Here is a 144,179-nt window from a genome sequence, read left to right as displayed (position 1 = left end):
GCCCGAGCCATGCAACCATTTTATCTTTGTGTCTTTTATTTTTGCACACGTGACGTTACCTTGCAGCTTGTTGTATCAGACACCTTTGAGCCCACATGACCTAGTCATACTGCTACTAAGCGCTGCGTACAAGGTCAACCAAAACTTTTAATTTATGAAGTTGTGGTGTTAGTCCATATTGCTTGTGCAATATAGAACAGGGTATTTAACAGCTGAGGGAAATACTGGGCGCACAGCTCATTGGTAAACCGCAGTGGCTATGTTGAAGCAAAGGTGCAAATGGGTTAGAGGTAAGACCCTAAACCTCTCAAAGTCGTGTCAAAAACACAACATGAACAATCCAAACAGGACCCACTGCACACTTCTAATGAGAGTTAGAGCAAATCGGATGTCACGTTGGACATTAAAGTTCGGTTTTATCAGAGGAAATAAAAGTTCGTATTCAGCATTCAAAAAAGGGACACCAATGTTCCGGCTCCTCTTTTATTCTTCAATAATTGCCAGCCGACACGTGTTTCGTCGCCGGGAAACACCTTTTCCCGCGACTCATCAGGGCTGGGGAGGATACAAAATTACAGGATGGAGTACATGATGTTCAAAAGACAGCAATGATGCGTACTCATTTGTGATAATCATCCATGAGGTCGTGCCGTGTGGGTGAGAGATTATGATCATGCAAATGGCAAGAGTGGTGGTTGCATGTTACACCAACCTACAGGTCACTGTGAACGGATCCGAATACTCGTGTATATGGAAGGTAGACACTGTGAATTTATAAGTGTTGAGTGAAAGACCAAAAGGTGGCTAATAGTGCATTCGCCGATGGACATGTGAAAACGGTAAGTGCAAGGTGCAGTGCACAAGCAAAGTTTCATGGGATCAGTGCAATCTAAGTAGGATAAACCGACCCGGGGTCTAGGACCCATCTATAATTTCAAAAGGTTGATGGTACGCATCCTACCTGTAGATGGTCTGTGTAGGACCAAAGGTCTGTAATGTCACAAAACGAAAGGAGACAGAGAACCATAAGATTGTATACGTGTGAACTGTGAATTATTAAATAATAAATGCACACGCAGTAGTAATTCAGATTATGTACAAGAACTCACCGCAGTGCCGGTGATAATTCCGTCCCGGCCCTGCTCGAGACCGGGTTCCTTTCAGTAAAAAATGAGTTCTTGGTGTAAGAAGTAAAATTTCCCAATGAGTAATCAAAGTAGCTAGAATAAAGGAAATGCAACCGTTTAGGGTTAGCAGAAAGTGGGTCATGGGTAAAAAAACAACAAAACCTCTGCGAAAGGACTTCACCAATTATACATCATTCGTAGTTCATTAAAGCTCACCTTTGTTTCGTGGTGACACTTGTTAAAGTGGGGATCCAGTCGCTGATTCCGTCTAGACTACTAGTCAGCATGTGTTGGATGCACACACTAGTGGTATCCTTATGCGTGACACCCTACGGGATGAAGAAAAAGTCCACGTGACGAAGCAGGAGTAGACAGATGAAAAATGGGGGGGGGGGGGGGGGGGAGGGGCAGAAAGGAAAAAATTGATAATTAAACCTTTGCCCGGTATTCATACAAAATTAAAGATCCAAATATCGATTCAAGCACATGGGCTGAAAGTTAGATCAAAGTTTAAGAAAGTCGGTTAAGGAAGACTATCTTAAAACAGAAAGACAAAATGCGATCCCCAAATGTAATCAATCCTATGAAGGACTGTGGATCCTAGACGGGTCTAACAAAATCGCTGGGGGATCTCGAGTGGATGGTAACAGGGGAGTTACCTGTTGTATATAACACGGTTAACTTCCCCTGATCCCCGCCTTTGTAGAAGAACGGTATATATAGAACTCTTACCCGAAGTGCGGGATGCGGCGCCGGCAGAGTTAGTACGCTCAATGGCAGTTCCGGGTCCAGTCACGTGATCTGACGACCCGGAAGCGTATTAAGTACTACAGCGTAGAGACACCCGGATACGGGTGACTAGTGCGTCAACTTGTCCTCGGTAAAACGAAGTTTAATGCAAAAAGGCGAACAGGTTTCAAGTAGCTAGTATGTCCACTCGTAATGTGGATTATGCTTTCAAGTGGTTGTGACATCCTGCGCTACATAGCCACAGGTAGAAAAGAGTCGCATGCAATCAGAAAAATTATTAGAAAATTGAGTATATAGAACGCCGTGAGTGTGCAAAACCCGGTGTTACATACACTAATGTAGAGTGTCTAGCATGCAACATAACACAAAGTCTTGTTGACAATTTCATTACATCACGTTTTGGTATACATAAACGGTAGACGTGCAAACTTATTTTTCTTTCTCAAACATTTTGACAAAGTTAATGGAGCAATAAAAAAGAAGATACTGTCAGCGTACGCAGTTGAGTAAAATCCTAAACTATGTACAATCATATATCTGGTTATATTTTGACAATAATTCATCAGTGGACAGATCAAAATCCCATAAGGCAATTAAAAATAATATGTAGCTGATAGTGACCGAGCCTCGGATAGCCTCTATTGCGGAGGAGTCCGAAACTCAGTGAACTCACGTACATTATGTTGAGAATTCATGAATTGCGTTGCGTGGGATCGAATTGAAATCACAGAACCTGTTAATAAGATGAAAGACCACAAGTTCATGTAGCAATGACAATACAAAGACATTATATATAATAATTGCTGTTTGTCTCTAGGTAATAGGATTAATCACCAAGGAAATATTGCATCTCCTGGTCAAAATTCAAACCCTGGTCAACCGATCGAAGACGAAGAATCCAAGTGGCCTCTTGTCGTCTAAGTTTGAGTTCTCTGTTGCCACCTCTAACCCCTGAAGGGACAGTGTCAATTCCAAAAAAGGACACTTGTTTGTCGACACTCTGGTCACAGCATGCAGCCGCATGCAATGCTACTGGGTATCTGGGGTCCTGCTTGTGGATAGCCCTAATGTGTTCTGCTATTCTCTCTTTCAGTGGGCGGATGGTGCTGCCTACATACATCTTCTTGCAGACACACTCAATGATGTAGACTACAAAACGTGTAGTGCAATTAATATTGTCTTTGATAGTGTATCTATTACCTGTCGTGTCATAGAATTCTTTTGTTTTGTGCTTAGCCCAACGGCACATGGAGCAAAAGCCACATTTGAAAAAACCTGAATTCCTGGTTGTGAGCCAGTTAGATGTGGTTGACCTGGGAGTAGTAGGACTAAGTCTGGTTCTCAGAGTCCTCCCTCTTCTGTATGTAATTTGTGGATTCTCTCCTATAAACTCTTGGATACTCTTGTCGCCTCTTAGGATTTTCCAATGTTTTGTGAAGCTCTTGCGTAGCAGTCTGTTATGGCTATTGAATTCAGTTATTAATCGAATTCTATTGGGGCTTGTTTCAGTGACTATATGCTTCTTCTTGAGTGTCTCTGCTCTGGTGATTTTCTTAACACGGGTGGTGGCCCTGTCAATGAGTTCATCAGAATACCCTCTTTTTCTGAAACGTGTTTGCATTTCTCTCAAATTCTGTTCAAACTCTCTGTCATTGCTACAATTTCTTCGTGCTCTCAAAAATTCACCATAGGGGATGGTGCTAATTTTGTGAGGAGGATGGGCACTCTGTGCATGCAAGATCGCGTTACAGGCAGTGCTTTTTCTGTACAGTCTGCTGTTAATCATGTTATCGGCAATATAAATTTCTAAGTCAAGGAATTCAACTTTTGCTGTACTGGAACTGATGGTGAAACTCATATCCCAAGTGTTGTTGTTCAAATGTTTGTGGAAATCCATTAGAAGCTGTTGTGAGCCAGACCAGATTAAAAAACAATCGTCTATGTACCTCTCCCAGAATACTATGGAATCCACAAAAGTCGCACCCTTGATGCCCCAGATGAGGTCTTTCTCGAGGGCGCCCATAAATAGATTCGCAAAGGAGGGCGAGAATTTAGAGCCCATGGCTACGCCTTTAATCTGTTTGTACCATGAATTGTTAAACATAAATACATTGTTTTTCAGGATGAGTTCCATCATAGTCGCCAGCATATTGGTATGCTGCCACATGGTGGCAGGTCTATTGTGCAGTGCCTTAGTAACTGTTTCTAAACCAAGTTCTGGTTGGATGCTGGTGTAAAGTGCCACCACATCCAATGTTGCAAGAATGTTGCCTGGTTGCCACTGTAGATCGGAGAGTAGGCTTAGAATATGTTTGGTGTCTTGGATATAAGACGGAAGGTTGCGTACAAGGGGTCCCAAAAATAGATCAACATACTCTGCTAGTTTCTCAGTAGGTCCCCCTATACCAGATACGATGGGCCTACCAGGAGGGAAAGGCAGATCTTTGTGTATTTTCGGTAAAGTGTATAGATAGGGGAAAGTAGGTTTAAAGACTTTTAGATAAAGAAATTCGTCTTCATTGAGTAGCCCCTCCTCTTTCCATTGGAGAAGGTGTCTATTAATTACTGTTGTGAGGGAAGCCATAGGGTTATGATCAAGTAGTTCATAGCATGTATTGTCACTAAGTTGCCCAAGTATCTCATCTTGATAATCTTTCTTGTCCATAACCACAATGTTCCCCCCTTTGTCCGCCTCTCTGATAACGATGTCTTGGTCTTTAGTTAGGGTATTCAGAGCGGCACGTTCCCCTGGTGTTAAATTGTCTCTGAATCTAAAGGCATGATGGTTTCTTGCTTTGTCCATTTTGTCTAAGTCTTCTAGAACTCTTTTATGAAAGTTGTCTATGGAATTCCCCCCTGGCAAAGTTGGGATCCATTTGGATTTGGATTTAAGTCCACTGGCAATACTGTAATCGGACTCAATGTTCAATTCTTCAAGTAATCTCTCCATATCGTAGGGAGTGTGTTCATCATCAGTTAAGGAGAGTAAAAGCTGAGTGGCATGCATATCATTAATTGTTAAAGCACTCGGGTCAAAATCAGTAGGAATGTTCTTGGATTGTTTATTAGACAGATTTCTATTGGAAAAATGTTTCTTAAGTTTTAAATTCCGCACAAACTTAAACAGATCAATTTTGAGTTTACAAATGTCAGTGTAAGCGTATGGGTTAAAGTTTAAACCTTTGCTCAGAAGGGAGATGGAGGTAGGAGATAGAGGTTTGGAAGATAAATTGATCACTTGAACATCCCCTCCCTCGTTTTCCACTATTTCGGGTTGTTCCCAGACCTGAGTTTCCTCCTGTATTCGTCTACGTTTCCCCCTTCTGCCCCTACGGATTTTGGATTTTGTAAACGATTGCCTTTCCTGATCTGTTGTATCTCGCATAAAAAAGGTGTGCTTTCGCTATCAGTTCTATTTGAGTCATCTTCGCTGACACTGATGGTACTAAGTGATGTATTACTTGAAGAGGCAGAACTCGCCTCTACTTCTACCCGTTTGTCTTTACCTTTTTGTGTGGATTTCTTGATCATGAAATCATACTTCCTGTCATACGTAAAGATTCTGCCTTCTGCATAATCAGCCTCGTCTCTCTTTAACTGTCTAGCTTTGCGGTTCTTAATCTCATTCTGGTGTTTCAGTAGAATTTCATCCAATGTGGTGTAATTCTTTACTGTGGATTCAGGACGGTTCAAGTCCTTAATCTCCTGTTCAAGAGTGGCAATTTCAGCTTGGAGTTTAATAACCTTCCGGTCAGAACTCTCAATTAAAATGTCCATGAGGGTGTAGGAGTTATTGGTGAGGGAATCCTCCCATTTAACTAGGAGATCACCATCTAGGTCGTCATAAATAGGAAAGATCTGTGCCCTTAGACCCCTTGGTATACGTCTAAGTCTAACATATTGTTTCAAGGTGGTGCCATCCCACCATCTTGAATTCTCCTGTTTTTTTAATTTCTCCAATTTGACAAACTTGTCTCTGAGACCTTCTGGTTTAGTGACACTAGGTGTGCCGCTAGTGGCAGCTCTGTGTGTTGACATCCCCTTGGCCAGGTTGTCAAAGAGTTCCTCTGCTGCTTTGTCTCGGTTCATGATAAGGGATGGGAAGTGCCTGTCCCTAGTAGTGTGTAAGGTAACTGCGTGGCGGCCGCCCCCCTCCCAACAAAGATGTGCAATATAGAACAGGGCATTTAACAGCTGAGGGAAATACTGGGCGCACAGCTCATTGGTAAACCGCAGTGGCTATGTTGAAGCAAAGGTGCAAATGGGTTAGAGGTAAGACCCTAAACCTCTCAAAGTCGTGTCAAAAACACAACATGAACAATCCAAACAGGACCCACTGCACACTTCTAATGAGAGTTAGAGCAAATCGGATGTCACGTTGGACATTAAAGTTCGGTTTTATCAGAGGAAATAAAAGTTCGTATTCAGCATTCAAAAAAGGGACACCAATGTTCCGGCTCCTCTTTTATTCTTCAATAATTGCCAGCCGACACGTGTTTCGTCGCCGGGAAACACCTTTTCCCGCGACTCATCAGGGCTGGGGAGGATACAAAATTACAGGATGGAGTACATGATGTTCAAAAGACAGCAATGATGCGTACTCATTTGTGATAATCATCCATGAGGTCGTGCCGTGTGGGTGAGAGATTATGATCATGCAAATGGCAAGAGTGGTGGTTGCATGTTACACCAACCTACAGGTCACTGTGAACGGATCCGAATACTCGTGTATATGGAAGGTAGACACTGTGAATTTATAAGTGTTGAGTGAAAGACCAAAAGGTGGCTAATAGTGCATTCGCCGATGGACATGTGAAAACGGTAAGTGCAAGGTGCAGTGCACAAGCAAAGTTTCATGGGATCAGTGCAATCTAAGTAGGACAAACCGACCCGGGGTCTAGGACCCATCTATAATTTCAAAAGGTTGATGGTACGCATCCTACCTGTAGATGGTCTGTGTAGGACCAAAGGTCTGTAATGTCACAAAACGAAAGGAGACAGAGAACCATAAGATTGTATACGTGTGAACTGTGAATTATTAAATAATAAATGCACACGCAGTAGTAATTCAGATTATGTACAAGAACTCACCGCAGTGCCGGTGATAATTCCGTCCCGGCCCTGCTCGAGACCGGGTTCCTTTCAGTAAAAAATGAGTTCTTGGTGTAAGAAGTAAAATTTCCCAATGAGTAATCAAAGTAGCTAGAATAAAGGAAATGCAACCGTTTAGGGTTAGCAGAAAGTGGGTCATGGGTAAAAAAACAACAAAACCTCTGCGAAAGGACTTCACCAATTATACATCATTCGAAGTTCATTAAAGCTCACCTTTGTTTCGTGGTGACACTTGTTAAAGTGGGGATCCAGTCGCTGATTCCGTCTAGACTACTAGTCAGCATGTGTTGGATGCACACACTAGTGGTATCCTTATGCGTGACACCCTACGGGATGAAGAAAAAGTCCACGTGACGAAGCAGGAGTAGACAGATGAAAAATGGGGGGGGGGGGGGGGGGGGAGGGGCAGAAAGGAAAAAATTGATAATTAAACCTTTGCCCGGTATTCATACAAAATTAAAGATCCAAATATCGATTCAAGCACATGGGCTGAAAGTTAGATCAAAGTTTAAGAAAGTCGGTTAAGGAAGACTATCTTAAAACAGAAAGACAAAATGCGATCCCCAAATGTAATCAATCCTATGAAGGACTGTGGATCCTAGACGGGTCTAACAAAATCGCTGGGGGATCTCGAGTGGATGGTAACAGGGGAGTTACCTGTTGTATATAACACGGTTAACTTCCCCTGATCCCCGCCTTTGTAGAAGAACGGTATATATAGAACTCTTACCCGAAGTGCGGGATGCGGCGCCGGCAGAGTTAGTACGCTCAATGGCAGTTCCGGGTCCAGTCACGTGATCTGACGACCCGGAAGCGTATTAAGTACTACAGCGTAGAGACACCCGGATACGGGTGACTAGTGCGTCAACTTGTCCTCGGTAAAACGAAGTTTAATGCAAAAGGGCGAACAGGTTTCAAGTAGCTAGTATGTCCACTCGTAATGTGGATTATGCTTTCAAGTGGTTGTGACATCCTGCGCTACATAGCCACAGGTAGAAAAGAGTCGCATGCAATCAGAAAAATTATTAGAAAATTGAGTATATAGAACGCCGTGAGTGTGCAAAACCCGGTGTTACATACACTAATGTAGAGTGTCTAGCATGCAACATAACACAAAGTCTTGTTGACAATTTCATTACATCACGTTTTGGTATACATAAACGGTAGACGTGCAAACTTATTTTTCTTTCTCAAACATTTTGACAAAGTTAATGGAGCAATAAAAAAGAAGATACTGTCAGCGTACGCAGTTGAGTAAAATCCTAAACTATGTACAATCATATATCTGGTTATATTTTGACAATAATTCATCAGTGGACAGATCAAAATCCCATAAGGCAATTAAAAATAATATGTAGCTGATAGTGACCGAGCCTCGGATAGCCTCTATTGCGGAGGAGTCCGAAACTCAGTGAACTCACGTACATTATGTTGAGAATTCATGAATTGCGTTGTGTGGGATCGAATTGAAATCACAGAACCTGTTAATAAGATGAAAGACCACAAGTTCATGTAGCAATGACAATACAAAGACATTATATATAATAATTGCTGTTTGTCTCTAGGTAATAGGATTAATCACCAAGGAAATATTGCATCTCCTGGTCGAAATTCAAACCCTGGTCAACCGATCGAAGACGAAGAATCCAAGTGGCCTCTTGTCGTCTAAGTTTGAGTTCTCTGTTGCCACCTCTAACCCCTGAAGGGACAGTGTCAATTCCAAAAAAGGACACTTGTTTGTCGACACTCTGGTCACAGCATGCAGCCGCATGCAATGCTACTGGGTATCTGGGGTCCTGCTTGTGGATAGCCCTAATGTGTTCTGCTATTCTCTCTTTCAGTGGGCGGATGGTGCTGCCTACATACATCTTCTTGCAGACACACTCAATGATGTAGACTACAAAACGTGTAGTGCAATTAATATTGTCTTTGATAGTGTATCTATTACCTGTCGTGTCATAGAATTCTTTTGTTTTGTGCTTAGCCCAACGGCACATGGAGCAAAAGCCACATTTGAAAAAACCTGAATTCCTGGTTGTGAGCCAGTTAGATGTGGTTGACCTGGGAGTAGTAGGACTAAGTCTGGTTCTCAGAGTCCTCCCTCTTCTGTATGTAATTTGTGGATTCTCTCCTATAAACTCTTGGATACTCTTGTCGCCTCTTAGGATTTTCCAATGTTTTGTGAAGCTCTTGCGTAGCAGTCTGTTATGGCTATTGAATTCAGTTATTAATCGAATTCTATTGGGGCTTGTTTCAGTGACTATATGCTTCTTCTTGAGTGTCTCTGCTCTGGTGATTTTCTTAACACGGGTGGTGGCCCTGTCAATGAGTTCATCAGAATACCCTCTTTTTCTGAAACGTGTTTGCATTTCTCTCAAATTCTGTTCAAACTCTCTGTCATTGCTACAATTTCTTCGTGCTCTCAAAAATTCACCATAGGGGATGGTGCTAATTTGGTGAGGAGGATGGGCACTCTGTGCATGCAAGATCGCGTTACAGGCAGTGCTTTTTCTGTACAGTCTGCTGTTAATCATGTTATCGGCAATATAAATTTCTAAGTCAAGGAATTCAACTTTTGCTGTACTGGAACTGATGGTGAAACTCATATCCCAAGTGTTGTTGTTCAAATGTTTGTGGAAATCCATTAGAAGCTGTTGTGAGCCAGACCAGATTAAAAAACAATCGTCTATGTACCTCCCCCAGAATACTATGGAATCCACAAAAGTCGCACCCTTGATGCCCCAGATGAGGTCTTTCTCGAGGGCGCCCATAAATAGATTCGCAAAGGAGGGCGAGAATTTAGAGCCCATGGCTACGCCTTTAATCTGTTTGTACCATGAATTGTTAAACATAAATACATTGTTTTTCAGGATGAGTTCCATCATAGTCGCCAGCATATTGGTATGCTGCCACATGGTGGCAGGTCTATTGTGCAGTGCCTTAGTAACTGTTTCTAAACCAAGTTCTGGTTGGATGCTGGTGTAAAGTGCCACCACATCCAATGTTGCAAGAATGTTGCCTGGTTGCCACTGTAGATCGGAGAGTAGGCTTAGAATATGTTTGGTGTCTTGGATATAAGACGGAAGGTTGCGTACAAGGGGTCCCAAAAATAGATCAACATACTCTGCTAGTTTCTCAGTAGGTCCCCCTATACCAGATACGATGGGCCTACCAGGAGGGAAAGGCAGATCTTTGTGTATTTTCGGTAAAGTGTATAGATAGGGGAAAGTAGGTTTAAAGACTTTTAGATAAAGAAATTCGTCTTCATTGAGTAGCCCCTCCTCTTTCCATTGGAGAAGGTGTCTATTAATTACTGTTGTGAGGGAAGCCATAGGGTTATGATCAAGTAGATCATAGCATGTATTGTCACTAAGTTGCCCAAGTATCTCATCTTGATAATCTTTCTTGTCCATAACCACAATGTTCCCCCCTTTGTCCGCCTCTCTGATAACGATGTCTTGGTCTTTAGTTAGGGTATTCAGAGCGGCACGTTCCCCTGGTGTTAAATTGTCTCTGAATCTAAAGGCATGATGGTTTCTTGCTTTGTCCATTTTGTCTAAGTCTTCTAGAACTCTTTTATGAAAGTTGTCTATGGAATTCCCCCCTGGCAAAGTTGGGATCCATTTGGACTAAAGACCAAGACATCGTTATCAGAGAGGCGGACAAAGGGGGGAACATTGTGGTTATGGACAAGAAAGATTATCAAGATGAGATACTTGGGCAACTTAGTGACAATACATGCTATGAACTACTTGATCATAACCCTATGGCTTCCCTCACAACAGTAATTAATAGACACCTTCTCCAATGGAAAGAGGAGGGGCTACTCAATGAAGACGAATTTCTTTATCTAAAAGTCTTTAAACCTACTTTCCCCTATCTATACACTTTACCGAAAATACACAAAGATCTGCCTTTCCCTCCTGGTAGGCCCATCGTATCTGGTATAGGGGGACCTACTGAGAAACTAGCAGAGTATGTTGATCTATTTTTGGGACCCCTTGTACGCAACCTTCCGTCTTATATCCAAGACACCAAACATATTCTAAGCCTACTCTCCGATCTACAGTGGCAACCAGGCAACATTCTTGCAACATTGGATGTGGTGGCACTTTACACCAGCATCCAACCAGAACTTGGTTTAGAAACAGTTACTAAGGCACTGCACAATAGACCTGCCACCATGTGGCAGCATACCAATATGCTGGCGACTATGATGGAACTCATCCTGAAAAACAATGTATTTATGTTTAACAATTCATGGTACAAACAGATTAAAGGCGTAGCCATGGGCTCTAAATTCTCGCCCTCCTTTGCGAATCTATTTATGGGCGCCCTCGAGAAAGACCTCATCTGGGGCATCAAGGGTGCGACTTTTGTGGATTCCATAGTATTCTGGGGGAGGTACATAGACGATTGTTTTTTAATCTGGTCTGGCTCACAACAGCTTCTAATGGATTTCCACAAACATTTGAACAACAACACTTGGGATATGAGTTTCACCATCAGTTCCAGTACAGCAAAAGTTGAATTCCTTGACTTAGAAATTTATATTGCCGATAACATGATTAACAGCAGACTGTACAGAAAAAGCACTGCCTGTAACGCGATCTTGCATGCACAGAGTGCCCATCCTCCTCACCAAATTAGCACCATCCCCTATGGTGAATTTTTGAGAGCACGAAGAAATTGTAGCAATGACAGAGAGTTTGAACAGAATTTGAGAGAAATGCAAACACGTTTCAGAAAAAGAGGGTATTCTGATGAACTCATTGACAGGGCCACCACCCGTGTTAAGAAAATCACCAGAGCAGAGACACTCAAGAAGAAGCATATAGTCACTGAAACAAGCCCCAATAGAATTCGATTAATAACTGAATTCAATAGCCATAACAGACTGCTACGCAAGAGCTTCACAAAACATTGGAAAATCCTAAGAGGCGACAAGAGTATCCAAGAGTTTATAGGAGAGAATCCACAAATTACATACAGAAGAGGGAGGACTCTGAGAACCAGACTTAGTCCTACTACTCCCAGGTCAACCACATCTAACTGGCTCACAACCAGGAATTCAGGTTTTTTCAAATGTGGCTTTTGCTCCATGTGCCGGGGGGCTAAGCACAAAACAAAAGAATTCTATGACACGACAGGTAATAGATACACTATCAAAGACAATATTAATTGCACTACACGTTTTGTAGTCTACATCATTGAGTGTGTCTGCAAGAAGATGTATGTAGGCAGCACCATCCGCCCACTGAAAGAGAGAATAGCAGAACACATTAGGGCTATCCACAAGCAGGACCCCAGATACCCAGTAGCATTGCATGCGGCTGCATGCTGTGACCAGAGTGTCGACAAACAAGTGTCCTTTTTTGGAATTGACACTGTCCCTTCAGGGGTTAGAGGTGGCAACAGAGAACTCAAACTTAGACGACAAGAGGCCACTTGGATTCTTCGTCTTCGATCGGTTGACCAGGGTTTGAATTTCGACCAGGAGATGCAATATTTCCTTGGTGATTAATCCTATTACCTAGAGACAAACAGCAATTATTATATATAATGTCTTTGTATTGTCATTGCTACATGAACTTGTGGTCTTTCATCTTATTAACAGGTTCTATGATTTCAATTCGATCCCACGCAACGCAATTCATGAATTCTCAACATAATGTACGTGAGTTCACTGAGTTTCGGACTCCTCCGCAATAGAGGCTATCCGAGGCTCGGTCACTATCAGCTACATATTATTTTTAATTGCCTTATGGGATTTTGATCTGTCCACTGATGAATTATTGTCAAAATATAACCAGATATATGATTGTACATAGTTTAGGATTTTACTCAACTGCGTACGCTGACAGTATCTTCTTTTTTATTGCTCCATTAACTTTGTCAAAATGTTTGAGAAAGAAAAATAAGTTTGCACGTCTACCGTTTATGTATACCAAAACGTGATGTAATGAAATTGTCAACAAGACTTTGTGTTATGTTGCATGCTAGACACTCTACATTAGTGTATGTAACACCGGGTTTTGCACACTCACGGCGTTCTATATACTCAATTTTCTAATAATTTTTCTGATTGCATGCGACTCTTTTCTACCTGTGGCTATGTAGCGCAGGATGTCACAACCACTTGAAAGCATAATCCACATTACGAGTGGACATACTAGCTACTTGAAACCTGTTCGCCTTTTTGCATTAAACTTCGTTTTACCGAGGACAAGTTGACGCACTAGTCACCCGTATCCGGGTGTCTCTACGCTGTAGTACTTAATACGCTTCCGGGTCGTCAGATCACGTGACTGGACCCGGAACTGCCATTGAGCGTACTAACTCTGCCGGCGCCGCATCCCGCACTTCGGGTAAGAGTTCTATATATACCGTTCTTCTACAAAGGCGGGGATCAGGGGAAGTTAACCGTGTTATATACAACAGGTAACTCCCCTGTTACCATCCACTCGAGATCCCCCAGCGATTTTGTTAGACCCGTCTAGGATCCACAGTCCTTCATAGGATTGATTACATTTTGGGATCGCATTTTGTCTTTCTGTTTTAAGTTAGTCTTCCTTAACCGACTTTCTTAAACTTTGATCTAACTTTCAGCCCATGTGCTTGAATCGATATTTGGATCTTTAATTTTGTATGAATACCGGGCAAAGGTTTAATTATCAATTTTTTCCTTTCTGCCCCTCCCCCCCCCCCCCATTTTTCATCTGTCTACTCCTGCTTCGTCACGTGGACTTTTTCTTCATCCCGTAGGGTGTCACGCATAAGGATACCACTAGTGTGTGCATCCAACACATGCTGACTAGTAGTCTAGACGGAATCAGCGACTGGATCCCCACTTTAACAAGTGTCACCACGAAACAAAGGTGAGCTTTAATGAACTTCGAATGATGTATAATTGGTGAAGTCCTTTCGCAGAGGTTTTGTTGTTTTTTTACCCATGACCCACTTTCTGCTAACCCTAAACGGTTGCATTTCCTTTATTCTAGCTACTTTGATTACTCATTGGGAAATTTTACTTCTTACACCAAGAACTCATTTTTTACTGAAAGGAACCCGGTCTCGAGCAGGGCCGGGACGGAATTATCACCGGCACTGCGGTGAGTTCTTGTACATAATCTGAATTACTACTGCGTGTGCATTTATTATTTAATAATTCACAGTTCACACGTATACAATCTTATGGTTCTCTGTCTCCTTTCGTTTTGTGACATTACAGACCTTTGGTCCTACACAGACCATCTACAGGTAGGATGCGTACCATCAACCTTTTGAAATTATAGATGGGTCCTAGACCCCGGGTCGGTTTGTCCTACTTAGATTGCACTGATCCCATGAAACTTTGCTTGTGCACTGCACCTTGCACTTACCGTTTTCACATGTCCATCGGCGAATGCACTATTAGCCACCTTTTGGTCTTTCACTCAACACTTATAAATTCACAGTGTCTACCTTCCATATACACGAGTATTCGGATCCGTTCACAGTGACCTGTAGGTTGGTGTAACATGCAACCACCACTCTTGCCATTTGCATGATCATAATCTCTCACCCACACGGCACGACCTCATGGATGATTATCACAAATGAGTACGCATCATTGCTGTCTTTTGAACATCATGTACTCCATCCTGTAATTTTGTATCCTCCCCAGCCCTGATGAGTCGCGGGAAAAGGTGTTTCCCGGCGACGAAACACGTGTCGGCTGGCAATTATTGAAGAATAAAAGAGGAGCCGGAACATTGGTGTCCCTTTTTTGAATGCTGAATACGAACTTTTATTTCCTCTGATAAAACCGAACTTTAATGTCCAACGTGACATCCGATTTGCTCTAACTCTCATTAGAAGTGTGCAGTGGGTCCTGTTTGGATAGTCCATATTGCTTATCCATAAAAATGCTACACCTTTTGGCACAGCTGAGAAATGCTTGCAATATACTAACGTGCACCATTTTTCTCATTACAGACAGAAGATTCCCTTCTACGAACCAGAGCTTTGCAGAGCTTATGATGTAATAACTACCAGTACTAGGTTCTTCTAAGGTGAGGGGTCCCGAGAATTTGCTCAGAGATCTTCATTTAAAATTTTATGTAAACTATATTCCTAACAAGGGGATGGTGGTGCTTCCGCCACTGTTCAGTTATCATGATTTCCCTTTTGTTTCTAGTATGGACTTCTAGTTGGAAGTGTAACAATGTTTATTGTTTTAATGTTATGCATTTTCCTGTTGGTGCTACATTATAGAACAACGTAGATAGCTTGTCAATTCAAAATAAAACTTTTGAACTTACATAGACTCGGTGGTATTTGGTGTGGACTTACACGAGTGAGCGAGCGAAAGGAAGGGTGTGCATATACATTGCTTCCATGACTGAGAGGTCGGGTGTGTTATGTTCTGGGTTGTCTACTTGTTGGGGATCTTGGGGGGAGGGTTCGGAGAGCTAATAGTTATGACGAGACACTACTATAACTAGTCGGGCAGGGAATTGTGGTGGGTTCTGAACTTCTGATTGAGGTGTGAGGAAGGTCCAACCTCCCATTTTTTCTTGTGCAAAGTTCTGTATGTGCAAAATCCCTACAACAGTAGTAGTATGTCTTATCCTATCAAAATAGTAATGAATCTGGTTGGGTATTTGTTGGTGGGAATTGTCGAAAAGCCTCAAGATTTTAAAAATCTCAAGATCAATAAGACTAGAAGTAGTACAAGAGGACAACCCAAAGGACTAGACTCAATGGTTAGAGCTACTGGTGAATCTGAGGTTTATTTAAAACCTTTTAAATAAAGAGTGGCCAACTGGACAAGCTTAGCTACTAAAGACAGACTAATAGTAGTAGAACAGAGAGTCATCGTAGCAGAGGCAGGGATAACAAGAATTTCGAAACAGATAGTACAGATCGAAGGATAATTGTTGGTAAAAAATAGCATTAGGAAACGGAAACAATAGTTCGGAAATAATATGGTGCACTAAAAGTTACGGAATAAGAATTATTAATATTAAAAACAAGAAGACTTACTAGGGCCAGCAGAAGAGCCCTCGTTGGGGTCCTCCTCCTGTTGCTGGTGTTGTGCTCCTCCTGCTGACGGCGACCTTGCCTGTCTGCCCCTGGGTGCTGAACAGGAAAGGTATAAGAAAGAGACAAACATTGATGATTGGTGTGGAACAAATAAAATATTTTTAAAGAACGGTCATCAAAACACGTAGGTAAACAACAATTGCAATAACTAAATTGGCCGATCTCATCTGTTCAACAAGTAGTATCGGGGGATTCGTGTATCGACTACTTACTATTTATCAACACTAATCCAGTCTTCCATTCTGATTCCAGAATACTAACTAAGCCTAAGTACGACGTACCACCTGACCTAGCCCACCTATTCCAGGCGTGCCAATTGTACATTAAGTATGCATTTCCACTTCTTTTAGTCCTCAACAATGCATATGGTCAAATGGAGGACACATGACTACATTTTTGTATACACCAAATGTTTGATTGATTGATTGATGTTGAATGATGTTCTGCTAGTGCTAAGCCTATTAACACTCATTGCACAAACTAGAAAAGGTTCTACTAAAGACTGGGGTACTAGCAGCACGAGACGTAACAGAGGGGGCTTCACGCATACCACAAAAAAATTACAAAATCATACAAAGTAACTAAACCTAAGTATCAATCTGCCCCTATCTCTTAGTGACAGGACAAAGTAAGGACTAGAGTCACTATAGCATTACGTAACTTAATTTCTCTAAAATAAACTCTTACATAATCACGCTAAGCGAGCGCAAACGCGAAGTTGCAAACAAGTAAGATTAATGGGGCAGAAGAGCACCTGTGTCATCATAACAATCACAGAAGACTTTTAAACGTAATTTACCTGTAATGTAAGCAGCAGCATTCTAGCTGGTTGGAAAAAAAGATATTTGCAATATATAACACAGAGCAGAAGAACAGACACAAAGTAGTAATAATAAGTTGCTCACCAAGACCCGGGACATCCACTCCTAGCAGGTCCAGCAGGTCCTGCTCCCGGTCCAGGATATCGGACCACCAGTGTGTCAATTGGGTCTGTGTGCGCCGGACCCCAGAGCAGAGGAACACTGCCCGGCGCACCTTCCCCCACCGCTGCCGACGCTCCCGGAGTCCGTACCCAGACCCAGGCCTGCCACCTACTGCCTGAGTTAAGGGGAGGTGGCGCTGCACAAAGAAAACGAGTGCTGCCAACTCCACCTACCCAAATAAGGCTCGTGCCAGCACCCCTTGTGGGTGCCGCCTTCCGCAAGGAAGGCGGTCGCGTCTCTGGCTGCGATGAGCCCTGTGGCCCTTTGCCATGGTTCTGGGGTAGGCGGGGGCAGAAAAGAAAAGGTAAACATTTTAAAAAGTAAGTAAAAGAAATTGAAAAAGCAGGTAATAGAAAAAGAGTGAAAAAGTAGTTAAAAACACACAAAAAGTAGACCCAAACCAAAAATATAGAAGCAGGAAAACGAACTTGCAACATCCTGCCGTAGCCCTAAACGGCAGAAGCATGCAAGCATGAGCATTCAGAGCCCAGACGCCTTGAACATATACACAAGTGTATCAGCAGCTACTGCTTTTGGCTTATCCCTTCATGGAATTCTACTGGCCAATCAAAACTTGCTCTCTACAGCATCAAAGTTCGAAAGAGAGAACATAACTATGAGTCTCAATAAGCTCTGAATAACAAAAAGGGACCTTCTGTTCCTTTCTATTGCCCATATTAAGAACATTTTTAAAGAAAACATTATTTAAAAAACAAGATTATGTAGCGAAAAAGGGTGCACATAAAGTACAGTTCAAATATAAGTACAGCCTCATCAATAACAAGCACCTACAACACCTATGATACATGACAATATGAGAAACACAGTAACACGTAGCAATATGTACCATATATAATCATACATAACATCCCTGAAATTAGGAACTTGGTAAAAGTTACCCTGCACCAGGAAAACATGGGTGGGGCTGCCACTACTACAACTGTATATATGATTCGTCAGAAGAAAATTGCTGTCTATGAATTGGCAAACAAGAAAAAAAAAACAAGCATGAGACCTCACAAAGTGAGAAACGCTGACAGAAAAGGTACATGCCCTCAAGAAGATAGGGAATGTAGACCAGACAGAACAAATATATATCAAGAGCATTCACTAGAAGGGTGAATGCACCAATTTATGATAACTTGGGGCAAGGTGGCCCAAACGCAACTGTTGCCTAAATATTGCACCACGGCGTGGAGCAGGGATAAGTATACATCCCAGAACGTGGAGCTTGGAGGTATACCGCACCACAACATGAAGCATGGATAGATAGTGTCTGTATTGATGTATTAAAATCATGTTTATATGAGACTCTGTTCTAACCAAAAGGAAGAATTCACAAGCAAATAACATTCAAAGAATGCAAAAATGTGAATTGTGAACTAGAGCAACGATCCAACTTGCTACATCTCTTCAAAGCTCTGATGCACTCAAAGAAATACTTAGGAAGTGAAACATAGGGCACAGAAGCCACTGATTTGGAAGAAACTATAAATGTGTGAAAATAGTGCCCTTGCGCACTACAATAGTTCTTAGAAGAATATAAAGTGAAGTCCGAGGTGGACACAGTGGCATAACAGAAAGAATTTACAGTGAAGAATGACACTACCAAGGTAGTATTCCTGAAGAGCTATACAATAGCAAACGAGTACTCCACATAGAGTAAGTCATATGCCCATAAGCTGAGCTCTTCCTCAGAGATAATAGAAAAGAAAGTAAATCAGCTACACAGCTGATAACCTTATCCGAGAAGTAAAGACTAAAACCCGGTGTGTAATAGTCTACCATAAGACAGAAGCAGTACTTACCCTTCAACACCTCCAATGCCATGAAGGCCATAACACAGAGACCACAGCTGTGGACATCATAGAACAAAATAAACAGGACCTGATCAGGTCCAATCATAAGCTGCCAGCCATGAGGATATGGACTGAAGAATCAGCATGGCTATCGAATAAATTGAGGCCATCACAGGGTATGTTCTTTAGTCTCTCCCGAACATTCGCGGGAAACTAGATTCACACAGCCAAGCTAGAGATCTAGCCATAGCCCTACCTATGGAATCCATGGTGTTCTTCGCCAATCTGATAGTGAACTTAGCCATTTCACGACCATCCTGTACCAGCTGAAAGAGTTCAGCTCTCACTTCTTCTGGGAGAGGAGGAAGTAGTCAGTCAACCGAATCCCATAGGGCAAAGGAAGCCATTCCAAACACACAGGACGTGTTCAAAGACCTTAGGGCCAAACTAGTAGTTGCAAACAAATTTCAACCACCGAGACTCCCTGCCTGGTGGAAACAAGGGAGGAGCTTCCAAATTCAGCAAAGCTGAAGCTGTCTGCACAACAAGCTCTCTAACCTTAGGATGCTGAGAAAGACAAACAGGGTCATCTGGAGCAGGTCGATGACGGTGTGCAATTTCATGCTCAACAGAGACTCTTGACGTTGACTTGGCCCATGTCCCCAAAAGAATGTCATATAGTGACTCTTCAAAAGGAAGCAAAGGCTCGACCCCAGAGCCACCTTGATGGAGCAGATCCAACAAGGGATCACAGGACAGAGTCACCACAGGAAGCAGGAGCTTTAAAATGTCAGCAGCCGTTTTAATGACCCCAGCAAAAGCCGCACAAGCCTCTGCTGCTATTCTAGGAAGTGAAAGTAATTCGTAATTAGGGGATGGTTGAAGACTGCCGTTCCCACCAAAAAACAAAGAGCATCCTGCATGCGGCTGGCCAAGAACACCCAAACACTCAATACTACCAGTACCTGCATGCTCGTCCTGCAACACTGGGGAAATGGCAACAGAAGACACCTCATCCTCAATTTTCAGAGGAGATGAAGCAGGGGCTGCAGTAACAAGAAAAGGCACCTCCGGTGGCAACCGACATCGAGACGGCATGATATCAACGTCCACTGCCAGGGGTATCTCCGGTGCCGAAAGACGTTGAGACAGCCTCGTATTGACGTCATCACTAAAGGTGTCATCGTCGTCCGTGACAAGCCACCCTCTGCTGAGGCCACCGACGTCATAGCAGGAAGCCTCACCGGGCTGTTCCCCAACGTCATAGCAACTCCAGCTACGGAGTTAGGTCCTCGGTCAGTGCCGAGGACGAACCCGCCAATGAACGTCCAACTAGAGTACCACCCACCTCTTTGAAGCCCGAAGGTGCTCCAGGGAGAGGCACTGACCCAAAAAAGGCTTGATAAGCCTGAAAATACACTTTCATTTGGGCGCCAGTTGCCCCCTCACTAGGATATGGTGGATAATTCAGGGCTGACTCCTGCGCAACTGCCTTCGATAGGGACCGGGAGGAACTGGCTCTAGTGACACAACTTCACAAGGCCAAAGGCACCTGAGATTTCGAACCCTTCCAGTGCGATTTAACTGACTATGATGAACGACGTCCACAGGAACGTCTCCTCGACGAGCGACGTCCACAGGAATGGCTCCTCGACCTGCCGCGAGCAGGAGCCTCAGAGCCGCAGGGAGATCTATGCTACTTGAATTCTGAATGGGACAGCCGAGCCGACAGCAACTTCCTCCGACTTTCCCGTAACAACTTGGGCATCAGCCTCTGACAGGCTTTGCACTCTTCAAGGTTGTGGTGCTCTCCCAAGCAGCCCATACAAATGATATGCGGCTCTGTCGCGACATCTGCCTTGTACAGGTCTCGCACACTGTTCCATACGCTAAAGCCGTTGAGTAGGCCAAAAACAAAAAGAGGCCTGAAGAACTGCTTCTCGTGGATCCGTAACGCGGAAAAGAAGAAACTGACGTCTGAGCGCCAGAGGGGACATATATGGCTCTGCTGATGTCATATCTGGGACGGCATCACTACGGAGCCGTATGATGCTGTCCCCCGGCACGCAGAGGTACTACTGAAAACATTCCTGATCCAGACTGGCATTTGGAGAGAATTCAGAGTTAAGGAATCTACGGCTAGATTTCTCTATCAGATACCTTTTTAAGCGCTCTGACTGTCCATGGTGCAGTTCACTGTATTGATTATCTGTGCCAAACTATTTCTGATCACAACTGTGTGTTAGTCTCTCTTAATTAAGGTGTGAGCACCCTTGCATTCCGATTTGGCGTTTAAGGGTAGAGGCCCTAGATGATTCTGTTCTTAGAAATAATATTGGAAAGGCTATAACGGCTTACTTTAACGAAAATGCTGGAACAGCTACATCCTCTTTTATTGAATGGGATGCATTTAGGACAGTGATCAGGGGTCAACCCATTGCAGAGGTGGTTGGGGTGGGTACAAGTTTAGTTGGTGAGGTGGAAACTCAGGAAAATGTACTTAGAATCCTTGAGCAATGCAGGTAAAGGATTTACTAGCAGCCCAAGCTGAAAATGTATGTTTTTGATTTTAAGGAATTTTGGACTTGTGCTCATGCTGCGCGTGATAAAGCAGGATCCCTTTTGAAATGGCTTATTAATCCAAATATACAGGAATCTTTTTATTCTGGAGCTTGACTCTACTACAGGTGAAGCATTATATAATCAAGCTGGCATTAATGTTCGCTTTCATGAATATTGTACTCATCTATATGATCCAGCGCCTAGAGCATCACTTTGGGATATTGAGGATGTTGGACAAACAAGCCAACTGCGGTCCTCTTCCATGAGGATGCAAATGATTTTGGAGGGGGGATATAGGTATACAAGAAATTACAGCTACCATAAAAACATGGTGTGTGGTAAGGATCTTGGATCAGTGGCTTACTTGTAGAGTTATTTGCTGCATACAAGAATGAGTTGGCTCCTAGATTGGTGGAAGTGTATTTCACTTCTTGGAAGACAGGGTACCTGCCAGTGTCTACATGTGAGGTGCTGGTCATTCCTCTTTTGAAACCTGATTGCCCTTTAAATGATGTTAGGTCCTATTGGCCATTAGCTATGCTCAATGTAGACTATAAAATTCTAAGCCATGTTCTGGTGAGTAGACTCTTACCACATATGCCCTCTTTTTAACTCATACTGATCAAGCAGGCTTTACCCCTGGGCTTAATACAGCATATAATATTTGAAGGTTCATCTCTCTCTTGAATGATAGAGGGCAGCTGTCATGGCAGAAGACATTCAGAAGGCCTTTGATAGTTTAAGTTGGGAGTTCTTATATTCTGCGATTTCTCGAATGGGTTTGGGTGCGAGATTTATTCGCTGGATCAAACTTCTCTATACAGATCCTATGGTGCAGGTGTGTATTGGCAGAGTGGTATCTGAACCCTATGATGTGGGACATGGGACTAGACAGGGTGTCCAATGTCTCGCATATTTTTTACGATCGCAATGGAGCGTCTGGCCAGTTGTGCCCGCACTAGGGATTTTTATTATGGGATAGAGGTCTGCGGGCAAACTCGTTATGCAGCATTATATGCTTATGATATGCTGCTTTTACTCTGAAATGTTGGGATGGATTTGCCTGTTATTAAACTGCTTTGGTAAAATATCTGGGCTACATATTAATTGGCAAAAAATCTCCCTTGTTTCCACTTTGCCGAGATGCAGCACAGCCCCTGAATTTACACAGGCTCAATTGGAGCCCTACTTGGATTAAATATTTAGGTTATATTGGAGCAGCTGTTAGAACACTTAGAACAAGTATTCATTTTCGGACAAGCTTACCATTATCTGTGGCTGGCAGAAGATGGTAGCACTATGAAGATTGCTCTATTTCTTTAACACATTGCCGTTGGTAGTTTCTCACCAATTATTTAGGGAATTGGAATTGCTACTTCTGAAGTTGTTTTGGGGAGCAGGTAGGCGTAGATTAGCACTAACAAAATGACAGCGGCCGGTAACAGAGGGAGGGTTGGCTGCTCCTGATCTTGAATCCTATTATCTGGTGGCTCAACTGCAATGGTTAAATAAGTGGGTTAACTGTCAAGTGAACACTGAGGAGAGTGTTATTGGCTCACTGCCTGATTTACAGGACTTATTGAAAGTCTTTTTGCTTCCTCAGCGGAGACTGTCTGCAATTTTAAGAGCAGCTAGTGATACAGCAGTGCTGGCGACGTTGCCTGAAGCAAACCCGGGTCCATGTACCCTATTCACCCGATATGCCATTAAAATGGATGAAAATAGTGGCCCACGTAGTAGTGTTAGCAGGGATTGAAGATAGACTACCTTTGGGGTTAGTGTTGGGGACCTATATCGGGATGGAGTATTGCTTAGGTTTGAAGACTTGACTGATAAATTTAATAGTGTAACCACAATACAGCAAATGTACCCAGATAAGGCTCTCAAGTATGGGGACCAGAAATCCACATTAACAAGCCTTTTTATTCATTTTATGATGATTTGTTTCCCAATTATTTGTGTGAGGACCCTGGCATGCCGACAAAAGTAGACACATCATCTTTACCACACCTTTGCTTTTAGATTCACCCACTAATTTGAAAACTACTGTTCCCGATGGTCCGGCTGCATGTAGTTACACACAACCGCCATGACTGACCCAATAGGAAGCCTTCTTCGGGGTGCACAAGGGACTTCCTTTCTCTACACATTGTGAGGAATGGCTGCATAATCACACATTACAAATCACAATTGGAGCCCAGAGTTTTTTTTTTTATGTTATATGTTTGTCACTAGCAGACTGTCTCTGCTCCTCACAATTTTTCACATATTTGTGTTGTTTGTGTTTGGACACTCTTTTCCTCTTTTTCTTTGAGGACCAAGTGACGACCGATGATGAGACAGGGGCTTGTCTGGAAATTTCATACCAGTTACCCCGTTGGTGGTGTTTCCGTGAGGTGTCACTTGGTTTTCACACATTTTTTCTTGAGGAGAATGTGACTCCATACTTTGAAGGTGGAGGTGTGTGTTAGACCTAGTAGGGTCACACGATTGGGTGTTCGTTGTTGGTCTGTCAAGGAAAAGTGGTCTTTTATTGCATTTTGGCGCATAGCAGTTAAAGCATTTTCACACTAATTGTGTGATGTTGGAGTGATTATCAGTACTTTATGACTGTTCTTCTCCTCTACTGACTCGTATTGACGCCCCTGGACAGGGTCTTGTTGATTTTTCTATGCATAATCACACATGACTGCCTGCCTATGCACGTCTCTCTTGAACTGGCATTTAAATACCGGGTAGCCACTATAGCAAAGCACCATCTGGAATACGGAGATGCACTAATAGGTGTTGCCGGCAGGGAGAGACCTTTGATGAAGGAAGGTAGAATGAGTGTGTTCATTTGTTTACGTGCAGTATTATGTATGCATTTTTATATAGCGCGGACTTTACCCGAAGGCGTCAGAGCGCTTCACAATAGGAACAGTAATGATACATGAGGAGAATATTACAAGTGAGCAAATTACAAAAGCAAACGTTAAGTTACATGAGGCAAAAGTGACAATTGTGAGCAAACAAAATACATGAGGTAGCAAACGGTGCATTACAGGAGTAAAAAGTGACATGTGTGCAGGTTACAAGAGAAAACAAAGTACAAATAGAGGTATAATACTGCAATATATGGCAGACACTCAAGCACAAGAACAAAAGTTACGTAATCAATGGTGGCACTTGTGCAAGTATCTAAAGCAAACAAAATGTGAGAGGTAGCAAACAGTGTGTTACACGAGAAAAGTGGTGTCTGCATGTTACAAAAGAGTACCAAACACAGGTACAAGGATAATACTGCAATAAATGGCAAACACTCCAACCACAAGAACACACTGGGAAGGCACTTCCATAGTCATGGAGAAAAGAATTTTAAATAATGGGAGGTCTTCCTTAAGATAATAGAGAGGGTGTGAATTAAATGTGGAGGTGTCTTTGGAGGAGGAGAACTTTGAGGTCCGTTTTGAAGGCCTGGGAGAAGGAAGTGGTCCGGGGCTGAGGCGGAAGTGAGTTCCAGATTCCCCCTGCATTGCCTGAATAGGATTGGGCCATCGATCTTTCCTTCTTGAAAGTGGGATGTTCAAGCAGTAAATTTTCCGCATTACGAGATGGTCTAGAGCCTCCAGAGAGTTTCAGTTTATTAGCCAGGTAGCGAGGAGAGGAGGAGTGCAAGGCTTTGTGGGTGATACAGGCAGCCTTGCAGATAGCTCTAGCCTCGATGAGAAGTCAGCGGAGGGTGGCTAACATTGGTGTGATGTGGTCGCTTCTTTTGGCCCCATAAATGAAACAAGCTGCTGAATGGAGAACAGATTTAAGGGGGGGACAGGTGAGATTTGGGGAGGCCAGTAAGAAGCAAATTGCATTAGTCCAGTCAGGAGAGGATCAGCGATTGCACCAGGGTTTTAAGGTCTTGCTCCGGGAAAAAGCAACTTATTCCATAAAGAAGGCGCAGTTGGTATCGAGCAGACTTTGCAATGGAATTGCTGTGGGAGATTAGATTGAGTTTTTTGTCGAAGATGACTCCAAGGGATTTTGCGCTGTCGACAATGATGGGTTTATTGTTAAGTAGATTCATCTGATCCATCCATGATTGAACCGGGGGAGGAGAGAGTGAGGAGGAGATGAGGAGGAATACAGTTTTGGAGGGACTCAGAATCAGTTGATGAGTTGACATTCAGTTCTGAATGGAGTCGAGAGTAGAGCTTAGGATGGCCAGATTGTGAGTGGAGGCAACCTTGAGGTAGATTTGAGTGTCATCTGCATAGAGATGATAGTGGATCCCAGATTTACTTAGGAGATTTCCCAGTGGTTCCAAATAGAGATTGAACAATGTGGGTGCAAGTATAGAGCCTTGAGGAACACCTTGACCTACCACCCAAAGGAGATGAAAGACTGTTCGCTATTTTGATCATTTGGGATCAATCAGAGAGGAAGGAAGCAAACCATTTAGGCACAGTGCCCTCCATGCCCATTCTCTGTTACAGAGTGTTGAGGAGAGTGTTGTGATTGACAGTGTCAAAGGCTGCAGAAAGGTCAAGGAGAATTAGAAGACAGGACCCCCCCGAATCGAGTATCCTCAGCGCGTCATCAACCACTTGCAGTAGGGCTGTTTCAGTGCTGCAGTTTTGGATGAAGCCGGACTGACAATTGTCAAGAAGATCATTGTCCTTGATATGACGAGAGAGTTGTTTCTCTACGCATCTTTCTGTGATCTTTGCAAGAAAGGGTAGGATAGTGATGGGGCGGAAGTTGTTGAGGTAATTCGCATCAGCAGTGGGTTTTTTAAGCAGAGGGGTGACCTGCCCAGTTTTTAAGGAGACAGGAAGCGAGCCTTGACAGAGGGAGAGGTTGACCAGGGTGGTCCAATAGGAAAGAGAATGGGTATAGAAGTCAATGGCAATGGGATTGGGGATGGGGTCCAGAGAATGGTTGGAGGGCTTTCTTTCGAGGATGCAATTGAGCAGGGCATCTTCAGAGATGGGGTCAAAGTTCTGCCAATTGGCTGAGGATTTGCGCTCCTCTGGAGGGGTAGGATGAGCGACCTAATCCACAAGGGATTTCACTTTTTCATCAAAGAATATAGTGAATACCGCTGCTTTCTTTGTAAAATCCTCCAACTTGGAGGTTGGGGGAGAGCAGCAAGGAATCTTGATGAGATCGAATCGTTTTTTGGGTCTATTTTTGGCTGAGTCAAGGAGTGTTCTGAAGTGCCACGCTTTCACAAGGAAGATGTGCTTGTGGTACTTGGAACTTGCTGAACGAAGCGTGGCCAAATTATTGGTGGAGGGCGCTTGCCTCAATTGTTTCTCCAGGAATCTTAGCTGCTTCCTTTCTTCATAGAGGGATTTGTTGAACCAAGGTGCTGAGGGAGTGGGCCTTGTCTTTTTGCTTTGGAGAGAAGCGATGTTATTGATTTCGACTGTAGGTACTGTGAGGCATTGGGAGGTGAGTTCGTCAACATCTAGGTTCGGGTCTAGCCTTGGAAGTGATAACAAAGCTGATTCACAGAGGGAACTGACATCAATATTTTTAGCATCACGGAACCAGGAGGTAGCCCTCTTAGGTTGGCCAAGAGTTATAGAGTGTGATAGGTGAAGAGAGAATGGGATGAGGAGGTGGTCAGACCAGTCTACATGAATAGGGGTAGTGATAGAAAGCATGCCTGCTGTAGAAATAACAAGGTCCAGGATTGAGCCCTTGGAGTGTATTGATTCTGTGCAGTGTTGGATAAGATCATTTGCAGAGATGAAGGTGGCCAGCGAGTTCGCAGAAGAGTCTTGCGGTAAGCCCCAGTGGAGATTGAAGTCACCCACGAAGGTCTGATTGTCACTTTGCGAGAATTGGTCGCTGATGAAGTCAGTGAGTTCCTCCATAAACGAAGGGCCGCTACAAGGCGGGCGGTAAATGACATGGAATCTGAGGGGTGAGCGATAGTGCAATTGAAGCTCAAGAGAAAGGCATTCAAAGGTGTGGAAGGAGCTGATAGGAAAAGCCTTAAGTTGAAGGGAATTTCTAAAGATGACTGCAACACCTCCTCCAACAGTGTCAATTCTTTCATTCCTAAATATAGAATAGCCTGTGGGTAATAGGAGATCAAATATAGAGTGAGAGGTATCATTGAACCAGGTCTCTGTGAGGAAGAGCATGTCAATATTGTGAAGTGTGATGCTCTCGGAGATTTCAAGTTTGTGTTTTACTGCAAATCTGCAGTTGTGGAGCAGACAGCGCAGCTCTGTCAAGACTGTTTTGGTGATGGGGCACTTGGGCTCTGAAGAGTGATCGGTATATTGTACTTATACGGGGGGTGCCCGGGGGGTTTAGGTGGATGCTTGGTTCTGACAGAGGAGATGGTAGGAATAGTGTAGATAGAAGGGTTACTAGGAGAAGCAGGTTTAAGAACGGTGGCGTTCAAGGGCTTGTGTGAGTTAACGACGTTTGCAGACGACAGGTTGAGCTTGGCTATCGTGGGGTGAGGAGGTGGGGTGCATATCGTGGGAAGGTGAGGGTTTTCCAAAGGAGTAGAGGTGTATGGAAAGTTGGAAATCTTGGAGCTTAAAAGTGAAATGGCAGCTACAAGCTGGGAGATGGAGGTGATAAGAGAGCCTAGCTTATTTTCCAGAGAGAGTAAGGCAGAGCACGGAAGGTTGGGTGACTCGATGGAAACAGGAGGGGGTGGTATTGGTGGTGGAAGGCAGGGAGAGGTGAGGGGACAGGAGGAGAGTTGGGGTATAGGGTTCAAAAGTGGGGAAAGGTGGAGGTTGAGAGCGGGAGTTGGTGCATCAGAGGTGAAGGGAGAGTTGTCTTTGTTGGTGTTGCTAGAAGGAAAGGAATTAAGGATATATTTAGGGGGAGATGGTTGTGGATCAAGGCGGTAGGGTAGGAGAGGGGAGGACTGTGTGTAGGCATGGCAATGTAGGAGGTTTGGGAGGAAAAGAGGGGAGGTGGTTGCAGAGGTCCCATCAGCTAGAGGAGGTGGCTGTGAGGGAACGGGCTAATTGAAACAACAGGAAGGTTTTTAAACAGTTGAAGTTGGGTGCACTGCCAGTTTATACGCATTTACTTATGCTCATTAAGATGTCTACGGTGCTTCACGGCGAGTGGACAAACCCAAACCACAAAAGAACATATAAGAATGGTCACGGATTTCAACTCACTCCATCTGGACTTAAGAAAAAGTTTAACTAAACATTGGAGCCTATTGAAATCCGAAAAAACACTGACTAAGTACATCACAGAGAGGCCACAGATCTCATTTAGAAGAGGTAACACACTAAGAAACAAGTTGAGTCCCACAGTACCCCGTGATATGAGAAGTACTAATTGGTTGACACAACGAGGTCTGGGTTTTCACAAATGCGGGTTCTGCAGTATGTGCAAATGGGCCAAACATGGAACTACGAATTTCACAGGCCCTGATGACGTTTGTTATACCATCAAGAGCAACATTAATTGTACTACGAAATTTGTTATCTACATTATTGAATGTGAATGTGGCAAGCACTACGTAGGTAGCACAATCAGGCCATTGAAGGAAAGAATGATGGAACATATAAGAGCGATTGTAAACTGTGACCCTAAATATCCAGTGGCTTTGCATGTAGCCTCGTGCCAAAAAGATCAACAGAACAAAAATGTACAATTTTTTGGAATTGAAACCATACCAGTGGCAATAAGAGGTGGTAACCGAGAATTGAAATTAAGACGCACTGAGGCAACTTGGATTATGCGTTTGCAATCGGTACAGTCAGGATTAAATTACGACCAGGAGATGCAATTTTTTCTGGGGGATTAATAATAGATACTGCTTGAACTGCATAATCTGAATTATGTCTAAGATATAAGAACACTGTAACTTACTGCAGACCTGTAAGATTTCGTCGATACCTCAATCTCTCCAAATGCTGGGATGTTTTTCTCCTGTACAATTAAGTAATGTTATGAGATCTCTAAGCTATAACTTAGGGAAAGAATAAATGCTAAACAGCTAATATGTTAGAAATTAAATAAGTCACAGTATGACTGGGTTTCTCACGGATTTAATTAGTTTGAATCATTCACGGTGTGCACTCCACCATCACTAATCATTTTGAGACTTTTGTCACGGTATATACTGACATTAGTCAATAAATATGGGAATTTCGAACTTTTCCAGAGATCATACGCATTCTCATATGTGAGTGTCTATTCACACTCTTGTTCATATACTTGATGGTCATATTTTTCGTTTTTTCATTGCGATCCTCTCATCGCGATTGTTGTTTTTTTCGTGGTTTTTTCGCTTCTTTTCTACTTTTTAGAGATCGCAATAAATAACGTCATTATAAATCTACACGAATAATTAGGCATACAAGAGACCGTGCAACATGGTCGGCATAGACTAGCACCAAACGCGCTCTAGTCTTTGAACTACGTCATATGGAAGTACCCATATACGTCGCTTCGCACTCAATCACGTGTCCAAACAGGAACTGAGCGCGAAGGAGGTGAACCCGCCACACCCGCAGAGGACGCCAAACACGGGTGAGTCAGGGGCGCGATGGTCTTCGGATTCAAAGATACGAGGTGTAATTTTGAAACTAAGAATCTCATTACTCGTTCCCCTCTAGCATGAAACACACCACAATTTTGGAACCGCAACAGGTATCCGTGAAGTAAAAGAAATAGGTAAATCTTGTATCTACACTGGTATAACGATGAATAACGTTTTGATGACTTGTGTGAGATAGTAACATATCTGTTATTGTTATTCCTTTAACAGTAATATCATTTGATATCGACAACCGCAAACCAGAACAACTATATCGGGTCACCTCCGAGTACATTATTTTGTATATTAATCTTCACACATGTAAGTGGATTAACAATAGGTGAATTTTGCGTACTACGCTAGACGGTGATAGCGCGTAGGATAAAATGTTTTGAAGTAGTAATAAAGGATCAAATCTCGAATAACAAATACCAGGACTCCAGTGAGAATGCAGTTGACATCTGAGTTACAAAAATTGACAATTTTCCCTACTATGATTAAACATAAATTATTTCACTTGATTATAGATACAGAAATATTGATCGCTGCTGGACGAACCACCGCCAGCAGTATTAGTCACGGGCCCGGCTGGGTCGGAATTATCACCAGCTGAGCGGTAAGCCGGCGTGCAATTAGTGGCTTACAGTCTCATTTGGTGACCTTTTGCCTGAATATTACCGGAATCGCAGATAGTGATGAGATTTTTCGGTTTTTTCTTTCTTTTCTTGGATATATATAGACCTTCTGACATCGATACGGCCTTCTAGGTATGTTTTTGGAAATGACACTTGTCTCTCACGACTTTCACTAAAGAACCAGCATGGATGATGCAAGAGCCGTTCACGATTAGGACACTTTAGCCATCAATATAGAGCATGTGTCATTGCTTGTTTTTTTAGAGAAACAATGGTGATCTCGTCGCCGCACATGTCCAAATACCATCACTATCACATATAGGCACGTCATTATGTATAGTCGGTAGCATACACCGGAATTTCGACACGGATGTGTTGTGGTAGCACGAGTGAGACAATACTTGTGAAATGATGCACTCACTATATGTCCACTGCAGGAGGAAGCTGTAGTGCATGTAACACAACGGCCAGATATTATGGCCCTGTATATAAATGTTTTTTGCTCACAGATTATGTTAGACGCTACTCATTTGTTTGTTTCAGCCCTGATGAATCGCGAAGGCGATGAAACACGTGTCGGCTGGCTGTAATCTCCATTAAAGACTCCAAGATTTACTCATCTTCTGGATATCTTGTCACTTCTGTCATACTTGGTGTTTGTAATTTTTGTTAAATTGTAACTGGACATTGATTACTCACATGTGAGTGCTTCGGCAATCCACAAAGTGAGGGAACGGGCATCTGGCAGAGTGAGGGGGGTTGGGAGAAAGGGAAGTTGAAGAAAGGAAGTGGTTCTGCTGGGCCCGATGGAGGGAAATGGAAAGGGTTACCAAGGGGGGAAAGGGGGTAGCATAGCGTTGCTGGAGGAGTGGGAGCAAGGAGTGAGATGCAATGGGTTTGTGGAGAAAACGGGGTGAATACCGAGGGGAGGAGGGGTAGAGAAGAGAGGGGGAGGAATAAGGGGAGCGTAGGGAAAGTTAACTGGGGGAGAAGGTTGGAGGATAGGTAGACTAAGAAGGGGGGTGGCAGGTATGAATATGGGGGAGGAGAAGAGATTGGAGTACCGGGATGGTGCAGATTGGACGAGGAGGGTATTAGCTGAGGAGGGAGGAATAGGCGCCCCTCGTCCTAGTTCTCCATGAGGTTCATCTGTTCTAAAATTAGGGTAAGATTTAGCATGTGGTCGGGAATAAAAGCACAGTTTTTTCATCTTACATTATGTGCATGCTGTGTGAGTGAGACCACACCATACACACACAAATCTCTAAAAGGTGGTTGGGAGAGGAGGAAGTAGTCAGTCAACCGAATCCCATAGGGCAAAGGAAGCCCTTACAAACACACAGGAAGTGTTCAAAGACCTTAGGGCCAAACTAGTAGATGCAAACAAATTTCAACCACCAAGACTCCCTGCCTGGTGGAAACAAGGGAGGAGCTTCCAAATTCAGCAAAGCTGAAGCTGTCTGCACAACAAGCTCTCTAGTCTTAGGGTGCTGAGAAAGACAAACGGGGTCATCTGCAGTGTGCAATTTCATGCTCAACAGAGACTCCTGACGTTGACTTGGCCCATGTCCCCAAAAGAATGTCATATAGTGACTCTTCAAAAGTAAGCAAAGGCTCGACCCCAGAGCCACCTTGATGGAGCAGATCCAACAAGGGATCAGTGGACAGAGTCACCACAGGAAGCAGGAGCTTTAAAATGTCAGCAGCCGTTTTAATGACCCCAGCAAAAGCCGCACAAGCCTCTGCTGCTATTCTAGGATGTGAAAGTAATTCGTAATTAGGGGATGGTTGAAGACTGCCGTTCCCACCAAAAAACAAAGAGCATCCTGCATGCGGCTGGCCAAGAACACCCAAACACTCAATACTACCAGTACCTGCAGGCTCGTCCTGCAACACTGGGGAAATGGCAACAGAAGACACCTCATCCTCAATTTGCAGAGGAGATGAAGCAGGGGCTGCAGTAACAAGAAAAGGCACCTCTCGGTGGCAACCGACATCGAGACAGCATGATATCGACGTCCACCGCCAGGGGTATCTCCGGTGATGAAAGACGTTGAGACAGCCTCGTATCGACGTCCATCACTAAAGGTGTCATCGTCGTCTGTGACAAGCCACCCTCTGCTGAGGCCACCGACGTCATAGCAGGAAGCCTCACCGGGCTGTTCCCCAACGTCATAGCGACTCCAGCTACGGAGTTAGGTCCTCGGTCAGTGCCGAGGACGAACCCGCCAATGAACGTCCAACTAGAGTACCACTAACCTCTTTGAAGCCCGAAGGTGCTCCAGGGAGAGGCACTGACCCAAAAAAGGCTTGATAAGCCTGAAAATACCCTTTCATTTGGGCGCCAGTTGCCCCCTCACTAGGATATGGTGGATAATTCAGGGCTGACTCCTGCGCAACTGCCTTCGATAGGGACCGGGAGGAACTGGCTCCAGTGACACAACTTCACAAGGCCAAAGGCCCCTGAGATTTCGAACCCGTCTGGTTCGATTTAACTGACTACGATGAACGACGTCCACAGGAACGTCTCCTCGACGAGCGACGTCCACAGGAATGGCTCGTCGACCTGCCGCGAGCAGGAGCCTCAGAGCCGCAGGGAGATCTATGCTGCTTGAATTCTGAATGGGACAGCTGAGCCGACAGCAACTTCCTCCGACTTTCCCGTAACAACTTGGGCATCAGCCTCTGACAGGCTTTGCACTCCTCAAAGTTGTGGTGCTCTCCCAAGCACCCCATACAAATGATATGCGGCTCTGTCGCGACATCTGCCTTGTACAGGTCTCGCACACTGTTCCATACGCTAAAGCCGTTGAGTAGGCCAAAAACAAAAAGAGGCCTGAGGAACTGCTTCTCGTGGATCCTTAACGCGGAAAAGAAGAAACTGACGTCTGAGTGCCAGAGGGGACATATATGGCTCTGCTGATGTCATATCTGGGACGGCATCACTACGGAGCCGTATGATGCCGTCCCCCGGCATGCAGAGGTACTACTGAAAACATTCCTGATCCAGACTGGCATCTGGAGAGAATTCAGAGTTAAGGAATCTACGGCTAGATTTCTCTATCAGATACCTTTTTAAGCGCTCTGACTGTCCATGGTGCAGTTCACAGTATTGAATATCTGTGCCAAACTTTTTCTGATCACAACTGTGTGTTAGTCTCTCTTAATTAAGGCGTGAGCACCCTTGCATTCCGATTTGGCGTTTAAGGGTAGAGGCCCTAGATGATTCTGTTCTTAGAAATAATATTGGAAAGGCTATAACGGCTTACTTTAACGAAAATGCTGGAACAGCTACATCCTCTTTTATTGAATGGGATGCATTTAGGACAGTGATCAGGGGTCAACGCATTGCAGAGGTGGTTGGGGTGGGTACAAGTTTGGTTGGTGAGGTGGAAACTCAGGAAAATGTACTTAGAATCCTTGAGCAATGTAGGCAAAGGATTTACTAGCAGCCCAAGCTGAAAATGTACGTTTTTGATTATAAGGAATATTGGACTTGTGCTCATGCTGCGCGTGATAAAGCAGGATCCCTTTTGAAATGGCTTATTAATCCAAATATACAGAAATCTTTTTATTCTGGAGCTTGACTCTACTACAGGTGAAGCATTATATAATCAAGCTGGCATTAATGTTCGCTTTCATGAATATTGTACTCATCTATATGCTCCAGCGCCTAGAGCATCACTTTGGGATATTGAGGATGTTGGACAAATAAGCCAACTGCGGTCCTCTTGCATGAGATTTGGGAGGGGGGATATAGGTATACAAGAAATTACAGCTACCATAAAAATATGGTGTGTGGTAAGGATCTCGGATCAGTGGCTTACTTGTAGAGTTATTTGCTGCATACAAGAATGAGTTGGCTCCTAGATTGGTGGAAAAATATTTCAATTCTTGGAAGACAGGGTACCTGCCAGTGTCTACATGTGAGGTGCTGGTCATTCCTCTTTTGAAACCTGATTGCCCTTTAAAGGATGTTAGGTCCTATTGGCCATTATCTATGCTCAATGTAGCTAATAACATTCTAAGCCATGTTCTGGTGAGTAGACTCTTACCACATATACCCTCTTTTTAACTCATACTGATCAAGCAGGGTTTACCCCTGGGCTTAATACAGCAAATAATATTTGAAGGTTCATCTCTCTCTTGAATGATAGAGGGCAGCGTCATGGCAGAAGACATTCAGAAGGCCTTTGACAGTTTAAGTTGGGAGTTCTAATATTCTGCAATTTCTCGAATGGGTTTGGGTGCGAGATTTATTCGCTGGATCAAACTTCTCTATACAGATCCTATGGTGCAGGTGAGTATTGGCAGAGTGGTATCTGAACCCTATGATGTGGGACATGGCACTAGACAGGGTGTCCAATGTCTCGCATATTTTTTACGATCGCAATGGAGCCTCTGGCCAGTTGTGCCCGCACTAGGGATTTTTATTATGGGATAGAGGTCTGCGGGCAAACTCGTTATGCAGCATTATATGCTTATGATATGCTGCTTTTACTCTGAGATGTTGGAATGGATGTGCCTGTTATTAAACTGCTTTGGTAAAATATCTGGGCTACATATTAATTGGCAAAAATCTCCCTTGTTTCCACTTTGCCGAGATGCAGCACAGCCCCTGAATTTACACAGGCTCAATTGGAGCCCTACTTGGATTAAATATTTAGGTTATATTGGAGCAGCTGTTAGAACACTTAGAACAAGTATTCATTTTCGGACAAGCTTACCATTATCTGTGGCTGGCAGAAGATGGTAGCACTATGAAGATTGCTCTATTTCTTTAACACATTGCCGTTAGTAGTTTTTCACCAATTATTTAGGGAATTTGAATCGCTACTTCTGAAGTTGTTTTGGGGAGCAGGTAGGCGTAGATTAGCACTAACAAAATGACAGCGGCCGGTAACAGAGGGAGGGTTGGCTGCTCCTGATCTTGAATCCTATTATCTGGCGGCTCAACTGCAATGGTTAAATAAGTGGGTTAACTGTCAAGTGAACACTGTGGAGAGTGTTATTGGCTCACTGCCTGATTTGCAGGACTTATTGAAAGTCTTCTTGCTTCCTCAGCGGAGACTGTCTGCAATTTTAAGAGCTGCTAGTGATACAGCAGTGCTGGCGACGTTGCCTGAAGCAAACCCGGGTCCATGTACCCTATTCACCCGATATGCCATTAAAATGGATGAAAATAGTGGCCCACGTAGCAGTCTTAGCAGGGATTGAAGATAGACTACCTTTGGGGTTAGTGTTGGGGACCTATATCGGGATGGAGTATTGCTTAAGTTTGAAGACTTGACTGATACATTTAATATTGTAACCACAATACAGCAAATGTACCCAGATAAGGCTCTCAAGTATGGGGACCAGATATCCACATTAATAAGCCTTTTTATTCCTTTTATGATGATTTGTGTCCCAATTATTCGTGTGAGGACCCTGACATGCCGACAAAAGTAGACACATGATCTTTACCACACCTTTGCTTTTAGATTCACCCACTAATTTGAAAACTACTGTTCCCGATGGCCCGGCTGCATGTAGTTACACAACCGCCATGACTGACCCAATAGGAAGCCTTCTTCGGGGTGCACAAGGGACTTCCTTTCTCTACACATTGTGAGGAATGGCTGCATAATCACACATGACTGCCTGCCTATGCACGTCTCTCTTGAACTGGCATTTAAATACCGGGTAGCCACTATAGCAAAGTACCATCTGGAAGACGGAGATGCACTAATAGGTGTTGCCGGCAGTGAGAGACCTTTGATGAAGGAAGGTAGAATGAGTGTGTTCATTTGTTTACGTGCAGTACTTGAAAGATACTTGCATATATTAACCTGTATTTATGGTGCAATATATTTTGTCTTTCTCTTGAAGTGTGTGACTATTTATTTATTTATTTATTTATTTATTTATGCGTTTTTATATAGCGTGGACTTTACCCGAAGGTGTCAGAGCGCTTCACAATAGGAACAGTAATGATAAATGAGGAGAAAATTACAAGTGAGCAAATTACAAAAGCAAACGTTAAGTTATATGAGGCAAAAGTGACAATTGTGAGCAAACAAAATACATGAGGTAGCAAATGGTGCAATACAGGAGTAAAAAGTGACATTTGTGCAGGTTACAAGAGAAAACAAAGTACAAATAGAGGATCACTGACAGAATTTCGACAGACAAAATTTGGACCTACCAAAATATCGAGTTAAAAATATAGAATGCCAGAATATCGACTGCCTATCTACAAACAGGTAAGTACAAAAATATCGACTGGAAAAAATATAGACTGTAAAAATATTGAATTGTTTAAATGTTTTAAAATTAATTTAAAACTAATATAATGATAAATATATTTAATTTAAACATACTTAAAATATTTGAATAAATGTTAAATCAATAAATAATTAATGTAACTTTAAAATGAAAAAAAATGTAATACATATATATATATATATATATATATATATATATATATATATATATACACATACATATTATTAACAAAACATATACAATATTTTTACCGTAGGATAGCAAGAGGGTTAAATTTAACACAACCACTCCAGTAAGTGCAACAGTTGCGAAAACATTGGATAGCGTAAAGGTAAAAATTACTATTTCAACTCCAGGGAGCGCAACAGTAGGGAAAACGTTGGATAGCGTAGGGGTAAAAATTACTATTCCCACTCCAAAGAGTGTAACAGTAGGGAAAGCGTTGGATAGCATAGGGGTAAAAATTACTATTTCCACTCCAGTGAGTGCAACAGTAGGGAAAGCGTTGGATAGCGTAGGGGTAAAAATTACAATTCCCACTCCAGTGAGTGCAACAGTAGGGAAAGTGTTGGATAGCGTAGGGGTAAAAATTACTATTCCCACTCCAGAGAGTGCAACAGTAGGGAAAGCGTTGGATAGTGGGAGGGTACAAATTACTATTCCCACTCCAGAGAGTGCAACAGTAGGGAAAGCGTTGGATAGCGTAGGGGTAAAAATTACTATTCCCACTCCAGAGAGTGCAACAGTAGGGAAAACGTTGGATAGCGTAGGGGTAAAAATTACTATTCCCACTCCAGTGAGTGCAACAGTAGGGAAAGCGTTGGATAGCGTAGGGGTAAAAATTACTATTCCAACTCCAGAGAGTGCAACAGTAGGGAAAGCGTTGGATAGTGGGAGGGTAAAATATACTATTCCCACTCCAGAGAGTGCAACAGTAAGGAAAACGTTAGATAGCGTAGGGGTAAAAATTACTATTCCAACTCCAGAGAGTGCAACAGTAGGGAAAGCGTTGGATAGCGTAGGGGTAAAAATTACTATTCCCACTCCAGTGAGTGCAATAGTAGGGAAAGTAAATACTTCATATATAAATATAAATAACATAAATATAAATACCAATTACAAATTAATTAAATTATTTTACAATTCTATAAAATATATTAATTAATCAATAAAAATTAAAAATTAAAATTAATTAATAATAAAAATAACCTACTAATACTAATTATTTACCAATTAATCATACATTAATTTACAATTTAAAAATATTTAAAAATTAGACACAAAATAAAAACATTTAAAAAATGTAATTACTTACTATTAAATTACTTTCAAAGCTGTTCCCCTATAAACGATTCAGAAAAGGGGGTGGTGATGAACAGAGTGTCTGAATTAAGTAGACCACTCTTACCCAGTCCAAAGATCAGGGCTTGATCCATCACCGTTATTTAGCTCACTGCCCCATCCCAGCTGAGAACCTGGCTATATGCAAATTAGTCTGTCCCTGGCCCAGTGCATCATGGGAACAGGGCAGACCAAACTACCAAGCCAATTCTTCACCAGAAAGGAGACAAGCTTCCGGGGACCGGTTTCTGGCATTTCAGCCGTCGTCGGCCCGGCTTGCTTGAATCCTGATGGAGCAGTGAGCAAGGGACTCATGTCTGAGTATACCCTGCCACACCTATAGTGGCCAAAAACGATTCAGAAAAGGGGGTGGTGATGAACAGAGTGTCTGAATTAAGCAGACCACTCTTACCCAGTCCAAACATCAGGGCTTGATCCATCACTGTTATTTAGCTCACTGCCCCATCCCAGCTCAGAACCTGGCTATATGCAAATTAGTCTGTCCCTGGCCCAGTGCATCATGGGAACAGGGCAGACCAAACTACCAAGCCAATTCTTCACCAGAAAGGAGACAAACTTCCGGGGACCGGTTTCTGGCATTTCAGCCGTCGTCGGCCCGGCTTGCTTGAATCCTGATGGAGCAGTGAGCAAGGGACTCATGTCTGAGTATACCCTGCCACACCTATAGTGGCCAAAAACGATTCAGAAAAGGGGGTGGTGATGAACAGAGTGTCTGAATTAAGCAGACCACTCTTACCCAGTCCAAAGATCAGGGCTTGATCCATCACCCTTATTTAGCTCACTGCCCCATCCCAGCTCAGAACCTGGCTATATGCAAATTAGTCTGTCCCTGGCCCAGTGCATCATGGGAACAGGGCAGACCAAACTACCAAGCCAATTCTTCACCAGAAAGGAGACAAGCTTCTGGGGACCGGTTTCTGGCATTTCAGCCGTCGTCGGCCCGGCTTGCTTGAATCCTGATGGAGCAGTGAGCAAGGGACTCATGTCTGAGTATACCCTGCCACACCTATAGTGGCCAAAAACGATTCAGAAAAGGGGGTGGTGATGAACAGAGTGTCTGAATTAAGCAGACCACTCTTACCCAGTCCAAAGATCAGGGCTTGATCCATCACCGTTATTTAGCTCACTGCCCCATCCCAGCTCAGAACCTGGCTATATGCAAATTAGTCTGTCCCTGGCCCAGTGCATCATGGGAACAGGGCAGACCAAACTACCAAGCCAATTCTTCACCAGAAAGGAGACAAGCTTCCGGGGACCGGTTTCTGGCATTTCAGCCGTCGTCGGCCCGGCTTGCTTGAATCCTGATGGAGCAGTGAGCAAGGGACTCATGTCTGAGTATACCCTGCCACACCTATAGTGGCCAAAAACGATTCAGAAAAGGGGGTGGTGATGAACAGAGTGTCTGAATTAAGCAGACCACTCTTACCCAGTCCAAAGATCAGGGCTTGATCCATCACCGTTATTTAGCTCACTACCCCATCCCAGCTCAGAACCTGGCTATATGCAAATTAGTCTGTCCCTGGCCCAGTGCATCATGGGAACAGGGCAGACCAAACTACCAAGCCAATTCTTCACCAGAAAGGAGACAAGCTTCCGGGGACCGGTTTCTGGCATTTCAGCCGTCGTCGGCCCGGCTTGCTTGAATCCTGATGGAGCAGTGAGCAAGGGACTCATGTCTGAGTATACCCTGCCACACCTATAGTGGCCAAAAACGATTCAGAAAAAGGGGTGGTGATGAACAGAGTGTCTGAATTAAGCAGACCACTCTTACCCAGTCCAAAGATCAGGGCTTGATCCATCACCGTTATTTAGCTCACTGCCCCATCCCAGCTCAGAACCTGGCTATATGCAAATTAGTCTGTCCCTGGCCCAGTGCATCATGGGAACAGGGCAGACCAAACTACCAAGCCAATTCTTCACCAGAAAGGAGACAAGCTTCCGGGGACCGGTTTCTGGCATTTCAGCCGTCGTCGGCCCGGCTTGCTTGAATCCTGATGGAGCAGTGAGCAAGGGACTCATGTCTGAGTATACCCTGCCACACCTATAGTGGCCAAAAACGATTCAGAAAAGGGGGTGGTGATGAACAGAGTGTCTGAATTAAGCAGACCACTCTTACCCAGTCCAAAGATCAGGGCTTGATCCATCACCGTTATTTAGCTCACTGCCCCATCCCAGCTCAGAACCTGGCTATATGCAAATTAGTCTGTCCCTGGCCCAGTGCATCATGGGAACAGGGCAGACCAAACTACCAAGCCAATTCTTCACCAGAAAGGAGACAAGCTTCCGGGGACCGGTTTCTGGCATTTCAGCCGTCGTCGGCCCGGCTTGCTTGAATCCTGATGGAGCAGTGAGCAAGGGACTCATGTCTGAGTATACCCTGCCACACCTATAGTGGCCAAAAACGATTCAGAAAAGGGGGTGGTGATGAACAGAGTGTCTGAATTAAGCAGACCACTCTTACCCAGTCCAAAGATCAGGGCTTGATCCATCACCGTTATTTAGCTCACTGCCCCATCCCAGCTCAGAACCTGGCTATATGCAAATTAGTCTGTCCCTGGCCCAGTGCATCATGGGAACAGGGCAGACCAAACTACCAAGCCAATTCTTCACCAGAAAGGAGACAAGCTTCCGGGGACTGGTTTCTGGCATTTCAGCCGTCGTTGGCCCGGCTTGCTTGAATCCTGATGGAGCAGTGAGCAAGGGACTCATGTCTGAGTATACCCTGCCACACCTATAGTGGCCAAAAACGATTCAGAAAAGGGGGTGGTGATGAACAGAGTGTCTGAATTAAGCAGACCACTCTTACCCAGTCCAAAGATCAGGGCTTGATCCATCACCGTTATTTAGCTCACTGCCCCATCCCAGCTCAGAACCTGGCTATATGCAAATTAGTCTGTCCCTGGCCCAGTGCATCATGGGAACAGGGCAGACCAAACTACCAAGCCAATTCTTCACCAGAAAGGAGACAAGCTTCCGGGGACCGGTTTCTGGCATTTCAGCCGCCGTCGGCCCGGCTTGCTTGAATCCTGATGGAGCAGTGAGCAAGGGACTCATGTCTGAGTATACCCTGCCACACCTATAGTGGCCAAAAACGATTCAGAAAAGGGGGTGGTACTATTCCAACTCCAGAGAGTGCAACAGTAGGGAAAGCGTTGGATAGTGGGAGGGTAAAATATACTATTCCCACTCCAGAGAGTGCAACAGTAAGGAAAACGTTAGATAGCGTAGGGGTAAAAATTACTATTCCAACTCCAGAGAGTGCAACAGTAGGGAAAGCGTTGGATAGCGTAGGGGTAAAAATTACTATTCCCACTCCAGTGAGTGCAATAGTAGGGAAAGTAAATACTTCATATATAAATAACATAAATATTAATACCAATTAATTAAAATATTTTACAATTCTATAAAATATATTAATTAATCAATAAAAAAAAATTTAAAATTAATAATAAAAATAACCTACTAATACTAATTATTTACCAATTAATCATACATTAATTTACAATTTAAAAATATTTAACAATTAGACACAAAATAAAAAAAAATTAAAATGTAATTACTTACTATTAAATTACTTTCAAAGCTGTTCCCCTATAAACCCACAACCCACTACAGAAAATAATTTAAGAAAGTAACATAATTATCAATTCATCAATTAAAATTAATTACCAATTTTATTATAATTAATTACCAATTAATAATTAATTAACAATTAATTCTAAATAAATACCAATAAATAAAATAACATATTTAAGTAATTATAAATAAATTACTTATCACCCTATTCCTCTATAAACCCACAACCCGCTACAGAAAATAAATTACTAAAATTAACGTATTTATCAATTAATCAATTAAAATAATTACCAATTATATTTTAATTAATTATCAATTAATAATTAATTAACAATTAATTCTAAATAAATACCAATAAATAAAATAACATATTTAATTAATTATAATTAAATTACTTCCCACCCTATTCCCCTATAAACCCACAACCCACTACAGAATTATATTACACAAAAATTAAAAATAATATTAACTTACCTTAATTTCGATATTTTTGTTGTCTATATTCTGTCTAGTCGATATTATGTCCATTCTATATTTTGGAATCGATATTATTGCTATTCTATTCAATATTAACATTTTCTAGTCGATATTTTGGTAGTCTATATTCTGTCTGGTCTATATTATGTCTATTCTATATTTTTGACTCGATATTCTGTCTAGTCGAAATAAAAAACTCGATATTTTGACTCTATACCACAAATAGAGGTATAATACTGCAATATATGGCAGACACTCAAGCACAAGAACAAACGTTACGTAAGCAATGGTGGCACTTGTGCAAGTATCTAAAGCAAAGAAAATGTGAGAGGTAGCAAACAGTGTGTTACACGAGAAAAGTGGTGTCTGCATGTTACAAAGGAGTACCAAACACAGGTACAAGGATAATACTGCAATAAATGGCAAACACTCCAACCACACGAACACACTGGGAAGGCACTTCCATAGTCATGGAGAAAAGAATTTTAAATAATGGGAGGTCTTCCTTAAGATAATAGAGAGGGTGTGAATTAAATTTGGAGGTGTCTTTGGAGGAGGAGAACTTTGAGGTCCGTTTTGAAGCCCTGGGAGGAGGAAGTGGTCCGGGGCTGAGGCGGAAGTGAGTTCCAGATTCTCACTGCATTGCCTGAATAGGATTGGGCCATCGATCTTTCCTTCTTGAAAGTGGGATGTTCAAGCAGTAAATTTTCCGCATTACGAGATGGTCTAGAGCCTCCAGAGAGTTTCAGTTTATTAGCCAGGTAGCGAGGAGAGGAGGAGTGCAAGGCTTTGTGGGTGATACAGGCAGTCTTGTAGATAGCTCTAGCCTCGATGGGAAGCCAGCGGAGGGTGGATAACATCGGTGTGATGTGGTCGCTTCTTTTGGCCCCATAAATGAAACAAGCTGCTGAATGGAGAACAGATTTAAGGGGGGACAGGTGAGATTTGGGGAGGCCAGTAAGAAGCAAATTGCATTAGTCCAGTCTGGCAATCGCACCAGGGTTTTAAGGTCTTGCTCCGGAAAAAAAGCAACATAGTCCATAAAGAAGGCGCAGTTGGTATCGAGCAGACTTTGCAATGGAATTGCTGTGGGAGATTAGATTGAGTTTTTTGTCGAGTATGACACCAAGGGATTTTGCGCTGTCGACAATGATGGGTTTATTGTTAAGTAGATTCATCTGATCCATCCATGATTGAACCAAGGGAGGAGAGAGTGAGGAGGAGATGAGGAGGAATTCAGTTTTGGAGGGATTCAGAATCAGTTGATGAGTTGACATCCAGTTTTTTCTTTTTTTTTTAAATTCTCTTTTATTAATATAAAAGGTGGCGCACTCAGTGAGAACATTACATATACTCGGCATAGTCAGGTTTACGGAACAGTAAAACAAAATCACCTTCAGTAACATTTTGTTATGACACAATCACAATTTGTCTGCTTAAAGCCTATACATGTAAGTCCATACATCAAGTAGGTATTACTACTGAGTTGTACCAGTAAAGTAGCAGTGTTATGGTGCCCAACCTACGAAACAGTTGCGGAACATATTAAGAAACATTTCCCCCCCATACCCCAACTTGGTGTCATCACTCCTAAGTAGTGTGCGTACTTCTCCTCACCCACCCACGCTCCCTCGCCCCTGTGACTGGACACATCGCTACGAAACCCCCTTTTCATCACAATTAATATCGCGAGGCATAATTCTCCATCTTAGCCATCACTCCTCCTCCCCATCAGAATCTAGGTCATCATCCTCCGGCAAGGGCTCACAGATGTCCCCCCTATAAACATTCCAGTTGGTCCACACTTTATTCCATTTTTTCGGGGCTGCCCGAAGGACATACACCGCTCGTTCCGTGACCATCAGGCAGTCCATGTTTGCAGCCCATCTGTCCACAGTGGGCACCTCCGGAGCCCCCCATTTCTGTGCAAGATCACGTTTTGCTACTGTCATGGCAAGTGTGGCCCATATGATACCATATCTGTTCAGGTCATTGGGGTCCCAAATGTTCAGAAGGCATTTACGCGGGTCTGGCATAATGGAAATCCCAAGTGCCTGGGATATGGTGCGCATAACCTGTGTCCAGTATCAATGTATCCCGGGGCAATCCCAGAGTGTGTGGAACAGTGTCCCCTCCTCCCCGCAACCCCGCAAGCAAAAGGGATTGGGCGCTCTATGTATTTTATGGAGCAGTGTCCTGGTGTAGTAAATGCGATGTAAGATTTTTAGTTGCACCAGTCTAAATTTGGCTGAAATGCCTATTTCTTTCGGTGAAGCCAAGGCCCCATTCCACTCTGAGTCATCCATCATACCTATCTCCCCCTCCCATCTTTCCTTAAGTTTCGCCGTGGGGTCTTTTAAGTTGTTGATTAATTTTTTGTAAGTGAGGGATGTGGCGCTCTGGTGCATATAGTCCGTTAACAGTCTGTCTTCAAGCGGCGAGGATTCCGGCAGAACAGTGTCCTGCGGTATCGCTTGGAGCAGCGCGTGTCTAATTTGGACATAGCGAAACATTTCAGTGGGTCTGAGGTCATAGTGTTGTTGAAGGTGTGAGAACGGTACCACTGTGTCCCCCTCCCAAAGGTCCCCCACCGTGGAGATACCTATTCGGTCCCATTGCGTGAAGCCCTTGCAGGTTCTAAGGTTGCCCAGTGATTTCGTGTCCCACAGAGGTGTCATTTTGGTTATCTTGCCCGTCCAGCCCAGTCGTGCCTGTGCTGTATGCCAAAGGGTAGCAGTATGCCGCGTCGGGCTGCTTAGACGTTTAATTTGCGGTTTACTATACAGTACCGACAGCATGGAGTCCAACCCCAATTGTGCCCAATCTGCCCTGTACGCCGGATCATGTCTCGGGGCGTGGATCCATTGGTTAATTATTTTAAGTTGAGCCGCCCAGTAATACATCTGAATGTTGGGAAGTGCTATTCCCCCCTCATACCAACTTTTAACCAATTTATCGTAAGCTATTCGTGTTGTACCATTGCTCCATAGGAGAGCGGAGACCAACGCCGCTATCTGTGTAAAGTAACGTGGAGGGACAAGATGCGGGGTGTTTTCCAGCACATACAAAAATCTGGGGAGTGCCATCATCTTGAATAAGGCTGCGCGCCCCAAGATGGTGAGGGGCAGGGTCGCCCAGTGTCTAACATCAGCTCGCAGTCGGTCTAGTGGTGGTTTGAGGTTGCTAGTGAAGAAATCTGTTTCAGAGGGCACAATGGTAATGCCCAAGTACCTGAAGGAGGTCACCGGCTCCGCCAGAGGGCAGTCGGTCGGTAGGTTTGGCGCCGGGCCCTTTAGTGTGTAGATTATGGATTTGGACCAGTTAAGGGTATAGCCCGAAGTTTCCCCATGTGTGTTGCAAATGTCTAGGAGGGCTGGGATGCCATTATCAGGATCGACCATGTAAATAAGCATATCGTCGGCATAAAGGGAGATCTTGTCCTCCCATCCCTCCTCCCACTGAATGCCTCTAAACAAGGGCGTGTGCCTGATCAGGATAGCTAAAGGCTCCAGCACTAAAGCGAAAAGCAGGGGCGACAAAGGACACCCCTGTCGAGTACCTCTGCTCAATGGGAACGTCGGGGAGGTATGGCCATTAGATATCACCTGTGCCACCGGATTAGTATATAATAGCCGTATCCAGGCTATATACTTCGGTCCAAAGCCCACACGTGCAAGCACCTCAAAGAGGTATTCCCATTCCACTAGGTCGAAAGCCATTTTCGCATCTAGGGAAAGGATCACTGCCCTCTCAGTGAGAAGGTGAGATCTCGCCATTACCCCATGAACTCTCCTGAGGTTCAGTGCCGTGCTCCTATGGGGCATAAAGCCCGACTGGTCGGGGTGGATCAGGGTAGTCAGGTGTGGCATCAGGCGGTTGGCCAGAAGTTTAGCCAGTATTTTGGCTTCTACATTTAACAATGAAATCGGGCGATATGAGGTGCAGACTTCCGGGGGTTTACCCGGCTTAGGTATAGCTACTATCGTGGCTGTACGTTGATCCAACGGTAGTTCAGCCCGGTCCCTACTGTCCAGGTACATGTCCCGCAGGGGACCACTGAGGTCAGATGCCATTGATTTGTACCATTCCACCGGAAGGCCGTTAGGTCCCAGGGCTTTGCCCGATTGCAGTGAATGTATTGCCAACTGGATTTCCTCTTCCGAGGGATCCGCTTCTAACTCTTGTGCAGCCTCCGGCTGTATGCCGGGGAGGACAATGCCCTCCAGCGACGCCGCCGCCAATTGGGCAGTGACGGTGTGTTCCGGTGTGTAGATTGTGTGGAAATGACGCGCTAACGCGTGCACTATGTCTTCTGGGTGTGATATGAAGCTGCCGTCCGCACTAACGAGTCTCTTAATCCCCTTCGCGCCTCCCTCTCTCCTATCCAGCCATGCCAGCATTTTCCCCGCCTTGTCGCCTACTTCGTAAATCCTATGCTTGGTGTTCGCCATGTATCCCTTCTCGGTCGTTCTCAGGTGCGCCTGGTATTGCTGCTGTCGTAATTTGAGTGTGTGCGTCTTGGCCGGGGAAGGGTCCGTCATGTGCGCCGTGTTGGCATCGTGGAGGGCTAATTCTAGTTCCGTGAGTTCCTTCCGGGAGTCACGCTTGTGACCCGTAATAGCTGTGATCGCCACCCCTCGCAGGACGGTCTTGTAGGCCTCCCACAGAATCGACGGGGAGGATACTGAGCCACCATTCTCCGCAAAGTATTGCGTCGTTGCTAGTTTCAATTTCCGTCTTAATTTAGGAATTTTTAAATAATTCGGATAGATGGGGTAGATCCTTGCGCATTTGTGTTCCCCAGTAGTAAGGGTGAGAGTGACTGGTGAGTGGTCAGATATACCCCTGGGTAGAATGTCGATCGTGTCAGCCCTGCCCAATCCTCCCCCCAGGAACAAAAAGTAATCGATGCGAGACAGGCTATTGTGGACCGCAGAGTAAAAGGTGTACTGGGTGGCTGTGGGGCGGAGATGCCGCCATAGATCTACAATGCCTAACGCTTCCAAAAAGTCAGGAAGCGGTGAAGAACCCCTTGAGCGGGCCCTAGTGGGAAAGGCGTCCAACGCCGAGTCCATGATGGCATTCAGGTCCCCCCCTATAATCGTGTCACCCTCAGGAAGGTCTAGCAGGAATCTACCCAGTGCAGGTAACGTCACAGAGTGTAATGCCGGGGGAATGTATACTGATACCACATTAAGCGTGTACCTTCCCATTGGCCATGGATCGCTGCGAAGCACCCCTGGTCGTCTGTGGTGTGGTGCGTGAGTACAAAGGGTGACGACTTCTTCAGAAGTATCCCCGTCCCCCTGGACCCTGATGTAAAATCTGCATGTGTCACCATCTTGTAACCGCGCCTATCAAGCGCCCTGCAGGTGGTGCCCGTAAGGTACGTTTCCTGGAGTAGAACCAAATCTGGGCCCTGTCGTTTAATAGCCTGCAGTACTAGGTACGTTCCATGTGAGCATGCGCAGAGGGGGCACCCCCACCGTTACCGCGGTGTTTCTGGCGGGCAGTGTCTGAGGGAAATCAGCCATGGGATCGTGTCGGGGGTAACCCCAGCAATGCGCAGGTGACCAGCGCGGAGACAACGAGGAGTAAGCTATGGCCCAGGGTGGCTGCAGAGCGCGTGTAGTGTGTGACGTTGTCAAGGAGCGAGCCGCCATCTAGGATGAATGCATGACATGTGAAGTGAGCGATGACTAGAACCAAAAACGTGTACATAAAGAACAAAAACAAGAACAACCAAAGCCCTCTTCCCTCCCACCTCCCTGCTCCCCTGCACCACGGACAATTCCCCGCCCGCATCCCCAACTTGGCAGAGTGCTTAAACCCGTCCCCAACTATCTTACTTGCACGTGGGGTCGGTGAGTCCCCTACAGGCACCGGCCAATGCCTACCCTACTCAGCTCCGCCAACTCCAGAGTTCAATGTGTTCCAAAGGCGCGAATGAGTCGGCAACGCTATACTCAAATGGCAGCCGGCTGTCCCGAATCAAATGGGTCTCTTTCCAGATCCGATCCCAGTTCTGCTTCACCCTCTCCGTGCGGAGAGTCCACGGGCCTCTGCTCCGCCGGGTCGCCGCCGCGGCGATCTTGTCGGTCTCCTCGTGGGCGCCGGGGAAGCCCCACCTGTCGCCATCCGTCGAGCCAGTCTCGTGCCACCTCCGGGTTGTCGAAGAACCAAGTCTTTCCCTTGGCCACAATCCGCAGTTTGGCGGGGAACAGCATCGAGTACTGCAGTCCTTTATCGCGCAGGGCCTTTTTGATTTCAGTGAAGGATTTCCGACGCCTGGCCACCTCCGCCGTGTAGTCCGGGAAGAAGGCCAAAGTCGAGTTCTGGATCTTTACAGGCGGTGAATTCCTGGCCGTCTGCAGGATTGCGTCTCTGTCTCTAAAATTAAAAAGCCTGGCCAGTACAGGTCTCGGTGCAGCCCCAGGTTTGGGTGTTCCGCCAGGTACTCGGTGCGCCCTTTCGACCGAGAAGAAGTTAGATAGGCCCTTCGGTTGCAGTACATTTTTGTCCTCGACGTACAAGTCCATCGCACCCTTCCCCTCTGATTCCGGCAGGCCAAGGATGCGTATGTTGTTCCTCCTGGAGCGTCCTTCTTGGTCGTCGAGCTTTTCCTGAAGTTGTTTATTGACTTTTTCCATGCGCTCCATTGCTGTTTGCAAGTCTGAAGTGTCGTCCACCAGCGCTTTCGTCACCACCTCAACCTGGGACACCCTTTCCGCCATTTTCTGGAGGTCTGCCCGCAACAGGGTGACTTCTGAGGAGATGGACCCCACCGTCGTCTGCACCGCCGTTAGGGTTCTCATTACATCTTCCAGAGTCACTTTTCTGGCCCCGTCCGCGTCTGGAGGAGAGCCCGCAGAATGTCGCCCACTCGCCTGGGGGTGTCCGTGCTGTGAGTAGGCGAATTTATCTAGTTTAGCCTGCGTCGAGTTGCTCCTGGTCCCCTTGCCCGCCATGGCGTGGGACGTCTGGAATATGTGGGGGGCCTGGTATAGCGGTCCCTGCGGCACCACACTTCAATTAGCCGCGGGGCTGGTTCCGTAGGTCCGGGGCGGGGTATATAATCAGGTCCTTCTGAGCCGGTGTCAAGACCCCAGACCGCTCCGCACAGCGTCCCCAGCTATCGACCGGACTGTGGCTATAGTGTTCAGTAGAGTGGCCTACACCCGGCCAACCACCGCCTGGCCAGAGAGTGTCCTGTCGGCGTGGCACAGCGATCTGCCCCCTCACTCGCTGACAGAATGCAGGGTTCAATTGAACATGTCGTGCAGGGCCAAGCGACCTTCAAGGTGCAATGATGTCTGAGTGGTGGCAAACTCCTCACCTCAGAGCCGGTTGATGTGCCTCAGTGTCTATGGTGTGGCGTCCTCAGCCTGGGGAGGCGTCGCGCGTCTTCTAGGCGCTAGTCCCTCCCTGCCGGTTTTACCGCGGGCAGACGTGCCAGGGGCCAGGGGCTTAGGGCAGCGTCCCTCTCTCCTCAATCCTCGGCGTGGTGTCAAATACAGGCGCTCACTCTTAGAGACCTCACCTCCCTCAGTCCCAGCCGTGTGGTTTCAGGAGATATGTGCCGGCCGTGTATCCAAGATGGCGGCCACCGGCGTTGCAGGGTCGCGGACCGCGTAGTCCGTTGATCTCTCCCTCAGACCGCCCGGCTCAGCAGTGCAGGGCGGCGCCGATACCCAGGGGCCGCCAGGTGTAATTTATAGGGCTGGAGAGACCCACGCTGATTAGCCTCTAGGGAGGGGGGGGAGAAGGGCGGGGGGCCGCCCACTCCGCCGAACCCGGACAGGGTGCACTTCCGCCGGGATCCCCTCCGCACTCAAGGCCGGTGCAGCCAGTCAGGCACAGGCCGCAGGATGGGAGCGGCGAACAGGGCAGTTCCCGGTCTCCGATTTGCTCCGGGATCAGACCGGAGCGTGCCGCACCAGTTCAGGAGTCAGCGTTGCTACTTCGGGCTGGCGAAGGGTCGGATAAGTGAAGGATATTGCCGAAGGGCCGTTATGCTGCGGGGAGCTCCCGGATCAGGCTGCCATCATGCTCGGCAGTTGGCCACGCCCCCCTGTTGACATCCAGTTTTGAATGGAGTCGAGAGTAGAGCTTAGGATGGCCAGATTGTGAGTGGAGGCAACCTTGAGGTAGATTTGAGTGTCATCTGCATAGAGATGATAGTGGATCCCAGATTTACTTAGGAGATTTCCCAGTGGTTCCAAATAGAGATTGAACAATGTGGGTGCAAGTATAGAGCCTTGAGAAACACCTTGACCTACCACCCAAAGGAGATGAAAGACTGTTCGCTATTTTGATCATTTGGGATCTATCAGAGAGGAAGGAAGCAAACCATTTAAGCACAGTGCCCTCCATGCCCATTCTCTGTTGCAGAGTGTTGAGGAGAGTGTTGTGATTGACAGTGTCAAAGGCTGCAGAAAGGTCAAGGAGAATTAGAAGACAGGACCCCCCGAATCGAGTATCCTCAGCGCGTCATCAACCACTTGCAGTAGGGCTGTTTCAGTGCTGCAGTTTTGGATGAAGCCAGACTGACAATTGTCATGAAGATCATTGTCCTTGAAATGACGAGAGAGTTGTTTCGCTACACATCTTTCTGTGATCTTCGCAAGAAAGGGTAGGATAGTGATGGGGCGGAAGTTGTTGAGGTCATTCGCATCAGCTGTGGGTTTTTTAAGCAGATGGGTGACCTGCCCAGTTTTTAAGGAGACAGGAAGCGAGCCTTGACAGAGGGAGAGGTTGACCAGGGTGGTCCAATAGGAAAGAGAATGGGTATAGAAGTCAATGGCACTGGTGATGGGGTCCAGAGAATGGTTGGAGGGCTTTGTTTCGAGGATGCAATTGAGCAGGGCATCTTCAGAGATGGGGTCAAAGTTCTGCCAATTGGCTGGGGATTTGCGCTCCTCTGGAGAGGTAGGATGAGCGACCTGATCCACAAGGGATTTCACTTTTTCATCAGAGAATATAGCGAAATCCGCTGCTTTCTTTGTAGAATCCTCCAACTTGGAGGTTGGGGGAGAGCAGTTAGGAATCTTGATGAGATCGAATCTTTTTTTGGGTCTATTTTTGGCTGAGTCAAGGAGTGTTCTGAAGTGTGACGCTTTCCCAAGGAAGATGTGCTTGTGGTACTTGGATCTTGCTGAACGAAGCGTGGCCAAATTATCGGTGGAGGGCGCTTGCCTCCATTGTTTCTCCACGAATCTTAGCTGCTTCCTTTCTTCATAGTGGGATTTGTTGAACCAAGGTGCTGAGGGAGTGGGCTTTGTCTTTTTGCTTTGGAGAGGAGCGATGTTATTGATTGCGACTGTAAGTACTGTGAGGCATTGGGAGGTGAGTTTGTCACCATCTAGGTTTGGGTCTAGCCTTGGAAGTGATAACAAAGCTGATTCACAGAGGGAACTGGCATTAATATTTTTAGCATCACGGAACCAGGAGGTAGCCCTCTTAGGTTGGCCAAGAGTTATAGAGTGTGATAGGTGAAGAGAGAATGGGATGAGGAGGTGGTCAGATCAGTCTACATGAATAGGGGTAGTGATAGAAAGCATGCCTGCTGTAGAAATAACAAGGTCCAGGATTGAGCCCTTGGAGTGTATTGATTCTGTGCAGTGTTGGATAAGATCATTTGCAGAGAGGAAGGTGGCCAGCGAGTTCGCAGAAGAGTCTTGCGGTAAGCCCCAGTGTAGATTGAAGTCACCCACGAAGGTCTGACTGTCACTTTGCGAGAACTGGTTGCTGATGAAGTCAGTGAGTTCCTCCATAAATGAAGGGCTGCTACAAGACCAGCCGTAAATGACATGAAATCTGAGGGGTGAGCGATGGTGCAATTGAAGCTCAAGAGAAAGGCATTCAAAGGTGTGGAAGGAGCTGATAGGAAAAGCCTTAAGTCGAAGGGAGTTTCTAAAGATGACTGTAACACCTCCCCCACCGTTGTCAATTCTGTCATTCCTAAATATAGAATAGCCTGTGGGTAATAGGAGATCAAATATAGAGTGAGTGGTATCGTTGAACCAGGTCTCTGTGAGGAAGAGCATGTCAACATTGTGAAGTGTGATGCTATCGGAGATTTCAAGTTTGTGTTTTACTGCAGATCTGCAGTTGTGGAGCAGACAGTGCAGCTCTGTCAAGACTGTTTTGGTGACGGGGCACTTGGGCTCTGAAGGGTGATCGGTATATTGTACTTATACGGGGGTGCTCGGGGAGGGTTTAGGTGAATGCTTGGTTCTGACAGAGGAGATGGTCGGAATAGTGTAGATAGAAGGGTTACTAGGAGATGCAGGTTGAAGAATGGTGGCGTTCAAGGGCTTGTGTGAGTTAACGACATTTGCAGACGACAGGTTGAGCTTGGCTATCGTGGGGTGAGGGGGCGAGGTGCCTATCGTGGGAAGGTGAGGGTTTTCCAAAGGAGTAGAGGTGTATGGAAAGGTGGAAATCTTGGAGCTTAAAAGTGAAATGGCAGCTACAAGCTGGGAGATGGAGGTGATAAGAGAGCCTAGCTTATTTTCCAGAGAGAGTAAGGCATAGCACGGAAGGTTGGGTGGCTCGATGGAAACAGGAGGGGGTGGAATTGGTGGTGGAAGGCAGGGAGAGGTGAGGGGACAGGAGAAGAGTTGGGGTATAGGGTTCAAAAGTGGGGAAAGGTGGAGGTTGAGAGCGGGAGTTGATGAATCAGAGGTGAAGGGAGAGTTGTCTTTGTTGGTGTTGGTAGAAGGAAAGGAATTAAGGACATATTTAGGGGGAGATGGGTGTGGATCAAGGCGGTAGGGTAGGAGAGGGGAGGACTGTGTGGAGTCATGGGAATGTAGGAGGTTTGAGAGGAAAAGAGGGGAGGTGGTTGCAGAGGTCCTGTCAGCTACAGGAGGTGGCTGTGAGGGAACGGGCATCTGGCAGAGTGAGGGGGGTTGGGAGAAAGGGAAGTTGAAGAAAGGAAGTGGTTCTGCTGGGCCCGAGGGAGAGAAATGGAAAGGGTTACCAAGGGGGGAAAGGGGGTAGCATAGCATTGCTGGAGGAGTGGGAGCAAGGAGAGAGATGCAATGGGTTTGTGGACAAAACGGGGTGAATAACGAGGGGAGGCGGGGGTAGAGAAGAGGGGGGAGGGAGGAATAAGGGGAACGTAGGGAAAGTTAACTGGGGAGAAGGTTGGAGGAGAGGTAGACTAAAAAGGGGGGTGGCAGGTATGAATATGGGGGAGAAGAGATTGGAGTACCGGGATGGTGCAGATTGGACGAGGAGGGTATAAGCTGAGGGGGGAGGAATAGGCGCCCCTCGTCCTAGTTCTCCATGAGGTTCATCTGTTCTAAAATTAGGGTAAGATTTAGCATGTGGTCGGGAATCAAAGCACAGTTTTTTCATCTTACACTATGTGCATGCTGTGTGAGTTAGACCACACCATACACACACAAATCTCTAAAAGGTGGTTGTGATGCCCCACATGTGGCATGGCTGAATCCTGCGAGACAGACAATCGGCTGGCTTATTTTTAAACATTATTTGTCTCAATTATTGGTGTTTATACAATGCACAACAAATGTTTACATATATCTTATGTCTATTTAGAACCCTATCATTGACATTGACTAGCCAGTAGGCACTGGTATATTATGTTTGCGTGCACACTAAGAGGGTGTTGATGCTTGTGACAGACAATTAAAAAGGTACATACAGGATCCTAGCCCTGAAGAAAGCCCCGGACCCATTTGCGGGCCTTTGTTGGGCTGGAACATGTCAACCTCGATTAGACACCAGTTGCATAATGGAGCTTCAGTGTCCAGTACTCATTATTTTTAATCAGCCCTACACCATCCATTAATAAATGACAGAATTTAAAACACTGGTAGGTGTACGGGGAGTTTAACTATAAGGGTCCCCCCACTTCTCATGAACATCCCTGAACAGGTCCTCTATTAATGAGGGCCGCCTACAACTGGAGCATACTCTGGCCAGCACCAGATGGCCAATGATGAAGCATGACAGCCAGGGGGTGTGTGAGGCCACCCTGTTCATTTTTGGAAACTCCCCTACCCCCATGGGGACCTCACTCAAATAATTGGGACACTAATCATCCTAAAATTCACAGAAAATCCCATACTTAACAGAGAAATCCGGGTACATTTGCTGTATTGTGGTTACAGTATTTTAAAAGGGGAGAGTGCAAATGGTGACCCATACAATTTTTCTCTGTCATTACCCCAGCCATCCAAATAAAAAGGGTTTTGTGTATGTTGAAGAATTTTATTTACCTAGAGGACAATTTCTAGTACACAGCGCATTGGTTGCAACAAACAATAAGGAATTATTGGAGAAATTGAGATGCTGATCCTGCTTCACAGCTCTGTACAACAACAGGGTGTGTAAGAGCGGTATTGTGTCTAAATTGTGCAATTCGTGCAAATATGCTTTCTCTTCCTGCAGAATTGAAAATAAAATGGGAGAGAGACTTAGAGCATTTAGACTAGGATAGGATTGTAGCACACATACCAGCTGTTTCTATAAATGCTTGGTTCAAATGAATTATTTTCTATATCCTGCATAGAGGTTATCTTACACCTGGCATGATTAACAAGTTCCCTGTGACTGCTGCTAAAAAAAGCCCTAGATGTGGGGGGGTGCGAGGCAGAAATGCTCCACATAGTATGGCCGTGCCCTTCATTACCGGGGTTCAGGAAGGATGTAATAAAATATATTAATGGAATAAACTTGTGGGATATCCCTTGTACACCCTTGGTCTGCTTCCTAGGGGGATACCTTCGCCCTCATAATCAGAAAACGATCTCTTGATTTACTGACTTAGGTTTGATATTGGCAAAACAAGAATTGACTCTGCACTGGAAATCAGTACATGGTCCTCCAATTGCTAGATGACGCAAATAAATGTTTAAATGGTCAAGATTGGAAAGTGCTAAGTTGTTTGGTGAGATACAAAGAGGAAGAGGGAGGTCTGAAAGGGTTAAAGCATAGGAACACCTGGTAGATAGTTTGTTGGCCCCAGAAGCATACACAGATTAGTCGATTAGCTCTTTGAGTCCTTACAGGTGAAATAAGGGAAATCTAGTTTAATACTGATATATTGGGTGATAATGGGTACTACTGTGATATACTTGTATATGTGGAATATTTTGAAACTTTAATTATGGCTGCTTTACTCAATATGGGGTTATGGGGGGGTTGATGTTAGAGTGTATTGTACTAATTTTAGTAGACCTAAGATATGTTTGAAATTTGAGTAGTTGAAATATGCTTGAATACTTGTGGATGCATGTCAAAAGAGATATTATCACTTTTAACATGTAAATTATAGTTATCTGGCTATTTTCCCTTTTTTATCTATATTTTAATCTAATATAATTATCTGTGTACCATTTTTAAAGTACATTTCTGTATATGCAGTGACCATAAATTAATCTGTATTATATGCCTGTCACTATTGTACTAAAGTCTGTTTAATAAAAATAATAAGAATTGTTTAAACTTTAACTGTAGAGGCCGAAATCCCTGAATGCAATCCACTGGAAGCTAAGCTCCTCATGAGGCACTTGGGAAAAGCCGTCTGCGATCTATCGCTCATTGATGATTAACACACCAGATGGATTAACACCCCTCCAACAGAAATGGGTAAATTGGGTGGGTAAATTGGATGACGATGATTGGAAGGAAGCAAACTTTGGTGATTTCATAACTGTTGAGACTGGTCCAAGTTAACTATCCCAAAGGCATGTACAAATCCCCTCAACAGATGTTCAGATTCCTACCATGCTGCCTGGGAGTGCCCGCCCAGCTTTGTGGCCCTTTTGGGAAGGGGTGAGTAGTGAAATCTAAAATAGCGCGCGCTGCCCTTATGGCAGTCAAACCTGTCCCCGGGGGAAAGGAGGAGGTGGGGGCACTCCCACCTCCCCCCATAAGCATCCAAGGGGCGGTGTTCTGCAGGGTGTGAACCGGAAGCACTTTGTGCTTCTCGTTCACACAGGCATCCAGCGTTAGGGGTTTAACCGGTTTAGACCAGCCTGTCCCGTGCCCCCCTTAAAAGGGGGTGTGGGGAGCAGAACAGTCTCATGTTCCTATGATCCCCACGGGCACAGCACCTGGGCCACCAGTGGCCCGTAAATAATTTTCTTTTTGTCCCCCCTTTTGCAGGTTTTACAGTGTCACTGGGGAGAAGTGCTAGCCGAGTGCGGCGATCAGCTGTTTTCAGGCGCCTTTTGAAGTTGGTGCGCAGTGGAGCGGAGAGAGCTAGACATCAGGACTCAACCCCGCCTCAGGGCCGAGTGGTGGTGGAGCAGCCATTTCTGTGCCGGGCGATCAGGTGTTGGGAGTCGGCACAGGAAGGGAGCTACATCGTGTGGATGGGCAGTGCCGTACGATGAATCAGGGCCTCAGACTGAGTCCCCAACGTTACGTAGCCAACTCTAAATGATGGAAAGGCAGCTGGCACCATCGAGGTCAGCTTTGAAGATGGGAGAGGCGGGAGATGGAGATACTTGCCACATAACAGCAGATGGTGGAAGGTAGAGAGGTGGTAACCCCTAGCACAGATTACACTAGATAATGTGTGTTTCCAGTTGTTGATTTCTGTTAGCACCACGGCGATGTTTTACAGTCTCGTCATTTAGGAAGCAAAGTCAGGTATACTTATTTTTCAGAATGTAAAGTAATGGATCTGTGGTATGCCTGTTTGTAGGGGGATAATGACAGATTAGTACGTAATATGCGGTGTCAACAAAAATGTTATCTTGCGAAATGGTGCTGCTCAAGCTATAGGCAAGTAATATCGTTGGGGATGAAATTAGAATTTTAGCATTCATTTGTTCGCATGACATCACTCCTCTCAGCGGTACAGGTCACAGCCGAAAGTGTCATTCGCCTGAGGGCCAGTAATTCATTCATTTGAGCGCAAGAAGCTATGACTAAAACATTTAAGCGCCAACGCTTTGAGTAAATGTTGGTCCCAACATGCACTACCACGAAGGTCAGATTTACCCAAGCAGTCAATCTAGAATCTGCTCAGGTTTTGAGATGACCGAGTGTTGGCCTCAAAATATTACCGCAGGGCGGCATGCAGTTGAGGTTGTATTGTATTGTATTGTAAGGGGTGCTTGTAGAGCGCACTGACACCATGGGTTTCCTGGCGCTGGTAGGAAGTGGGAGGGACAGAGGGACTAACCAGATTGGGGGAAGAGCCAAGTTTTTAAAGATTTACGGAAGAGAGTCAAAGAATTAGAAGTTCTGAGAGGGAAAGGAAAAGAGTTCCAAAGCTTGGGGGCCAGGTATGCAAATCTCCGGCCTCCAGATCTATAGAGCTTGTAAGAGGGGACAGTCAAAAGATGAAGATGAGAGGATCTCAAGTCGCGAGATGGGCAGTAAGATCTAATGAGAGATTTCACAAAGGCGGGGCAGGGCCCAGCTAACGCCTTGAAGATGAGGCAGCCGATCTTGAAGGCCGCCCTAGAGGCGACAGGGAGCCAGTGAAGTTTGGCAAGGAGGGGCCTGGCAGATTGACACTTCGGGATCCCTAAGGCCAGTCTCGCCGCTTGATTTTGGACCACTTGCAGTCTAGCCACCGATGTTTTAGACAGGCCATGATAGATCGCGTTGGAAAAATCTAAGCGGGAGAGGACGAGGGCCATGATGACCTGCAGGAGGGCATCAGGTGTAAGGAGGTATGCCACTTTCCTGATCCTGCGCAGTTGGTAGATACAGGATGAGACCACCGTCCCCACCTGCGGCCCAAGGGATAGACCGGAGTCAATTGTGACCCCCAAACTCTTCACCGAGGCCACAGGAGTGGGAGAAGGACCAAGTTCCGCCGGCCAAAATTGTGGCCCCCAGAAGGTGGCGCTCCTACCAGGAAGGAGGAGCTCCGTCTTCCCGGGGTTCAACTTTAGCTGGTTGTGGCCCATCCACTGGAGAATGTGGGACATGACTGCCTGAAAGTTGGGGATAGCAGAAGGGGAGTTGAGAGAAAAGATGAGTTGCAGGTCGTCCGCGTAATTAAACACGGTGACATCCCACTGCCTCAAAGAAAAAAGAAGGGGGCGAAGATAAAGATTGAAGAGAAGAGGGGATAAAGAAGAGCCCTGCGGGACCCCGCAAGGCGAGTGCTCCCGAGGAGCCCTGAAAGTGCCCAGACTGAGGGTCTGAGACCTGCCGGTCAGAAAAGATTTGACCCAGGCCAAAGCCAGGCCCTGATTGCCAGCCTGCTCGACACGGTGGAGGAGGATGTTATGATCCACCGTGTCGAAGGCGGCTGACAGATCTATTAATACCAAGGCTTGGGGGGTACCTTTGTCGACACCGTCTCTCAGGGCATCCAGCACGGCCAAGATCACTGTCTCCGTAGAGTGGCCGGGTCTGAAGCCAGCCTGGTTAGCCTCGAGAAAGTTGGAACTCTCGATAAACTGTGAGAGACAGGTAGTGACGTGGGCTTCCAGGATTTTAGAAAAGAAAGGTAGGAGGGAGATAGGTCGGTAGTTCGCCGGGACGGCGGGATCAGCCCCTGGCTTCTTCAAAAGGGGCACCAGCACGGCCTCCTTGAAGGAGCCAGGCACCGTACCGGAAGAAAGAGAAGAGTTTAGCAGAGAGAGGATGCAGTCGGGTAGAGAACGGCAGATGTCCCGGAGTATGGACGGGGGACAGCAATCATTTGGGGATCCAGACTTAATGCGGGTGGCAAGAGTGGTCAGAGAGGTAGGATCTAAAAGAGGGAAATGTGTAAGTGAAGAAGTGTTATGAGGGGGGGAAACAGAACCAGCGCCAGGAGAAGTAATTGGAATGGTGTCCTTAATCAATACAATTTTTTCAATAAAAAAAGTTCTAAGATTGTTGCAGGTTTCCTGAGTGGGGGCCTGAGTTGGGAGCGTCCTGGGATCAGAGGTGAATTCATTAAGAACTTTGAAAATTTCTTTAGACTGGCAGGGGGCAGATAAAATTTTTCCTGAAGCGTAGGCTTTTTTTGCTGCGAGGATGGCGAGTTTGTACCTGTTGCGGGCGGCTACATAGGCATCTCTGCTTAAAGGACAATAATCTCTCCTCCACTTGCGCTCAAGTTGACGAAGTTCTAGGTGGAGGGTTTTAAGATGGGGGGTAAACCATTTGTGGGAGTTACTGTGCCGAGATCGGGGGAATTTAGTAAGGGGAGCAAAGATGTCACTGGCTGTCGTAAGCCAGTCTGTCACCAGCCCATAAAGCTCGTCGGTGCCGGCGTCATTGAGTAACAATGGACGAGTTTGGGACAGGTGAGCCATCAATTTAGGGGAGTCGACCGCCTTCCACTTACGGGCAGTGCCACCCTCCCGTGGGGGGACCCTGAACTGGCCAACCGCCGAAATTGTGGTGTCGATCAGAAAGTGATCCGACCACACACAAGGTGTTATTAATGGGCGAGAGGACTTGACCCCATGGGACCAAATATGATCGAGGATGTGGCCACCCTTGTGGGTGGCAGACCTGACTAGCTGAATGAAATTCAGGCTCGAAAGACCCTCGAACAGTTCGGAAGCATGCGGGCCGGCATCCTCGTGCTGGAACCAGTAATTAAAGTCACCAATGATGACAATACGGGGGGAGGAGGTAGCGAGGTTGGTCAGCTGATCGATGAAAGATGAAGGGAAAGACGGCATAGAGTGAGGGGGACGGTAGAGTACCATGAGAGTGACTGCACCTACCCCAGTGCCAAGGCTCAGGACCAGGGTGTCCACTTCCGGTAGAGTCATGGTCGTGGAGGCAATGATCTTGAAATCCTTGCGTATTACCGCCGCCACCCCTCCCCCGGTGCGGCCCCCTGATCGGTTGGAGTTTAACAAAAAGTAGTCTGGGGGTAGTGCAGCCAAGATGTCGGGGAGTGAGTCGTCAGTGAGCCAGGTCTCTGATAACAGTAGGACGTCGGGACTTTCCGTCATGAGTAAGTGCAAAATGTCAGCTTGGTGCTTGACTAAGGAGCGGGTGTTTAGATATAAAACCCGAATTTGTGACTCGGTAGAAGCCGGAGTGATAGGTGCTGGTGTCGACACAAGATGGGGGGATGATGTGCCTGAAATGCCGAGTGATAAGATGTGAGTCCAGGTATCGGGGAAAAGAGGACTGGCAGAGGCATGTAGGCACTTCAGAGCAGAAGGAGAATAGTATATAGGAGAGGCAGCATCCCTAGCCCCTGGGCCCGTCCGGCCGCGGACGGGCACAGACGGGCTGGACTTGGGCGCGACTTCGGCGCGCTGACGGCGTGCCCGCTGCGCCCGTCCGCTGCGCTCCCTGTAGAAGGGCGCCATTTTATGGGCTGAGGTCGTGAGGGGCCGAGCACTGCACCGCTCGCCTGCTCAGTGTCCTCACCCAATATGGCGGCCAAACAGCGCGACCCGGCGGGAAGTAATCTCCTGCGAGGGCGGCTGTCCAGGATGATGAGAAGCGGCAACCTGCACAACAAAAGGGGGTTAGTTGTACACCACAAACAATTTAAAAATTGGTTTTTTAAAAGAGAATTAAATGTGCGCACAGAGTGCGTAGAGCAGCGCGAGCAGCGCGAATCAGGCGCGAGTCTGGCAAGTGGCTAGGTCCCACTGGCCGGCTCGTAACTTCCAACCAGTCGTGAGGGCAGCACAATGGTTTTTATGGGCTGAGGTCGTGAGGGGCCGAGCACTGCACCGCTCGCCTGCTCAGTGTCCTCACCCAATATGGCGGCCAAACAGCGCGACCCGGCGGGAAGTAATCTCCTGCGAGGGCGGCTGTCCAGGATGATGAGAAGCGGCAACCTGCACAACAAAAGGGGGTTAGTTGTACACCACAAACAATTTAAAAATTGTTTTTTTAAAAGAGAATTAAATGTGCGCTCAGAGCGCGGAGAGCAGCGCGAGTAGCGCGAATCAGGCGCGAGTCTGGCAAGTGGCTAGGTCCCACTGGCTGGCTCGTAACTTCCAACCAGTCGTGAGGGCAGCACAATGGTTTTTATGGGCTGAGGTCGTGAGGGGCGGAGCACTGCACCGCTCGCCTGCTCAGTGTCCTCACCCAATATGGCGGCCAAACAGCGCGACCCGGCGGGAAGTAATCTCCTGCGAGGGCGGCTGTCCAGGATGATGAGAAGCGGCAACCTGCACAACAAAAGGGGGTTAGTTGTACACCACAAACAATTTAAAAATTGTTTTTTTAAAAGAGAATTAAATGTGCGCACAGAGCGCGGAGAGCAGCGCGAGCAGCGCGAATCAGGCGCGAGTCTGGCAAGTGGCTAGGTCCCACTGGCCGGCTCGTAACTTCCAACCAGTCGTGAGGGCAGCACAATGGTTTTTATGGGCTGAGGTCGTGAGGGGCCGAGCACTGCACCGCTCGCCTGCTCAGTGTCCTCACCCAATATGGCGGCCAAACAGCGCGACCCGGCGGGAAGTAATCTCCTGCGAGGGCGGCTGTCCAGGATGATGAGAAGCGGCAACCTGCACAACAAAAGGGGGTTAGTTGTACACCACAAACAATTTAAAAATTGGTTTTTTAAAAGAGAATTAAATGTGCGCACAGAGCGCGAAGAGCAGCGCGAATCAGGCGCGAGGTTCACACGCTTGTTATGACAGTTTACGTCTTGGCTGATAGAAGAGTTATAGGCGGCTGTTATCTAGAACAACAGGAGCTTTTTTCCTGGCAGAACAGCAACAGGAAAGCGTTTTGTGAAATGGGTAAGAATAGTCCCATGTTGATAGAAAAGAGGTCATGTGGGCGTGTTTTGAATTTCGTGCTGTGGCAGAACTAAATGTAGAAATACTGTTGCTTTAAGGTGCATGTATGCATGCGAGCCTCGCAGGGGCCGAGGGACATGTACACAGCAGCCAAACGGTGGATCGATGTTGACGGCGCTACACGCTTTCACACCGCATTACTTGTTGAAGCTCACGCGCGAGCTGAGGCTTGCTCAAAATAGCCATAAGGTTTTACAGTTTATCGTCTGATTACATTCATGATAAGTCATGAGTTTAGCGCGTTGTCTGCCTGTTCCATCCTTTTTATGCTGCATGCCGCCTTCATAACTTAATGCACGCGCTTACTGATGTTTTAAACATGGACATTATGCTTTATGCTTGTCGTATGGTACGGTTCACCGCAAGGTAATTCATGAAGGTAGCGCGATGACTGCTGGTTACTCGTTTCACGCTGCTGTATTAACATGACCACTTCGGGCAATAACCACGCCCGAGACCAAAGTGGGGTAAAAGGCCGCTTTATTGGACAGGTAGGCAATATACAATATAAATACATAACAGATCATAATATGAAACATTTCCCAAACTAACACCCCCATCCCCTAAGCCATATCCCCCTGTCAACTATTTCCCCACCTTGTTCGGCCTAAACCTCCTCCCCAAACGCCTATCTCCATCCCTGCCTACCTCTTGACTCCAACTTCTCTCCCCTGCTTCCCTCTGTCCGAACCTATTGCTAATGCCCCCACCCCTTCGTGCCTGTCTTGCTTTCCTCCAAATCTGCCACCTGTCCAAGCGACAACCACCCGTAACGAACTTTAATGCATATGAAAAAACAATCATTGGCAAAGTCATACAGAAAGTTATACAGAAATTATACAGAAAATGGGGTGGGAGGGTGGGTCAAATTTCGCCAGCCCTGCCTCTCCTCTCCTCCCAAAGTGCGCAATAAAACGCTGGGAATGCCCGCGCTCGCGCTATTGCCACCAGCCAATCCCTGCGGCCCCCCACCCGCGTGACAGTCTAGGGCGTACCATCGCCCGAAATAACCCGGGGGCGAACACTCTGCGAGTGTCACCCCCAGGACCCCATCGGGCAATAACCACGCCCGAGACCAAAGTGGGGTAAAAGGCCGCTTTATTGGACAGGTAGGCAATATACAATATAAATACATAACAGATCATAATATGAAGCATTTCCCAAACTAACACCCCCATCCCCTAAGCCATATCCCCCTGTCAACTATTTCCCCACCTTGTTCGGCCTAAACCTCCTCCCCAAACGCCTATCTCCATCCCTGCCTACCTCTTGACTCCAACTTCTCTCCCCTGCTTCCCTCTGTCCGAACCTATTGCTAATGCCCCCACCCCTTCCTGCCTGTCTTGCTTTCCTCCAAATCTGCCACCAGGAAAAACCCCATCACGGGTGTTTTTCCTGTCCCCCCACCCTGTCTGTTAGCTGTGAGGAGAGAAAAGTTTGTTTCGTAAAATCCACTGTCGCCAAACAGGATAAATCTCTATTCCAATGTGAACCATGTGCCAAACAATATAAAAGCCATATGCTGTCGCCATAACAGCAAAGAAACACCTTCCAAAAATGATATGCTCAGCAAAGAAACTACCACCCCAATAAAATCTGAAAGTTAACTAGACATAAAACTAATAGATCAGTAAGTATAAAACGTTTTGGAGAAGGAAGTGGGAGGGGGGAGAAAAGAAAGAAAAAGGAAGGGGGATGTGGGAGGAAAAAAGGGGAAGGTGGGAGTCGGGGCGGGAGGGTGGAAAAATAAAGATACAAATAAGATGTAGAGTTAGACTAAAGGGGCCCATTCACTGAAAACTAAAATGCATAAATATGCTGTCGCTAAAACAGCACAATCTTAACACCATGGATTGACATTTAGAATCCCAGCAATCATTTTCCGTATATTCAAAAGATAAATTTCATTGCCAATGAAAAACAGATGAACTCCGTCATGTCGGAAAAACTGAAAAAACTGCCCTATTAACTTCGTCATGCACCAACCAAGAAAAACGATTTATAAAGCAAAAACGTTGGATATCCCGATATACTTTCCAGCGTGCCCGTTCTATTGCCGTGAAACTGTCCGCCCCTTTCCACACTCTCCGGGGCAGAAGAGCTGTCAGGATGAGACAATATCCGGGCCATGCCTTTAAGAAGACTTTGAGAATAGTCTTCCTTTCTATTAACAGCCCCAAACCTGACAACTGGACCAGGTCATTCTCTCCCACATGTATCAAAAGGAAATCTGGCATTCTTTTAGATGAAAATTCACTGACCAGCGGCACAAACTGGCCTCATTTCATCCCGCTCTTTCCCCACCATGATAAAGAAACTGCATCTGAAGACCCAATACCTGCCAAAATGTCTTGTGTCCGCCTGTATAGCTGCCCACTTGATGAACGAACGGCCAATGAGCCACACTTGCTTGTGCGCAATCTGAACACCTAAAAAGAAATTACAATTAGTATCCTTCAGCTTACATTTTATGTTCCAATTGTCTGATGTAGCGCAAAAAGCAATCGGAGGACTAGCGCCCTAATTTGTAATGTCACCAACAGAAAACCCCCCACCTGGACGCTTCTGAGGCCGCCCCAATGCGAAAAGAGTGTGTACCAAATCTTTTGGGGTTCTCACCAATATTCATCAGAAATTTTCTCAGCATGGCTAACAGTTATGACGCTTGAAGTTGTGAGCCATCTTGATGACGATAGAGAAATGTGGAAGATGCAACCCCTATAATTAAAAACTCAGACCAAGCTTGCACGGGACATAGTAAAACCTCCCACAGCCCGCAAAATTACCGTGAAACCTCTACCTGTCTGGTCAGTTTTCGAGTGTTCTAGAAAAATGTCAATGTGTGCATGAAATCGTGAAACATGTAGGTCATCATTAATTGCAGTACCAAGCAGCTCTGAAACCCTGCAAGCCCCAAAAAGGCGCCATACCATACACAATTTATTCAAATGGAACTCGAAATCAGAAAAAACACATCTTGGGCAGGACTGTGATAATCTTGCATAATAGCTTTAGCGATATAGGATCCCTGTGGTGTGAACCCCTCCTTCTTGATTTAGCCCAACCCTGCAGCATTCCCGTACCCATCTCACCTACGGAGGGTTTATATCCCCAGAAGGATTTCCCGTAAAATGAGATACCTGCTAATTTATCAGCTATAGTAGCAGAGGAAACATTCTACTTGATATTAAGCATAATAAATCGTATGATGTCCTCTCTACGCTGTTGCACACCTAAATCAGTGCAAAATCTAAACATGGCACCTGAATCTAAAAATTTCAGCCAAGATCTTCTGTAAGCTAATTTGGTACTTTTTACTAGAGAGTTCTCGACAAGCTGATAAGCATTCATATCCCCAAATTCCATATCTTGCTGGGGAAGGATCTGTAGCAACTTCAACATCTTTCTGTCTTTCGCCTTTTGCCCGTTTATTAGATCCACAACTGTCTTGCTGTCAACATTGAATAGAAACTGTTTTATTGGACAGGTTGTGACCCCATACTGTCAGAACCACTATGAGTGGGTAACATTCTAAGAAGGCAATAGTCTTTTTTGCAGCAACCCAATTGTCTGGCCATTCCTCCGCACACCACTTACCATCCCAAAACAGGCCGAAACCATGAGCACCAGAAGCGTCAGAAAAAAGGTGGAATTGCCAGACAAAATCTACGTCCAGGGAGCAAAGAGTTATGCCATTAAAATCGGATAGAAATTGTGACCAAACCTCAAAATCAGCTTGCGTATGTGCTGAGAACCGTATCCTGTGGTGTGGAAGTGTTATGTCTGACATAGAGAAACCCAAGCGCCTGCAAAACAACCTGCCCGCACGTATGACCTTACAGGCAAAAGTGAGGTGTCCTAGTAGCCGTTGTGCTTCCACCAAAGTCAGTGTGCGTGCAGTGCGTTAATGGTCTAAAAGCCCTGTTACATCTGATATCTTCTTTTGAGGAAGCCTAGCTTGCATCTTGATGGTGTCTATCTTAATGCCGAGATATGTAAAGGCAACAACAAGGGCCTTCAGTTTTGTCCTCCGCTAATGGCAAACCCGGTGCAAACCACTTGAAATCGTGTAAAGTAGCTTCGCATTGGTGAGAATCAGTTGCACCCATGAAGAGAAAATCATCCAGATAGTGTGTAATGCCCTTTTGTCCTGTGTGGAAAGAAAAAACACCATTGAAGGAAAGAACTAAATGCCTCAAATAGCTTGCATGATATGGCACATCCCATGGGAAAAGCCCTCTCAACAAAATGTTGCCCTTTGAAAAATATGCCCAGTAATGAAAAATATGATGGATGTACTGCCAATCACCTAAAAGCGGATTCAATGTCACATTTGGCTAGCCTTGCCCTCTCCCCGGTGTCCTTGATCATAACCAAAGCCGAATCCATTGATTCAAAATGTACCATGGAGTCCTCCTTGGAAATAAAACCGTTAACAGAAGAACCTTGGGGCCATGAGAAATGCTGAATCATCCTGAACTCGCCTTCGGTCTTCGTTGGCACGACACCCAACGGGAACACAATCAAGTTTTCCAAGGGGCAATGAATAAAAAGGACCTGCCATCCTACCCTCTTGCACCTCCTTCAACAATTTTCCCGAACTATGTGTGGAAAAATATTGGCAGATTTTAAATTCTGCGCAAATCTAGGGCTTCTTGGGCCTTGATAACCAAGTTTGGAACCTTCTAAAAAACCCCAGTGTAGTAAAGCCGCCGCCAGTTGGTCTGTGTAGAAATGTAACCATTTACATAAAATGTCCACCTTGATTGGTGTAAAAGCCCGTATTGCCAAACTGTGTTGGAAAACCTCTGCCTCTGCCTGTTGTATCTGCCCTACCACCCCTGCCACTGCCACTAGGTAATTCACCATCTCCAATACCCTCCTGAAACTCCCTCCAATTTTTTTTTACTTTTTTGAATGGCGCAGATCTCTTGTCATCCAGTGGAATGGGAAAAGTCGCTGAACATTCCCTGTCCTTCTTACTTCTGCCGTTGCAGGACGCTTGATGCCTGGCTGAAACACTCTTACTGCCCTTTTTTTGTGGCTGGCAGCATTAAACCCACGTTGGACTGCGAAATGCCAGATTTCGCAGCCGAAACCATGTCAGTCTCCTTTAACTGTCAATAGTCTGCCCTTATAGGTGATTTCTCGCGGTATCCAAACCCATTGACTAGATTCTTCAGGGCCTCTGGGAGTACTAACTGATCGGATACCATTTCATTCGAAATATCCAAGAAAGGAGTAACCCTTTTTAATTTTCTTGAATCTGCAGCAACCTAATAGACACAAAACAACTGCTCATAGGTAAGGCTTGTGTAACATTGCAGTTTGGGGAATAACAATTTTAATACATAAAAGAATTTCCCTTTTCATTAGTTAAAATAGGAGACCAGCCCCTGTCAGACAAGTCCTGAGAAAAGTCATTCTTTCCCACCTTACTCATGCCAAAAATGGTCGTGCTAGGAGTATAAACTTTGGCAGGTATACTGGGCCTATTTTCTTTCTGACCACCAGGTGGAGCACTGTTAACATTAAAGGCTTTATTGGAAAAAACCTGTTTCAGTTGTGCTCGTTTTGTAACACAAGCTTTCTTGTTGATAGAAAGAGGGTACTGTTAATGCATTTTTATATAGCGCGGACTTAACCCGAAGGCGTCACAGCGCTTCACAATAGGAACAGTAATGATACATGAGAAGAAAATTAGAAGTAAGCAATGTACAAAAACAAACGTTAAGTTACATGAGGCAAAAGTGACAATTGCGAGCAAACAAAATACAAGAGGACTTGTTGACTGTGCATGTGCGCACCTTGTCCCCCTCCCTCCTGAAACAAAGGACATTTCCCGCAGGCAGAGACTGTGGAGCCGGCATAGCAAACAAGCGGTGAGTGACTTTCACCTAAATTGGAAAATTGTGAGGGGTCGCCTCTCGGGGAGTGTGCTGGCGAGCCCTCGCTTGAAAAACAAGCAACCACGGCCGCTGACACACCTCCCGCTGCACGGCGCCCCCCTCTCCAACCCGACCCATGCTTGAGACATGAGTCCTCAGCAAGCATACGGAGCACTTCTTTGACCGAAGCAGTCTGCCAAATTTCGCCAGCCCTGCCTCTCCTCTCCTCCCAAAGTGCGCAATAAAACGCTGGGAATGCCCGCGCTCGCGCTATTGCCACCAGCCAATCCCTGCGGCCCCCCACCCGCGTGACAGTCTAGGGCGTACCATCGCCCGAAATCACCCGGGGGCGAACACTCTGCGAGTGTCACCCCCGGGACCCCATTTCGCGTTCTCACTTTGGCAAAGGTTCGGGACAATCCCAGTCTTCCTCCGATTGTGGCCAAATTAACTTTAGTGGGGACATTTAAAGTATGGCGGCCTTCCTAGTTTTCTGGTCCCTGGTTTCCTAAGTGTGCACTCTACCGTGGTAGCCTTCTTTGTTGCAGACTCGGTCAGTTTACCTTTTCCTATGAATCATGCTAACTGCCATTCTGTTAATTGCCGATAACGTGAATGGGCCCAGTCAGTGAGGTTCCCACTGGATTTCGCGTAGTGTAGTAAGGGTAGACAAAGGGCCGTGTTTTTTCCTCGCTAGTAATTTCGCTGCGCTTAGGTTGCGCTGGCAGTTTCCATGGTGATTTGAATAAAATGCAAGGCCTCGCTGCGCATATCCCCTCCTCTCCTCCCCCCCTCAGCCCGCTGGTCATTAGCCGCAATCATTAGCTCTCCAGCTCTTATCTCAGTAGCAGTCCTGCTTGGAAACGACTGGCTAATTTATCAAGAGCGTTGCCGCGTGGGGCGGATTTTTTTTTAATGTTTGCCGCATCAGCGTTTACCGTTTGTTATGTTTGCCGCATGGGCGTTTTTAAGAGTGAGGGGGCTACCGCAGGGGTGTTACCGCATGAACGTTACAGCGTTACCACGTAATTGTTAGCAGGTGGTGGTTACCATGTAAAGTCTGCCACTGAGGCCTCAACAAGTGGCTGTTACCGTGTGGTTTTACCACTTACCCTTAACAGGTGGTTGTTACTGTGTGGGTTTACCACCTAGGTCTTAACAAATGGTTGTTATCGTGTAGGGTTTACCACTTAGGTCTTAACAAGTGGTGGTTACCGTGTAGGGTTTACCTCTTAGGTCTTAACAAAGGGCTGTTACCGTATAATGTTCACCACTTACCCTTAACAAGTTGTTGTTACCGTGTGGGTTTACCACCTAGGTCTTAACAAATGGTTGTTACCGTGTAAGGTTTACCACTTAGGTCTTATCAAGTGGTTATCACCGTGTAGGGGTATTACCGTGTATTATCACCGGGTTCCGTGGTTTTTGTCACCCGTGTATAGGTTTGTTGAGCTTTCATTCCAGACGTTCGCAGTTGTATGCTGCATTTTACTTAGCCCAGATTTGGTGACTTCGGAGCAATTACTAAATAACAGGAGTCATTTGTACATAATAGGGTACTTTTTAATTCACAGCGATGTAGGGACGCGGTATGTGAAAGGGCAAAGATGGTGAGCCTCTGACTAGTGACAATTGGGTTACCAGACAGCATACTGCTTGGGTGCTGCTGGTTTACCAAACACGTATCACGTTTTACCTGACTGTGTCAGTTGCAGGCGTTTTTCAATACCATGCGGCCTATCTGCCTGGCTGCGTGTCTTATATGAGACTTGGAACAGTTGATTTTCAAGTCAGTGGGGTCTTTTGCAACATTTCCAACATCGGTTTCTGTTACTGAAATGTATGCATGCTCAGCCAACTTAATGGCTTCCTGGTTGGGCTGTAATTTCAGGTTGATAATTTGCACCTAGCTCACTCCTCTGTCCTCATTAGTGGAGGGTAACATTGCTGCATCAGAGTTCCAACTTGTGGCAGACTTCCTAGGATCATCAACAATAGGCCTGATTTATTGTACATCGGAGCATCTCGTTAGGGCGGGGAATTTTTTCCATCAGGGGCATTCTAAAACAAACAGACCTCTTTCGCCGTCAGCTCTGGCCCCAGTTTATATGGTGCGCGAGTGGACTCCAGCCTGTCATTGCCAGGGTTCAACATTTGCCAGAGAATGCAACTGGTGCTACGCTAAGCGCGGTCATTAGAAAGTCTGTTTTCAATGTCCCACAAGTAATGCAATTGGTAGTACGCTAAGCGCTCTCATTCGAAAGTTTGTTGACAGTGTTCCTCGTGTAATGAAACTGGTATCATGCTTAGTGCTCACTAAGTCTCCCTACAAATCCGATTTCAATGTTCTTCATGTAATACAATTAAATATGCTATGCCAGGGCTCTCATGGATAGTCTGATAGGTGCTGTCATTGAGAGTCACATGCAATTTACCTTATGAATTGGAACAGAGGCTATGCTAAGCGGACTGATTTGAAAGTCTGATTCAATGTCTCGCAGGTGAATGCAACTGGGCTATGCGAGGCGTGCTCATTTAAAGTCACATGCAAAGTCCCTTAAGTAATGGAACTGAGACTATGCTAGGTGGTCGGAACTGACAGTCTGATTCCAATGTGCATCAGGTAAATGCAACTGGTGCTATGCTAGGCGCTCTAAATTGGTTATGATTTTCAATGTTCCTCACCCAGTGGAAGTGGTGCTCTGCTAGGCGCTCTCATTGAAAGACACCTGCATTGTTCCTTAGGTAAGGGAACGGAGGTGAGGCCAGGCGGCCAGAAGTGTTTGTCTGATGTCAATGTACAGTTTTAAAAGCCCTGTTTCGGGTCAGCCAGCAAGGTATATATAGGGTATTATTGCCCGTTACTCTTGTAGTTCTGTTTCACGTGAATTGCAAGCTTCTTTACCCTGTGACTCAGGGAGAAGTCTTCAGCAGTACACTGTTACATAATATCATGTACAGTAGTGTACGTTTTTAGCCTGTCAGTAGGGCAATGCACTGACGGATATGCTATTTTCATGTTCGCTTGCAGTTTCCTGAGGCCATGGTGCATAATCTGGAAACGAGAGCATAGTTTTGTAGACATACATCTAGGGGGTAACGACCCGGCTCGCCTTGGACGAAGGGGTATTGTTGAGTCCAGGGGCAAGAGAATTCCAGGGCATGACCTTCATAGTGGGCTGAAGAGGAGGACAGATAGTCGGGCAACTATGCTGTCCTGTGGCGTACGGTCATGATTGGTAAGCATAGTCTCCGGTCCTTAGCAGTCAGAAACATGTAACTCCAGGGGCAGTGACAGCCTGTAGGTAGGCTGTCGGTGTTTGGGGACCGGGGGAGTCATTCTTCCCAGTGGGCCTGTGGCCACCCCTGCACGCGCATACGCATCAGGGCGCATGTATGCAGAATTTCTGCAGCCCCCGTTATGGAGTTTAAGGCACAGGGCATCGGGGGGGGCCCGGGGAAAGTATCCGTCCGATAAGCTGTACCCCCTGCGTAAGCCGACTCCAGTGGAGTAATTTCTCGTCGTTTGCTGGGATCAGGAGGCTGCCAGTCATTGGCCTTGCCATAGGCTCTAGAGGGGACATGCAGAAAATGTATATATGCATTGTTAGATTTACAGTAGGAGTGTTGTGTGTATTAGAGTTAAGGTTAGCCATGTGTCATAATCGGTCTAACAATGTATCTGGCCTTTGTGCGTAATTGAACACAATGTTAATAAATAATGTTTTTTAATTTTGTAATAAATAAATACGGCCAGGGGGGTTACACCCCCTAATGCCAAAAATTGGTGTGGTCTCAATACTTGCCTTGAAGGAGGGAGGGAGACCCCATCCGGGCAAGTGCTGGCCGTGGGTACCAAAGGTAGAAAAAGGGGACTTGGGTATATTCTATAATGTCAAACGAGACATTGACCATCACTGGAAACAAACTACTCCCTCTTTGCTGCTGACCTGACGGAGAGGAGTTGACTGGTGCATCCATCCAGAGAAATCAACCTATGAAGCGCAGGGCTGCCCCCCCCAAATGGTTGTATGACATTACCACGTGTAGTTTTACCATGCATACCAGTACCACACTTGTACAGCCATTACCATTAAAAGTACACTTACCACACAAACAAGCAAGCACACTTTCACCACGCACCATTTCCCTTTCTATGCTGTAAAGGATGTAAAGTAAACTTACCTGTACGCAGCATTCTCCTCTCCGATCGTCCGTCCTGCTTCAAAGTGCTCTATTTTCGGTAAAAAGAGACATTCAAGGCCCTATGTCCTGGAATTCTTTTTTGAAAGTGAAATAGGACTACTGAAGTGACACAGAAGAGTCAAGAAACATTGCACCTGGAGTTTATTTAGACCAGATGGGAGAATTAAATCTCTTCCTGCAGCAACTCCTATATGGATAAAACAAACACATGCTCTGAGTCCTAACACAGGATACCTAGCCCACACCAACCTAAGCCTTAAAAACTTGCCACACAAAGAGAAACAATGCCACCTACTGATCAATTGCGAGGTAAAGTATTGCGCTGGTAAAACTTGTGTTGTAACAGTCTTTCCAAAGTAAAAAAAAATGCACGGTAAATGTAATTCGAAGTAAATTCTTTTGAGTAAAGGCTGTTTCCCCCCAAAATATGATAAAATATGGGGAAAGTGGTTAACTCATCATTAGTTACCTAATTGATGTAAAGTTATATTAGTTGCATATTCAGTTTCAGGATCATATCCAAGAGCTATCATTATTATGTAATATATGTACAGCAGTGGATGTTGCTAGCACTGTAAAGCATAATACTAGTGTGGTTATTAAATATATATTTATATATATATCTATATAGATATAGATTTTCGTTTTAGGCCGCTTCTAACTCTCTGGTCAGATCTTGCGCCCAAGTGTTCTACTATTTGTGTTTCCGTGATCTCTTCTGTGTTCGAATCATACAGCAGTCCAAAAATGTTTTGGAGGTCCGGTATTTCCTCTATTCCCCAACTGTCATTCTGATTTATTTGACATCCATCCGTCGTTCCTATATTTGTTCTTGCTTGGCGTGCATGAATTTTGGCCAATTTTAATTTTCGCACATATTTGTACAAGTCAATCCTGGTTTGTGTTCCATATGTGGACAATATTTAGGAGAGTTGTTTCTTCATTTGTCAGAACATGGCTTGATAGGTTTATAATTAAGTTCTCTACTTCCGATTTCTTAGAGGGTAAACTCTTTTTTCTTTTTGCTCTTCGGGTTTTTCTGGTTTTGTACTGATATTTGTTTTCCTCTTCCTTGGTTTTGATTTCCGCGACCCCTTCCTCTGGACATTGTCTTGACTAGGTTCATGAGCCGCACTTCCTCTAAAAAAATCACGTGGTGCATTTTCTCTCATTCTTTTCGTTGCGTCTCCATCACTTACTTCTGACCCACTTGAACTGATTGATGTGCTCACTGGTTGTTGATAAGGAAAATTATTTTTTAACTTTTCAAAGCGCTTGGCAAATGTAAGGATTCTACCTTGGGCATAATCTTTTTCATCCCTTATATATTTTCTTTGCTTGCGCTCCTCGATTTCAGTTTCATATTTTTCAAGTTTTGCATCCATTTCGTTTCTGTATTTGATTATTTCATCTTTATTGGTTTGCTGTTTAATTAGTTACTCTATTTCATTTATTTTATCCATGATTTCCACAATGTCCTTTTTTGCGTGTTTAATTAATATGCGCATCATATTTAATGAGCATTCCGTATTGTTCTCTACCCATTCCTCAATTAATTCTTTCTTGGTGTCAGGATGTGTAGGCATCGTAAATATCCTCAAGCCTCTTGGTGTGCGTTTCACTTCGATGTACTTTTCAAGAGCAATCATTTCCCAGCTTGTATTCGTTTCTTTCTTGTACAGCCTTTCTGCTTGATTAAATAGCTGTTTTAAGGTACTTGGTTGTGAAGCTACTGCACTGCTTCCACTCGGTATTTCATTAGCGATCTCTCCCGGTACTTTGAACAGATTAGCTGCCTTTCCAGCGCGTTTCGCTGCTCGAGCCTCCATTATTTGTTTATGCCTTCTCTGGCCTGTCACGGCCTCTCGCCGTCTGTCTCTTCTCACTACTTCGAGTTGAAAGGTGCTATAAATCACTGCTGCCCAAGTCTTTGTGTGTGGGGCTTATCGAACCGCTGTATTGTGTATGGATCGGTTCCACTTGCAAGCTCCACAAACAATGTATCGTTTTACTGCTATTTTTCACACGGCGGCAATGTCACTCACCTCCCGGGAGACTCCCGACTTGGCGGCGTCCTTCGACTCCGTCACACGGCGCTCAACCATCCGATGATTTTGCTTTTTCTCCACCTTGTCTTCGCAGGAAAACGGGTGCATTCGGGACAAATCCAATCTCGCGCACAATGTGACCCTTCAGACCTTATTTGCGCTCAGCTACTGGTGCTCTGCATTGGGGCCGGATCATGGCCCAAACAAACAATTTTACACCAAAGATGCGGCATTCCAGACTTGGGTGATGTTCAGCTTAGTTTATTCAGTAACAACTCGAACCAACGCGTTTCAGCCTAACCTCGGCTTTGCTCACGGTAAGTGAGTAATTATCTATGTGTCCTTATATCTCATGTGCCATTAGGGGGATTATGGGATATGTAGTTTAGTTAAATATATACATTTTATTTACAATATGGACAGACATTTGATTGTTTCATGTGCATTTTTTCATTATTGTTATAGTTTGCTTTTGTATTGTTCATAGGGTGTAGTACCCAGTTCATTGTGCGATCGGCAGTCTTAATGATAATTTTGATCTTACATGTAGTCCTTGTAATGTCTACTGGATATCGTGCTGCGTTCTTTCGACAACCAATATATATTTTTCTCATATATATACTCATTTTATTTGTTCTTTGTATTCTTTTGGTTCTGTGATTCACTTTAGATTTTATTTGATAAGCTTTCCATTAGCTTATTCTTTCCATTTCAATTTCCCCCCCCCCCCCAAAAAAAAATATATATATATTCGCCAGTAGGTATATATAGTTAGGATTGGCTACATAGGAAATCCGCAACATTCTATTAGGAATAACTCTGCGCTCCTTCACTGAAAGTTTCGGGGGGATTCGTGAAGTGGGGGCTGAGAAAAACGTGTTTTCCCCATGTTAATTTCCATAGGACGGTCTGACAAGTCTACAGCCCGAACCGCTGAACGGAATTACGCCAAACTTTGCAAAATTGTAGGGACTGGTACGCAGATGTGCCTTTGCTATATTTGGTGAAAATCCCTCCAGTAGTTCCTGAGAAAATCAAAAGAGAAAAAATATATATATCTATAGCAGCTTACGTGTAAGCTTACTGTAAGCTTACCTTTCCGAGCATGAGCTGCATTCTGATTGGCTGCCAATGTCTGTCAACACTCCAAACCAGAAAGTGTTGGCAGCCATCTTGTGCCTCAGTAGGCTGAGGCACAGGAAAGCAGAAAAACAAACGTGTAGAACTCAAAAAGGGGGCAGGGTAGAAGCAACCTGACACCCTTGACATGCTCAGGGGGTCCCACAAGGACCCCCAAGGCAAAAATTTTTTTTTTTCAAAATTCAAATTCTTCATCCAAGAAGTGTTGGCAGCCATCTTGGGACCAATATACATGATAGCACCTCATTAAAAAGCATTGTAGTTAATAGAGGGTTTTAGGACTTTAGTTAAATTAGAAATCATTTGTTGATGGTACTGATGGAGCGGTAATTTCTTCTGGTAGTTTCTCAATGCAAAACCCTCATGCTACCTCTAATTTACCGCTCAAAAGGTGTTGGGCCCTTCACACCATGTATTACCTTCAGGAGACTTTAAATAAACCTGAACAGTAAAAAAATGCAATTTATTATTGTAAGCCAATAAAGAGAGTTGTTGAGTATTTTAAAGGGTTTTATTTTCTAGTCAAAAGTTAATTTTTCGCTGACCCTTTATTCATTAGTAAAATATCAATCAGGTTACAGAATTTGGAGAACAGGAAAAATATCAATAATACAGAACACATTACAGTCTGCATATAAGCATTACATGTAGTTATGGAAATGTGGCGCAAAATTCTTAAAGAGTTTCTAAGAAAAATAGTCTTGCAAGGCTAATCAATAATTAAATAGTTGGCAAAAATCTCCCATTAAGAGAAATAAATGCATAAGACAAATAAATCTTTTCAGACCTAATTAATTAGTCAAAGCATAAACTTAAAGTTTAGCATCTAATTCTATCCTGATCCACTGCACTCTCTGTCTGTCTGTGTCTAAAGAGGAAAGCAGCCCCTCCTTCACAGGCCTCAAAGGGATGTGGCCTGAAGTGCCAATATATGACGTGGAAGCAAGAAACCTCCCCCTGACTCTCCTCGGACGCCCAAGGCTGCACCCGTGACGATCTCGTTCCTAACCCATAGAATGAAGCAAAGCCTAAGCCAAAATGAGCAAGAAGCCAGCTGAGCTGAGAACGCCGGCCCCCATCCAGAGAGGACATTATTTTATACCCTAATTATTGGCAGACTACCCAAAGATGTAGCATCTTTCAGGAAAACCTGTACGTGATTGGTCAGTCATGATGGCATGAGTTCTCAATACCCTGACTCATTCTAAAATCCTGACTTTACCAGTTTTAACAAAAGAAGCATACATGAATAACTACATTTATAAACATTTGCAACATTTACTAAGGAAAATGTTTCATTCTAATTCTCCTTCCTTCCTTCCACAGCGTAGTCAGATGGACACTTTAACTAACACTGGTACATTGGCACAATCACAAGAATGTACAAAGTTCAAAGTGTCCTTGACTCCTTTAGGAAAGCTGGTACAGTCTGCGCATGCTCTCTTCTCTTTAATGCAAGCCATAGCCTTGCTGGATTCACAGGCAGCCATTTAATTGTAGGCCCCAAAAATAAAACAAACACAAAGATAATATTAATTTCATGTAAATCAGCCCATTATGTTTCCCACCCTCATACTAATACCCCTTATAAATGTTTACCTAGCCAAGCTATTAGTGAAAAGCAGTTTTTCTATTATTTATGACAACATGCAAAATAAATGTGCAACATAGCATTTTCATGCATTTAGTGTAAAATTTAAAAGCACACACAATTAATATAGTGCACACAGCAACATGCATTAGTGTTTTAGATAGCTTTTCATGCAAAAAGCATTTAGTCCCCTGTGTAGTGTTTGGTGCATTTCTTAATTCACACACATTATAAAAAGAGGTGTTATTTAACTGAAAATATTTATCAAAATATGCAACAAGTCAAAGTCCTTTAAGACAGAAATATTGAATTTTAGATTGCATGGGATGGGCTGGGAAGAGAGAAACACATTCTATTAATCTTCAAAGCTAAAAAGGCCACTTTTCTCTACATTGCAAAAAAAACACATGTTAATTCAGCAAAAGCATCTCAGACTGAATAGGCCTCACATTCATGTTTTGTTTTTCATGTGCCATGTTTTTAACTTGCACCAAAATGTGCGTGGCAAATTTAAATGTAGTCTGTCTGAAGAACAATAATAAAACAATGCCTGACTGCAGATGAAATCTGCTCCATCAATCCACCCTTCTGATGATTCAAATCATAATAAAATGATTTTTAATTCATCACACATATTTAATTTCACTAGTGACATTTCTTTCTTATTGCAAAAGTTGAGCATACAACAATGTTACTTCTGTTTCTATGGCAAACACAAGTTTGGTCTGTAATTAGATCATATATAGCCAAGCTCAAATGTTTTAGTGCAGAAATCTGTAAGTAGCTTCTTGGAACAGTTAGTCTTCTGTAAAATAATTAATTAAAGTAATAAAAAAGGAATTCAACTGGACAGTTTCAGCATTTCTTTGCTCTTTGTCATCAGCTTGCCATCAGAATGGCTCATACAGTGTGGCATTCTGTACTTTTTCCATGCAAATTGGACTACTTAGGTGCTGTGAAACTCTGACAGAGCACCATCAATCCTTTGCACTTTTTCAACCAAGGCCTTTCACTCTTATTTTCACTTTGATCAGACTCAGATGTTTCACCACAGCATCTCTCAGATCAAAGCCGTTGCACCATCCATTATGCAGATCTTGTGTAGCAGCTGCAATCTGGTGAGAAACTGCACACTGTACATCAACCAGACCTACACAGCAATGGCTAGTGTTCTCATCAGTGTTTTCCACACGTGCATTTACATATGTATTTTCAAGCCACTTTAGTAATGCTGAAAAACAGTCTTTTGCAAAAGGTAACTCTGTGCTGCCATTGAGTTGCTTTATTATGCTTGACACTTCAGGCAGCTATTTACAATCCATTCCTTGTCCAATCTGTACTGCACTCATTATCTTTAAGCCCACATTATGATCTGATTTCAGAGAAACTGGCAATCTATACCTGGGCATCAGTTTTTGCAATAACACATTTGTCACTTTGCAGTTGTCATTTCTCTCAAAAACAGTTCTGATACAACCCTGTTGTGCTGCTTCAAAAACATTTTCTTGAGCCTCTTTTAAGTCAACTGTGAAGATTCCATTGAATGTATATTCTAACAGAACACAATTTTGTGCAACTGAATTAGCATTTCTCTCTCCCATGACAACAGTGACTCTCAATTGAGCAGATATCCTGCATGTTAGGGTAAGGGCAATCAATTTCGAAATTTGGGCTGGGGTAACTACTGAAAGCCATAAATCTTTGACCACATAATGCATAAGGAGCACAGCATGTGCTGCTTTTAATGTGTCACCTTTCAAACATGGGCCATCAAAATAATGGACATTGTTGGGCTGACTCAGACATTCATCCTTAGAGTCTGAATTTGGTTTTATGCATATTTTCATGATATTTAGACACTCATATTCAGTTTCATCACAATCCAATTCATTTGCTGACATTTCTGTGAAGTTAGGGCCAAAGGTCATTGGGCAATACATCACAGACCTTTGAACACAGTCATCTCTTTCAATAGGCAATGAGAGAGCGCAGCCCTCCCTCTCACTGCAAATTAGTGTATTTTCTTTCAAATAAACTTTCATTCCTAGTGCTGGGGCGCAACATATTTTCTCTTTCAACTCTAGGAATGCTTTTGTGCAGTTGTTGTCCAATGGAAGCGGATCAGACACACCTGAGTGTGTCAGCCTCAGTAAAGGCTTAGCCATTAGGAAAAGGTTTAGTAACCACTCTCTACAGCAGTTAACCATTCCCAAAAATGTCCTGACTTCTTTCTGAATTTGGGATGTATTCATCTTGGAAATTATTTCCACCTTCTCTGGTGACACCTTTCTACCTCCCTTTCCAATTTTGTGTCCCAGACATTCATCTTCTTTTTGACAGTACTCCTGACTATTCTCATGCAATGGCACTGTGACATGAGCTTGACAAAAATCAATAAAAGTAAGCCATTCTTCAGCACATGGAATGTGACAAAATGTATTGGCTGGATTCGGTACCACAGGACAACATGAAAAACATATGCTTTTAATCTCCTGCACTATTCTGTTATTTTCATTTATTTTCTGTGAACCTATGATCAGAAAGTTACACAAACTTCTAATCAATTCCATCAAAAATCCTTTTATTAGTAAAATTCCTGCATCTGATGGTGTTCCTGAATACATGTAATCTGGTTCTAATTTTAATAAGACATGTTCTGCACATTTTATTAATCTGGCATCCTTCTCTGTGAACGCTCTTATTTCTGTGTTTATTATTTTTTCCAAAGCAGAAGGTAATTTTTCAACTGTCTTTTCTGACAGCAATGCTACAACTGTCTCTTGTTGGGCCATTTTAAAATTTACATCCTCATCAGGAATCTGAAAAATAACATTAACTGGTGTACAGTAATCTGTGCTGCTTAATTTGCAAAATAATTGTTTTTGTACTAGGCCTGAGTCACAGACAACAGTTTTGCAATTTTCCTCAAATGGGCCTATTTTTGGTGCACATTTTTCTAAAACTGGGTTTGTAATTTCTTTGTTTAAAACTCCTGCAATTAAGTCTGGACTTTCCACTGCCTCCACAATGGATTTGGTAAATTCAGAATTGTGAGAGTTAAAACTCTCATTTTCAAACACAGCAACCTGTTGGACTGGGTTCTGTTTTTGTCTCTTGAAATAATTCACATTTACTCTGGACACCTTATTTAAATTAACTTTAGCATTTTCCATATTTTGTGGGACCATCTGTGCTTGAAAAAGTCCTGCCATTGGTACCTGTTTCTGAACTGACATTTGCATTTGCTTAGCTGGCACATTTTGCATCTGCAATTCTCCATGTTTTTGTGCATCATGTTTAAATTTATTTTTCTTCTTCCAATGCTCAAATCTGTTATAAAGATGGCAAAAGGACACATTTTCCAGCAGTACAACATCCATACCTGAATTTGCACAAACCAAAACACCTTTACTTCCATCCTGTGTTCTTTTAATCTGTACCCAATCAACATCCTTTGCTGGCACTCTGCCCTTCAGGAAATAAATCACTGCTATATTTTCCTCCACAACAACAGAAAATGATGGTGCATTCATGCAAACCCTTTTCATAGTCTCTTCACCTGGTATTATCACAACTTTAGATTCAAACCACAATTCTGTTTGCATGGCAATGTAAAAGAACATTTCCAAATGAATGCACAACTCTTTCAATATTTCATCAAATCCATCAACTTGTGGGTACCACAGCATAAATGTGTCTCTCAATTGTGGGATTGTGTTCAGAAATGCTGCAAGTTCACTTTTATTCTGTAGCATAGGAACATACATTTCTCCCACCTTTTCTCTCAATGAGTAAGCAAAAGCTTCTCCCTCATTCTGCTTATTATTTTTTCTCAATTATATCTGGTGGCTTCTTTTCCTTATCCATTTTCCTTGCTAGGTCTGGTGGTTTCTTTTTCTTCTCATGTTTTCTTGCCCACTTGTCTCCTAATTTCTCAAACCCATTGCACTTGAACATGTATTTTATTTCTGCAATGTGCAAATGCATTCCTGAAGAACACATTTTCTCATTTGCTTCCTCATCCATGTGTACCCTAAAACTTTTCTGAAATGGAAAACTTCCTGAAACATCAGTTTCATATTTTTGAGCCAAATCTGTCAGTCCATTATGTGTAGTTAATGCACATGCAGCTGTTTCCTTATTCAGGGAAATTAATTCTTTTTCCTGACACTGGTTTACATTTTCATTATTTAAACAGCAGAGACTGTTAATTTCTCCATGTTCACATGTTCCATTTAAAACACTAATCTGTCTCTCTTTTTCAGGGCCTGTGTTAATATGTTCCCCCATATTTTCTATCTTTTTAATCACTGCTGCTTCCTCTAAGCAGGTTTCAAAAATCCCATTTTCAATTACATTTATTTTATTCTGGGCTGCAGATGTTGTAAATACCATTTTTCCCTCATCTTTCAGTGCTTGGGGTAATTTCTGTTCAATAATCTGTGTATTCTTAGTTTCTGAAATAAACCCTGGCAAAATCACTGATTCTGCAGCTCTTTGAACTTTTTCAGTAGGGACCATATTAATTGGGACAGTCATAATTTTTCTAGGCATTATCTGTGCATCTGCAGTATGTAATTCTTGGACTGAATCAGGCACATTTGAAGCAGTAACACCTGGAGGTATCACTGTCAGTACTAAATCAACAGGTAATGGGTCAATCTGAATTGTCTGCACAGTTCTCTCAGTCTGTATTTCTCTCTGTTCAACAGAAGCAGTAGCCCCTGTAGTATTTACTGGTGCACTATTTTCAGTATTTTTCATGGGAACCACATAAAGTGGTGGACACTCAGTTAACAATGCATCCATTATTTCATCACCTGAATCATTATTTATTTTAAGCTCTATATCATCATTAATTCCCTTCTCCTGAATTTGGTGCTTTACCTTTTCATCCTCACTTGCTTTCTCTCTTGCTGTCTTTTCCATCAGGCTTAAGGCCTCAAAATGTGCAGCTTTAGATGGTGTCTTTATTTCACATAACACTTCCCTTAATTTGTCAATAATTTGCAATTCAAAAGTACCATCTTTTGGAAACCTCAAAGCACCCTCTTTTTCAGTAATCTTGCACCATTGGTGAACCCACATACATGTGTTTTGTCCCAAACTGGTAGACATACAATGCACAGGTGTTCCTTCAGGAGCATCGCCAATAAAAAACGAACTTTTCACTTTACCTCCTAACAGCTTCTTTAAACATTCAAACATTTTCATTTTTGCAATAGTTCAATGCAACTTCTTTTCTCCAAAGCTGTCAATCTCACTTTTAGTCAGTTTTACTCCTACCACTGACCCTCCACAAAATATTACTGCAATATTTCTCTTAATCAATAACTCCGTTAGTAACAACATAAATACATTCGCTTCTCTGTCCGTTGTGCTAAATAAAGGATAGATTTATATTCACTGCGAGTAACACACATTCCGCTTACCCTTCACAAAGTAAGACTTTCCGTTTACTCTTCATACACTACAGGTAAATCCCTTCCGCTTACCTTTCACTCAATCTCAGAAGAACCTGCTACTCCTTTGGACTTATCCTTCAGGATATATCTTAGGCCAAAGTTTCACCAGCGAACCCTTTTGCTGTCACTCAAGCTCAGAAGAACCTGCTACTCCTTTGGACTTATCCTTCAGGATATATCTTAGGCCAAAGTTTCACCAGCGAACCCTTTTGCTGTCAATCAAGCTCAGAAGAACCTGCTACTCCTTTGGTGTGACCCTTTCTAGGTGATATCAGACCAAAGTTTCACCAGCGAACTCTTTGCTATTAATCACTCACACAGAAAATAGTCCCTAATTTAACACTGCCAGCCCTACCTAGCTTCTCAGTGTTATTCCAACAGACGAGTAACCTCAGTGCAGTGTGGCTTCCATTTACCACCCGCTATTCTTTCCCGGGATTACACAGGTGTGCATACCTGCGTGTTCCAGACAACATAGAACAAGACACTAACTTAACATGAAGAGTTAAAACATGTAATCAATAACCAAAAAAATATGTCCTATGAAATTGCCAATATAATCAATAACACCATCAATTCAAAATGAGCAAAATTTTACCAACAATAAAAAAAAACTTAATATTTTCAGCACTTCAAAAAATACATGCTAGCATATTAACAACATTTCACAACCCTATTGATACTCACACCACTTCTTGCATCACCTGCCAGTACTGCTTTGCCAGTCTTCAGGTTCTGAGCATTGGAGTCAGGAATCAGGACTTGGGCATTTATCTAACTTGGGCAAATATTTTATTTCCCTTCTAAGGTCAATGATCCATTAGTTGAGTAGTTGATGGTGAAATCAATAATCGCTAATCACCAAACTAATCAATAATGACCATCCTCTGCTTACCAAAAACTGATGGAGCGGTAATTTCTTCTGGTAGTTTCTCAATGCAAAACCCTCATGCTACCTCTAATTTACCGCTCAAAAGGTGTTGGGCCCTTCACACCATGTATTACCTTCAGGAGACTTTAAATAAACCTGAACAGTAAAAAATGCAATTTATTATTGTAAGCCAATAAAGAGAGTTGTTGAGTATTTTAAAGGGTTTTATTTTCTAGTCAAAAGTTAATTTTTCTCTGACCCTTTATTCATTAGTAAAATATCAACCAGGTTACAGAATTTGGAGAACAGGAAAAATATCAATAATACAGAACACATTACAGTCTGCATATAAGCATTACATGTAGTTATGGAAATGTGGCGCAAAATTCTTAAAGAGTTTCTAAGAAAAATAGTCTTGCAAGGCTAATCAATAATTAAATAGTTGGCAAAAATCTCCCATTAAGAGAAATAAATGCATAAGACAAATAAATCTTTTCAGACCTAATTAATTAGTCAAAGCATAAACTTAAAGTTTAGCATCTAATTCTATCCTGATCCACTGCACTCTCTGTCTGTCTGTGTCTAAAGAGGAAAGCAGCCCCTCCTTCACAGGCCTCAAAGGAATGTGGCCTGAAGTGCCAATATATGACGTGGAAGCAAGAAACCTCCCCCTGACTCTCCTCGGACGCCCAAGGCTGCACCCGTGACGATCTCGTTCCTAACCCATAGAATGAAGCAAAGCCTAAGCCAAAATGAGCAAGAAGCCAGCTGAGCTGAGAACGCCGGCCCCCATCCAGAGAGGACATTATTTTATACCCTAATTATTGGCAGACTACACAAAGATGTAGCATCTTTCAGGGAAACCTGTACGTGATTGGTCAGTCATGATAGTATGAGTTCTCAATACCCTGACTCATTCTAAAATCCTGACTTTACCAGTTTTAACAAAAGAAGCATACATGAATAACTACATTTATAAACATTTGCAACATTTACTAAGGAAAATGTTTCATTCTAATTCTCCTTCCTTCCTTCCACAGCGTAGTCAGATGGACACTTTAACTAACACTGGTACATTGGCACAATCACAAGAATGTACAAAGTTCAAAGTGTCCTTGACTCCTTTAGGAAAGCTGGTACAGTCTGCGCATGCTCTCTTCTCTTTAATGCAAGCCATAGCCTTGCTGGATTCACAGGCAGCCATTTAATTGTAGGCCCCAAAAATAAAACAAACACAAAGATAATATTAATTTCATGTAAATCAGCCCATTATGTTTCCCACCCTCATACTAATACCCCTTATAAATGTTTACCTAGCCAAGCTATTAGTGAAAAGCAGCTTTTCTATTATTTATGACAACATGCAAAATAAATGTGCAACATAGCATTTTCATGCATTTAGTGTAAAATTTAAAAGCACACACAATTAATATAGTGCACACAGCAACATGCATTAGTATTTTAGATAGCTTTTCATGCAAAAAACATTTAGTCCCCTGTGTAGTGTTTGGTGCATTTGTTAATTCACACACATTATAAAAAGAGGTGTTATTTAACTGAAAATATTTATCAAAATATGCAACAAGTCAAAGTCCTTTAAGACAGAAATATTGAATTTTAGATTGCATGGGATGGGCTGGGAAGAGAGAAACACATTCTATTAATCTTCAAAGCTAAAAAGGCCACTTTTCTCTACATTGCAAAAAAAACACATGTTAATTCAGCAAAAGCATCTCAAACTGAATAGGCCTCACATTCATGTTTTGTTTTTCATGTGCCATGTTTTTAACTTGCACCAAAATGTGCGTGGCAAATTTAAATGCAGTCTGTCTGAAGCACAATAATAAAACAATGCCTGACTGCAGATGAAATCTGCTCCATCAGTACCATACTCATTTTCGGAATTGTGGTGTGTTCTAAGGTGATTTTACCATGTGAAAAAGCCTTCTGCTGGGATATCATGAATCATGTTTGAAAGAAAACTATTATCTCATGCTTTTCCCACAGTGGTTTGGAAGGGGATCTATAAGCTAAACTGAAAGCATATTTTCTTTAAATTCAAACTATCTTTCTCAGTCATGTGAGAATAAAGTCTGACATTCTCAGTAAAACATGTACATCCAACAAGGACATAGACTGTCAGTTGATTCCTTTGTGTTCTACTTCAGCTTCCCAGAGTGTTCTAAAGAACAACTAGAGCGCTAACAGTCTTACTTATGACAAAAGTATGGCACACCAGAAGCCATCTTGATTGGAATGAAGTGGTAAGTCTGAAAACATTTAATTTAAAAAGGAACAAAATGAGGGGGTTCATTTTGCCATAGAAAGTATGATTAGTGCTTCAGAAAGAAAAGTTAGGGCACATTTTGAGCGACTTCTCAATTACTCTTCTATTTCATTAAACAATTCTGACATGCAGTCTCCCAAGATAGCCACCAGAGACAAAAGAGCCCAAATGTAGCCCAAATAGCACCCAGATGTAGCCCAAGAATAGCCCAATGACAGAATGTCCCAGAGTGTTCTAAAGAACAACTAGAGTGCTAACAGTCTTACGTATGGCACACCAGAAGCCATCTTGATTGGAATGAAGTGGTAACTCTTAAAACATTTAATTTAAAAAGGAACAATATGAGGATATATTTTGCCATAGAAAGTATGATTAGTGCTACAGAAAGAAAAATTAGGGCACATTTTGAGTGACTTCTCAAATCCTATTCCATTTCATTAAAAAATTCTGACATGCAGTCTCCCAAGATGGCCACCAGAGACAAAAGAGCCCAAATTTAGCCCAAATAGCACCCAGATGTAGCCCAAGTATAGCCCAATGACAGAATGTCCCAGAGTGTTCTAAAGAACAACTAGAGCGCTAACAGTCTTACTTATGACAAAAGTATGGCACAACAGAAGCCATCTTGATTGAAATGAAGTGGTAACTCTTTAAACATTTAATTTAAAAAGGAACAATATGAGAATATATTTTGCCATAGAAAGTATGATTAGTGCTGCAGAAAGAAAAATTAGGGCACATTTTGAGTGACTTCTCAAATCCTATTCTATTTCATAAAAGAATTCTGACATGCAGTCTCCCAAGATGGCCACCAGAGACAAAAGAGCCCAAATGTAGCCCAAATATCACCCAGATGTAGCCCAAGTATAGCCCAATGACAGAATGTCCTAGAGTGTTCTAAAGAAAAACTAGAGCGCTAACAGTCTTACTTATGACAAAAGTATGGCACAACAGAAGCCATCTTGATTGGAATGAAGTGGTAACTCTTAAAACATTTAATTTAAAAAGGAACAATATGAGGATATATTTTGCCATAGAAAGTATGATTAGTGCTGCAGAAAGAAAAATGAGGGCACATTTTGAGTGACTTCTCAAATCCTATTCTATTTCATAAAAAAATTCTGACATGCAGTCTCCCAAGATGGCCACCATAGACAAAAGAGCCCAAATGTAGCCCAAATATCACCCAGATGTAGCCCAAGTATAGCCCAATGACAGAATGCCCCAGGGTGTTCTAAAGAACAACCAGAGCGCTAACAGTCTTACTTATGACAAAAGTATGGCACAACAGAAGCCATCTTGATTGGAATGAAGTGGTAAGTCTGAAAACATTTAATTTAAAAAGGAACAAAATGAGGGGGTTCATTTTGCCATAGAAAGTATGATTAGGGCTTCAGAAAGAAAAATTAGGGCACATTTTGAGTGACTTCTCAAATCCTCTTCTATTACATTAAAAGAATTCTGACATGCAGACTGAAACATGCACTTTGAATACCAGCAGCAGACTTCCCTGGTGAGCAGTAGCTTTACTACAGTGATATAATGAGCAACTAGAGTGCTAACATTCAGAATTTATGGCAAATGTGTGACACATCTGAATGCCTTCTTGATGGAACCAAAGTAAACAAGCATTGAAAATGCAATAGATCTCGCCCTCGTTTAAGTTAAAGCCATTCTGTTTGTAATGAGGTGGCTTTTTAGCTTTGCTTTTAATAGTGTTTTTCAAACTTTCATGTAAATAACATGCATATGTATGCATATATGTATATGTATGCATGTATTTATATAGATATGCAGATTATATATGTTTATATATGTATGTGTATATATATATATATACACATACATATATATAAATGCATATATATATATATATGTGTATATGTGTGCGTGTAGATAGACCGAGGCACAAAAAAGCAGAAAAACAAACGTGAAGAACACAAAAAGGGGGCAGGGTAGATACACCCTGACCCGCAAGGCCTGCCCAGGTAGTCCCACAAGGACCAAAGAGGCCCACATTTCTTTTAAAAAAGAACCTGGTCTGTTTTTTTAAAAATTACCCACTGGGGGGACCAAATCGCGGCGGCATAGTGATAAAGAAGTGTGGGGGGTCCACAATCCCCCCAACACTGCCCCGGGGACCGCCGCCCCCAGGGCAAAGCAACACAGCCCCTTGGCGCATACTGGAGGCTCCTGGTGGGCTACTTGGCCCCAAGGGACCCCCAGTGGGCAAGGGGAATTAGTTCCTATTCTGCAAACACGCCTGGGGTTGCGCTGCAGAGAGGTGTAAAAAAGGGTGTGGCCTCCTTACACCTCTCTGCAATGCAGCCCCCTGGCGCATACTGCAGGTTCCAGGTGGGCCAGTTGGCCCCCAGGGACCAGCAGTATGCAAGGGGAATTAGTTTCCCCTCTGCAAACACGCCCGGGGGCTGCGTTGCAGAGAGGTGTAAAAAAGGGTGTGGCCTCATTACACCTCTCTGTATTGCAGCCTCCTGGCTTATACTGGAGGCTCCTGGTGGGCTAATTGCCCCCCCAGGGACCCCCAGTATGCAAGGGGAATTAGTTCCTCCTCTGCAAACACGCCAGGGGTTGCGCTGCAGAACGTTGTAAAAAGGGGGCGTGTCCTCTGAACACCTGCCTGCAAAAATGTAGTAAATCAGTATAAAAAAATAACAATTAATAGATTTAAAAATTGTTATTTAAAAAACCTTCGAAATTCAATGAAAAAACCATAGGTTTCAGGCCTTGTATAGTTAGGAATTAGCATTTAAAAAACCTTGCAAATTCACTGAAAAAACCATAGGTTTCAGGCCTTATATAGTTAGGAATTAGCATTTAAAAACCTTGCAAATTCACTGAAAAAACCATAGGTTTCATGCCTTATATAGTTAGGAGTTAGCATTTAAAAAACCTTTGAAATTCACTTAAAAAACCATAGGTTTCAGGCGTTATATAGTTAGGAATTAGCTTTTAAATAACCTTTGAAATTCACTCAAAAAACTATAAGTTTTAGGGGTGTTATAGTTAGCGGGATATTTCACTCATACAAAACCATTGAAATTGCTCCTATATAGTTAGTTGTACTAACTATATTTCGCGCACCCGCAATCCACTGCTGATGATGTCACATATCAGATCATTCATGACATGGTCAGTGACATCACTAATGACATGACGGTATTTACCGAGCCGCAACACCGCCTAGGATTGAGGACAGCATTTTCCTATAGAGGCCCATCTGTGGGCTTTGAATGTTACCTGCAGTAAATTGGTGCAAAGATTATTTTGGGACTTCAGCGCCCATAATGCCCTGCAGTTTCCCGACGGAGCAGCCCATCAGTGGGCGTGGAATTTGGCATCGATTAAAATGGGACTGAGCCTGATATAGCACATACTGTGCTTGAGAGCCTCTGAGGAAGAAGGGGAGACCTTTGAAACGCGTCAGGCTATATCTCTACGACACAGCTGCTAATGGAATCTGCAGGCAAAATGCTGTTCATACCTGAATATAAGTTGTGCTTTGAGACGGAGTTAGAGTGCGTGCTCATTGCTTTGGGCAAACTGGGAGCTTGGATATATATATATATATATATATATATATATATATACATATATATACAGTGAAAAAACCATAGGTTTCAGGTCTTATATAGTTAGGAATTAGCATTTAAAAAACCTTGCAAATTCACTGAAAAAGCCATAGGTTTCAGGCCTTATATAGTTAGAATTAGCATTTAAAATGTCATTTGAGATGTCATCAGTAATGTCACTGACCATGTCATGAATGATCTAATATGTGACATCATCAGCAGTGGATTGCGGGTGCTCGAAATATAGTTAGTACAACTAACTATATAGCAGCAATTTCAATGGTTTTATATGAGCAAAATGTCCAGCTAACTAGAACACCCCTAAAACGTATACTTTTTTGAGTGAATTTCAAAGGTTTTTTAAATGCTAATTCCTAACTATATAAGGCCTGAAACCTAAGGTTTTTTCACTGAATTTCAAAGGTTTTTTAAATGCTAATTCCTAACTATATAAGGCCTGAAACCTATGTTTTTTTTCAGTGAATTTGCAAGGTTTTTTATATGCTAATTCCTAACTATATAAGACCTGAAACCTATGGTTTTTTCACTGAATTTGTAAGGTTTTTTAAATGCTAATTCCTAACTATAACGTGGATAAAACCTATGGTTTTTTCAGTGAATTTGCAAGGTTTTTAAATGCTAATTCCTAACTATAACATGTATAAAACCTATGGGTTTTCACTGAATTTCAAAGGTTTTGTAAAAGATAATTTTTAAATGTATTAATTATTAATTTCTTTTCTTTTTATACTAATTTTTCTTTTTTATTATAAATACGATTTATATAATATTTTTCCTTTTTTTTATATTTCACATTTTATAGTTAAATAATTATAAAACAAAGTAAAAAATGTTTTTATTTTTGAATCTTTTTTAAAATATAATTACAAGGTCCGCGCACCGTGATAGCTCCGTAAGCACATGGTTAACGTTCTGTGCGCTTATGCCCGGAAGTTTTTTTAATTCCAAAAACGTAATATCTACGATTTAATATACATTGTAAAGGTATACAATTTCTGCTATAATGAAGAAAATGTTTTTAAAATTTTTTTAAGAACAGTTTATTCCTATTTGAAGTAATTACAAATCTCGCGAGGGTACGTCACACGTGCACGCATCGTGAGAGCTCCGTCCGCGCACCATAAAAGCTTCGAGCGCTTACCCCCGAAAATTTTATAAACTTAAAAACTTTATATCTACGTATGTATTGTACAATGTAAAGGTACATATTATGTGGGATAATAAAGAAAATGTTTATTTTAAACTTTTAAAGACCGTATATTACTTTTTTTAAGCAATTACAAATCTCGCGAGGGTGCGTCCCACGTAAGCGGATCATAAGGTGACGTAAGCGCTCCGTAAATAATATGTAAATGCATCGTGCGAGTACGTAAGCGCTCCGTGAACGCACCGTAAGATTACGTTCAACCATGTGACCTGAAAACTAGACATTTTATTGGTTTATAATACTTCCTACTCCAATTGTAGAAAGACCCCTCCCATGTTCATCATTCTTCTTTGGCTTTCAGAGAAGCAACATCACCTTTCAACAGCTCCTGGCTTGTTTGGAAATGGCTGAACGTGAGCAATCAGAACATTCTTCTTCAGAAGAATTTGTGGAAGAGGACCCCTGTCCATCTAAAAAAAAAAAAGAGTCCATAGTCTGGAAGTTTTTTTCATTCCCAGAAGGTTTGAAGAAAGTAAATGCACCGCATGTCACATGCAAAATCTTTGGCACAGTATTGTCAAGAGGCAATCCATATAAAGAATATTCTTTTGGAACCCATAGCTGCAATCTGCACCCTAACAATTGGGCTAGAGCTGTGGTGCGTAGATCTGAAGAGCAGGGCTCTGCTCCTAGTACTTCAACAGCACCACCAATGCCAGCTTCCATGATTGCCAATATCCAGCCGGAACTGAAAAATCTAATGATGCAGTGCGTACACTTCAATAAATTAGTTTCCTATGGACAACAGTCCATTGAAGTTATTTTGCAGAAAAACAGGAGCCACAAGTGCAGCAAATAATTTTTTTCTTTATTTTTCAAGGTTTGTTCATGTTGAACAATTGTTTTGGTTATAAAGTTCATTTTTTACACCGTTTTCTAGCAACCAAAAAAAATACACAAAAAAACAGTTATTTTTAGAACTACCTCTTGTGGTAAAAAAAAGAACTATATTTCTATGTTTGTATGTAAAAGTTTGTTATAGTAAATGTAAAAGTGCAAAACTATAAGGATGTGGTACAGCATAAATCTATAGGGTGTTTACCTATAGTATACTGTTGTACTTCCAAAGCACTGAAATGTAACCTATGTATATAAATATGTTACAACTCAATGGGCCAGATGTATGTAATCTCCATTTACCTACTCTTAAATACCAAATCATACCTGTTTAACATTTAAGAGTAGGTAAATGGGATGTAGTTAATTTCTCTTTTGAAATTACCAAATCTGTATAATTCAGTCATTTTACCTAATCGGTATTTACCGATTCGGTAATTGCCATTGATTCCTATGGGCCTTGAGGCCAATAGGAATCAATGGCAATTACCGCACCAGTAAATACCGATTTGGTAAAATAACTGAATTGTCAAGGGGGACAGGTTATCACTTTGACACCCTGTTGCACCCCTGATTCTAACTTGTGTGCCATGTCACACACATACATGGCACAAATGTACATGCACAGATGTGCATGTACACAGGAATTCGTTATTTACCACCGAATAGTATTTGGTGGTAACTAACGAATACTTAAGGGCCTGTGGCACTGTTTTCAGTGCCACCTACATCTAGATTTACCAAGGAAGTGCACTGGGGAAAGTGGAGTGCCAATAAATGAAGGCTTACTAACAGGTAAGAAATGGATAACAGAGTGAAGGAAGTAAAATAAGATCAAACACAAAAAAATAAAGAAAGAGGGAAACTGACTGAGGTAAAGAGGAGGAGTGGTAGAAAGAGAAAACATACAAGATTAAGTGTAAGGGAGAGATATGTAGAGAGAGAGAGAGCAAGGGACTGAGAAAGAGTGAGGCAGTTATTCTGTCACAATAACAAACTTATTTTTCTTTCTCATACTTACCTTATAAATAATAAAAACTTAGACACTATTGCAAAAAAAGTTTATTTGTTATACTTACCTTCTAAGATATAAAAAAGTTAAGGAAATTATTTTAAAAAAAATATAATATCTGTAAAACACAGGAAAAAAAAGATTAAAAGATGGGAAAGTTAGATGGCACACGCAGAGGGACAGATGCCACAGGTAGAGGGTAAGATGGTGCAGCAGAGGGTAAGATGACACAGGCACATGCATATATTGTGCAGACAGAGGGTAAGATGGCACGCACAGAGAGAAACATGGAACAAGCAAAGGAAGACAGCACAGTCAAAAGAGAGATGGCGAATGAGCGTGAGACAGGGGAGTGAGGACACAGAGGGAGTGAAGGAAACAGTGAGAGAAGGGGACTGAGTGAGGGAGCAAAGAACGACAAGTGATGGAGTGTGGGTGAGTTAAAGAGAGTGAGTGTAAGGGAAGGGCAGTGAGACAGTGAAGGGACAGAGGAAGTAAGGCTAACAGAGAGACAGTGAAGAAGAGAAGTGAGGATGTCAGAGTTCAAAGGGAGTAACAGAAGGAGTAAGTGAAGTGGAGTAGGTGAGTGAGGGAAGGTTAATGAGTAAGGGAGCAAAAGAAGGAAAGAGAGGTGAAGAGGAGTAAATCAGATGAACTGAGAAAAGGTAAGTGAGGGAAACAAGAAAGGAGAAGGGGAATGAAGGATAGGAATAAAGGGTACTGAGGGAAGCAGCCTAACGAAACAAGGGTGAGGTGAGTGAGAGAAGGACAGTGAAGTTGAAGAAAGACAAATGATAGAGGGTGGATAAAGTCGAGTGAGACAATGGGAGTGAGTGATTGACTACACACAGGGAGTGAAGGAAGGAGTGATAGAAGGAGACTCAGTGAGGGATCAAATAACGGAAAATGAGGTAGTGTAGGTGAGGGAAAAGGAGTGACAGAATGAGGTGATGGAGAGAGTCACGCTAAGAGACAGGGATCGATGGAAGGATAGACAAAAAGAGAAATAAAAAAGTTTTTTGGGTCAGTCGTATTTACCTTATAAATGAAATATCTGTGGAAACGAAAAAACAAATCAGTTATAATACATTATTCACAATACAAGAGACAAAACAGGAGAAAAAGGAAAGAGGAGTTAGGGAAGGGAAATGAGGGAGAGGGAAGGGGGAATTAGTGCAGGTGCGTTAACAACAGTGAGTCTAAGAGGGAGGGAGTGATGGAAGAGTACAAAGAAAGTAAGAGGACACAGGGAGTTTTGTGAAGGTGTGTTTGAAGTACAGTTAGGTGTGTGACAGAAGGGGAATTAGTGAGTGAGCAAAGGAAGGAAAGAGAGGTGAAGGGGAGTGAAACAGAGGGACTGACTTAACATGAGTGGGTGAGAAGACTAAGAAGAAGGGGAGTGAAGTATAGGGAATGAGGATAAGTGAGAGAAGCACAATAAAGGGACAGGGGTGACATAGGGTAAAAGAATGACAATAAGTTTGATGAAACAGAGGTGATAGAGGATGAATAAAGGCGAGTGAGCATGAGACAAGAAGAGTAAAAGAGTGAGGAAATAGAGGGAGTGAAGGAAAGAGTGAGAGAAGGGGACTGAGTGAAGCAGCAAAAAAAGTCAGTGACAAAATGTGGATGAGTTAAAGGGAGTGAACATAAGAGAAAGGGAGTGAGAAACGGAAGGGATGAAAGCAGTGAGGTTAAGAGAGAGGCAGTAAGGGAAGGATAGAGAGAAACAGAAATAAAAAAGTTATGAAAATGTATTTTTTATTAGTCGTACTTACCTTATAAATGTAATATCTGTGGAAGACAGTAAACAAATCAGTTATAATATATATTTCACAATACAAAATGCAAATTAACTTGTACAACATGTTATATGGTTTATTTTTGCTGTTCTCAGAATATATTGATTTTCACTAAAAACAGTGAGTTCAATACTATTCATCATATCACAGCGGGCAAAAAAAAAAACACAATCAAAATGATTGTGTTTAAAAAAACATAAAACTTAGAAAAACATATCTTGAATGTTTTCTTCCAAACAGCAATTTCTAAGATACAGTATCTCATTATTATACTCTCAAACTAAAGTGATATAGAAACATATATTAACCACATTTACCCGAAATACGTATTCTTCATTTACATACCTTTCCACATGGCCAAATGGTATACAGAAAGTCCTCTTTTTGGAAATTACTTAATAGTAGTTTTAAACTTCCATTTACCCGACTTTCGGAATGAAAACTCCAACATGTATTTCATCATCTAACAATAATTATATTTGCACCTCTGACTTACTCTTGATAAACATTTCCTATAATACTGATATCACTCACTATGTGATACACTTACACTACGTCTATGAGAACTACCAGTTTACTAATTATCTTGATCACTTTCACTCACAAACTAATTTTGAACAACACACTTACTTTTATTAACTGCTTCAATCTTCATTGTCCAATTACTTTCACTAAAATTTGGGTTCTAAAAACACTAGGTAAGAATTTGTTAAGTCAAAAGGCAAACGTTTGAAAATCAATTGAGTATCATTACAAACTTATGTAAAAACATATATTATCAACATTTACCCGAGAAACTCATTTTTCATTGATGTACTTTCCCACATGGCCAAATAGTACGTAAAAATTCCTTGTTTTGGAAAATACTTAATAATATTCTTGACCTTCTATTTCCCGACCTTCTGCATGAAAAGCTCCAACATCTTTCGTAACACCTAACAATATTTATATCTCCACCCAAGGATGTGTATCATGTCCATAAAACCTTAAACAACCAGTAAACTATCAGAATCTGAACATCATATAGTATCCTGATGACTAACTTTTATTAATTGCTCCAATCTTTCTAGGCCAATTACTTTTCCTAAAATTTAGGTTGTAAAAACACTAGGTAAGAATTTTTTAAGTCAAAAGGCAAACGTTTTTTGAAAGTCAAAACAGTATCATTACAATAAGTCCAACCATTTTGACATTTTAAATAAGCTGTATAATGTCCAGATGTTGTTGAAGGACCATCATGGAAAATAATTGCTACTGTTACAAAGGTTCTTCCTGAAATTGATAATTGAGAAGCCACAACATTTTTAATTAAAGTTGTTAATTTAGTTCCATCAGGTCTACATCGTTGGAACATTAAAATTAAATACTGTCCATAACTTTGTATAAATAATGTTGATAGCATTGCAGAGTTACATTGGATACAAACCATGTTTTGATCAGCTGCTCTAACTAGATTATTAAAAGACACTGATTTGCAGTCTGGTAAAGTCAAATATATAAATCTTTCAGTATCTACTATTGTACTACTTGAAAAGGAACAAGTATCGCAGACATGTTGCCATTTATAAGAAAGCCAAAAAGATTTTCAACATCTATACCTTCCTCTTGCAATACAACAAGCATGTACATTAGAAATTCCTGACAATCTTGCTGAATATCTTGAGAAAATTGAGTTATACCAGAACATATGTCTAAATCATTTCGAATATCAGAAACACTTTCTATATTTGTTCTATCACTGCTACATTTCTCAAACACAGTATTCAACAAACAACAAAAACTTTGATCCCGATTTTCAACAATCTGTTCTTGTAAACTTTGGAGAAAAAAAACAACATTAACCACTACATTAGCATAGCAGTTGACACCAGAACTGTTCTCAAACTGAAATCCAACAATATCTTCAACATAATCCTCTTTGTTTCTGCTTACAATTACTGGTTCATCTACTTTTCTTTTTTTTGCTACAGCCTTGCTACAATTTTTCTCCTTTTTTTTCTTTTTCGGCCTACCACACACTTTTCAAATAGAGGATATTGAGGTAAATTTGGAGCATACTCTCTTCTTAACCTATTATATTCCTTTACACAATTTAGATCTGCACTAATCTTTGTCTCATCAAAATCAATCAAGTACAATCCAGATAAAGTTCTGACTCGAGATAAAGCAACATATGCCATACCCTCCTTGAAGACAGAACTTCCAATATTCATCAAAGCACTATCTACACTTAAACCTTGAGATTTATGAATAGTTACTGCATATGACAAAGAAACAGGAAACTGTTTTCGGCGGACATATAAATCTTTCACAAGCAAAAATCGAACAGAACAACGACTAAACTGTTGTACTTCTTCAATTCCATCAAATTTAATTTTCAAAAATTCAATTCCATCTCTATTTCGGTAATTCACAAAATCAACAACATGACCCATTGCTCCATTTACTAAACCTCTTTCCACATTTAAATTCCGTCGTAAAATTATACGACAATTTAAACATACATATAGAATCATTTCAAAACCAGCAGTTTTAGAAATTGTCTTCTCTAAAGAATCCAACTTTGATTTCAACTTTTCTGACAAAACAATAGTAACTCCTTCGTGCTCTATTTTATCAATAGCTTCCGGTTTCACAATCTCTTGATGTTCTAACTCTAACATTTTGTTGTTGAAGACTGAACATTCTCGAAGAGTTGGCATCAAGCATATTACAGTTTTGTTTTCAGCAATTTTCTGATAAATAATCTCTGGGAGAATATTTTCCTTTGGAAACAAATTTGAAATTAATCGTGACTGTAAAGCTTCTTTGCCATGTTCAGTTACTTTTCCAATTCTTACATCTTGTAGAATATTTTTTATAATCTTCATCCTTTGCCTGTCGCATGTTTTGAAGCAGTTCTGCATATTTAAAATATAACCAGATATTCACATTTCCAATGCTTCCTAGGCACTTTCTTATATCTTCATGTGTAAGCATCTTAAACACTGGTTGTCCTTTCACTGGAGTTAGCTGCAGTAGATCTCCAAAGACAATGATGTTTTTGCCTCCAAATAACACATCATACTCTGTTTTAAGAATTTTTTGCATTCTTAAATGCACAAAAGCAAGCATCACATTTGAAACCATGCTTACCTCATCAATGATAAGAAGTTTAATTTTCTTCGGGACTCTACCAACTTCACAACAAGCTTCTCCAGATAGCTTGTGGTATTGTAATTTATTATCATGCTCTAGTGGCAGCATCAATAAACTATGTAAAGTAATCCCTTTAATGTTATGTGCTGCCAACCCAGTTGGAGCAGTAACAACACAAGACAGTGATGACTCTGTTCTTTTCTGCAGATAAGTTGCAATTGATTTAATCAGAAAACTTTTCCCAGTTCCGGCTTCTCCACTCACATACAGTCGGACAGGTTCAATTGACGTACATAAGCACTCTTTTTTGTCATTACGTAAACCATGCTCAATCTGTTTTGTGACTTCATCATATATTTTTTTCTGCTCCACGTTTAGTTGATTTTACAAATCTTCTAAATTAACTACATCCTCCTGAGCTTGTTCCATGGCTCTTTCCACCTCTTCCATGGCAGTGGCAGCTTCATTTTGGATAATTGGTCCTCCTAGTGGATCCTGACTCAACGAAGCAGAACTCTGACTGTCTTGAGAACTGTCTCTAGCAATCTCTGCTGCAATGATAGCTTCTTGCTGTATTTCATCGTTCAACATTTGCAGATAATTTGAAAAAACAGGACATTCTATGGTATCCTTAGTTGCATTGAAAGAATCTTCAAAACTGAGAAAATCTCCAAGTAGTTCCTCTTCTGAACGCCATGGCTTAAAGAGTTGCAAAAGAGCTAAATAGTAAAATTCCCTTTTATCAGGAGATTCGCAACTCAATTTACGATGATTAATCAAATGTCCTTTTCTTTGTTTCACCAGACATCCTTCACATCCAATTACGGCATATACTCCTTTATTGATATCTTCTGTCATATTCTTCTTAAAAGTATAGCTTTGCAGTGCTTCATAGAGACAAACGTTCTCAAGATGACTACTTCTATTTGGATAATATGTATCCAACATGTTTGTCTTCAAAATATCTGTACTGTTTGGTTGAAACTTCGCCAAATACTCAATTTCTTGTGCAGACTTCAAAACTCGGTTTCGTGTTGCAGCAAGACCTAGACTCACCCAAATGATGGATCTCGATTTGGCATACAGACTTGCTGATGATAACCGATCTGAACATTCATATGCTCCAATTTCTCGATGCAACAACATCTTCAGACTGTAACTGTATAATTTCTTACTTAGGCTCTTTTCATGCGAAATATCCTCCCACATTTCCTTCAATTCCGTCTTTTCTGATTTTGTGATGTAAGACGTTACATATCGAGCCACAGCAACATATTGAATATCCATGTTAGCATTCCACATGGACAAAATGACTCGGTTGTAGTCTTTATGTATTTGGACTCTTCGTTTCTTTTCAAGTTGTACGTATTTTTCGGTGCTTTTCTTGTTACAGTATGTCGCAGTGAAGACATAAAATTGTTCACTCTTCCTTTACATATTACTGGTCGTGGAAATCCAAAACGACATTTTGTGTAGAACTTCTCCTTGGATTTGAACTTTCGACAACTGTACTTTCCACAGCGATGGGTTTGAAAGCGTAAGACTTGATGTCGTAAATTGTCTTCTTCTGTACGTTTCGGAACAACACATGTGGAATATTGTTCAACGAAACTCATCACTGTGTCATCCAAATCTGTTCCAAATTTGGGAGCATCTTTGATCCATAGCAGCATATGTATGTGAGGAGCACCTCTTGCTTGATACTCCTTTCTCTAAAAGAAATCCCAAACCTCTCCAAGTGGAGGATTTTTTTTGTTTGTGATGAAAGACATCATAGCTTCAAATCGATGATTAAAATACCTTCAAACATTAACTGGATCCAAAGAGCACAGTTCTCCAGGTGTCTTGAATTCTATATTTTCTATGTTTCCATTTGCCTCTCGAAGAAATTCAAGTAAGTCTCCCCAGGCATACTCAGCACAGCTAATGGTTAGGAACCATGTAGGAGTTCCTAAGTTTGTTAGCATACATTTCAATTCCCCATGACGACGGTACCAATACTCATTCGTACCACGCTGACATGCCATGAGATTGATTAGGTGAGATTCCAAAATACTGTCTTCCACTTGGATTTTATCCATAAAGTCCCTTGCCGAAACATTTTGAAGATGTACTCCAGATTTCAGTATATGGTTCACAGCATAAGATAGTCCAGAGAAGTCACTCTCCAACAGAAGATGAAACAAATATGGAATGCATTGACGAAATCTTGCATCTTCTGCATATAATCTTAAAGTCCGGTATTCTGACGCAGGAATTTGAACAGGTCGGTCATCATATCTTCCACCTTGACCTGTTGGAAACAATTGAGGAAAACAACGAGCTTCCAAGCTTTCTTCCCGTACACTTATGGGACTTCCTTTGGCTTATTTCATTTGGAACAACTCAATAGCATTCCCCATTACTTCTTTGTAATGCAGAGGATGAACACTATAACGCTCATAAATCTGTTCACTTCTAGACACATCTACTTTTTCAATCTGTCCAGCTGATGAATCACTGTCCTCTTCTACAGTTGTTTCCCCTTCTCCGACATATACATTTTTGCAGTACTGATTGTTTTTTTACTAAATACAACGTTGCCTTTTTGACTTTCTTAACATCCACTAATTCTTGCCAGATTTTCTTACTCTTTGTAGGAACGCCATTAACTAGAATAACTAGAGGTTCCTCTTCCACTTTTTCTATGCCAATGGTGTCAATATTTTTCTTTAAATCTAAAGGCAAATAAACAACTCTTCCCTTTAATCCTCTCTGTAAATCTGAAGGAGGCAATTTCCCTGTCTTAGGCTCCATGCGAACAATAGCCTGAAAAGGATGCACACATTGAATCAGAATACACTCATAGGTATTTAAACCTATTAATTCAGACGGAGTCTTTACCAACTCAAGATTATTATGTACAGCTCTAGCAGGCAATCTTTTTTCATTTAATTTATTATAACAATATTTACAAATACGTAGATCAGAACCCAAATCAAAACAATTCTCAACCAACAAATAAGTTGCAAAATCCTTCCATTCATTATTATTTTCCATTTCACTTTTAACATATAAATCAACTAACCGAGTCTGATTCTTATAATGAGTTTGTCGACAACACACACAAGAAAAATTTGGCTTTTCACTTGAAATGACCTTAAACTTTGTAATTTCATTATCTAAATTTTGAGTACTTACAATCTGTACATTCTCTTCCACATTACTTTCTATTACTGTATCATTTTCGGCAGTGTCCACTTTTTCACCAAAGTAACAAAACTCTATTTCTTCACAAATCTTCTTCACATCTGATTCAGATCCATGCAAAAGAGCACTGTTTAACTGTTTTAGCGTAAGTGCTGGACTTTTTGCATAATACAACCTTCTCACTATTTTCCTCACTTTAGTTTGATGCACTGCTAACATCCTAAAATGGTGAAAAGTACTCTGACATACTTTTCTAGAAAGACAAGCCAGTAAATGACCATGCAAACCTGTTTTTCCCTCACTCTGCAAGGATCTAAGTCTTGCAACATCTTAAACTTTTGTTTTAGACTTTTCTTACTATATGTACGTAAGAAATTGCAAAACAAATTAATAGAATCCTGTCGCACACTACAAATACTACTACATTTCCAAGTATACACCGGAGCCTTAGGACGTCTCTCTAAAACTTCATCAGCTAACACATCATCTGCATTTCTAGGCACAATTTTGTCTTTTTCAACTGGACAACCGTCCTTCACCTCATATGCTCGACCACTGGTGTCAACTGCATGCACTAAAACATTTTAAAAAATGGCTCACAACTTGAACTATGCTTCCATTCTCCCAAAAAAACATCACAAAAATTAGTCCAATTAATTACTCTTTTCCACTTACATTTTGATTTCAAATCATTGATTGCCTTATCTAGTGTACGAACTCTATTGATTACTAAAATATACAGCTTTCTCTTCACTTCAAAAGCCTGATCAACAAACGTTTCTATTCTTTTCTTTTTCTTGTAAAACGCTGTTTTCCTATTATATTTCTTAAGATTTTTTAATAAATTCAAAACTACTCTGTTACGAAACATTCATCTACGAATGTCAATAAACTGATATATCCTACGATTACCAGACACACTATGATCTCCTCGTACCATTATACTATTTTTTGGTGACCTCTGCTTTTTTTTTCTATTTACACTTTTTTTTTTTTTCGTAGAAACACTTTCTTGACTTTTTCTGCATTTTAACAATTTCCTTAAAAAATCCTTGGTTTGCTTACCAGGAGCATTTTTTCTTTTCTCTGAAGATTGTCCTTTGCATGAATCTTCTAATTGAGTCCTCTTGGTCGATAAAGCTTTCTTATAAAGTCTTTTTTGGCGGTCTTTTGTAGGCATAATCTATTATGACTCTGTAGATATTTACAATCTGTTGAAAATAAAAATGTGACATATTATAGACCACTACTAACATAGCACATACCAATTACATTAACTAAACATTTTAAACACTAGTTCACATCTCTCTTTGTGTGTCTCATATCACTCTCTTCCTGCACCATCTCCCTCTTTGCATGCCTCATCTCACTCTCTCCTTAAACCATCTCTCTGTTTGTATGTGTGTATCATCTCAATCTCTGCCTACACCATCTGTCTGTTTGTGTGTATGTGTCATCTCACTCTCTGTGCCTAAAATCATTTACCATGCTAAATGATTTTGCTGAAATGACTGGCTTTAAGATTTTTGACAAGCATCACACTGAGTGTGTATGTGAATTGAGGAATTATATTTTCATATTTTCCTTAATGTTAGCTATGTGTGCTCACAGTTTGTATCTTTTACCTTATAGGGTAGACTTCTTTTTAAAGTGTTTCTCATGCTTGAATTCAATGCTGGTATAGAGATAGTGCTAATGGTTTCATTGGGCTTATAAATATGCTCCTTTTTTACAAGCGCTTTGCGCTACCTTTAACATGGATGCAAGCAGTGAATGTATGGAGAGGGATAGGAATAGCAGATAGAAAACAATATGAAATGCTGTGAGAGATGCGTAAAGGATTTTACTAATGGCATCAATTGAGATCCAATGTACAAAAAAGAGGGGCATATTTAGAAGCCCCTTGCGCAATGTTTAACATGGATGCAAGCAGAAAATGCATGCAGAGTAATACAATTGGCATTACACTATCTCTATACCAGCATTAATGTTAAAAATTGCGCAAGGGGCGTGTAAATATGCCAATGAAACCATTACACTATCTCTATACCAGCATTAATGTTAAACATTGCGCAAGGGGCTTGTAGATATGCCTCTCTTTTTTGTATATTCCATCTCAATTTATGCCATTAGTAAAATCCTTTACGCATCTCTCACAACATTTCATATTCTTGTCTGTGTGCCAATTTTATTACTCTGCATGCATTTTCTGCTTGCACCCATGTCAAACATTGCGCAAGGAGCTTGTAAATATGCCTCTCTTTTTTGTATATTCTATATCAATTTATGCCATTAGTAAAACCCTTTACGCATCTCTCACGGCATTTCATATTCTTGTCTGTGTGTCAATTTTATTACTCTGCATGCATTTTCTGCTTGCACCCATGTCAAACATTGCACAAGGGGGTTGTAAATATGCCTCTCTTTTTTGTATATTCCATCTCAATTTATGCCATTAGTAAAATCCTTTACGCATCTCTCACAGCATTTCATATTCTTGTCTGTGTGCCAATTTTATTACTCTGCATGTATTTTCTGCTTGCACCCATGGCAAACATTGCGCAAGGGGCTTGTAAATATGCCTCTCTTTTTAGTATATTCAATCTCAATTTATGCCATTAGTCAAATCCTTTACGCATCTGTCACGGCATTTCATATTCTTGTCTGTGTGCCAATTTTATTACTCTGCATGCATTTTCTGCTTGCACCCATGTCAAACATTGCGCAAGGGGCTTGTAAATATGCCTCTCTTCTTTGTATATTCTATCTCAATTTATGCCATTAGTAAAATCCTCTACGCATCTCTCACAGCATTTCATATTCTTATCAGTGTGCCAATTTTATTACTCTGCATGCATTTTCTGCTTGCACCCATGTCAAACATTGCACAAGAGGCTTGTAAATATGCCTCTCTTTTTTGTATATTCTATCTCAATTTATGCCAATAGTAAAATCCTTTACGCATCTCTCAGAGCATTTCATATTCTTGTCTGTGTGCCAATTGTATTACTCTGCATGCATTTTCTGCTTGCACCCATGTCAAACATTGCGCAAGAGGCTTGTAAATATGCCTCTCTTTTTTGTATATTCTATCTCAAATTATGCCATTAGTAAAATCCTTTACGCATCTCTCACAGCATTTCATATTCTTGTCTGTGTGCCAATTTTATTACTCTGCAAGCATTTTCTGCTTGCACCCATGTAAAACATTGCGCAAGGGGATTGTAAATATGCCTCTCTTTTTATGTATATTCTATCTCAATTTATGCCATTAGTAAAATCCTTTACGCATCTCTCACAGCATTTCATATTCTTGTCTGTGTGCCAATTTTATTACTCTGCATGCATTTTCTGCTTGCACCCATGTCAAACATTGCGCAAGGGGCTTGTAAATATGCCTCTCTTCTTTGTATATTCTATCTCAATTTATGCCATTAGTAAAATCCTCTACGCATCTCTCACAGCATTTCATATTCTTATCAGTGTGCCAATTTTATTACTCTGCATGCATTTTCTGCTTGCACCCATGTCAAACATTGCACAAGAGGCTTGTAAATATGCCTCTCTTTTTTGTATATTCTATCTCAATTTATGCCAATAGTAAAATCCTTTACGCATCTCTCAGAGCATTTCATATTCTTGTCTGTGTGCCAATTGTATTACTCTGCATGCATTTTCTGCTTGCACCCATGTCAAACATTGCGCAAGAGGCTTGTAAATATGCCTCTCTTTTTTGTATATTCTATCTCAAATTATGCCATTAGTAAAATCCTTTACGCATCTCTCACAGCATTTCATATTCTTGTCTGTGTGCCAATTTTATTACTCTGCAAGCATTTTCTGCTTGCACCCATGTAAAACATTGCGCAAGGGGATTGTAAATATGCCTCTCTTTTTTTGTATATTCTATCTCAATTTATGCCATTAGTAAAATCCTTTACGCATCTCTCACAGCATTTCATATTCTTGTCTGTGTGCCAATTTTATTACTCTGCATGCATTTTCTGCTTGCACCCATGTCAAACATTGCGCAAGGGGCTTGTAAATATGCTGCTCTTTTTTGTATATTCTATCTCAATTTATACCATTAGTAAAACCGTTTACGCATCTCTCACAGCATTTCATATTCTTCTCTGTGTGCCAATTTTATTACTCTGCATGCATTTTCTGCTTGCACCCATGTCAAACATTGCGCAAGGGGCTTGTAAATATGCCTCTCTTTTTTGTATATTCCATCTCATTTCTTGCCATTAGTAAAACCCTTTACGCATTTCTCAAGGCATTTCAAATTCTTGTCTGTGTGCCAATTTTATTACTCTGCATGCATTGTCTGCTTGCACCCATGTCAAACATTGCGCAAGGGGCTTGTAAATATGCCTCTCTTTTTTGTATATTCTATCTCAATTTATGCCATTAGTAAAATCCTTTACGCATCTCTCACAGCATTTCATATTCTTGTCTGTGTGCCAATTTTATTACTCTGCATGCATTGTCTGCTTGCACCCATGTTAAACATTGAGCAAGGGGCTTGTAAATATGCCCCTCTTTATCTTATATTCCATCTGAATTGATGCCATTAGTGAAATCCTTTATGCATCTACTACACACCATTTCATATTGTTTTCTATCTGCTATTCCTATCCCTCTCCCTACATTCACTGCTTGCACCCATGTTAAAGGTTGCACAAGGCGCTTCTAAAAAAGGAGCATACTTACGAGTCCAATGAAACCATTACACTATCTCTATACCAGCATTGAATCCAAGCATGAAAAACAATTTAAAAAGAAGTCTACCTTATAAGCTAAAAATACAAACTTTAAGCACACACAGCTAACATTATGGAAAAAGGTGAAAATATAATTCCTTAATTCACACAGACACTCACTGTGATCCTTGCAAAAATCTTTAAGCCACACATTTTATCAAAAAACATTTAGCATGGTAAATCATTTTACACACAGAGCACAACCCATTAAAATGAACACTACACTACAATGCAGAAACCTGACTCATTTTCAAAATACAACAGTAATGAAGCCCAATATGCTTGTTATGCTTCCCAATACTGCAAACAGCACTCTCTCTATATTACTCACCTTTAAAATCGCTTTTGAAAATATAGACCAGTGTCAAACACACAGCAGATTTCCTTAAGCAGAATCTCTGAAATGCAGCTCAGACACTGAAACCAGAAATGGCACACTTTCCCACTCATTCGTCACACATATTTCAGGTCTTAACCAATGAAATCTCTTCCCACACTATTTCAAAACTAAACTAACATTTCAATTGGTTCTACATTCCCACACTTTCAAACTCACATAATATTCACCCATCTCCCTAGTGCTCATTCAACCTGTTACCATGGTAACTCCCACCTAAGGAAGAACAGAGTTTAAAAGTTCATCATACTATGTTGCAAATGAATCCAGCAAGGTTGTTAGAGCTTTCAAAATAACAGCTAATCATGTGCAATATTCCTTTCAATGACCTTTTCTGAACCATTAGCATTGCTTCTTTTAAAAAAACAAAACTATGCACCCTAATATGCTCTTTTCCATTTTCAGAAAGCACCAATCATTTCTTAAGCTTCAAGTGCAGTGAATGTCCTCCTCTTTTTACCTAAACTGCAAGCTTTCCAACTGCCATTTCATTTACAGCCCTCATCTGAGTACAACCGGACCTGCCTTGAAGATGCCTTCAGTATGGTTTGTAGGACACCGTTTTGTATTCTGGTCTAAAAGGTATGCAACAAACAGAGGAATTTTAAACCTTGATTTACCAAATGTGGATATTTTATGGATTGGCCAGAGAGGATTGAGATGTCACCAATTGATACCATTTGTGAAATCCTTCATGCATCTCCCACATCCTGACCTCATAATTGTGCACTGTGGTGGAAATGACCTATGCACTTTGACTGGGGTTGGTCTGGAAATACTATTGAAGGACATCTTTGGACAATTGATGTCACTTTTTCCTCAAACTGCCTTTGTCTATTCCAATATATGCCAAAGGCAAAAATGGAATTGGTCCAATCAATTTTGTCAACAGATTGAGAAAGCAAGGAAACATGTAAATAAATCTGTTCCTGCATACATGAGAAACTATGGAATGGGTTGTATATACCACAACAACTTGCGTTACAAAATGCAAGGCATCTATAGGACAGATGGTGTACATTTCACTGATGAAGGGAACAAAGTCTTTCTCTGTAACATCAGACTCTGCATTGGTACTTACTTGTAGGTACCAAAAAAAACACAATGAACACAACGGCTCTTTTTAGAGCCAACTAACATGTAAACACTCAAATATGATTTTTAACTTTATTTTTTTTTGTTAATTTTTACCGAGGTCCGCGCAACGAGCACTCACCGAGCACTCCCCGTGCACGGACGTATCGTGTTTTCTGATATTTAAAAAAAAAATAAACATTACTTTTAACCTTAGGAGTCCTTGAAGGACCCACTGAGAAGGCCTAAGGGGTCAAGCACACTCTACCCTACCCCGTTCCCACGTTTTTAAGTTATATTTTTCACTCTCTTCTGAAACCACAAAATGGCGGCGATAGGGATCGCACACCGTGCATTTACCGAGCACTCACAGTGCATGCACCGAGCACTCGCGATGCGCGGACCTAGTGGAATTAAAAAAACTAAAAAAAAAACTAAATGGAAATGGACATCGTCTCCTCTGTAGATACCTTGTATGTTGTAATGCAAGTTATTGTGGTATATTGAATCCATATTGTAGTCTTTCAGGAAAGCAGAAACAGATTTGTTCACATGATTCCTTCCTTTCTCGATGTGTGGTCAGAATTGGCGTAGGGAGTCATGAGTTCCTACTCTGGTGAAACACACTTGCTGTTCTATATACTTACTTAGGTTGTAAACTAGTGCATCAGAGACAGTCAGTGAGAGAAAGGATGCAGGACATGAAGAACACAAAATTGTATCACTTTGCTACTACCTCATAAATTACATTTAAATAAGTATAATTTTCAAAACCATTTTTCTTTACTAATTTAAAATTTATTTATCAGAATTTTTAAAATCTAAAAGAACTTGTAGCATTTCTTCATCAGGAATTTCATCCATCAAAGTGTCTGAAAATGATTCGTCAAACAATGTCTACACATTCCATTAATTCCATATCTAGTGTTTCATCAAAAAAAATCTGCCATGGTATCTCCTTCATGTTCTTCATGATTTGTTTCATCTATAGGATCAATATACACCACAGAAGTTGCCTCAATAAACGTTGCTGTTATTTCAAAGAAGATATTGGTAGGCTCCTCATTTTCATTCATCATTTTATGTTAGTGTACTATTAAAAGAAAGAGAAACAGCGCTTACTGCATGATTTCCTGCTCTGGTGAGACACACTTGCTGTTCTTTAAACTTACTTATGTTGCAATCTTGTGCATCAGAGACAGACAGTGAGAGAAAGGATGCAGGACATGAAAAAGAGATGTCAAATACACATTTAAGAAAATTGTGGGGGAGAAGGGAAATATATATGAGTAAACTTACTATGTAACACCAAAAATTATCAGTTTGCTACTACCTCATAAATTACATTTTAAGAAGTATAAATTCTCATACAATATTTATTTACTAAATTTAAATTTATTGTTGGAAATTTTCAAAATGTAAATGATCGTCTAAGATTGCATCATCAGCAATGTCAATATTAAAAATCTCCCAAAAAGAATCCTCAAACTCAATGAACTCCAAAGCTTCCATTAAATCTGAATCCAATGATTCATCATAGAAATCGCCCAAGCCATCTCCTCCATCATAAAGCTCTCCTTCAGGAACATCCTCAATAACAGTCACAAAAATTTCTATAACGATGTCAAATGACCCTTCATTTTCAGCCATTATTGATGTTAGTGTACTATTAAAAGAAAGAGAAAGACAGTGAGATGGTGCAGAGGAAGAGTGAGATAGGGCAGAGAAAAACTATTACATTCTATTAGAAGAGTCACTACTGTGTAAATCTCACACCAATAATTGAACACCAAAATTTCCTCACAAAACTACCTCAGACACTATAGTCACAAAATGGCTGTGTTTCCCTGGACAGTGTATAGTATCAAGCAAGAATTAGAAATATAAAGCACTGCATCTGATGTTGCCCTACTCAATCCATAAGTATAACAGCAAAACATTAAATAACTAACAGAAAACATTTTTCTTATTAACTTAAAGTGAACAACACAGTTCTCCTTACAAATTAACAACTCACCTTCTAGAAAACTGTTGAACAGTAAATTGTGTCTCAATCTCACACCTCAGTAGTATACCTCAAACACTAAAATCTCAAAATGGCTGTGTTTCCCTCTCATTTCTCATACATATTCAGATACCCAGCCAATCAAATATTATCACAGACAAAATCAAAACCAAAGTAACATTTTAATTGGTTTAAATTATCAACACTTTCACACTCACATAATATTCAACCTACCCCCAATGCTCTCTAACAATTACCATACTAACTCTCCACAAAACACCTACCTAAACCCGAAGGTGAAAGAGTCATCACTCAATGTTGCACTCAACCAACATCTAAACACTGAAACTTGTTATTTTAATGTATTTCTTTTTTGTCTTTTTGAGCCGAAGTCCGCGCAGACCCCGCGATTTAAAAAAAAAAAAATTCAACCTTCGGGGTCCTTTACAGACCCCATGACAAAACCTAGGGGGCTCAGGAATCTCTACCCTGCCTCCCTGTCAACTATTACACTTCTGTTTACAACCACTATCATCTATCACAAAACAAAGATGGCGGACAACACTTCCTCATTTTGACTGACTGGAATGTTGACAAACGTCCAACAGCCAATCAGAATTCCGCGCTCACGCTAAGGTCCGCGCACGTACAAGGACAGTGCAAGGACGGTGCAAGCCTGTGAGCGCACCGTGTCCCACCTATAGATATATAATTTGAAAAAAGTTGATTTTCTCAACAATTACTGAAGGGATTTTCACCAAATATACAAAAGGCACTCCTGCATACCAGGCTCTACCATTTTGCCAAGTTTGCAGTAATTCCATTCAGCCGTTCGGGCTGTATCTGTGTCTAAAGGTCTCAATTAGACTCAATTTCACATTCAATTTTCTCAAAAACTGCTGGAGAGATTTACACCAAACACACAAAAGGCACTGCTGCATACCAGTCCCTACCATTTTGCCAAATCTGGGTTAATTCCGTTCAGCCGTTCGAGCTGTAGCCTTGTCAGAATGTCCCTATGGAAATTAACATGGGGAAAACAAGTTTTGGGACCCCCCTGTTTTCTCGGCCCCCGCTTGAGGAATCCCCCCGAAACTTTCAGGGAAGGAGCAGAGCGCAGCGAGGCAAATTTAAGGAAAATTACAGGTAATTCCATCAATCGTCGCCAAAGTTATTCCCAATAGAATGTTCGGAATTTCCTATGGTAACTAGGTCCTAACTATATATACCTACTGGCGACCGCCAGTAGGTAATATATATATATATATATATATATATATATATATATATATATATATATATAACACGAAACCGTTATTCACAAACACCATCCTTTTCAAAAGAATAACGCGAGTAAGCCCAAGTTTTGTGCTGATTCTTCAGTGATTTATTGTGCAAGTAGAACACCAGCCATCCGCCATAACGCGTTTCACCTCCCAAACGAGGCTTGATCACATATATATATATATATATTTAAAATGAAATGCCAGCTTTTTCAGAAACCGGCAAGCTGATGTTTCAGACATTAAGACTCAATTTGTGAAACATATTTTAAAGCTGGTGTTTGATTGAAAGCTTTAGCTCTGTTCTGAAAACTTAGTTCCAGGGTGAACCTATGTTTAGCTTCTATTTAATTTTTTGTGCAGATGTATTGTATCATCTGCATTGATATCGCTTTCTGTGATACAGTAGTAATGACAGTTGGTATAACCACCTGGTTCTGTAATTTATGTGTAATGGAGCAAAAGCATTACTGTATAACCATAGGATTTTCCTAGCTCAGGTGTCTTTTGCCTGCGATTGTGAGATTTGTATTACTTTTGACTCTTCTATCCTGTCTCTTCTAATAGTAATGCATTAATAACAAATTACTGATAAAACCAGCCATGATGGATCAATTATGTGAAGAGGGATACTGTGCACATTAAAAAAAAAGATGCATTAATTCTTAACAGTAATACATGTTGCTCTTTAGCAAATTTTTTCCACATTGCTGAAAAACAATCTTTGGACACAATTTTTCAGTTTTTTTGAAAAGGGTAAGCTTCAACATCCCTGTTGAGTCTAGAAAATCAGTCTTGATAGTAAGTAGGTGAAGTGGACAGTTTTCCAGCAACTCGAGCAGCCACACAAAAGAAGAGTGAGGTCCAAATTAAGATCCGACTGGGGAGGAAACGTGTTGGAAGCCTTTTGAGGAATCAACTCACAACAGGTGACATGAACAAGGAAGGTTGGTCTGGCAAATGCAAAAACACCAAAATGGCAGACAAGTACGCTTTAGCAGCACCCAGAACAGAGCCCTGTTGGGCCAGGGAAAGAACAAAAGCACTTAGGATTTAACCAAGGCTCCCCCAACTCTTGAAAGACAGTGCACCACCTCTGGATGGAGACGCCATTCGTGATCCGTTAGGCCTCAACACCCGAGTTAGTCTGGCCGGGCGTTCAGAGAGCCCGCCAGGTGTTGAACCACCATGGAAATTCCCTGACCTTCCAGCCATGGCTGGAGCAGGACCTCTTGACAAAGGGTCCATGACCCCACCCTGCTCTGTTTGTTGTAGGACCACAGAGTGGTGGTGTGGTCCGTAACCATCTTCGCCAGCCTTCCCTTGATTAAAAGAAGAAAGACTTTCACTGCCAACTGGAGCACATGGACTCCACAAGAGACCAGAGTCCTCTGATTTTCATTGCTCCCAGATGGCTGCCTGAGCTCAGGAATGATGTATCTGTCACTATGGTCAGTTCTGGTTGGGGAAGGGTGAGGGGGGGTCTCCCACTGACCCAATTGCTGTTCATCAGCCACCACTGCAGGTCTTCTGCTATTCCCTCCAAGATCTCGACCTGGTTGGAGAGATTCACCTGATGCTGTGCCCATTGGAACCTCAGGTCCCATTACAGAGCCCTCATTTGTCAACTGGCATGTATCACAAGGAGGATGCAGGAGGCCATGAGGCCCAATAGCTTCAGAGTCAGTCACACTGAAATCCAAGGATAGAGGCTGAAACATTGGTATCATAGCCTGAATATCCTGGACTTGCTGTTGCGAAGGATAGGCCCGAAACTGCACTGAGACCAGAACAGCCCTGATAAAAGGGAGCATCTGAGAAGGAGTCCTGTGTGACTTCCACACATTGATAGTGAACCCCAGGAAATGCAGGTCAGCTGTAGTTTGGAGGTGGGAGACAAATGCCTTGGGCAAGCCTGCCTTCACCAGCCAATCATCGAGGTAGGGCAAGACTAGAACCCACTCACCCCGCAGACGCACTGCAACCACCACAATCACCTTGGTGAACATCTGATGGGTGTGGGTGAGGCCAAAGGATAGCACCACAAACTGAAGGTGCTCTTGATTTGCCCTATAAACAGTAGCTGTGGGCATGCAGGATGGGACTGTGGAAATATTCATCCTGCAAGTCAATTGCTACCATCCAGGTTCCAGGGTCGATGAAAGTAGGACCTGAGTGAAGGAGCATTTTGAACTCTTTTTCCAGGAAGAGCTTTAGAGAGCACAGAGCTAGAACTGGACGGAGGCCTCTCTCCTTTTTGGACACCAAAAAGCAGCTGGAATAACAACCACAACCTACTTCCGATGATGGCGCCCTCTTTATGGCCCATTAGGCCAAAAGGACCAACACCTCCTGACAGAGCAATAAGAGACTGCCCTCCGTCAGTCAGTCATAAGCTTAGACAAAGGGTCAAGAAACAAGCATTGGCATAGCCAATCGGTCTCACCTTTGGGACCTTATAATTGTGTAGCCATACAGCACACTGTAGCTTATGTGGGCAACATGAAGAGCTGTTATCTTCAGCAGGTGAAGCACTTCTTTAGCCTGCATTATAATGGAGCACCTAGAATATATTGTTATACCTGAGCACTTAAAATCTAAAATAAATAAGTAAATGTCCACAGATAAGTAATCTTTCTCAAAGAAGTATTCCTCAGTTTGGCACAGTCCAGTCCGTTAATTCATATTCTGTATCCATATAAATTCAGCTCACAAAATCCATGTATTCCCCAAAAATATTTATTGTTCCAACGTATCCAAACAATATAGCAGCCAACACGTGTTTCATCGTGCAAATAGCAAAAATATAGTAACTAGTCAATATTTTGAGTGAAAATGCATGTATAATAGTGCATAGTTGTTGAATTTTTAATTATATCATTATTTTAATTTTTGCTGTATCGGGATTGAGAAGTTTTTTTTTTACAAAAAATAAGGTGTGAACTAATTTTCCGCAAGGAAGATGTTTGGCCATTGTCTAGTGGCAAGATTTTTCGTTCTTAGTCCGCCAGGTACTTAGCTCAGGGAAGATATTGGTCAGAGTATGTGGGGCAGTTTTTTTTATTCTAACTCTGCAGGGCACTTACCTCAGGGAAGGTGCTGGTCAGAGTCTGGATGCGCGATTTACTATTTTTACTCCACAGGGTACTTACCTCAGGGTAGGTGTTGGTCAGTGTCTTGGGGCCAGATTAAATATTCTTAGTGCGCCGGGTAATTCCCTCAGGGAAGGTGTTGGTCTGTGTCTGGGAACCAGATTTACTATTCTTACTCCGCCGGTTACTTACCACAGGGAAGGTGTTGGTCAGTGTTTTGGGGCAATATTAACTAGTCTTAGTACGCTGGGTACTTACTTCAGGGAAGGTGTTGGTCAGTGTCTGAGAGACAGATTTACTTTTCTTACTCCGCTGGATACTTACCTTAGGGTAGGTGTTGGTCAGTGACTGTGGGCCAGATTAACTATTCTCATTCCGCCGGGTACTTACCTCAGGGAAGGTTTTGGTCAGAGTCTGGATGCATGATTTACTATTCTTACTCCACCGGGTACTTACCTCAATGTAGGTGTTGGTCAGTGTCTTGGGGCCAGACTAAATATTCTTAGTACGCCGGGTAATTCCCTCAGGGAAGTTGTTGGTCTGTGTCTGGGAACCAGATTTAATATTCTTACTCCGCCGGTTACTTACCATAGGGAAGGTGTTGGTCAGTGTCTTGGGGCCATATTAACTAGTTTTAGTACGCTGGGTACTTACCTCAGGGAAGGTGTTGGTCAGTGTCTGGGAGACAGATTTACTATTCTTACTCCGCTGGGTACTTACCTCAGGGTAGGTGTTGGTCAGTGTCTGTGGGCCAGATTAACTATTTTTATTCTGCCGGGTACGTACCTCAGGGAAGGTTTTGGTCATAGTCTGTATGCATGATTTACTATTCTTACTCTGCCGGGTACTTACCTCATGATAGGTGTTGGTTAGTGTCTTGTGGCCAGATTAACTATTCTTATTCCGCTGGGTACTTACCTCAGGGAAGGTTTTGGTCAGAGTCTGTATACATGATTTACTATTCTTACTCCGCCGGGTACTTACCTCAGGATAGGTGTTGGTCAGTGTCTTGTGGCCAGATTAACTATTCTTAGTACACCGGGTAATAACCTCAGGGAAGGTGTTGGTCTGTGTCTGGGAACCAGATGTAATATTCTTACTCCGCCGGGCATTTACCTCAGGGAAGGTGTTGGTCAACATATAGTAACTTTTCTAAGTAAGTTATAACAAAGAAATGTAATATATTTAAATTGCAATGATAAAATATGCTATGTCTTTGTTTTTCTAACCAGATATCTCATAGAGAACCATTTACATCAATCAATAAACTGGTAAAAGGAAGATCATCTTAAAATATCAGTTGCATGAAAAAAAAACCATCCAATCTTCAGGTACAAATTAAACAACCTTTTAATTTGCCTTATTTATTTTTAAAACTTATGCTGGTGCGACAATGTAACTCTGTTTTCTGAGAGCACGTTTTCCTATTCTTACTCTGCTGAAAACGTACCCCAGGGAGGGTGTTGGGCAGTGACTGGGGACAAGTTTTACTATTCTTACTCCGCTGTGTACTTTCATTAAGGAAGGTGTTGGTCAGTGTCTGTGGGCCAGATTAACTAGTCTTAGACCACCATGTACTTACCTCAGGGAAGGTGTTGGACAGTGTATGTGGGCCAGATTAACTATTCTTATTCTGCCAGATACTTACCTCATGGAAGGTGTTGGTCAACATATATTAACTTTTCTGAATACGTTACAACAAAGAAATGAAATATTTCAAAATTATTAAATATGCTATGTCTTTGATTTTCAAATCAGATATCTCCATTACTGTCAATCCATAAACTGGTAAAAGGAAGATCAGCTTAAAACATCAGTTGCATGAAAGAACAAAACATCCAAACTTCAGGTACAAATGAAACAACCTTTTAATTTGCCTTATCTATTTTTTAAACTTTAACTGGTGCAACAATCTAACTCTGTTTTCTGGGAGCACGTTTTTTCATTTTTTACACTGCTGAAAACTTACACCAGGGAGAGTATTGGGCAGTGTCTGGGGGCAAGTTTTACTAATCTTACTCCGCAGGGTACTTAAATTAAGGAAGGTGTTGGTCAGTGTCTGGGAACAGATTAACTATTCTTACACCACTGGTTACACACCTCAGGGAAGGTGTTGGTCAGTCTCTGGGGGTCAGATTTACTATTCTTACTCCGCTGGGTACTTACCTCATGGTAGATGTTGGTCAGTGTCTTGGGCCAGATTAACTAGTCTTAGTACACCGGGTACTTACTTCAGTGACGGTGTTTGTCAGCATCTTGGCGCCAGATTTACTATTCTTACTCCGCCTGTTACTTACCTCAGGAAAGGTGTTGGTCGGTATGTGGGGGGCAGAATTACTATTCTTACTCCGCCGGTTACTTACCTCAGGAAAGGTGTTGGTCGGTATCTGGGGGGCAGAATTACTATTCTTACTCCACCGGGTACTTACCTCAGGGTAGGTGTTGGTCGGTGTCTGGGGGCCAGATTTACTATTCTTACTCCGCTGGGTACTTACCTCAGGGAAGTTCGTGGTCAACATATAGGGCCATATGTATCAACATACCCTATTGCGATTCCTAAATAGCGATTTTTAAGGAATCGCTATTTAGAAATCGCAAAATGGTATGTATGAAGAAAATCGCTATTTTTTAGCGATTCCTTAAATTTCCTTAATTGAGATTAGCAAATTGCTAATCGCAATTAAGGAATAATTTCCCATTCATTTCTAAGGGCCAGGAGGCCCATAGGAATGGATGTGAAATTATTCGCAATTTGCGATTCGCAATTTGCTAATCGCAAATTGAGGATATTTTCAAGGGTGCAGGGGTGTCACAAGAACACCCTGCTGCGCCCCTGAAAATGACATGTGTGGGCATATGGCGCACATACATGCCCTAAGGGCATGTATGAGCGTCATATGGCACCTTTGGATTTAAAAAAAAAAGCTTTTTTAAAAGAATGCGCAACTTACCACCAACTAGTAGTTGGTGGTAATTTGCGAATCCTTATGGGCATTTTGGAATTGATTTTTCCTTGATACATTGCATTTAAGGAATGGCAAAATTTGCGATTCCTTAAGTGCAATCGCATAATAAGGAATGGCAAATTTTGCGATTCCTTATTTTGCAGCCAAATTGTTTCATACATACCATTTAGCAAATTCGCATTCGCAAAGGCCCAAATTCTACGAATTTTGGCCTTTGCGAATGCGAATTTGCTTGATACATATGGCCCATAATAACTTTACTAAGAAAGTTACAACAAAGAAATGTAATATATCTAAATAATAATTATTAAAAATATGCAATGTCTGTTTTTCTAACCAGATATCGCGTAGAGAACCATTAACATCAAACCATAAACTGGTAAAAGGAAGAACAGCTTAAAACTTCTGTAGCACGAAAGAACAAAACATCCAATCTTCAGGTACAAATGAAACAACCTTTTAATTTACCTTATCTTAAAGTTAAACGAACTTTAAAAGTAAATTTTTATGTTTGCAGTTTAACCAACAATTTTATGTTAACTATTCTAATCCTATTATTGATACATGTCATTGCAGCTACGTCTATAACATAGACCTGGAAAACCAAACAGACTTCAAAAGAGAATACAAAGGAAAGCAACACTACAACAATACTTTTGCAAACGAAACTTAACGACAGAAGAACAAAGAAATGCAAAACTCAGGTACAATGGAAAACATTTTACTTAATAAGAAAAACAAATCTATAATAAGTTTTTTTAATCAGACATTAAAACTTTCAATAGTGTAGCACATTATAATTTGTTGTATGACATTTCTATGCATCTTGTCTCAACGTATGCCTTTAACACACAATGTTTTAATTGGGGGGAACCTCCCCCCCAGCCCCCCTTTCTGTTTTGCAAGCTTTTTTGGGGGGAGAACTCCCCCAAAACCCCTTTTTTATTTTTACCGTTACCATGCATGCGTTACAACGCGTATTCCATTACTATGCATAACCTTTACCACAAAAATACCTTTAGCACGCAAATCTTTACAACGATTTTTGTTGAGAAGGCAGGCATGATAATGGCATATTTTTGATAAAGGTTATCTCCGATCGCTGCCCCTGTAGGATCGGAGAGAAGAGGTAAGACGTTTTTGAGTAGTTGAACAGTTAACACACTACAGCAGGGGCTGACCTATGTCCCCAACGACTATCTTCCAAAAACATTCGGGATTCCCCTCTCTAGCTGTCTATTTTTTTTTACATAATACCCCTTTCCTGCATCGCACGTCATAAAGAGGAAGCGGAAGTGTCTTTCCGTTTCCACTGACCACGCTGATTGCATCCACATCATAACGGAAACAGATGCGTTTTTTTGGGGGGGGGGACCCCCCAACCCCTGTTTTTTTAAAATTTCCTTTAGCACACATGCCTTTTCTATGTATCTTGTAGTACAGGTATGCGTGACAAAGGCTATTAGTGGTAACCACGCATGCGTTATAATGCATGTGTGGTTATAGTAATGGGTGGAAACAGTTGTGTTAAAGTGTCTGAATCCAGTTTTAAATTAGTTGTTTAAACTTTATCTTGCAACCATTCCAAAACAGAAATATTCTTGATTTTTGTAATTCTATTTAGGTACCATAAATCATCTGTATAAAAAACACAAGTAGTTTAAAAAAATGTATCCTTATTTATCATCCTTTTTTATTTACAGGATCATCAACAGATAATTCAAGTCGCCGAGCAAGTTATGTACAATCTAAGAGGGGTAACAGGTTATTAAAATTTGGTGGCTAAATTTACTGTAAGGAACGTTTAACTGAGCCCAGGAGTCATTGGAGGTGCGTAGAATATTTCTCATCGCATTGCAAAGGCAGAACGGTTACTCTGGGAGACATAGTGGAGAGGTCCACAGAGCATAACCACTCTGCCTCTGCAATGGAGATAGAAGTAAGAGAAAATCTACAGCAGATCACATTTTGGCGGCCTCCTCCAATGAACCCTGTGGCTCAGTTTTACGGGAAGTTGTACAAAACATCCCCATGCATGTTGCCAGTAGTATGCCCACAATCCCCAATTTAAGGCACATGATCCAAAGAACAAAACAGGTCATCAATTCACATGCAACAAGACCACAAACCTTCTCCGATATTAACATCCCCCCAGAACTAACTGTGACTTTTACTAAAGAAACTTTTCTTTTACATGATAATGATAATCCTCTAAAACGTCTACTAATCTTCTCTACAGCACGTAATTTGGACACTCTTGAAAATACTGAAACTTGGATGATGGATGGCACTTTTAAGTCTACACCCCATACTTGTAACCACATTTATACTATGCATGCAAAATATACACAACAAAATTGTCCCCTTAGTATTTGGTTTGCTACCTGACAGACAATCTTCCACTTACACTGAGTTTTTATCAGCTATAAAAACCAAAACTCTCAACAAAAGTAAAGAGTAATAATTGATTTTGAGATACAAATGATAAATACTATTTGTAAACTATATCCAGACACCCAAATTCAAGGTTGTTTTCTTCCTCCTGATGTTGTAGATGACTTCTACACTGCAATTGTTCAATCAGATTATTTTACAGCAAATGAAGAGAAATTGGCACCTCTTTTAAATTATTTTGAGGGAACCTGGATTGGCAATCTTAGCAGGTCAGTTAGCAGGAGGAAGCCAAGGTTCCCCATTGAGTGGTGGAACAGCTACTTAACTTGCTTAGAGGGAGGAGCAAAGACAAACAATTCCATCGATGGATGGCATAACTCTTTTAATAAATCCATTGGTAGGAGTCAACCAAACTTTTATCATTTCTTGGAAATTTTTAAAAAAGAACAAAGTTTCCAAGAAATGAGGATGGCTCAGTCACTTTTAGGTACTCTAAATCCTCAAGTGACACGAAGTAGCAGAGAGATGAGTGAAAGACTTCAATCAAAACTCCAACAATTTCCTTTAATGGGCACGTCTGACTACCTTGAAAGTATTGCATATATTCTTCATTTCTAACTATCATTTCTAACATGTGAATTGATCGCCTGTTTTACTCATCTTCCAAAAGATTTAATTGACATTTTTCAAAAGTAACCCAAATTCCAAATAAAAATATATTTTGCTATCCTGCCAACTTGCTAATTTTATTTTGAACTGCACTCACATCAATTGTGGTTCAATACCTTTATATTGAAACACATTTATTAAATGTTCATATTTTTTTTAAATTAACAAAGTTAGGCTAGGTATGGATTAATGAATGTGCCTGAGTTCATCTAAAATTGCTTTCATTAACAATGTATTATTCAGAAAATAATTGTCCCAAAGTGTGTATATTACGGCAACCTGCATGGGGATCAAAGTGTAGTTAATACAAATTAAAAAATGAAACTCACCACAGTATTTGAAATTACCGTACACAACTTTCCTACCAGTAAATGTAACTTCCACATGTTATAATGTATTTTTTTTAAAAGATCAAATCCTAACCGCACCCCGTCTTCATGCCGTTGCATTCTGAGAGGAACCACTAACTACAGAATCGAATGTGAAACAATTAGTGACAACAAAGTGTCTATAAAATTAAAATGGACTATTTTTTCCATTATACTTATCTCCAAACGGATGAATATATCATATTAAGAAAATACAATGTTTTTGAGTTTTAATATATATATTTCTTGTGCATCATTAAAAATTAGATATCTTTTTGTGAAATATTGTAAAAAATATTTACTCAATAAATACATCTTTTCACTGACAAATGACTCAATTTATTTTCTTAATTCAATTTTAAATCTTAGATTCATATTTATATATGATTTATAAAGATATAAAATGTCCATGATATTATTAATAATTGCTTTGATCTATTGCTTTTAACGATAATTGATTGTACCTCATTTTAAACAGACTGGGGTCATTTCCCTCAAGGGGAAAAAATAACAGGGTATTAAAACAGAACCCCACCCAAAACCCCGGTATCAAAAACATCCCTCTCCTTAAAGTTAGGAATGTAATTTCATGATAAGTATACTTCTTGTTTTTCTCAAAAATAAGGAAGAGCCACTTATACAAATTAATACTCAGGGTTTTTTTTTCCACTAGAAAAAAATACCTGGGTATTAAAACACTACCCCACCCAATACCCCTATACCCCAAGCATCCCACTACTAAAAGTTAGCATTGTAATTTCATGTTAAATATACTTCAAAAATAAAGAATAGCCCCATATACAATTTAATACTCAGGGATTTTTTATCTACTAGAAAAAAATACCTGGATATTAAAACACTACCCCACCCAATACCCCTGTACCCCAAGCATCCCACTCCTAAAAGATAGGTATGTAATTTCTTTAAAAATAGTGCTCATGTTTGCAATAATAATGGAATGACACTCAAAGATAAAAACTCAGGCACACTACCCCAGGCAAAACCCATACATCCCAAACATCACGCACCTGAAGGATAGCGTACAATTTTATTATACATACATTTTTAAACTTGCAAAATAAACACAATGACTTCTCTAATTTAAATTAATACTGCAGACTTTTTTTTTTTTTAAAGCCTGGATAATACGCCAATTTCCCGAACAATACTCGTCCATCCAAAACATAATAATAAAAAAAAATGTAATTCATCCAAAAAGAAAAGAAAAACAACCCAAAAAACACAGCCTTAATGATAATAATTTCAGGGTATGCCCAATTATTAAAATTCAAACAGTATATAAATAATCATGAAGTTCATCCAAAAAATTCAACCAAATAAACATAGCCTTAACCACAGTAAGATAAAAGATTAACCTTAAATAAAAAATGACCACATTTTATAATTCAAATAATTACATCCAAAACATCCCACATAAAGAAAATCCATCAACATGAAATAAAACATTATTTCTCATATATAGGTGTGTCTGAAATTCAATTAAAGGCATAGCATTATCAAAAACTAGAAATGTAAAAAAAAAGCATATTAACAGATAACTCATGCTTTAAAAACGCTGCTTAAGGGGGGGACCCAAGGGGAGCTGAGCGCGAGCCGGTCTCCCCCTGGGTTGGTTCGCATGGTTAGAACGGCCACCAGGTGCTTTAGGCTAATTAGGTCAGTGGGAGCGAGGACTCGTTTATTTATAGAGGCCCGGCGGGGGCGGGAATTTCATTGTGCCTGAGGGTGGCGGGAGAAAAGGGCATTTATTTTTTGTAAGGCCTGGGTGGGACTCTCGCGTCGGAAAAGGAAGGCAGCGTGGGGGAGATTCTCATGCAGTGGCTGTCTGCATTTCGCTGCGTATTGCTGCCAAGGAGGAGGGTGCCAGTCCAGCCCTGGTGCCCGCACGGGTCGAAGACATAGAGCAGGAGGAGCCCCTTTATTTAGTGCAAATTTGTATGGCGCGAGCATTGCCCGAGGTTGTCGGAGCGCTTTGCGGGGGAGCCAGTTGCGATGCATAGGGGCTTAGGATTGCGTGAGTTGCATGGAAGATGCAAGCGGAGGGAGTTGCAGATGTACAGGTTGTAAAGTCACACAAGGAAGAGATGCAAGCAGAGAAAGTTGTAAATGTACAGGTTGTGGAGTCACTGGGGGAGGAGATACAAATGAATGGACTCTGGGAATCACATGGGAATGGTAGAGAGTACAGAGGTCTCCTACGTATACTAGTGGTTAGAGTTATCTCTATGTTATGCGTTTTTATGTGGCGCAGACTTTGCCCAAGGGTGTTGGAGTGCTTCGCAGTGGGAGTGGTAATGGTACATGGGGAGGAAATTGCAGGTGAACGGATTGCAAGGGCAAACGTTGTTACATGAGGCAGAAGTGACAATTGTGAGCAATACATAAAAGTGGTAGCAAACGGAACATTACAGGGGGAAAAAGTGACGTGTGCAAGTTACAAAGAGTACAACGCACAAGTAGAGGTATAATACTGCAATATATGGCAGACACTTAAACACAAGAGCAAGTGTTCAGTTTTAGAGGCCGGAGGGCCCAGAGCGCTGGTGTGGTGAATGTTGCTCACTGCCAGCTGCGGGACCCTGCTGCCTCTGCTGTAACACTGCATCCTGGCATGATATTCCCTTTTGTAGTTAGTGCGCAGGGTCAGACTGCTGTATAGAACTCGGCTCCTGCTCTATCATATGTCTACCCCCCAGGCTTTCCCTCAGGAGGCATTTAGTGAGGGTCCAACGGGGGCATGCAGCTGGGTGGGGTTTGTCTGGCTCTAGGAGTTTGGTGGTCCGGTCGGTCTTCTATAGGTGTATTTTATTGCGGCAGCCTGGTTTTTTAGAGGGGGCAGAGGCAGTGCAGTCGGTGATTTGGTCTCGGCGCGGAGCAGGTGCAGGGCCCCGGTTTCCTCGGGGGGTTTACCACACGTCAGGAGATCGGGCAACTGGATGGCTCGGCAAGTGAAAGGGGGGCAACAAGGCATTTGCCTAGCTGGGTCAAGCCTCAGGTTTTCAGGGATTTAGGGGGAGGTCAGTGGGGGTTGGTGGGGAGTGGGGGCCATGCTGTGGAGGTGCAGGGTAACAAATCCGTGGGTATTGAGGGTCCCTCTGGCACTAAGGAATAGCCAGGTCGGAGCGGCTTGACGGGTGAGGTGCCAGTTTCATCCAAGGGGACAAGGGCTGGCAAGTTTTTCTTGTGGTCTGAGCACGCCACAGCTCCATCAGGGGGAATATTGGATGGGGGAGATCTGGAGCAGATTGTTCTTCCCAGGCTACCAAAGCAACTGCTTCGGATAAGATTCATTGGAGATTTTATGATGGAGGGGTTAGTGATGGGGCACTTCCGGGGTACAGCGGGGCATTTGTTGGGGGGTGTGATGACCCATTGGTCTTTGATGGAGACAGTAATGACCTCGAGCTCCATCAAGGGGAATTTTGGATGGGGGGAGATCTGGAGCGGATTGTCCTTACCAGGCTAACAAAGCAACGGCTACGAATAAGATTCAGTGGAAATTTTATGAAGAGGGGTATGTGTTGGGGAAATTCCGGGGGAAAGCGGGGCATTTGTTGGGGGATGTGTCGACCCATTGGTCTTTGATAGAAACAGTGAGGACCTAAAGGAAGGGAACTGAGAGAAGGGGACTGTGGGGACAGTGGGGCGAAATGTTTGGCTTTAGCTGGGGAAAAGTGGGATGTTTTGGGGCGCACCAGTGTTTTTTAGTCTTTTGCACAAGTCAAGTATGGACCGAGCAATTGTACACGGATCGACACAGGTCCATGATCATCAGGACGACCAGATGGACTTTATTCAGTGCTCATCTCAGTTGCCAAGAGGTAAGGGGGACTGGTGGTCTGTCTGGCAGCAAGGGGGTCTACCACAATCAATAGATAAGATCCATTGGAGTTGGGGGGAAATGGTTTTGGGTAAGGCTCTTCCTGGGGCTGGGCAGCTTAGGTTCCCATTTATCTGATAAGACCAAAGTGGAATTTGGAGACGTGACTTTGTAGATGTTTTTAACCTCTTGCATCGTGATATTCTTGCCAAAAGAGACTCTAAGGCAGAGGAGTGGGAGTCGGCCAGGAGATCTAGGGTCCCAAAAACGATTGTAACTGGACTTCGGCTTTTCTTATTTATGCTAGCATTTACGGCGCAAAAACATCAGGTTTGAGGGATAGCAAGGTTCTTCAAGTACATGGATATCATAAGTGTTAGACCTGACATCCTTGGCGTGGTTTTCCCCCATCTTTTTGCCTCTGTCTACTGTATTTTTGATGCTGTGCTGGATTTCGTTTTTGCTGGTTTAGATGCTTTGGACACTCTGCCACTGCTGATCAGTGCCAGAGTGTAAGTGCTCCCTATGTAAATTGTCATATTGATTGTGAATACCTGATTGGCATATTTGTATCACCCTGAAGTCCCTAGTAAAGTGCACTGTGTGTGCCAGGGCTGGTGATGACAGATGCTACTAGTGGTCCTGCAGCGCAGATTGCGCCACCCACATGAGTAGCCCTAAAATGGTGTCTCAGGCCTGCCAGCGCAGTGCCTGTGTGCAGTCAGTGGACTGCCATGTCCGCCTGGCCAGTGTCCCCACTGGCTGGGCCTAACCCTTCCCTGTCTGTGCACATCAGTCACCCCTATGGAAGGCTCAAGGTACCCCCCTGGGCAGGGTGCAGTGTATGGGTAAGGTAGAGCATGTACTAGTGCAGGTCACATGCTCTGGTAGTGAGCAGCAGCCATTTTGTGTGCTCACTGCTGTAAGGTTATCTTGCTCCATAGAATAACATGGGGGAGGCTGGTCCCAATGGATACCAGCCTATCTTCTCATAGGAACAAGATGGGACATAAGTGATTGATATCCCTGAACTCAGAATTTAATAACACATCTTTTAGGAAGGGTTGTTTTTAAATTCTGTGTTGGAGAATAGTACTTTTAGAAAGTGGCTGTTCTCTTGTCTAACCTTTCTGTGTGCCTGGGCCTGTTTGTGGATTGACTGTCTGGCCTGAGTGTGACAGGGGCTGCAGGGCCCCCAGGAGGTTGTCTGAGTCAGCCCATGGATGAAAGGCAGCATCTGCTGCCAGGGAAGTGGGAGGAGATCGCACCTGATAGTGATAGGGCTGTGCCTGCCTGACCACAATGCTGGCTCCACCCCCCTGCTGAGCGACTGTCACCTCTGTCCCTGATACTGAGAGGAAGAAGGAAGCCAGGAAACCCCCAGTGCCTCAGCAACACCCAGAACTGGTTTAGACCGGGCTCAGGGCCCACTTGCACAAAGACTTCAAAGACTTTTAGGGGTATAAGAGAAGGACCCCTGACAACAGAAAATGTAGATTCTACAATCAAGAGGAACCTCTGCTGGAAGAAGGACTGCTGGAGAACTGAAGGAAGATTGCCTTGCTGTGTGCTCTAAGGGCTGACCTGTTCTGCTGTTCCAACTGAAAGCTGAGAAGAGGAAAGGGACTTTGCTGTGTGCTGTGACCCTGCCTGCTTGACCTACCAAGACTTTGCTGTGTGCTGTGTCTGCTTACTGAATCTCCAAGGGCCTGAGAAGAGCTGGCCTCCTGTCTGGGAACCCAGGGTCAAAAGGTTACCCTGTAACTGAACTACGCCAGAAAGATCGTGCTCTAATTATCGCTGAGAGCGTGGCTTGCAAATTGTGGCCGTGGGGGAAGATCGCCGTGCTCATCGGCACGTTTTGGCAGAGGATCGGAGGTTGATTGTGTTTTCCTCCGTGAACTACTCCCTAGCTGGAGTGGTGCCCCCACGAGCATTCTGCTCGCCTCTGGTCCCGTGAAAAGCCCTTGCCGCCTGCGGCCCGGGGGCCAGAAATACTCTCAAAAAGATCGCCGTCCCGACCGGAGCTGCGGGGCCGAAGAACGAAGCCGCCGCGCTCCCATTGGTTGAAGGAGCCGAGCCCCCTCACTAACGACGGGGTAGGCCCGTGCGCCGCAGCGTCATCATTGTTGCCGTGTGCTGTGATTGGCTGGCGGAAGGAGCGGCATCGTGGGTCTGCCCCGGGAGCCGCGCTGCCATTGGCTGACTCCCGGGTACTGAAGGAGGCTCGACCGAAGGGCCGCGACCGGATTGGCCCGCAGCCAAGAAGCCGTGATCAACTCTACCCAGCGAGGAGCCGACAGCCGAACCAGCTGCCCGACCCGTCCTCGCCGAGGGAGTCCGCGTGTGTCCCACACCCCTGGCCCGTCGTCCCCCGAGGTGTGCTGCACCCCTGCCGCTCGTTGGATTGTCGAGAGTAGGCGGGAGAGCAGAGGGGACCAGCCGGGGCGAGGAGCGAGTGTGCTCTGGTAGGCGCGGGGCGCCTGAGGCCATTAAGCGCATGAGACAGTGCCGATCAGAAGAAAGGAGTCTCCAGTGAATCTGGTGAGGCGCGCTTGCAGCGCTTGGGGCCCATTGCTTTGCGGGCTGATTATTGCTGATAAAATCAGTGGCATAGTTTGGTTTGCTCGTTTTTAGAGCCACGAGGAGCTAAATCAATAGTATTATTTTTAATACTGATTTAAGAGACTTGAGACAATTTATATGAGAACTTCCTGAAATTAAGTGCAACCATTAAGCTTAAGTGCTACCTTCTTCTAAAGTGATGAATATCGTGCAACTGTTTTATTTTCCTGCTGAAACTAGATAACGATATATTTTTATAAATATACTCACCTGTGTGGTCTCAGTTTGTGGTGGATGGGGGGTCATTGTTTGTGTTAAGTGCAACTATTATACACATTGCCTTAGGGATAAGCCTGTCTGCTCGTGCCAAGCTACCTAGTGGGTGAGCAGGGGTTATCTACTGTGTGTACTTCTTCACCCTGACTAGAAGCAAGGGTCCCTACTTGGTCTAAGGTACTTACCTCTGCCAATTAGAGACCCCCAGATCTAACAATAAGGAAATCCCTGAGTTATTTGGGTTAGGCTTGGTTGTCATATGATGGGGGGTTTCGAGCCTGCATGAGTGTTTTTACCGACAGGCCATGGGGAGCTGTTGACTCTGAGTTGTGGTGACAATGGGTGGCATCTTCTCAGCTGCCTGCTACTACTCAAGACAGGGGGGAGGTCAGAAGGGGATGAGGGCAGGCATTTCCAGTCGTCACAAAGGCTCATACTCCAATTAGGCTGCCAGCATTCAGACTAGTTTGGGGTTTTCAAGGCTGGGTTTAAGATAGGTTACTAGGGTCCCCGACGGAGAAGGTGGTCTGATATTTTGAGGCCGGCTACAGAGTTTCCACGGATTGTTCAATACCCGTTACGGGTTGAGATAGACGCCGGAAGTGTGGCTGGTGCTTTTGTTCGTTGTCCAATTCGTACTGTGGAGTGGTGTGGCTCACTGGTTAGAGGCGGCAGACCTGTAAGCAAAGAACGGCCCGGGACCAGGGTTCAATTCCCGACGCGGCAGGGTCTTGGACCAGGGTCAACGGACTTGATAATTCTCGCCTCGCCTCAGTGCCTACTCTAACCAGGGAACACACTCGGTAACTCTGGGCATTAAGCTTGCCTCATCTCTACAACGGCCCCCCACAGACGCCGGGGATGCCTGGTTTCACCCTGGAGATACCCAGAAAGGGACCATCTCACAGGGAAAACCAGGACGGGTTCCCCAGCGGTCTACAGCGCCAGGACACTCGGGTAGAGTAACAGTGCGCTTTACAAGTATCCCACATTCACATTTACTCTTATTGTTTCACCTCTGGGGGTGGTGCACAAGAAGAAGGCTGGAGAGTTCCGTTTAATACACCACATGTCTTGGCAAGAGGGCTCATCAGTTCATGACTTCATTTCAATGGCGAATTGTAGCCTGTCTTAACATTAGGTGGATGACGCTCTAAGGTTGGTCAGGTCTGCTGGTAAAGGTGCGCAATTGGTGTAAAGTGTCTTACCGTCTGTTTTATAGGCTTTTACCCATTCACCTTCTGTTTTTGAATGTTTGGGTATGCATTTCCAAGGAGCCTTATATGTTGATAAATATCTTCCCATGAGGCTTTTCTGTATTGTGTGCCTTATTTGAAATTTTCAGCACTTTCTTGTAGTGGCGTTTAACATATGTTAGTGGCCTTAAACTGTTTGGTCACTACTTGGATGATTTTATGTTACATGGTACACACAACACAGGACAATGCCTAAAGGCGTTGCACATTTTCCAGAATATGGCATGGGAGCTCGGTGTGCCATTGGAGGGTCCTAGTACACACTTGACTTTTATGAGATTTGAAAAAGACTCTATCGACATGGTAGCTTGGCTGCCAGCGGACAAGGTGCGGGAGATCTCCACCTTTGTGTTATCTGTGATTGAGGAGCGTAGACTGGAGCTCTGGCAGATGCAGAAATTGTTAGGCTATCTGAACTTTGTGTGTCGGGTATTCGGGGCTGGGAGACCCTTTTTTAGGAGGCTGGGAATGTCCATGTCTGGGGACTTATCTCTCTCACCACAGTGTGCGTATTTTGGCCGCCACCAGGGTGGATCTGTATATCTGGTTTACTTTTCTTGCAAACTTTATTGGCGTCTCTTTGTTTTGCGGATGACGCTATGCTTTGGCCGGTTCAGATTTATTCAGAGGCATCTGGGCATAAGGCTTTGGCATATTCTGGGAGGGTCGGTGGTGTGCCGCGAGATGGCCAGTACATTGTTTCCAACAGGGACAAGTATCGCCTTTTTAGAGTTCTTTCCTCTACTAGTGGCATTGCATGTATGGGGTGAAGAATTCCAGTATAGAACAGTCCTTTTCAACGTAGGCAATTTAGCTTTGGTAGCATTGATCATTAACCAAAAGGCCTAGGACTTGAGAGTTTTGAAGTTACTCAGCTCACACAGTGTGTCTGGTAAATGTGGGAATGAGAATTGTCGGGCTGGTTGGGTAATCAGTGGCAGCCTCTACGTGACGTAGTTACCACCAAGCATGGAACGAGTTCTTCAGTTATGGTGACTCGTGGGGACTCCCAGGGGAGGATGGTCAGTGATGAACACTTTTTATTAAGTTTGGTGCTCCACTTGATAGATAGAGGTTTTTTCTCGCACTACTATTGCTGGCAAATTGGCAGGAATTACTTTTCTGGGGAGTTAAGGTGGGGAGGGATCCGGTGGGAGGTGTTCTAGTTCCACAGGTTCTTAGAGGTTTACGTAGGGAATGCGATGGGAACAAGCAGTTGCGTCAGCCAGTGACATTTTCACTTATTACAGAGGATATTGCTGCAGTTATCTTCCTCCTGTTATGATGACTTTGAGTGTTGCATATTTCGGTTATGTTTCTGTGGTTGTTCTTTGGGGCCTTTAGAGCATCTGAGTTCCTTGGGCTACGTATCAGGGAAGGCATGCGTAATGATGACAGGGTCATTGAACAACATAGGTTGAGAGTTTGGTTACGGGCTTTCGGGACAGATCAATTGGGCAGGGGAAATTGGGTTTTCTTGAACAGGAGTGGGGGGGGGTTGCTGTCCTGTGGGGGTATGGGATTTTTTTCCAAGCTCTAGTCTTTTCAATCAATCAATCAATCAATGCATTTATATAGCGCGCTACTCACCCGGAGGGTCTCAAGGCGCTTGGGGAGGGGGGGGGTCCGCTACTGCTCGAACAGCCAGGTCTTGAGCTGCTTCCTGAAGGCGAGGTGGTCTTGGGTCAGGCGGAGGTGGGTAGGGAGGGAGTTCCAGGTCTTGGCGGCCAGGTAGGAGAAGGACCTTCCTCCTGTGGTGGCTCTTCGGATGCGGGGGACGGCGGCGAGGGAGTGGCTGGTCGATCGAAGCTGGCGTGCGGGAGTGTAGAAGTTGAGGCGGCTGTTGAGGTATCTTGGGCCTTGGTTGTGTAGGGCTTTGTGTGCGTGGGTGAGGAGATGGAAGGTGATTCTCTTGTTGACCGGGAGCCAGTGCAGGTCTCTCAGGTGTCCGGAAATGTGGCAGATTCGGGGGATGTCGAGGATGAGTCTTGCTGAGGTGTTCTGGATCCGCTGGAGTCTCTTCTGGAGTTTGGCGGTGGTTCCGGCGTAGAGGGAGTTGCCGTAGTCCAGTCGGCTGGTGACGAGAGCATGAGTGACCGTCTTCCTGGTCTCGGTGGGGATCCACCGGAAGATCTTACGTAGCATGCGTAGGATGTTGAAGCACGACGAGGAGACGGCGTTGACTTGTCTGGTCATGGAGAGGGAGGATTCCAGGATGAAGCCCAGGTTGCGTGCGTGGTCTGTAGGTTTGGGTGCGCTGCCCAGGGCGGTGGGCCACCAGGAGTCGTCCCAGGCGGAGGGTGAAGAGCCCAGGATGAGGACTTCCGTTTTGTCTGAGTTCAGTTTCAGGCGGCTGTTCATCATCCACTCGGCTACGTCTGTCATCCCTTCGTGTAGGTTGGCTCTGGCGGTGGCAGGGTCGTTGGTGAGGGAGAGGATCAGCTGGGTGTCGTCGGCGTAAGAGATGATGTTGAGGTTATGTTGGCGTGTGATGGCCGCGAGGGGGCTCATGTAGACGTTGAAGAGGGTGGGGCTGAGTGATGATCCTTGTGGTACGCCGCAGATGACTTCGGTGGCCTCGGATCTGAACGGGTGAGGCGGACTCTCTGTGTCCTTCCGGCAGGAAGGAGATGATCCATTCTAGTGCCTTCTCTTGGATTCCAACGTTGCTGAGGCGCTGCACTAGGGTGCGGTGGCAGACAGTGTTGAATGTCGCAGAGAGGTCCAGGAGGATGAGGGCCGCAGTTTCCCCGTTGTCGAGCAGGGCTCGGATGTCATCGGTGGCTGCGATGAGGGCGGTCTCGGTGCTGTGGTTGGCCCGGAAGCCAGACTGCGAGAGGTCGAGGGATCCGTTCGTCTCGAGGAAGGCGGACAGCTGCTGGTTGACGGTCTTCTCGATGACTTTGGCCGGAAACGGGAGGAGCGAGATGGGGCGGTAGTTTTTGAGTTAGGTGGGGTCTGCTGATGGTTTCTTCAGTAGAGCGCTAAGTTCGGCGTGCTTCCAGCTCTCCGGGAAGGAAGCGGTGTCGAAGGAGGTGTTGATGATGTCCCGCAGGTGGGGTGCGATGACAGAGTCGGCCTTGTTGAAGACGTGGTGAGGGCAGGGGTCGGTTGGGGATCCGGAGTGGATGGAGTTCATCGTGCGTCGGGTTTCTTCGGTGTTGATCGGGGTCCAGACGCGGAGGGTGGTGGTGGGGGGCGTTGGTGCGGTCGTGGGGTGCGTCGGTTGTGTGCTGAAGCTGTTGTGTATGTCTGCGATCTTGTCGTGGAAGTAGGAGGCGAGGGAGTTGCAGAGGTCTTGTGATGGGGTGATGTCGTTGTTTCCGGCGTTGGGGTTGGAGAGCTCTTTGACGATGTTGAAGAGTTCCTTGCTGTTGTGTGCGTTGTTGTCCAGTCGTTCCTTGAATGCGGTTTTCTTGGTGGTGTGGATCAGTTGGTGGTGTTTTCGAGTTGCGTGCTTGAGGGTGGTCATGTTGTCTGGTGTTGGGTCTCTGCGCCATGCTCGCTCGAGGGCTCGGCAGTTCTTCTTGGAGCTCTTGAGTTTGTCGGTGAACCAAGGCGCTTTCTTACTGCCGGGTCTGCTGGGCGGGGTCCTCAGTGGGGCGAGGTCGTCTGCGCAGTTGCTGATCCACTTCGTGAGGTTGTTGGCGGCCTGGCTGGGGTTCGCAGAGCTGGCGGGGGGGTCTTGGCTCAGGGATGTGGTGAGCTGGTCGGCTGTGATCTTGTTCCAGCTTCTGCGTGCGACCTGTTGCTGGTGGTGGTGGGTCGTGTTCTTTCTGAAGCTGAAGTGGACGCAGCTATGGTCCGTCCAGTGGAGTCCGGTGGCGTGGCTGAAGGCGATGTGCTTGCTGGATGAGAAGATGGGGTCGAGTGTGTGTCCGGCGTAGTGAGTGGGGGAGGTCACCAGCTGCTTGAGACCGAGGTTGGCGAGGTTGTCCAGCAGGGTCTTTTCACTTCAGGACCATATTTTGTCACGCACAGGGACATCCGACCTCTATTGCCCGGCGGTTAGCAGTAAGGAGGAAGGTGCCTATTGCTTTTGGTGAGAATCCTTTGCGTTTTGGCACACACTCCCGTATTGGGGCAGCAATAGAGGCTGCTTGGTTGGGTTGGTCCTGGTTAGACATACAGAGGATTGGGAGAGGGAAGTACAAGTGCCGTGGTACATATGTTAAGAAGTAATTGTCAGTGCACCATTTGTTATATTGTTAATGTTTGTTTTCCATCTAGGTCTTCTTCAGGAGTTGGTAAGTTTGGAAAAGGCATCCTGTATAGTAGGACACTCCTTCGTGAAATGGGCTGCCGTGTACGCTGAGGAGCAGATTTGCGGGAGATCGCTTGGTCTGACCAGTTTTAGGAGTGAGGTGGTATGGCAAGGAAAAGGGGGAATGCGTTGGAGGGGGGGGTTGTCTTCCACGTTGTCAGTGATTTGTTCCGGGGGGGGGGGGGACGCCAGATTTTTTTGTTCTTCACCTTGGGGAAAATGACCTGGTGGTCTTATATGGTTTGTCTCTAACAAAATTAATGGCACTGGATTGGATAGTTATCGAAAGGAATTGGGAGGGCAACACAGTGATTTGGACAAGTATTCATAACACAACGGCATTGGAGAGGAGCAAGATGCCATGCAGCATTGGACAAGGCGTGATGCAAACTTAGTAGAACCATGAGAGTCTTTTGTGGGGACATGGTAATAACTGTTCTATCTCGAAATAACATAAAAAATACTGAGGGGCATCTTTTTCGTGAGGATGGGGTGCGCTAGTCTCAGAGGCGCCAAACAGTTAACGGGATTTACTTGCTCAAATATGGAAGGAAGATATATGGTGTTCCAGCGAATAGTCATACAACAATGTTTTCTTTTTGGGGGTGGGGCAGGAAAACTCTTACCGGTTTTCCTGGATGGCGGAATTTTCTGGGGGGGTGGGCAGTCTTGAGAAGGATTTGTCCATCCTCCAAGGGGGGAGGTGGGGTATACAGTCCAAGGGGAAAGGATAAGGAAATGAGGGGCATCTCTCAACAGGAGTCGGTTCTTCAGGGTTTGCTTGGGTCAACACATTTTTGGGGGTTATGTTTTGAAAATATGTCAGGATGAGTTGGGGGATTGATTTATTATTTATCTGTAAGATGTTTTGCGAAATATATTATGCACCTTTCTTAATAAAGTGACCGTTTTTGCTAATAAAGAAGTTGTGGATCGTGAATTATTGTGCGAATAGTCAAAACTGCAGAACAAAGCAAAAGATCGATGTATAAAGCAATCAAAAACAACAGATTACGATACATTTAAAAATGCATTTAATTTAAAGTGCGCTTAAATAATACTTTTTTAAGAATAAAGATTAGTTTCCTGTCACCCGTACGCCTTTCACCAGCAGCCCTTACTTCCACCAACCACGGAAACAAGCGTCAAAACACGTCTAGCAAAATTAAAAAAGGACTTCAATAATGACGTACACGCAGGACGTAGAGACGAAGACCGGAATGAATGAAACTTGCGTGGTAAAGACGATCGTGGAAGGCACGCGCGTGGAAAAGACGTTTACGTGGTAAGTGTACCGTAGTAAACGTTACGCGTAGTAATGCCTTCGTTGTTAATGATGTTTCCCGAGCACCTCTGCTGCATGCTGCCTCCAAGAAAGTGAAACTCTAACAACACTATTCACTTTTAAGTTGTTTGATTTCACCTTTTATGTTTCCAATGAGAAGTGGATAATGGAACTGAAACCCATTTTGCGCTGCTATTTGGAAAGGCATGGGAGAAAGGTACGTCTTAGAGAACGTTCACTTTGTAGTGAAGCCATGTGATTAGCAGCACATTATGATACAGACCGGGAGATGCAGGATGGCAGGGCTTGCCGGCATAAACGATGTCCTTTTTTTAAGTCACCGCTTATGGCACAGAACAAGGAAAAAGATGAACTAAAATAACCATTAATCACTGCTTAACGTGATCATATTATATAAATTTATTTCTAAGCGATAATTGAATAGAATATAGCGCACAACATATCTTTCAGGCTGAACTGTTTTTATCTAAGTGCCGGTACCAAAGACAGGGCTGTGTACTACCTTTATTAGAACACTTAAAATGTAAAAAAACAGTGCAGTGTGAGCATTGACATCATCCACTTTTTTTACGATTCAGCAATCCAGGGCATTTTGTATTCTTTAATCTATGTGAAAGTGAGATGCTGGGCACTAATGAAGGAGAGGGTGTGTGTTGAGAATAGTAAATGCTGGTGCGGGGAGAAGCCAGGGAAGAGGGCAAAGGAGTGTAAGAAAGGATCTTAGAGGGGCGTGGCTTGGACGGCAATGGGGACGGTTGTCTGAGTCCACTCGCTCCGCAACCCTGAGGCGAACTAAGGCTAAAACGACCAGCCAAACAAGTTTGTTCTGATCACAAGAACAAGTTTCATGCATGGGAAGTGTAAGCCCACAAGCTGATCAAGGAAGCGCAAGAAAAGGATCGGCGCTAACGGAGCGTTTTTGACCCTGAAGACCCTGAAGACCCCGCAACACGAACAGGCAAAATGGCGGCCAGAGAGTAAGACAGAGAACACCACACCGGGCGCCGAGCAGCGACAAGAAGAGAGAGGAGCAGGAGTCCACCGCAGAGCGCACCCCTCAGCGAGCCCCCACAAAGACAAAACCTGCAAACACAAGCGTAAGTGTCAAGCGCGAGTGTGAGAGAAGCGGAGAGGGAGAGCGCGACCTGCAGCAGGGGAGCAGTGGGGGACGGCGCACGACCAGAGAGCGGAGTACAGACCAGGTGGCTCTGGGGGCGACTCGTGGAGGAGGGAAAAAGCGGAACGAGCAGCTGGCGGGGATCCACCGGCGCTTCAAGCAAAGTCTGGCGAAAGCAAAACCAGCACCGCCTGGAAGCTGCCATTACCGGAAATAAGGCCGAGTAAACAACGAGAGCCGGAAGTGGTGAACGCCCAAGGGAGCGCAGAAGAGAAGCTCCCTCCACCACCGCCTCTGTGCCTGTATGCCTGGATAAATAGCAAGCCCAAGCTAGGCGGAAGGGGGAGGCAAGAAGGTGCGGAGGAAAGCGGAAAGCGAAACCAACCCGTGCAAGGGGGCGCCACATCAAGGAAACGAGGAAGACCCCGCAACACGAACAGGCAAAATGGCGGCCAGAGAGTAAGACAGAGAAAACCACCGCGAACGTCGAGCAGCGACAAGAAGAGAGAGGAGCAGGAGACCACCGCAGAGTGCAAACCTGCAAACACAAGCGTGAGTGTCAAGCGCGAGTGACGAGAGAAGCAGAGAGGGAGAGCGCGACCTGCAGCAGGAGAGCAGTGGGGGCAGGCGCACGACCGGACATCAAGGAAATGAGGGAACAACAAACAAATAACACGAGGGGAGGTAGAGCTATCGCTGAATGAACACGCCAAACAGGCACAAAGACCGCGCCACCCTCGCGCCCAGTCACTCGGCGCCAAGCAACACGACATCCGACCCCGAAGGTGAGCCAAAGCCAGGGTCAAGGGACAGAGCGAGGTAGGAGCGCTGCACAGGCACACCAAGCGAGCCAGGCTAGACTTTCATAGCCAGTCAGGAAAGCGACGAAAGGGGGAGATCGGGCAAGAGAAAGCACGAAGGGAAAGGGCCAAAGGCCAAGTCAAGCGAACGTTTGAACAGGCGCCTACAGGAGTATACTGCCCGACATACCAGCTACAGATTCTAGCAACAGACCCCGAGAGCAAGCGGTCAAGCAGCCAAGAGCCGCGGTAGCCTGCAGAGCCACGTGTAGGCAGACCAGACTCAGCAAGGGCAGCCGAAACCGGCCACGGACGAGACAAAGCACACGCTGGCAGGACCTAAGGCTAAGACACGAACAAGGCAGATAAGAGAACCGAGTAGGTACAGAACTTGCCACCAACCCCCAACGAACACCCCTACCTACGCTCAGAAAGAAGGACGCCTGGGCAGTGTCCTGTCAAGGAGAGGGATCGGAGCAATGGCTAATAATGATGGGAAAACAGCAGGGGACCCCTAAAAAGCAAAGAAAGAAACGCCGGACTCTCCTTTGAAGATAAAAGGCGAAACAGCAACGCTGGAGACAATCCTCAGGAAGATTAATGAAGGCAACGCAGTGGCCAAGGAAACCAAACTAAAGATAGACAATATGCAGCTTGAACTGGCAGCAATCAGGGCAGACCTGCACAGCACCAACATGAGAATGGAAGCAGCGGAAGGCCGCATCAGCTCTGTGGAGGACACCAATGCAGAGAATTCTAAAGTAATAATGGAATGTCAAAAAGCAACAAAAGCCATACAAAAACAACTTGCGGAGCAGGATGACAGGGCAAGAAGAGGAAATGTAAGAATCCTAGGAGTGCCAGAAGGAATGGAAGATAAGGCAGGCTCGTGCGCAAATATGCTTGAAGACATGTTCCCCAAACTAACAGGCATCAGCTTCGACAGGGGTTTTGAGGTGCAGAAGGCGTACAGAGTGCCGGCAGGAAAGCCAACAACAGGGAAGGGCCCCAGACCAATAATATGCAGCCCACTGCGAACATCCCACACCGAGGCCATTTTTACATTCGCCAGAAAGAATCAAAACCTGTCATGGGAAGGCAGTAAGATAATTCTGACCCAAGACTATTCAAAACAAACGGTCGAGACATGGAAAGGCTTCCTAGCTCTCAGAGAGACACTGCGCAAAAAAGACATCAGTTTCAGTTTTGGTGGCCCGGCCCGCTTCAGGATCACAGACAGAATGAAAACAATGACATTTGAGAACCCAGAAGACCTGAGGCGCTACATCCGAAAGCCACCGACGGAGGAGATGGAAACAAAACCCCCAGGAGCAGCCAAAAGGAGTGCCTCACCAGATAATGCAGCCCTGTCGGAGTAAGACCACCAGAGACAAAAGGACAAAACTACCTCAAGACATGTTTACACGCTCGCAAGAATCTACCTCAACAGCGCAGAACCAAATGAGAACTTTACCATGCCATGGACAACGCACAAACTCTACCTCAGGGAGGATGCGGAGCAAAAGGAACTTTGTCGTCGCACTCCCACTCAGCAAGTAAGGGGAGGAGGGGGGGGGGTTGGGGGTACACGGGGTGCAGGGGGGGCTGGGAGCACACACATGGGGTCACTTTTCTTTTCTATTTCTACTACCCTACTTTTCTCTCTTCTACACCTTCAACGAGGAGCAACAAGCACAGACACAAACAAAACAACACAAAAGCTAGCCAGGGACCAAGGAAAGGGAGCCACCGAGCCTCGCAGTGTCCAAGGCCACACACATCGCCAAACACAAAACATCATAGATGACACACAATGCGCAAGCTAACCTCTCTACTGATCTCAAGATAGTATCCTTAAACGTCAAAGGCCTCAATAGCCCAGTGAAGAGAAGGAAAGTGCTAGAGCACCTGAGGAAACTCAAAGGCGATATCTATGTACAGCAAGAAACTAGACTAGAATTGGAGGACATTCCACGCCTCAAGACTAGCTGGATAGGCGACTTATGGGGGTCAGCTGCACAGAACAAAAAGAACGGGGTGGTCACCTTCACAAGCAAGAAATCAAAACTAACACTAGTGAACTCGCAGGCAGACACAGAAGGGAGAATCTTAGTAACAAGCCTAGGCAGAGCAGGAGATGTGCGATGTGCTAATAATCACAGAGGACCCAGAGAGATCAATAAAAGCACTGATGGAGACGATAGAGAAGTACGCCCAGGTCTCGGGATATAAACTAAACAGGGACAAATCGGAGTGCAAACCTCTGAACGTCCACACCACTAGGACGGTACTAGGCCAGTCCGGCTTAACCTGGCAACAGAAGCCCATTAAATACCTGGGACTCCTCTTCGAAAGGGACCTCAGAGCAACACTAGAACATAATGAACAAGCCGTACTACACAAAATAAAGGAGAGAGTTGAGAGCTGGTCTCCCAAATTTACCACGTGGTGGGGTAGAGTAGAGACGATTAAAATAATGCTCCACCAATGGTGAACTACATGCTGAATATGCTACCATTGATAAATACAGAGGACTTCCACAAGAGACTAGACAAAATGCTGAACAGCTTTCTGTGGAGGGGGAAGAAGCCCCGAATAAGCCTAAACAAACTCAGACTGACAAAAGACCAGGGAGGCCTAAATGTAACGAACTTCAGAAGATTCCAGACAGCATGCATAGCAAGACAGGGATTATACTGGCTCACACCTAGCACGGAATACACCCCGCCGTGGTTAACACTAGAGAGAGAACTACTGAAAGGAATGAACCCCATCGCATTACTTACAGCCACCCGCCACCCAGCAATAAAAGGAAACGCCATTCTAAGCAGCACGAGGAAAGCGCTCCTGGTCATAGATAAGATAATGAGCACAAGCATTAAAAAAACACGGTTTGAATCCATATGGCACAACCCCACAATAAAATACAGAGACAAGACATTGAACATGCACACATGGTATAAACATGGCATCACGACGACTAGCGACCTACTCAAACAAGGCACAAATGCAACTTTCGACATACTCAAAGCCGAACACAATCTAGAAAACATAGAGCTATACAACTTCCTGAAGATTAAGGTAGCCATAAGGAAGGCAAACCTGAATGGACTAACACCCTCTCTTATACAATACGCCATCAACCTCAACAAACTAGGACACCAAGTTGCACACCTCTACAAAGCCCTAGGACCAAAATCCACAAAACTGAACGACAAGGTGAACACCTACTGGGGCACACTAGCGGGCAGAACACTGAGTGAAAAGGAAAGGGCGGAGCTATGGAGGTCCACATCCAGGAGGAAGGTTACCTCAACTTTAAACCAGACAACATTTTGGCTCATGCACAAAGCATACTGGACCCCTACCCGCTTGTCAGCCATGGGAATCCGCGACAGTGACAGGTGCTGGAATTGCAACAAAGATAGGGGGACCTGGAACACCTACTCTTCCAGTGCTCCAAAGTCAGAACGTTCTGGGACACAATAGAAACACTGATAAACGAGATCACGGGAGCCACCCTACAACTAGACTTCCACAGCCTGGCACTAGGGTTCACATCCCCCTCAATAGCAACGAAAGAGGACAGCGACCTTACAGATCTGCTGCTGACAGCAGCAGTCAAAACGGTCCTGTATAATTGGAAAGACACAGGGAAAGCCACACCTAAGACATGGCTCAACTGGGTCACCTTCCTAAGGGGGGCGGACAACATCACAGCGAACCACTCACCCAAAACACACAGACAGTCAAGCATGTGGGAGTCTCTAGATAAGTACCTCTCATCACATAAACTGCCATAGGCAGCAAGGCCAACCTCCCACTAACAGTAGCCGGGCAGCAGACCTCCAAATAGACACACACCAGGGGAACACAGTACTGCCACTCCTCCTCGCCTATCTCCTCTAACTATATCTTCCGCTTGTGGTCGGGGGGCGGGACAGAGAAGGACAATCAACGCAACCCCCCAGGAGGGGGGAACAGAGGTACAAACAGCGCTCGCACGATGAGAACTGGACTAACGTCATAGGACTGGAAGCAGAAATGAACAATTGGGCGTTCTTTCTCTCTCCTCTCTTTCCTCCTCTTTTTCTCTCTCTTTCTCTCTTCCACCCATGTATATGTTATGCTCCATGTAAATATATATTTTTTCTACAATAAAAAATTACAGAAAAAAAAAAAAAGAAAGGATCTTAGAGAAGGGGCGGGGGTGACTGGAGGTTAAACATACAAAAAGGCTGACAGGGAGAATGCAACACAGAAGGCAAGTAGGCAATGCGATTTTTCATGACAGGGGAGCTACCGAGGAGCAGGAAGGGGCAGTCAGATGGGGGGTGGTAAGAACAACAAAGGAGCGTGGGGTAAAAAGAAATGTGCTTGGCCTCCTAAAACCTGCCAATACATAAAACGAGCATTTGCAATGCAATAGGTCTTGCATTATTAAAGTTTGAGCTATTGGCATTGCTAAATAATGCAACACCAATAGCTCAAACTTTAATAATGCGAGACCTATTGCATTGCAAATGTTTGTTAATATTGCTGGAATTCTTGTATAGTGATTGGAACATACGGTTCCCGGTAAGAAGCTCTTCTAACCCTCTCTTCTAACACTTCTCATTTTCTAGGGTGTGTGATTGCCTGATAGCTTGTTCAGAATATGTCACATGTCCGACTGGGAATTAGTAGCAGATCGGTCGCTTATGGGGAAGTGAGGCCACCAGTAGCGTAGTCGTCACCAGTAAAGCAGCGGGCAGGCAAAGCCGGAGCTGGTCACAGACAGGGAGCGGTAAAATATGAGGAGACAGCCATGTGTGCAAGCCAGAGGGAGCAGCGCCGCAAGGGGGCCACCGCTGAGTAGGGATCCAGGGCAGTTGGCACTCCCAGAGAAATAGAGGAATGCGGCGGAGCAGGCCGTCGTCTCCAAGGCACGACAGTCCACAGGAGGTGGAAAGAAACTCAGCCACGGACCCTCGTGCAAGGTGATCCAGCACCATAGGTCGGCTGCCCCGACTGCGATTTCTGGCCAGTGAGGGCCACTGATTACGTGGATATGGTGCCCCAATTGCAGTTGGGCGCACTGTGGTGTGTAGGGAACAGTCCAGGGTCCGCCACTGAAGTCCGGCTCAGGAGCAGGAGACCCAACAGGAGCAAACAGGCAGGCAAACAGGCAGGCACAGCAGAGCAGAGGGTGATGCCTGGAGGAATCGCCGGTTCCACCAATCAAGGGCCGCCCCCAGGCATGGACACTGGTCTGTGAGAAGCAGGGAGACCGTGAGCCATGGGCTCCAGCTAGCCCCGGCTGAAGAGTGCAGGGGGGAGGCAGCAGCAAGCACCCCTCTAACCGGGGGAGCCGACAGCAGCAGTGAGATGCGGGGTGCGCCAATCACGTTGCGGGGCCCGTGGCCAGTGGAGGAGGGCGCTGATCAGCAAGAGTGCTAAAGAGCACCCACTAGCTTCAAGTTATAGTTATGCTGGAAATTGTCTGTGACTGTGCATTGTAAACGTAAGCAGCACTACAAAATATATTCAAGCCTCTTGATTTTCTTTCCTCCTCAAACTCCCAGTACATGCATACCACTCACATCTCAATTTTCAACAATTTAGGGGCATATTCTCAAGGATTTATCAGCACTTTATCGCAGCCAAAGTGGCGATAAATGTATTGCCCTATTCACAAGCTGGTGCTAACAGCTGATACCACCAGTTTACCTGTGAAAGCAGCCTCAAAAAACATCGCCACAGATGACACAGGCAACTAGCGCAAATGAGATGCAGAGTAGTCGTTCCCGTGCAAAAAGCTGTAACAACACCACTCCGCAACATTCACAATGACCAGCCAGATCGGCGATAAGAACCCAAAACAGGCGATAAGGCACGTTAGCTGCAGGAAACAGCTGCTCCAACCTGGTGTAAAGTTGGATGACAACCTGCACCAGAAAAGGGAGCCCAGCCCAGAGCCACACCGGAAGAACAACAGATGCTATGGAGCCACTGATCATGCAGCCCGGAGCCCCAACAGGGCCACAACATCCACCGCCACCGCCCCCAGGACACCCCCCCACGGACCACCACAGAGGCAGCGCAGACAAAGACGGTGACCTTCAGAATACACACCAACCTCACAGACACAACACCAGAGAATGTCATTGCTGAACTACAGGCTCTAAAGGACAACCATCCTCCGCATCCTGAACATCATGCCCACAGGCTGATGGTACCAACACAGCGGACAACCAACAACCCACCTCAGACAAAGCTGCTGGCTGTACTGCACTTGTTGGCCTCTGGTACCTTCCAACCAACAACCGCCAGAGTCGGAGGAGTCTCACAGCCAGCCCAATCCAAGTTCCTCACACAGCTGTTTTGGATGACATCATCAGCTTGGCACCTCACTACCTATTCTTCTCCCACAGTGTGCAAGAACAGCTGGAGACCAAGCAAGGCGCCTACGCCATAGTTGGCTTCCGGCACGTGTCAGGGGGCAATTGACTGCACACGTCCTATTTGTGCCCCCTGGCAACACTGCACACAATAAACGCAACTGAAAGCACAAACATTCCATCAATGTGCAGGCAACAGTGGACCACCGGGGAATCTCCACCAATGCCGTCGCCAACTACCCAGGCAGTGTGCATGATTACTACATCTACCGACAGTCCCTCATCAACTGGCGCTACCAGATGGCACCCATGGAAATGCACTGCTCGTTGGCAAGAGCCAACAGAACACACCACACACCTCAACTCCACAATCATGCAACTCACAACACTGGGAATGCACATGTTACAAACCCACATACAACATGCCCACCCACCAGACACAACAGCATAACTTACTGTGGGAACATGGGCCAGCCATGTACATAAGCCATCACTGGCATGGCACCTCAGCCACACAATAGCAGATTGTAGGGAGAGGTGAGGACTAGGCATGTGCGAAGGATGCAAGTGACCCATGATTGAAAATGTACACAATGCCAAGTGTGGCGTGGATGTGATGGCCAGACTGCATTATGCAGACCACACACATACCCATATCGACATACGACGCTGGTGTATGGAGTGTAGTGGACAGTGGATGCAACCATGTCACCGCTGGCAGCGGGTGAGACCTTGGACATGTAGCTTTGTCGTCACCCACTCAATACATAAGAGGAGTGGAAGGGGCCATCGTACAGAGGTACAGCGAGGGTGTATGAATGATAATTGCGGGGCTTTGGGCATGGTTCAGTACAGGAAATGTGCAAATGCATTTGTCTCTGTCGCAGTGTGGGTCTCCTTTGTGGGGTGTAGGTGGTCCCTGATGGGACTTAGACACCCATGTATGTGATGTAGTTTGTCTTCCATGAGCTCTGACCCCACCCGCACCTGTACGGCCACCTCCTTTTGGCATTCTATCACCTGGCATTGGAATGCGATGTGTGCCTTGGTAAAGTGTTGGGAGCCAGCCATGGTCACGGGTACTTCCTGCTGTGTAGTCTGTGCAGGGGCTGGGGTCTGCTCTATGTAGCTTGGCTGACCTGCTCCTGGGTTGCCTAAGATGTCCATTAGCTGTTGTAGGGTGTTGGTGTCGAAGGTGTGGTGGTTCTCTCCAGCATCACTGATGAGTTGTCTGGTCTGCTCTGCTGGAGGTGTTTTTTTTTCCTCTGCAATGTGAAGGGGAGATGCATGTTGACATTGTTTTGACATGTATGTTGGCGCATTGTCTTTGTTTACATGCAGACTGTATGACAATGTACATTGTGACTGTTTGGGAGGTGCTGAATATTTGATGCGGGACGGCGGACATTTGGACTACATGACGGATGTGGGGTTGTACACGTACATTTCCATCTCAGATGATCCTACAATGTTAGATGTGATTGGCCTGTTTCTGCAGTGTCCTTGTTGCACTTTGTACCACATTGTCGTCAGATGTGCTGTTATTGCTATGTGTGTGTGCTGCAGTGTGCCATGGGGATCAGGGACATGATCCTGGGTCATTGTGGGTGTGCAGTGTGCTACACATCGTTGTGCATGTGTGCCATTGTCCCCATCTCCCCCTGTCCCCCCAGTCCCTGATCGTTACTCACCCTGTTGATGTTGTGTCAGGTCCTATCGAGCTGTGTCTGTACTCCCAACTCCTTGACCGGTCTCCACACTGATGACTGTGGCCTCCATTTCCTCCAGCTCCTCCTGTGGCGCAGGACACCCATCTCCTGTCGCCGTTGCTGCCTTCCTGTTGGCAGCGGGTTTGTGCTTGGTTTGGCTTTTCACATCATGCCAGCGCCTCTTGGCCTCCTCCATTGACCTCCTCGACACTCCAACTGCATTCACGTTTATCAAATTGACCTTGAGGTGATGGTAGTGTTCTGATACCTCCGTGACGCTGATCTGGTTTTCCTGCGGATTGCACCTCGTCTTCCTCTTCTCCTAGGCCTTCCCCGACCCGAGGTTCTTTGCTGGTGGTCTGTGGGGCTTGTGGGGTTCGCTTTGGCCTCTGCACTCGGTCCGGGTGCATCCATGGTGCTATGCAGTTTGTTTTTGTTTCCCTTTGTTTTTGTTCTGCTTGTATGGTGCTTTTTTCCGCTTGACGCGTGGGAATTGTAGGCTGTCACTGGTTTTCGCTGATTATTTGTATCGCGATTGCCCTCATCCCAACTTTTTTTGCGTTCGTGTTTCTCATTTGTGTGGCGTCATGTTGACTTTATCATGGACATTTGACGCGTTATCGTAAACCTATCTCATGGTACCGCCATGTTGAGAATACAATGTTAACACAGCGTTATTTTCCCGTAATAGACTGCGATGTGAAGAGCTGCGTTAAGCTAATTTTGCGGTAATTATCACACGTTCTTGAGAATATCCACCTTAACTTTCATATTCTCATAGGAGTCACAATGAGGATCAGCCAGCAGAGAGCTCTGTACTTGGTTAAATTATATGTCGAAAATGAATACCAAAATGCTATGAATGTCACAAATTGCATGAGCAGTGATGCAAAAATCACCCAAGAACTAGAAGCCAGAAATACACATTGGTACAAAAAAGGGCGAAACACAAGGTTTATTAGCAATAAGTATACAAACAGAAAACAAATCAACTTCAGAGGCTGGACCGGCTTTTCTGCATATCATTCAACTGTTGTTTTATACTTCTCTCAGCTTGCCCACATTCTAATGCTATTTAGTAACCCAGGCTTTGAAGGGCTGACAGATAAAAACAAAAATTCTGTTGCAACACCATATCAGGCAACATCCCATAATATTCATTCAGGATATCCTGCTGCTCGCAGATGTACACTTAGAGGGGCATTTAGACCAAGTGGGTGGCCAACTGATTTGTGGGGTGGCGGAGGTTCCGCCTCCGCCATCTGAAGGTGACCTTTCTTATGCACCTAGGGATTCCCATTAGCTTGGAGGGAATCTTTTTACTGAAAGCGCCCCACAGGTCAGCACCCTGGGAGCACTTTCAGCGAAAATGTCATACAGCACACATTTTCT

The 144,179-nt window shown here is 43.6% G+C and overlaps 1 long non-coding RNA gene across 1 annotated transcript; it reads left to right on the top strand.

Moving 5' to 3' along the window:
• Positions 1–67,586: 67,586 nt before the first annotated feature.
• On the top strand, positions 67,587–118,141 carry LOC144819479 (uncharacterized). Its single transcript, XR_013607393.1, has 6 exons — positions 67,587–67,849; positions 114,109–114,207; positions 114,635–114,725; positions 116,183–116,282; positions 116,419–116,546; positions 117,546–118,141. It is a non-coding gene; the product is annotated as an uncharacterized LOC144819479 (long non-coding RNA).
• The last annotated feature ends 26,038 nt before the right edge of the window (positions 118,142–144,179 follow it).

The sequence above is a fragment of the Lissotriton helveticus genome, chromosome 2_1 (genome assembly GCF_964261635.1).
Source record: "Lissotriton helveticus chromosome 2_1, aLisHel1.1, whole genome shotgun sequence".
NCBI lineage: Eukaryota > Metazoa > Chordata > Amphibia > Caudata > Salamandridae > Lissotriton > Lissotriton helveticus.
The sequence above is the reverse complement of the archived record's forward strand: the minus strand, read 5'-3'. Positions and strand labels throughout refer to the sequence as shown.